Raw genomic sequence first — 140,720 nt, 5'->3', positions numbered from 1 at the left:
AAACCAATTAACGGATATATAAATTGCCTGAGATGCCTCCCACTGGGCAAGAACTGGTTACATCAACGTTGTTTCCGCGTCATTTAAACAAACAAAAAAATATCTGATGACATTGAATCAACTTGGAAAACTGATTGGATTTGCAAAAAGTCATCAATTTAATTGGTAATTTCGTATTTTTTTTCACCCAACATTTAACCTACCGGTAAATCTAATGACATGGTGACACTTTTTATTCATTTCACCTTGAATTCACGTCAGTTGACATCTCAACCAAATGTAACTCAAAACTAGCCGTTGAAATGAAGTCTGTGCCCAGTGGGCTATTAACATGAACAAAGTGAGTGGTTATGAATGGTTATGTAAGAAAAGTCATGGTTAGGCCTATGGCTGTGTTGCCTATAGGCTACAGTTTGCTTTCATGTGTCAAATGACATTATTTCTGTACCATCTAAATGGGAGTTCCATGCCATGACCATTGCGCCACGTACACGCTACATGTCCAAATGGTTGATACCAGGCTGGCAAATAATACATGTGTTCAACAGTGTTGCGCTTTGATGGGCAGCAGGTGACACTGCACAGTCACATGGGACTGGGTGGCGCGTGGGACAGGCTCGGGCGCGTCCCCTTACTGTACCAATAAATATTATTGGAATACCCCATAATACAGTGGAAAGAAACACAGATGTATTTTCAACAATATCACTCCATTACGCATATGCTTGAAATATATCGAGAGGGCGATTAGGCTTGTAGGCCTACAGCAAAGGGATGAACAATTTACAAATGACAGTAACATATATATAAAAAGAGAGAACAAAGCTCCAGAAAAACAGGTCTCTCCTTCCAGCTCTCTCTGCAGCCGAATCCCATGGAAATAATTCAGCGCTTGTTCCATCAGCCGACCTAGGCATAAAGCTGTTATTAGAACATCACAGGGATCTACGGTGTGAGCCTGCACGCGGGGTCATTCCTGACAATGGAGTGTCACCTGTAGGCTACTGACAGCTATGTTTTGGGGGAGAGAGAGAGTTGAGAGAGAAACACACAGTGAGAGAGAGACACAAGAAAAGGGCAATTAATGAAGAACAAACACCATTGTAAATACAACCCATATTTATGTTGATTTATTTTCCCTTTTGTACTTTAACTATTTGCACATCATTACAACACTGTATATAGACAATGACATTTGAAATGTCTTTATTCTTTTGGAATTGTTGTGAGTGTAATGTTTACTGTTCATTTATTGTTTATTTAACTTTTGTTTATTATCTACATCACTTGCTTTGGCAATGTAAACATATGTTTCCCATGCCAATAAAGCCCCTTAAATTGAATTGAATTGAGAGAGAGAAAGACAATGGTTAAATGCAAGGTTTATCTTCATCCACATGCAAGTATCTCACCCAAAAGTATCTCTCTCTCTCTCTCTCCCCCTCTCTCTCTCCCCCCCTCTCTCTCTCAACCCCCCCCCCTCTCTCTCTCTCTCTCTCCCCCCTCTCTCTCTCCCTCTCTCTCTTTCCCTCTCTCTCTGACACACACACAGTTTCCTGCTATTGCCTTCCTCCCTCCCTGCAGTGCTATGTGTGTGGTCATTGTCAGGAGGACTGGAAACATATTGGTAGCCTGGGCAGATCCCCAGCTATCTGAGGGACCATCAGGTCTATTTAAACTGATACTTTTCCCAGTGTTTAGTGTGTGTGTGTGTGTGTGTGTGTGTGTGTGTGTGACAGAGAGAGAGGGAGGGAAAGACAGAAAGCAGTCAGAGTGATATTGTGAGATCCCAGCTTTAAGAGGAGGAGGTACCGGTGACATCTGGTCAGATCAAAACATCCTGTGTTCCTGCTATCCTGTGTTCCTGTCATCCTGTGTTTCTGCCATCCTGTGTTCCTGTCATCCTGTGTTCCTGTCATCCTGATATCCTGTGATTCTGTCATCCCGTGTTCCTGTCATCCTGTGTACCTGTCATCCTGTGTTCCTGTCATCCTGATATCCTGTGATTCTGTCATCCCGTGTTCCTGTCATCCTGTGTACCTGTTATCCTGTGTTTCTGTCATCCCGTGTTCCTGTGTTTCTGTCATCCTGTGTTTCTGTCATCCCGTGTTCCTGTCATCCTGTGTTCCTGTCATCCCGTGTTCCTGTCATCCTGTGTTTCTGTCATCCTGTGTTTCTGTCATCCCGTGTTCCTGTCATCCTGTGTTTCTGTCATCCTGTGTACCAGTTATCCTGTGTTTCTGTCATCCTGTGTTTCTGTCATCCCGTGTTCCTGTCATCCTGTGCCTGTCATCCTGTGTTTCTGTCATCCTGTGTACCTGTTATCCTGTGTTTCTGTCATCCTGTGTTCCTGTCATCCTGTGTACCTGTTATCCTGTGTACCTGTTATCCTGTGGTCCTGTCATCCCGTGTTACTGTCATCCTGTGTTGCTCTATGAACACATCTACTGTGTCTGTCCACTGAAGGGACAGTAGGTAGAGCTGTTCACTGACATGAATGACTCCTTACTGCCGCCCCTGTTTTCAGGGAAATGTCTTTATACTGTACATGCTGACCTGACATTCAGGCCATATTACATGGGACTCCTAACGCTAGTGGACCATCTCAGAGTGATACTGCTACTAATGGAGGGTCATGTGGTTGCAGGTTATGATGCACTTAACAGACAAGCTGCAACATGATCTCATCAACTCTTCATTACTGTAATGCATGGCCAAGTTATCCAACAAATTCCTAAGGGTGGACCATTCATCAACTGGACACATAATGATGAAATGCTGTCGTGCGGTAGGCAAATCCTAACACAAACAGACAATAACCTCTGAGCTCAATGTCTTGACCTCAACGCTCAGATCAACTGTCACAACGTTAGTCCCCCTATTGAAGCACAAAAGCGATGGAGTCATCTCTGTTTCAGTCACTGTTTGGAGATCACTATTGGATTCCCAAAAGATCAGGTTGATGGTGGGTTGGCCATAAAAGCAGGTGATTTGCACCAATACTCAGGTTAACAGGAGCTTAAATATTTTATAGAGAAACAACAGCGGAGCAGTTTGGGACAGCTTGAGTTAAAGAAAAACTCCACCCAAAAACTCCACTACATGGCCAAATGTATGTGGACATCTGCTCGTCGAACAGCTCATTCAAAAATCATAGGCATTAAAATGGAGTTGGTCCACCCTTTGCTGCTATAACAGCCTACAGTCTTCTGTGAAGACTTTCCACTAGATATTGGAACATTGCTGCAGGGACTTGCTTCCATTCAGCCACAAGAGCATTAGTGAGGTCGGGCACTGATGTTGGGCGATTAGGCCTGGCTCGCAGTCAGCGTTCCAATTCATGGTAGTGGATAACATCAACAACTCAAATACATATCACACTCCTATCCAGCAGATACTGAGAGCACAACCCTGTTAGCATATCAGCTTCTCACAGTGAAATTAGTGTGTGTGCCAAAGAGAGAGAACAGATAAAGGGGTCGGCGTTAAAGCGACCCCAGGCCTGAATGAGGATGGCAGGACAGAGCCTGTCTCTCAGTGAGCCAGACAGACTGACACAAAACGTTGATCTCTCTGAACACTGTTTAAAATGTGGGCAAACAGACAACACAAAACATCTGTCCCTCAAAAAAACAGTTAGCCTGCTCGGGTGAGAGGAAAAACAGAACGAAAGAGGAGAGAGGCTGAGAGTGTAGGAGAAAAATATTGAGCGTAGGAGGGAGAGAGGTTTATATCACTAGGTCTTGGCAGGGTAGCTATATCATCTGCAAATTGAGAGAGGGAGGCAGAATGCGCTCACCCTGGTATCTCTTAGTGCTGGGTTAAAGACGAGGTCCCTCTGCATTCACCCTCCATAATGCAATTACGTTCATACTGTATGCAAATGAACCAGACAAACCCGTCCTGAACGCAACCCATTCAAACTACCAATGGCTCAAAACAAAACGCTTCGTCAAGCTCATGTACAAGAGCACACATGCGGACGGTCTAGCATCTAGCATAGTTCCAACTGTCAAAGGTTTGGCAGTTAGTCCTGGAGAAAGATAAAGTGGAAATTCATTGTAGTCATTTTCGCAACAGGCTGGCAAACAAACAAAAATTGACGCTATTTGGCATGACAGGCCCACTGATTCTTCCCCACAGATTAGTCTACATAGCAAACGATGACATCAGAAGCTAAGGAGATGTCATCATAGCTTCAGCAGATATGGGATGTGGACTATGAGCTAACTAGACAGATCAGCTGATATTGCAAGTTATACCTCACCATAGTGGGTGACAAGTTTCACAGATATCCCCCACATTTTAGATATTCAAATCAAACTTTATTAGGGAAATTATATACTGTACAGTCTATATTAGAGGGGAAAAGTGCACATACTTTAGTACAGATCATCAACCTGTATGAGTACTATATTATATTCCATAAGTCATCTTCAATAAAAACACTATTAGTGTGTGAGCCATTGAGTGTCAGACAGTAGAACAGTAGCATGTTGGATTTGTATAAAAGCAGTACATGTTACAAAAATTGGTTTTTCACATCATTGGGTTTAGGATCATGAATAGAAAATCACTTACAGGAAACAAAAGACTAAAACTAAAAGGTGAATTGTCACATTTCAGGGTGCAAAAAGTCATCTTTGTTTAGTTGCTGTTCCTTCCATTTTATTTTATTTATCAAATTCATTTTTTCTTCTCCATAGTACTGTAACAATAGCCCAGTGTTTTTAGTCTGAACAATGTCTTATTTAAAGGCCAGCTACTGTAGTACACTGTACTTCCTGTTCACCTTGAACACGTACCTTCTGGGGACCTTGTCTAAATGTTCCCACACACATCAAAAGACACACATATCTAGAACTGTCTATATTTAAAGAAAACCAAGGGATGGAAATACAAACTTTCATCTTGTCTGATTAGTTTGGTTTTCTCCTTTCACAGTAAATGTGTGTATTGTGCTGTGAGGTGTCCATACACACTCTGCCCGGCCTAGATCGACTTCCTGTGCGTGAGAGAAAACAAAGCTTTCACCGAGTACTGTGTCACACACTTTGTTTTCTGGCACTTGGAAATCTCACATTGTTCATATCCTGATTCTCAGGAAAGGCGTGATGAAAACCCCTTTCAATGGCTCACATAGCAAGTTGGCAATAGTTATGGTTTCTACTGCCCTCCTATGCTTACCCATGAGATCCCTCACATAATTTGCCCCCCAGTTTTAGATGGCTATAGTGACTTAGTCAATAGGTTCCAGGGGACATACACCGCTAAAGACATCTCTCGAGACCAGAGGGGTCAGAGTTCATCCCTACAGTAGTGTCCAATCACGGAGAGAAAGACTGGGGTTCTGAGGCCGTTATCATGGTTACGACCGGAGGCCCCTCCACTTCCTGCTATCCCAGCAGCACCTTCTGCAGGCGGTCGGCGGGCACGCTGATCTCATCCTCTGACTCTGCGTCGCTCTGGGGGTTGGAGTTGCAGGGTGAGGTGCATTCTGGGGAGCACAGGTAGTGCATGAGGGGCAACCGGTACTTCCCACAGAAGTCCACAAACTTGATGTGGCGCACGCATGAGTCAAAGTACACGCCTAGGGAGAGAGAAAGCAGATAGACATTGAATAAGCACACTGAAATAAAATACAGACTTATACTTAAATTATATACAGACAAGCAGACAAAGACAGGTACAGAAATACAGACACACACAGTCCAATGAGAAGCTAGCGTGTAGTAAACGTACCAGCACACTTAGGATTGGGGCACTTGCTGGCCAGGTCTAGGTAGTGCAGCAGGTGGCAGGGGATGTCGCAGGGCGAGTATGGAACGTTCCGGCTCTTGATGGTACGACCCGCCAGCTCCAGCAGCGACGGGGGGTCATAGGTCATTTCCTTGACGAAGCGCACAACCAGGGGGTTGCCGCGGAGACTGAGCTCCTGCAGGTGTACCAGGCTGAGTATCTCCCGGGGCAAGTAGGTCAGCAGGTTGTTATGGAGACTGAGGGAACGCAGGGAGTGGAGCCTGATGGGAGAGAGATGGCATGGTCATCGTTATAAGTATTGTAGACAAATCTAGACCTTGTTTAGGTTATGTTAAGTTGTGGTAGTCCACTATGGATGTGGTTCTGTTAACCAGTTGAGTTGTGGTGGTGGTGGTATGCTTTGAATATGGTTTGGTTATGACAGTCTTGTAGCAGTATTATTATTGTGTTATGGTTATATTACGGTTGTGTTTACCTGGTGAGCTGTGGCAGTATGCTCTAGATGGGGTTGTAGTTGTGTTATGGTTATATAACGGTTGCGTTTACCTGGTGAGCTGTGGCAGTATGCTCTAGATGGGGTTGTAGTTGTGTTATGGTTATATTATGGTTGTGTTGTGGTTACCTGGTGAGCTGCGGGGGTACACCCTGTATGCGGTTGTCACACAGGACCAGGTAGCTAAGGTAGGGCAGGTTGGCCAGCTCAGGAGGAATAGAGGTGATCAGGTTACCACCCAAATACAGCAGCTCCAGACTGAGAGAGAGGTTTAAATATGTTTAGCATCATATCGAGTGACAATTAACATGACAGTAACAAGTAGAGCATGAACCCGGACGGTGTTTGGGACTTCAAAAACACCATAACATACTGTATACTGGGCAGTTCCAAAAACACCATAACATAGTGTATACTGGGCAGTTCCAAAAACACCATAACATACTGTATACTGGGCAGTTCCAAAAACACCATAACATAGTGTATACTGGGCAGTTCCAAAAACACCATAACATACTGTATACTGGGCAGTTCCAAAAACACCATAACATACTGTATACTGGGCAGTTCCAAAAACACCATAACATACTGTATACTGGGCAGTTCCAAAAACACCATAACATACTGTATACTGGGCAGTTCCAAAAACACCATAACATACTGTATACTGGGCAGTTCCAAAAACACCATAACATACTGTATACTGGGCAGTTCCAAAAACACCATAACATACTGTATACTGGGCAGTTCCAAAAACACCATAACATACTGTATACTGGGCAGTTCCAAAAACACCATAACATACTGTATACTGGGCAGTTCCAAAAACACCATAACATACTGTATACTGGGCAGTTCCAAAAACACCATAACATACTGTATACTGGGCAGTTCCAAAAACACCATAACATACTGTATACTGGGCAGTTCCAAAAACACCATAACATACTGTATACTGGGCAGTTCCAAAAACACCATAACATACTGTATACTGGGCAGTTCCAAAAACACCATAACATACTGTATACTGGGCAGTTCCAAGTGCACATGTGGCTAGCCATGTTTTGACACATCAGTACTACACTGGGGTTCCCACATGTTGACATAGATGCTGTACGTGACAGTGATACAGAGTGAGTGAAAGGCATCAAAGGGCTGGAGCAGTGGAGCTGCTGAACAAACTGTTTCAAAGGGAAGACACTAGAGAGAGACACATACCCAGTGGCGTAAAGTACTTAAGTAGAAATACTTTAAAGTACTACTTAAGTCGTTTTTGGCAACTTTTACTTCACTACATTCCTAAAGAAAATAATGTACTTTTTACTCCCTACATTTTTCTTGACACCCAAAAGTACTCGTTACATTATGAATGCTTAGGAGGACAGGAAAATTGTCAAATTCACGCACTTATCAAGAGAATACGAGGTCATCCCTACTGCCTCTGATCCGGCGGACTCACTAAACACAAATGCATCATTTGTAAACTATGTCTGAGTGTTGGAGTGTGCCCCTTGCTATCCGTAAATTAGAAAAACAAGAAAATGGTGCTGTCTGCTTTGCTTAATATAAGGAATTTGAAATGATTTATACTTTTACTTTTGATACTTAAGTATATTTAGAACCAAATACTTTGACTTTTACCCAAGTAGTATTTTACTGGGTAACTTTCTCTTTTACTTGAGTAACAGTCTATTAAGGTACCTATACTTTTACTCAAGTATGACAATTGGGTACTTTTTCCACCACTGCACATACCACAGAGAAGTGTCGGAATTTCTAGCTCTGTCTTTAGCCTGCTGGCGTGCGTGTTTACTCTGACTTGTGTAGGGGCCGCCAGAGGTAGAGTCCAAAACATTCGCTCACGGCTAGAGTGACGTTTAGGTCGAGTGTAATCAAATGTGGTAGCAGCAGACAACCATATGGAGTAGTCCCATACAAACAGATGACTGACTGAGGCGGAGAGAAAAATAATAATTTATTGTCCACAAATCTCCAATGGAAATGTACACATTCTCAAGTGTTCTGCTTTATCCCATTCCCTCCGAATGGATGAAAGAGTGAAAGGACAGCTGAACACTGGGGAAATGGAGAAAGAGAGGAACAGAGGGAGCAGCAGGCACAGAGAAAAAGGGAGTGAAAGTAATGTAATTGCCTGACACAGAGAGTGAGCAGTCAGCCCGTCTGGCCTATGGCCTGTCTGTGGAACTGATGACACAGCAGCGACTGGGACAGAGAGGAGGCCATTATGTGTCCTTGGCGCCTGAGCCCTGAGCCAGCCCCTGTCCCTGTGGGACTAAAGGAGCCACTCGGGGCATCTCAATACCTCACTCTGTACAGTTACCCCACTAGCACACACAGCCCTAGTTTCCCTTGAAGTCAAGCCCTGGTGCCCCTGGAGCTCTGTTTCTGGGTAAAATGATCAAAAAGGGGCCTCCCGAGTGGCGCAGCGGTCTAAGGCACTGCATCGCAGTGCTAGAGCCATCACTAGATACCCAGGTTTGATCCTGGACTGTATCACAACCGGCCGTGATCGGGAGTCCCATAGGGCGGCGCACAATTGGACCAGCGTCGTCCATGTTAGGGGAGGGTTTGGCTGGCGGGGTTTTACTTGGCTCATCGCGCTCTAGCGACTCCTTGTGGCGGGTCGGGCGCCTGCAAGCTGACCTCGGTCGTCAGTTGAACCTGTTTCCTCCGACACGTTGATGCGGATGGCTTCAGGGTTAAGCAGGCGGGTGTTAAGAAGCGCAGATTGGAGGGTCATGTTTCGGAGGATGCATGACTCGATCTTCACCTCCCAAGCCCGTTGGGGAGTTGCAGCGATGAGACAAGATCGAAATTGGGGAGAAAAAGGGGGTAAAATACAATAAAATAAAATACAAAGAAGGATCAAAAATAAACAAAAATTGATTCTTAGCAAATGGCAATTTCTCAAGCAAGAATTTAGCTAGGAATGTCTGGGAGTGGTCTGAGTGGAGGAGGGGGGCAAAACGGAACATTTGTTGTTATTGGCAGAGAGGTTTGGAACTAGGCTTGGATGATATATTGTTTATTTCGAAATACTGACGGTATGATTTTCAATACAGTTAAAATTGTGGTTGGGGGCATCGCCGGGGCTGTGTGCTACACCACTGCTTATAACTATAAGAAATCTAAGATGTGTCAAATAATTTTATCCAGCTCAGGGCTCCTACTACACATTTGGTTTGCTAACTTGCTAGTTAAGTGGCTTGATGTCAAGATCAAGCTTCTTTTTTACAGCAGAGACATTCAATCCCCTCCTGGATCAAGATCCCTGTTGCCTAAATTGTTATGTGCGTCCCCCAAAAAAGTATTATTATTATTATATTTATTTATTTATTTATTTATAGTGCCCCTTGTGTGCACTTCTGGTAATACTGTATTGGTCAGTATGGTACAGAAACAGTATGAAAATCTGGATACTGTCAACCTTATTTGAAATTCTTATTGGTCTATTAACTAAATTTACCACATGTTGATGTCACTATGGAAGGCCCCAACTCCATCCCACCAAAACTGGCTGAGATTTCAGGCAGTCTTTTCAAAAAGGTCTTACAAAAGGGCATCATCATCATTTTCACAAGTTCACAGTATTATTCCAACCACAGTGTGTTTAAAAAAAAAAAAATATATATATATATATACACACATTTTGTATGCACCGGGCCTTTAAGGGTTTACCATTTTGAAGCTATGAGTCTGTACTTCTTCCTTTGTAGGATTTTTTTTTTAACAATACAAAACATACACACGACAACATCAACTACATCACATCTGCCCAGACCCACATGCTCACACCCCAATCTCCAGCGCACACATCACTCTCCGCCACATGGCCTCAAACTGCACCATTTTGTTTCTCTCCATCACCCACGCACTTTCAACATTTAGATAATGAAGCATTTGACCTTTCTATTGTGTTGACGGAGGATTGGTTGATTTCCAGTGTTAAAGTAAACACTTTTTTTTCAAGATGATTAACGAGAAAAGTATCTTACTGCATCCTCATATGCCATGTCTTGAAATATGCAGACAGACTGATTAAAAGTACATTTACATTCTAATACTTCTGGACAGGCAAAATTCTAACGCCATCCATAACTTTTGGACTTCATAACATTCCCAGAAGGCATGGATTATTGAGTCATTAGTAGTTTTACAAGTTGCTGTAGAATTTGTGAATTTTGTCTCTTGTATAATAAATTCTATATTAATGTATTCTGGATTAAGCGTACATTTTTGTTAACTGTAATTTTGTTAGTTATGTTCCAACATTCCCTCCATCTTGTGTCAATATCAGTTCTTTAAAAAATAAGTATTGGTTCCAATTGTTTATATTATTTTTCTAAGAGATTGTCAATAGCATAGGCTCTCTGCAAGGTTTTGTATAGCTTACCTATTATATGAATATCCTTATCTGACTCAAATAGGATTCCTCTGATGTCCAAAAGATTTCAAATCGAAATTGTGATATAAAACTTTTAAATTGCATGAATTAGAAAATATCTACATTGGTCAATCCAAAAATACTTTTTCATGCTGTCATGGAAATAAATATATTTCCTATTACCAAGTCATTTACGGTTTCTGGAAGGATAACACCACCCTCAGACTTAGGAAGATGAAAAACTTTCCTTTTTATTCTATGAGTTTTATTTGCCCATATAAAGTCTGTTATGACCAAGTCAACTTTTTTAAAGAATGTCTGTCTTCGGATTGCAAAGACCAAACCTGACTATAGTAAACTCACTAAAAAGCAATGATCAAATCAGCTGATGACAGTCAGCCAATAGGGTCAAGATTGGTTAACTATTAAAGCCAATCAGGATCTATTCCAGCTGAAGTCAAAGTACTTACATACTTATCTTTGGTTAGTCTATAAATAGGCTAATGTTTATAACCGCTTGACATGACCCACATCCCGGTTGCACCCACTGATTTGTGACTTTATGACGCGTTCTCTCTTTTATAAATGTTAATAGGCTATATAGTCAGATCATAAACTGTGCTCACTGATATTAGTAGTCCCCTGTAGCTCAGTTGGTAGAGCATGGCGCTTGCAAAGCCAGGGTTGTGGGTTCGTTTCCCACGGGGGGCCAGTATGAAAAATGTATGCACTCACGAACTGTAAGTCGCTCTGGATAAGAGCGTCTGCTAAATGACTAAAAGGTAAATGTAATTAGTAGAATGTGACCTGTGGATGGCGGGTAGATGGAAGAATGACTTGATCTCCAGTAGGTCGCTGTGACCTGTGCTAAGATACCACTGGCAGACTTGTCTCAGGGTAAACACGACATGAGAAATAAACAGACTTTTTCCAGATGACATTGTTTTTTACTATCCTGGGAACACACTACCCTTGCAGTTTATACAAACTTGGCATTTGTTCACATATTAACCACGAGAAAATGGAATGTGTGTGTGTGTGCTCGTGTGTGTCATGACATCTCTGCATACGTGTGTGACTTGACTATGTGGAAGTGAGTGTTTCTGTGTGTGGTTGATGAATAAGAGTTAGTCATCCCAGAGGTTGTTTACGTGTATATTGCGCAATGTGTACCCACCACATGAACCATATAAATGTCCTCCTCTGAGCAGCTTAGGCAGTCAGTCATGCTCTGGCCCTAGCCAGAATAGATTCTGACCCTACATTGGCTAACAGCGCCAATGGGGTCGGACAGGCTTCCTGTTTAGATTAAGACACTGCGGAGCTGGTGTGAGATATGGCTCAGAAAACATACCACAATCCAGGGATAAGAAATGCGTTGTATTCCACATTTTACCAATAGGAGAGAGAAGAATAAATGACACCGAGAAGAATGAACAACTGCTCGTTTTTTAGCTGTCGTGCAATCTTCTCGGTGTAACAGTTGGGATAATGGGACAATTCGGAGTTGAGTTATATTTTCCGAGCCATATCTGGCGCCGGCTCTGCTGTGTCTTAATCTAAACAGGAAGCCTGTCCGACCCCAGTGCAGCTGTAAGCAAGCGTAGGGTCGGAATCTATTCTGGCTAGCACAGGATCAGTTAAGATTCCCGATAGCTCACACACCTGTCAGTGTTGGTAAAGGCCTGATTGCCTGGTAATTGTTATTGGCTGCAAGTTGTGATAGCATACCGTTTTAATTTCCTGAAAAACATACGGGTTAGGTTAGGATATAAAGTCTGCTTCAGTGTACTGATACAGTAGCCTACTGAGGGAGTGAGGATGTGTTGAAATCCATTTAACCATAGTCCTGGCAATCAAGGGAGCATATTGTGTTTGTAAAGGCAAGCATCCATGGAAGTAGGCTACAATACAGCATAGCACAGCTTGTTCCCACCTCTCTGCCTCGGCACTGATGTAATGACATCAGTTAAGCCTTTACAACAACCCAAACCCCCAGCAGCATTGGCAGTTGAACTGGCCTGTACCCGCTCTACTCACTCTTCGCCCCTGAACCTGATTACACTATGCCTAAGCTGGTCATTGTGACAGTTTCAGGCAGTTGACACTTTTGCTAATTATGTGAAAGGTTGTGATGCAATCACTGGTGAACGGTCGTCACTAGTTACTACAGCCGCAAAGACATTAACCCAGCCTATTTCAAAAATGTATCTTCTTAAAAATTGAATTTAAACCTAACCACACTGCTAACCGTATGCCTAAACCAAACCTTAAATTAAGCAACAACAAAAAAAACTACGTTTGGTTTTCCTAAATTTTTATGATATGCCTATAGCCAATTGTGACTTTGCTATCTAGTGGAAACCATGGTGAACTGCAACATTGTAACAAGCTAGTGCGACAACTCTGTAGCTAGTGATGGCCTGATGGGCATTCCAAGTTTTTTTCGGTGAGCCGGCTCATTTAAATCGGTTCATGTAAGAGCCGGTACATTTGGCTCCCAAACGGCTCTTCGTTCAAAGTGCTTACAAATCGACCTAGAACCATGAAACAATTGCAAATCACCTATGTAAAGCTAAAAGTAGGCTACCATTATGTCAGATCGTGAAATGCGCGTTGAAATACATGTTTACCTGGCCAAACTATTAGATCGCCTGCAAAAAAAGTTGCTCCCCCAAATGTATGACGCACTCTCCCCACTATTTATTGTTTCACCCTCTATACTTGTCTTTTTTTACTTTGCAGAAAAACGTTTTGAGCTCAAAAAGCAGTATGCAATTCAGGGAGCCAAACGGACGACTCTTTCACCGATGCTATTCGGTTCCCGACGTTCAACAAGAAGATCCGTTCGTTATCGAACGAACCATCACTATCTTTAGCAGCTGGTGAGGCCGCACGTCAAGTTATGTAGTCTACATACCTGGTTAAGTTTTCTATTTCTGCAGGAATACTTTGTAGTCTGTTTCCCCCAAGGGAAAGTGATTGTAGCCGCTGCAACTTCAGGAACTGCGCTGGCATCTCCTCAAATCGATTGCCACTTAGATTCAACACCTCCAACGGCAAAGATCCGAACTCCTTGGGCAGCGAGAATTCGTCCAGACGGTTGTTCTTGGATATTAGTGTTCTGAGCTTGGTTAACCGAGTAATGTCTTCACAGATGACCGATAGTCCGTTGTTGCTAATGTCCAGAAACTCGAGGTTGGAGAACATGCAAACTGATCCGGGCAGCGAGGCCAATCGGTTGAAGTTTAGACACAACTGCTTGGTGTCCCTCTTGCGCTCCTCGCTGAGATTGACCAAACTCAAACTGTTCAAATTCCGACGTGACAAGTCTAAAACACCCTCACCATGACCGTGTGCGGCTCCTTCATGCAAATCCATTTCGCAGTGTAGGCTACTCTTCAATATTCTGAACGAAGTGGTGGTTGCAAACTCTTTATGGGAATCCAATGGCCACGATTTGCCGTCTGTTTCACATCAATATTCCTTGCAGTGGCCGAACGGTGGCGACCCACATTGTCGCTAAGAATGTGTTCCCAGGCAGTGGGCTGCATCTGATAAAAAAATAAACCTGCTCGGTAAATTACATTTGGAAAAAATGATTGTGTAGAATAGTTCACTGTGAATTGCCAGAACCTTGCTGGTACAATTGACAAAGCAACTGTTTAGCAATTAGTATTATAGTACATGTTTCGGGGTTGGCGAGCAGTAGCTCCGCCCTAATTTAACCCGTTCATTGGCTTACATGCATTATCTCAGTTGGCTCTGATATAGTTATAGAGTAACATCCCGAAGTTTGTCACCCGTTTGCTAGTAAACAGAATAATTGTTGTGCATAGAGTTGTAATTGGTACGTAATAAAGTAAAACTGGGAGAAAGTTGAAGGTGGTAATTAACTCAATTTGCAGTCTGCTCCCTGGGCCCCTTGCCCTTGGATATTATGCAATCATCCAGTAGTATTACATTGTGCAAGAACGCCCACTAGAGTGTGTAGATTTTTTTTTTTTACTTGCACAACCTGGTTATAAAAGCAACCTCAATTCACCCATATCCACCATAAAACACAATGCTGCCTAGCAGAATACAAAAATATGCACTGTTTGCAATGTTAAGTGACTTAAAAGGTATTCTCAAATTACAGCCACTGTATGGACCAGATGACATTGGAACACCGCCTCTTGGACCAATATCAATGGAATGTAGGCTAGAGCTTCTGTAGAAAACCACAACAGCAACACTTCCTGTATAGACTGAGCTCTGACGCATGAACGTGATTCATTTAAGTGTCTGGACATGAAGGATCACAGACAGACACATGCACAGGCACATGCACACATTCACACAACATTGCCAGTGACCTCACTATATGATACTTAGGTGCCGATACGATATGTATTGCGAGTCTCACAATTCATTCAATCCCCTCCTGGATCAAGATCCCTGTTGCCTAAATTGTTATGTGAGTCCCCCAAATAATAATAATTATTAGTATTTGTTTTATAGCGCCCCTTGTGTGCACTTCTGCTAATACTGTATTCCCCAGTATGGTACAGAAACAGTATGCAAATCTGGATAGTGTCAAACTTATTTGAAACTCTCTTATTGGTCTATTAACTACATTTACCACATGGTGATGTTACCATGGAAGGCCAAAACTCCATCCCACCAAAACTGGCTGAGATTTCAGGCAGTCTTTACAAAAAGCATTTACAAAAGGGCATCATCATCATTTTCACAAATTCACAGTATTATTCCAACCACAGTGTGGAAATGTGGTTTTCCTATGTTTAAAAAATATATATACATTTTGTATGCACTGGGCCTTTAAGGGTTTTCTCAAAAGTGGGGTCACAACCCGAGTGACGCAGTGGTCTAAGGCACTGCATCGCAGTTCTAGCTGTGCCACTAGAGATCATGGTTCGAATCCAGGCTCTGTCGTAGCCGGCCGCGACCGGGAGACCCATGGGGCGGTGCACAATTGGCCCAGCGTCGTCCAGGGTAGGGGAGGGAATGGCTGGCAGGTATGTAGCTTAGTTGGTAGAGCATGGCGTTTGCAACGCCAGGGTTGTGGGTTCGATTCCCACGGGGGGCCAGTATAAAAAATACCTTCATCAACTTTCAAAGCAGCATAACCTTCCCCATCTACAGTGTATCATTTGAAGCTATGAGTCTGTACTTTTTCCTTCGTAGGATATATATTTTTTAACAATACAAAACATAGACATACAAACGACAAAATCACACAAACATCAACTACATCACAATTGCCCAGACCCACATGCTCACACCAAAATCTCCAGCGCACACATCACTCTCCGCCACATGGCCTCAAACTGCACCATTTTGTTTCTCTCCATCACCCACGCACTTTCAACATTTAGATAATGAAGCGTTTGACCTTTTTATTGTGTTGATGGAGGATTGGTTGATTTCCAGTGTTAAAGTAAACATTTTTTTCAAGATGATTAACGAGAAAAGTATCTTACTGCATCCTCATATGCCATGTCTTGAAATATGCAGACAGACTGATTAAAAGTACATTTACATTGTAATACTTCTGGACAGCCAACTTTCTAACTCTCCCATAACCTTTGGACTTTATAACATTCCCAGAAGGCATGGATTATTGAGTCATTAGTAGTTTTACATGTTGTGCTGTAGAATGTGAATTTTGTCTCTTGTATAATAAATTCTATATTAGTTTATACTGGATTAAGCGTACATTTTTGTTAACTGTAATTTTGTTAGTTATGTTCCAACATTCCCTCCATCTTGTGTCAATATCAGTTCTTTAAAAAAAAAGTATTGGTTCAAAAGTTTATATATTTTTTCTAAGAGATTGTGAATAGCATAGGCGCTCTGCAAGGTTTTTTTTTATAGCTTACCTATTATATGAATATCCTTCTCTGACTCAAATAGGATTCCTCTGATGTCCAAAAGATTTCAAATCGAAATTGTGATATAAATCTTTTAAATTGCATGAATTAGAAAATATCTACATTGGTCAATCCAAAATTGCTTTTTAAAGCTGTCATGGAAATACATTTCCTATTACCAAGTCATTTATGGTTTCTATGCCTTTAGTTTTCCATGCGGACCAATTAATCAGGGAATTCTGAAAAGCTATGCAAGGATAGTTCCATTCGGTTATGTTTTTAGGGAGTGATATTAGTTCTTGTAAAATGTGTTTAATTTTCTTCCATGTTGTTATAGTGTTCTTAACTATGAAGTTGTTAATGTTCTTAGCTGTATCCTTTGAAAATAGACACATGAAAATATTCTGGGGATGAGCATGCACATCTTCAATATTTACCCATTGTTCCTCTTCAGTGCATTTAATTATATGTCCCAAGTAACAGCCTTGGGTGGCGAGTTGATACAATTCCAAGTCTGGATGGTTAAAACCACCCTCAGACTTAGGAAGATGTAAGGGGGGGGGGGGCAATTCGGTATTACCGAGAATAAGGAGTCTGCACTTTTATACTTGTTGCCAAAGATTGTAAAGACCAAACCTGACTATAGTAACCACACTAAAAAGCAATGATCAAATCAGTTGATGAATGTCAGCCAATAGGGTCAGAGTTGGTTAACTATTAAAGCCAATCAGGATCAATTCCAGCTGAAGTCAAAGTACTTACACACTTATCTTTGGTTAGTCTATAAATAGGCTACTGTTTATAACCACTTGACATGACCCACATCCCGGTTGCACCCACTGATCACCGCCTGGTACGACAACTGCACCGCCCTCAACCGCAAGGCTCTCCAGAGGGTGGTGTGGTCTGCACAACGCATTACTGGGGGCAAACTACCTGCCCTCCAGGACACCTGCAGCACCAGATGATATCATCAAGGACATCAACCACCCGAGCCACTGCCTGTTCACCCCGCTATCATCCAGAAGGAAGGTCAATACAGGTGCATCAAAGCTGGGACCGAGAGACTAAAAGACAGCTTCTATCTCAAGGCCATCAGACTGTTAAATAGCCATCACTAGCACGTTAGAGGCTGCTGCTGCCTATTGAAATCACTGGCCACTTTAAGAAATGGAACACCAGTCACTTAAATAATGTTTACATGTTTTTTGATTTTTTGTTTTTGTCATTTACCATTTACATATCTTGCACTACTCATCTCATATGTATATACTGTATTCTATACTATTCTACTGTATCTTAGTCTATGCCACTCTGACATCGCTCGTCCATATATGTATGTATTCTTAATTCATTTCTTACTTAGATTTGTGTGTATTGGGTATATGTTGTGAAATTGTTAGATATTACTGCACTGTCGGAGCTAGAAGCGCAAGCATTTCGCTACACCTGCAATAACATCTGCTAAACATGTGTATGTGACCAATAAAGTTAGATTTGATCTCTGTGCGTTTTCTCTTTTATAATGTTAATAGGCTATATAGTCAGATCCTAAACTGTGCTCACTGATATTAGAAGAATGTGACCTGTGCGGGGAGGGGGGGGTAGATGGAAGAATGAATTGATCTCCAGTAGGTCGCTGTGACCTGTGCTAAGATACCACTGGCAGACTTGTCTCAGGGTAAACACGACATGAGAAATAAACAGACTTTTTCCAGATGACATTGATTTTTACTATCCTGGGAACACACTGCCTTTGCAGTTTATACAAACTTGGCATTTGTTCACATATTAACCACGAGAAGCTTGAATATGTGTGCGTGTGCTCGTGTGTGTCATGACATCTCTGCATACGTGTGTGACTTGACTATGTGGAAGTGAGTGTTTCTGTGTGTGGTTGATGAATAAGAGTTAGTCATCCCAGAGGTTGTTTACGTGTATATTGCGCAATGTGTATCATACCACATGAACCATTTCCTCCTCTGAGCAACTTAGGCAGTCAGTCATGCCCTGGCCCTAGCCAGAATAGATTCCGACCCTACACTGGCTAAGAGCGCCAATGGGGTCGGACAGGCTTCCTGTTAAATTAAGACACTGCGGAGCTGGTGTGAGATATGGCTCAGAAAACATACCACAATCCAGGGATAAGAAATGCATTGTATTCCACATTTTACCAATAGGAGAGAGAAGAATAAATGACACCGAGAAGAATGAACAACTGCTCGTTTTTTAGCAGTCGTGCAATCTTCTCGGTGTAACAGTTGGGATAATGGGACAATTCGGAGTTGAGGTATATTTTCCGAGCCATATCTGGCGCCGGCTCTGCTGTGTCTTAATCTAAACAGGAAGCCTGTCCGACCCCAGTGCAGCTGTAAGCAAGCGTAGGGTCAGAATCTATTCTGGCTAGCACAGGATCAGTTAAGATTCCCGATAGCTCACACACCTGTCAGTGTTGGTAAAGGCCTGATTGCCTGGTAATTGTTATTGGCTGCAAGTTGTGATAGCATACCGTTTTAATTTCCTGAAAAACATACGGGTTAGGTTAGGATATAAAGTCTGCTTCAGTGTACTGATACAGTAGCCTACTGAGGGAGTGAGGATGTGTTGAAATCCATTTAACCATAGTCCTGGCAATCAAGGGAGCGTATTGTGTTTGTAAAGACAAGTATCCATGGAAGTAGGCTTAATTACAGCTACTGATAACAGTCTGCTGTAGTTTACAACAATTCTAATTTCTAAAGTGGAAGTTGGGAGAGTTTTATTCGGGTGGTTCAGTGAAACAATTATAGTTTCTGAGGTGGAAGTTGGGAGAGTTATATTTTTTTGGGTGAGGGAGGCCTGCTCTCTCCTTTCCCAGATGTTTAGTTCATTTCATTCCGATCTCCTCTGCATTATTGTAGCCATCTGCTGCAGCCTGTCAACTATGCCTCTGCCTATCCCTGTTCTCTCCTCTCCGCACAGGCTACACAAACGCCTCACACCGCGTGGCTGCTGCCTCTCTAACCTGGTGGTCCCTGCACGCACCACACACCTGGAGTTCCAGGTCTCAGGCAGCCTCTGGAACTGCCGTTCTGCCGCCAACAAGGCTGACTTCATCCCAGCCTATGCTACCCTCCAGTCCCTCGACTTCCTGGCGCTGACGGAAACATGGATTACCACTGAAAACACTGCTACTCCTACTGCTCTCTCCTCGTCTGACCATGTGTTCTCGCATACCCCGAGAGCATCTGGTCAGAGGGGTGGTGGCACAGGAATCCTCATCTCTCCCAAGTGGTCATTCTCAATTTTTCCCCTAACCCATCTGTCTATCTCCTCATTTGAATTCCACGCTGTCACTAGCCCATTTAAGCTTAATATCCTTGTCATCTATCGCCCTCCAGGTTCCCTTGGAGAGTTCATCAATGAGCTTGACGCCTTGATAAGTTCCTTTCCTGAGGATGGCTCACCCTTCACAGTTTTGGGGGATTTCAACCTCCCTACGTCTACATTTGACTCATTTCTCTCTGCCTCCTTCTTTCCACTCCTCTCCTCTTTTGACCTCACCCTCTCACTGTCCCCCCCTACTCACAAGGCAGGCAATACGCTTGACTTCATCTTTACTAGATGTTGCTCTTCTACAAATCTCACTGCAACTCCCCTCCATGTCTCCGACCACTACTTTGTATCCTTTTCTCTCTCGCTCTCCTCCAACACTACTCACTCTGCCCCTACACAGATGGTAACGCGCCGCCGCAACCTTCGCTCTCTCTCTCCCACTACTCTCTGTTAGGCCTACTGCTGATAGGTAGCTCTCTCTGCTCTCTCCCTCCCCTCTGTCTGTCCTTGATTGCAGGAGTGAAGTCTGGTGTGCGGGAGTCAGGGTTCCAGCTGCAGCTCATTCACCATATCACCTCAGCCTTTAAGACCCGGTCAAACTTACCACTCATCGTCAGATCATAGTCAAGACGACCATGTTAGTCTCGCTGCCGACTCAACCTGTTTATTTTTGCTCTTTGTGTTTTGGCCTGTTCTATTTACTTTTTCTCCTGTGCCACAGATATTTGGAACCTGACTCCTGCCTCCGCTTCACTCCTGCCACCACCATCCTGCTCTCCATTACCGGACCTCTCTTTTGGACTCACCACGGACACTAGGACATTACGGTACCACACCTGCCCTGATCTGGATCTGTTACCCTCCCTGTACCTGGACTTGCTCTTCCCATATATTTGGAAACCTGGACTTTGAACATTGTAAATAAACCTGTTAAAACTTCTCTGGCTTGGTGTACTTGTCTGCATTTGGGTTCTTATCCAGTTAAATCATAACAGTATGATCTGACCAACATGAACCCAGCAGACAGTAGCTCGGATACCACCCCAGAGTGCACTCAAATTTGGACTGCCATAGCCAATCAGGGCATTTTACTTGGCCAACATGATACCCTGTTTAAAACGATTGCTGAGGACAGTCAGGTGCTGCTTAATCAGGTTCAATTACTCTCCAATCAAGTATCTGCCCTTACTACCCCTTCAGCCCAGATCAGAGAGCCTTTTGTTCCTGCTCCAGAGCGCTATGACGGGAACATGGGAACCTGTGGCGATTTTTGACTCAATGCTCGTTAGTGTTTGAACAACAGCACCTCACCTACGCCTCAGAAAGAGCCCGTATTGCCTACCTTATCAACTCTACTAGCGGTTCCGCTAGTGCCTGGGGATCCGCGGTCTGGGAGAGTCAGTCGGACATTTGCAACGCTTTACGTTGCCTTCACCACGGAGATGAGGAAGGTTTTTGACCACCCCGTACGAGGCAAGGAGGCTGCGAAACGGCTGTTTTCTCTTCGGCAGGGGGCTCGTAGTGTGGCGGAGATGGCAGTGGAGTTTCGGACTTTAGCAGCAGTGAGTGGTTGGAATGACGAGGCATTACAAGGAGTGTTCATCAATGCTTTGTCTGAGACCTTAAAAGATGAATTGGTGTCATATGATGAATCGCCTACGCTGGATAATCTTATTTCACTCACTATCAGGTTGGATAATCGGATTCGGGAGCGCCGCCGGGAGAGGAGTGTTAGTTCCAAGCAACCTGTCTGTCATCAACAAACTCCTCCCTGCATCGTCCCTACGGAGAGAGCCGTGTCTTCCCGAGTCGATACGAGGAGCACTGAACCCGAAGCCATGGAGGTGGGTCGTGCACGGTTGTCCTCAGAGGAGCGTGCACGTCGTATTCAGGCTCGGGTCTGCCTGTATTGTGGAGAAGCTGGTCATTTCGTTCCTTCCTGCCCAGTTCGTCCGGGGAAAAGGGCCGGCTCATCATTAATGGGAGAAGTTTTGGTGAGCCGAGCAGCGGATTCTTCCTCTTCTCCCCGCATTCTGCTCCAGGCATCCCTCCAGTGGCAGTCCCAGAATTTCTCTGTTAGTGCGCTGATGGACTCTGGTGCCGACGAAAGCTTTTTGGATAGAGAGTGGGCTCAACAAATGGATTTGGAGACTGTTCCTATGGACTGTCCGCTGCAGGCTAAGGGTCTAAATGGACAATTGTTGACCCGCATTACCCATCAGACTGTTCCTGTTTGTCTTAGAGTGTCGGGAAATCATCAGGAGAACATTCAATTCCATATTATCGACTGCCCACAGACTCCCCTGGTCCTTGGTATCCCCTGGCTCATAAAACACAATCCACACATTGATTGGGTGACAGGTAGCATTGTTTCATGGAGCACATTTTGTCATGTGAATTGTTTGTGTTCTGCTCAGACTCCTGCCAGTACTGTGCCTCAACCTCCACTGGAGTCCATGGATCTTTCTGCTGTTCCTGACGTGTATCATGACCTGGCATCCGTTTTCTGCAAACACAGAGCTACTTCTCTTCCTCCTCACCGGCCTTACGACTGCGCCATTGACCTCCAGCCAGGAGCCCCGCTCCCCAGCAGTCGCCTGTACAATCTCTCCCGGCCGGAGACGGAGGCTATGGAGAACTACATTCGGGACTCCTTGGCGGCAGGTATTATGCGTCCTTCCTCGTCACCTGTAGGAGCGGGATTCTTTTTTGTTGCTAAGAAGGATAAGACCCTCAGACCCTGTATTGATTACCGTGGACTTAACAACATCACCATTAAGAGCAAGTATTCTCTGCCTTTGATTAATTCTGCTTTTCCCCTCCTTCATGGTGCTACCATCTTTACGAAACTGGATCTACGAAATGCGTATCACCTGGTGCGCATTCGTAAGGGTGATGAATGGAAGACTGCCTTCAACACACCCTTGGGACATTTTGAGTATCGGGTTATGCCTTTTGGGTTGTCTAATGCCCCTGCTGTTTTTCAGGCACTAGTCAATGATGTCCTTCGGGACATGTTGAATCGGTTTGTTTTTGTCTATCTGGATGATATCTTGATTTTCTCAGAGTCCTCCCAGGAACATGAACTGCATGTGCGCCAGGTGTTGCAAAGGTTGTTGGAGAACAAACTGTTTGTGAAGATGGAGAAATGTGAATTTCATGTGTCTGAGACCTCTTTTTGGGTTACATCATAGCTCAGGGGGAGCTGCGGATGGACCCAGCTAAGATCTCTGCTGTCACGGACTGGCCAGCTCCCTCTACCCGCAAACAACTTCAACGATTCCTGGGGTTTGCGAACTTCTATAGGAGGTTCATCAAGGACTACAGCCGCATTGCGGCGCCACTCACCGCTCTCACCTCCATCTCACGACCGTTCGCTTGGAATGAAGGGGCCGAATCAGCGTTCGAAGAACTGAAACATCGCTTCGCCTCGGCTCCCATTCTGATGCAGCCGGACCCCGACCGCCAGTTTGTCGTGGAGGTGGATGCATCCGACACTGGGGTAGGTGCAGTGTTGTCACAACGTTCTCCTGAAGATAACAAACTGCATCCCTGTGCTTTTCTCTCAAGGAAACTTTCTCAGGCAGAGAGGAATTATGATGTTGGAAATCGTGAACTGCTCGCCGTTAAGCTGGCTCTCGAGGAGTGGCGACATTGGTTGGAGGGGGCGGAACAACCCTTCATCGTTTGGACGGATCATAAGAATCTGGCTTACCTCCAGTCAGCGAAGCAGCTCAACCCCCGTCAAGCCAGGTGGGCACTATTTTTTGGGAGATTCAATTTTTCTCTGTCTTACCGTCCTGGGTCACGCAACGTCAAGCCTGACGCCCTGTCTCGTGTTCATTCGGCTGTTGATACTGGTAGTAACCCTGAACCCATTTTGCCTCCTACCTGCAGTATTGCAGTCATCACATGTGACATCGAGGGGATTGTTAGACAGGCTCAACATCATCAAGCTGACCCTGGGAGGGGTCCTCCTAACCGGATGTTTGTCCCTGAGTCTGCTCGCTCCCAGGTACTTCAGTGGGCTCACTCGTCTCCCCTTACCTGTCACCCTGGAGTTTCGCGGACCCTTGACTTTGTGCGACGGAAGTTCTGGTGGGCCACGATGGAGGCGGACACTCGAGCCTTCATTGCTGCTTGTACGGTATGTGCACGAAGTAAAAACTCCACCCAGGCCAGCGCTGGTCATCTACGACCTCTACCTATACCCAGCCGGCCCTGGTCGCATATCGCTATGGATTTTGTCACTGGACTTCCCCCTCATCTGGTAAGACTGTCATTCTTACGGTGATTGATCGTTTTTCTAAGTTCGCTCATTTTTTGGCCCTACCTAAACTGCCCACTGCCAGAGAGACGGCTGATATTTTGGTTGAACATGTGTTCCGCTCTCATGGTCTACCCACGGATATTGTCTCTGACAGGGGTCCCCAGTTTGTCTCCCAGGTGTGGAAAGCTTTCTGTAAAGCTTTGGGCATTACATCCAGCCTGTCCTCTGGATATCACCCCCAGACCAACGGGCAAGCCGAGAGAGCGAACCAGGAGATGGAGACCGCACTTCGCTGTGTCACTGGGTCTAACCCTGGGTCATGGAGCTCCATGCTCCCCTGGGTGGAATATGCTCATAACACCTTGACTAACGCTTCCTCTGGTTTGTCTCCTTTTCTGTGTGCTCTGGGTTATCAACCTCCCCTGTTCCCTTCCCAAGAGAGGGGAACTTGCGGTACCCTCGGTGCAGTCCCACATGCGCCGCTGCTTCAAGGTCTGGAGGAAGGCCAGGGTAGCTCTGTCCCGAGCTTCGGCGTACATGCAGAGGCAAGCCAACCGTCACCGGTCCCAGGCTCCCGGTTACTCTCCTGGTCAAGAGGTATGGCTGAAGTCACGGGACCTTCCATTGAAGGTGGAGTCTAAGAAGATGGCGCCTCGTTTTATAGGACCGTTCAAGATACTGTCTATTGTTAACCCCTGCGCGGTTAAGCTACAGCTTCCTGCCTCCCTACGGGTTCATTCCACCTTTCATGTTTCCCAGATTAAGCCTGTGTCGGTTAGCCCTTTGTGCCCGCCCTCTCGTCCCCCCTCCTCCGCCCAAGATCGTGGGTGGGGGGTCCGGTCTACACTGTCCGGCGACTTCTGGATGTTCGCCGCCGAGGTCGTGGTTTCCAGTACCTGGTGGATTGGGAGGGTTATGGTCCCGAGGAACGTTCCTGGGTGCCCAGGAGCTTCATTGTGGATCCTGATCTGGTCCGAGAGTTTCATAGGTTACATCCCGATAAACCCGTCGGCCGCCAGGTGGCGTCCGTAGAGGGGGGTACTGTTAGGCCTACTGCTGATAGGTAGCTCTCTCTGCTCTCTCCCTCCCCTCTGTCTGTCCTTGATTGCAGGAGTGAAGTCTGGTGTGCGGGAGTCAGGGTTCCAGCTGCAGCTCATTCACCATATCACCTCAGCCTTTAAGACCCGGTCAAACTTACCACTCATCGTCAGATCATAGTCAAGACGACCATGTTAGTCTCGCTGCCGACTCAACCTGTTTATTTTTGCTCTTTGTGTTTTGGCCTGTTCTATTTACTTTTTCTCCTGTGCCACAGATATTTGGAACCTGACTCCTGCCTCCGCTTCACTCCTGCCACCACCATCCTGCTCTCCATTACCGGACCTCTCTTTTGGACTCACCACGGACACTAGGACATTACGGTACCACACCTGCCCTGATCTGGATCTGTTACCCTCCCTGTACCTGGACTTGCTCTTCCCATATATTTGGAAACCTGGACTTTGAACATTGTAAATAAACCTGTTAAAACTTCTCTGGCTTGGTGTACTTGTCTGCATTTGGGTTCTTATCCAGTTAAATCATAACACTCTCTCCTCTTCCATCCTATCATCTCTTCCCTCTGCTCAATCCTTCTCCCTCCAATCTCCTGATTCTGCCTCCTCAACCCTCCTCTCCTCCCTTTCTGCATCCTTTGACTCCCTGTGTCCCCTATCCTCCCGGCCGGCTCGGTCCTCCCCTCCAGCTCCGTGGCTTGATGACTCATTGCGAGCTCACAGAACAGAGCTCCGGGCAGCTGAGCGGAAATGGAAGAAAACTAAACTCCCTGCCGACCTGGCATCTTTTCACTCCCTCCTCTCTACATTTTCTTCATCTGTTTCTGCTGCTAAGGCCACTTTCTACCACTCTAAATTCCAAGCATCTGCCTCTAACCCTAGGAAGCTCTTTGCCATATTCTCCTCACTGCTGAATCCCCCTCCTCCCTCTCTGTGGATGACTTCGTCAACCACTTTGAAAAGAAGGTTGACGACATCCGATCCTCGTTTGTTAAGTCTAATGACACTGCTGGTCCTGCTCACACTGCCCTACCCTATACTTTGACTTCTTTCTCCCCTCTCTCTCCAGATAAAATCTTGCGACTAGTGACTGCAGGCCGCCCAACAACCTGCCCGCTTGACCCCATCCCCCTCCTCTCTTCTCCAGACCATCTCCGGTGACCTTCTCCCCTACCTCACCTCGCTGATCAACTCATCCCTTGACCGCTGGCCATGTCGCTTCCGTCTTCAAGAGAGCGAGAGTTGCACCCCCTTCTCAAAAAACCAACACTCGATCCCACTGATGTCAACAACTACAGACCAGTATCCCTTCTTTCTTTTCTTTCCAAAACTATTGAGCGTGCCGTCTTTAGCCAACTCTCTTGCTATCTCTCTCAGAATGACCTTCTTGATCCAAACCAGTCAGGTTTCAGGACTGGTCATTCAACTGAGACTGTTCTTCTCTGTGTCACGGAGGCTCTCCGCACTGCTAAAGCTAACTCTCTCTCCTCTGCTCTTGTCCTTCTATACCTGTCTGCTGCCTTTGATACTGTGAACCATCAGATCCTCCTCTCCACCCTCTCCGAGCTGGGCATCTCCGGCGCGGCTCACTCCTGGATTGCGTCCTACCTGACCGGTCGCTCCTACCAAGTGGCGTGGCGAGAAGCTGTCTCCGCACCACGTGCTCTCACCACTGGTGTCCCCCAGGGCTCAGTTCTAGGCCCTCTCCTTTTCTCCCTATACACCAAGTCACTTGGCTCTGTCATATCCTCACATGGCCTCTCCTATCATTGCTACGCTGACGATACACAACTAATCTTCTCCTTTCCCCCCTTCTGATAACCAGGTGGCGAATCACATCTCTGCATGTCTGGCCGACATATCAGTATGGATGACGGATCACCACCTCAAGCTGAACCCTGGCAAGACGGAGCTGCTCTTCCTCCCGGGAAGGACTGCCCGTTCCATGATCTCGCCATCACGGTTGACAACTCCGTTGTGTCCTCCTCCCAGAGTGCGAAGAGCCTTGGCATGACCCTGGACAACACCCTGTCGTTCTCCGCTAACATCAAGGCGGTGACCCGATCCTGCAGGTTCATGCTCTACAACATTCGGAGAGTACGACCCTGCCTTACACAGGAAGCGGCACAGGTCCTAATCCAGGCACTTGTCATCTCCCGTCTGGATTACTGCAACTCGCTGTTGGCTGGGCTCCCTGCCTGTGCCATGAAACCCTTACAACTCATCCAGAATGCCGCAGCCCGTCTGGTGTTCAACCTTCCCAAGTTCTCTCACGTCACCCCCCTCCTCCGCACACTCCACTGGCTTCCAATTGAAGCTCGCATCCGTTACAAGACCATGGTGCTTGCCTATGGAGCTGTGAGGGGAACGGCACCTCCGTACCTTCAGGCTCTGATCAGTCCCTACACACAAACGAGGGCATTGCGTTCATCCACCTCTGGCCTGCTGGCTCCCCTTCCTCTGCGGAAGCATAGTTCCCGCTCAGCCCAGTCAAAACTGTTCGCTGCTCTGGCACCCCAATGGTGGAACAAGCTCCCTCACGACGCCAGGACAGCGGAGTCACTCACCACCTTCCAGAGACATTTGAAACCCCACCTCTTTAAGGAATACCTGGGATAGGATGAAGTAATCCGTCTAGCCCCCCCCCCCCAGCATGAACCTTTGGTTTTCCTGAATTTTTATGATATGCTTATAGCCAATTGTGACTTTGCTATCAAGTAGAAACTATGGTGAACTGCAAAATTGTAACAAGCAGGTGCGACAACTCTGTAGCTAGTGATGGGAATTCTAATTTTTTTCGGTGAGCCGGCTCATTTGGATCGGTTCATGTAAGAGCTCTTCGTTCCCAAACGGCTCTTCGTTCAAAATGCATACAAATCGACCAAGAACCATGAAACAATTGCAAATCGCCTATGTAAAGCCAAAAGTAGGCTACCATTATGTCAGATCGTGAAATGCGCGTTGAAATACATGTTTACCTGGCCAAACTATTAGATCGCTTGAAAAAAAAGGAAGTAGCCCCCCCAAAAATGACGCACTGAAAAGTAAAACATCTGCGTGGGCCAGATGGACGCGCTCTCCCCACTATTTATTGTTTCACCCTCTATATACTTTTTTTGTTTTTTACTTTGCAGAAAAATGTTGTTTTGAGCTTTTGCTGGGTCCAGAGAAATGCTTTGCCTGGAGGGGTTTGTACATCAACGTACATCAACATCATAGTCACCGTCAGTCTTTGGTTTCAGTTCTCTCCCCGTTGTACTCAGCTCTGTGCTTGTTGCTTTCATTCTACAATCTACGCTTTGATGTTTCTAAAACAAACCCCAGAGAGAACCAACAGAATACAGCACAGGAGCCATTGCAATCACATATGATTTCCAAATCAAACATATAACAAATTGTACATAGAAGTAAACACATTTGAGTGAAGTATTTTTCTCTCTCTCTTTCCTTCACACCCTCCTTCTTTAGGCATCTTAGGCCTCCTTTGTGCTGGCCTTCATCTTCTCCACTGTTTCCTGTTTTTGAAAGAGAGAGAGAGAGAGAGAGAGAGAGAGAGAGAGAGAGAGAGAGAGAGAGAGAGAGAGAGAGAGAGAGAGAGAGAGAGAGAGAGAGAGAGAGAGAGAGAGAGAGAGAGAGAGAGAGAGAGAGAGAGAGAGAGAGAGAGAGAGAGAGAGAGAGAGAGAGAGAGAGAGAGAGAGAGAGAGAGAGAGAGAGAGAGAGAGAGAGAGAGAGAGAGAATGAGGAAGTGAGATAGAGGGAGAAAGAGGATGTGGGAGGAGAGTAGTAAATATTGTCATGAGAAGAACAATTGTATGCCATGTTACCATGGTTATATACAGTCGTGGTCAAAAGTTTTGAGAATGACACAAATATTAATTTTCACAAAGTCTGCTGCCTCAGTTTTTATGATGAAATTTGCATATATTCCAGAATGTTATGAAGAGTGATCTGATGAATTGCAATTAATTGCAAAGTCCCTCTTTGCCATGAAAATGAACTTAATCCCCCAAAAACATTTCCACTGCATTTCAGCCCTGCCACAAAAGGACCAGCTGATATCATGTCAGTGATTCTCTCGTTAACACAGGTGAGAGTGTTGACGAGGACAAGGCTGGAGATCACTCTGTCATGCTGATTGAGTTAGAATAACAGACTGGAAGCTTTAAAAGGAGAGTGGTGCTTGAAATCATTGTTCTTCCTCTGTTAACTATGGTTACCTGCAAGGAAACACGTGCCGTCATCATTGCTTTGCACAAAAAGGGCTTCACAGGCAAGGATATTGCTGCTAGTAAGATTGCACCTAAATCAACCATTTATCGGATCATCAAGAACTTCAAGGAGAGAGGTTCAATTGTTGTGAAGAAGGCTTCAGGGCGCCCAAGAAAGTCCAGCAAGCACCAGGACCGTCTCCTAAAGTTGATTCAGCTGCGGGATCGGGGCACCACCAGTGCAGAGCTTGCTCAGGAATGGCAGCAGGCAGGTGTGAGTGCATCTGCCCGCACAGTGAGGCGAAGACTTTTGGAGGATGGCCTGGTGTCAAGAAGGGCAGCTAGGAAGCCACTTCTCTCCAGGAAAAACATCAGGGACAGACTGATATTGTGCAAAAGGTACAGGGATTGGACTGCTGAGGACTGGGGTAAAGTCATTTTCTCTGATGAATCCCCTTTCCGATTGTTTGGGGCATCCGGAAAAAAGCTTGTCCGGAGAAGACAAGGTGAGCGCTACCATCAGTCCTGTGTCATGCCAACAGTGAAGCATCATGAGACCATTCATGTGTGGGGTTGTAAATCATTGTTCTTCCTCTGTAAAAAAAATTTAAATGTAAAAAATGGGTTGCTTCTCAGCCAAGGGAGTGGGCTCACTTACAATTTTGCCTAAGAACACAGCCATGAATAAAGAATGGTACCAACACATCCTCCGAGAGCAACTTTTCCCAACCATCCAAGAACAGTTTGGTGATGAACAATGCCTTTTCCAGCACCTTGCCATAAGGCAAAAGTGATAACTAAGTGGCTCGGGGAACAAAACATAGACATTTTGGGTCCATGGCCAGGAAACTCCCCAGACCTTAATCCCATTGAGAACTTGTGGTCGATCCTCAAGAGGCGGGTGGACAAACAAAACCCACAAATTCTAACAAACTCCAAGCGGCAGGTAGCTTAGTGGTTAAGAGCGTTGTGCCAGTAACCGAAAGGTCGCTGGTTCTAATCCCCGAGCCAACTAGGTGAAAAATCTGTCTGTGCCCTTGAGCAAGGCACTTAACCCTAATTGCTCCTGTAAGTTGCTCTGGATAAGAGCGTCTGCTAAATGACTAAAATGTAATTATGCAAGAATGGGCTGCCATCAGTCAGGATGTGGCCCAGAACTAATTGACAGCATGCCAGGGCGGATTGCAGAGGTCTTGAAAAAGAAGGGTCAACACAAAAATATTGACTCTTTGCATAAACTTAATGTAATTGTCAATAAAAGCCTTTGACACTTATGGAATGCTTGTAATTATACTTCAGTATACCATAGTAACATCTGACAAAAATATCTAAAAACACTGAAGCAGCAAACTTTGTGAAGACCAATACTTGTGTCATTCTCAAAACTTTTGCCCACGACTGTAGTTACAGATAAACACCCACACTCATTACCCTATTTTCCTCTACACATTTTTTTGTTATTTTGGTTCTGTACTCTAGCACTTTGAGTTTGAAAGGATACAATGACAATGAGGGTGAAGTGCAGACTGTCAGCTTTCATTTGAGGGTATCTTGATACATATCGGATGGACCGTTTAGAAATGACAGCACCTTTTGTACATGGTCCCCCCATTTTAAGGTACTACAAGTATTTGTTAAATTGGCTTCACAGATGTGTGTCATTAGGCAGGTGTATTCATTTGTGTCGTTAGTGAATGCAGGAGAGCTGTTGATGAATAGTATTGATTCTAGACATTGCTATTGCCTTTGGAGGTTGTTGTTGGGGTGTGACAACATGAGGAAGACAGCAGTGTCGATGCAAATGAAGCTGGCCGTCATAAGGCTCAGAAATGAAATTCAATCAATCAGGAACATTGAAAAAACACTGGCATGCCCAAGTCAACAGTTTGGTTCATAATTAACAAGAAAAAAAAAACTGGTGAACTCAATTATGTCAAAAGACCCGGTAGACCGAGGAAGACCACTGTAGTGGATGACCGGAGAATACTCTCTATGGTGAAGAAAACCCCCCTGACAACAGCCCAACAGATCAAAAACACTCTCCTGGATGCAGGTGTAGATGTGTCAAAGTCTACCATACATAGAAGACTACACCAGCAGGACTACAGAGGGTACACTACAAGATGCAAACCACTGATAAGCCTGGAGAACAGAAAGGCGAGATTACAGTTTGCTAAAAGCACCTAAAAGAGCCCCAAGAGTTCTGGAAAAAAGTATTGTGGACAGATGAGACAAAGATTAACATGTACCAGAGTGAAGGAAAGAGGAAAGTGTGGAGAAAAAAAAGAAATGCCCATGATCCAAAGCATACCACCTCATCCATGAAACATGGTGGACGGGGTGTTATGGCTTGGGCCTGTATGGCTGCCAGTGGAACAGGCTCACTTGTCTTCATCGATGATGTGACTGCAGACAGAAGTAGAACAATTAATTCTGAAGTCTACAGAAATATTTTATCTGCTCAGATAAAACCAAATGCCTCCAAACTCATTGGACGGCACTTCATCATGCAACAAGACAATGACCCTAAACATACTGCTAGAGCAGCAACGAAGGGGTTTTTGATGGCCAAAAAGTGGAAAATCCTTGACTGGCCGAGTCAATCACCGGATCTGAATCCAATTGAACATGCATTTTACATGCTGAAGAGGAGACTGAAGGCAATAAGTCCCCGAAACAAGCAGGAACTGAAGATGGCTGCAGTACAGGCCTGGCAGAGCATCACCAGGGAAGATACCCAGTGTCTGGTGATGTCGATGCATCACAGACTTCAAGCAGTCATTGCATGCAAAGGATATGCGACCAAATATTAACAATTATTACTTTATTCTACATTATGTTAAACTGTCCAATGTTTTTTGATGCCCGAAAATGGGGGGGACCATGTACAAAAGCTTCTATAATTTCTAAACGGTTCATCCGATATGTATGAAAATACCCTCAAATTAAAGCTGACAGTCTGCACTTCACCCTCATTGTCATTGTATCCTTTCAAACTCAAAGTGATAGAGTACAGAATCAAATAACAAAAAAATGGTCACTGTCCAATGAATTATGGTGCTCACTGTATACACACACTCACGCACATACACACACACACACACACACACACACACAAGAGGTTGAGACATTTGTAGTACTGTATGAGTTGTTTTTTATTGGCATGCATACTCCTTATAGACTCAGCATTCCTTTCAGAATAAAAACCTAGTTTTCACCTAGCTATGCAACTTTTACACAAACATTTAACAAGGACTAAACCACATAGCTCTAAGTTTTATACCAAAATTCTGCCAAGAATAGTCTTGCCCATTCCAATTGTGGTTTAAAGCTTGCAGGACAAGAGACCTCTACCGTGTATGTCTGCAGGTTTTAAGGCACTGATAATTCTCACAATTCTCAAAATAAGTGGGATTTTGACAAATAAAAAATAACAAAACAAATATGACACACCACAACACACTTGTAGGCAGTACACACTCTCTCAAAAACCCTCCCTCATCACAGACACACATTATTTCACATACGCATGCACTCTGAGTTAGAGATGCGTCAAAGCTACGTTAGCTGACAGCGAGGCTATTCCTTATGACTGATCTTTGACAAGCACAGGTATAGTGTTGTTGCTGGGTCCAGAGAAATGCTTTGCCTGGAGGGGTTCGTACATCATCGTACATCAACATCATAGTCACCGTCAGTCTTTGGTTTCAGTTCTCTCCCTGCTGTACTCAGCTCTGTGCTTGGTGCTTGTTGCTTTCATTCTACAATCTACGCTTCGATGTTTCTAAAACAAGCACCTGAGAGAGTCAACGGAATATAGGACAGGTGCCATTGCAATCACATATGATCTCCAAATCAAGCATATAACAAATTGTACATAGAAGCAAACACATTTGTCAAAAAGCATAGGATTCTAACTAAATGGGACGATCCACTAAGGCCTGCAACTATGCTGCTAGTCATAGAAGGAGAAGTGCATTGGTCAAGTAGTATCAAGTAGTAATGGACATCCCCTTCCCCTGCAACAGGACATTATCATCTTTTTGCTCAACATTTCTCTAACACATCTGGAAGGACTTTAAAGGTGATTTTATTCCTTGATGGAGAAAGGTGTCCCGACAATTCACTACAAACATCTCTCATGTTTCTCATCGCCAACCATTTACCGTTTGCTATTTTACAAACAAAAGCCATACCAACAAATACTGTGTTTATAATGCATTGAAAACAATTTAAAAAAAGTTAGCGGTAGAAAATGGCCCCATTCCTTGTGCAGGGGTGCAGTAACACAATAGAGCATGAAGACAGTACTTAACTCAAGGAACTCCAAAAATAATAGTTTTGACTGCCCCTGCATCTAACACACATAAACAAAAAGACACATAGTAAAAAAGCTATAATAATGAACATATAAGTAAATTCAGCGACAGCACAGGGCCTCATCAAGAATGGAGGAAGAGTGAAGTCTTTTTCTCTCTCTCTTTCCTTCACACCCTCCTTCTTTAGGCATCTTAGGCCTCCTTTGTGCTGGCCTTCATTTTCTCCAGTGTTTCCTGTTTTTGAAAGAGAGAGAGAGAGAGAGAGAGAGAGAGAGAGAGAGAGAGAGAGAGAGAGAGAGAGATGTGGGGATAGAGGGAGAAAGCGGATCTGGGAGGAGAGTGTTAAATATTGTCATGAGAAGAACAATTGTATGCCATGTTGCCATGGTTATATAGTTACAGATAAACACCCACACTCATTACCCCATTTTCCTCTACACAGTGTCGAGGATGACTTTCTCTTAGTTCCTCTTGTGTAGGGATCTCTACCAGTTCTTAACTTCAATATTGGCTTACATTTTAGTATTAATAAATTCAGCCCACAGGGCTGGATGTTGTTGTTGGATGTTGGAAGATATTCTGTTTGAGGACAGAGTACATGAACTCGCTGACTCTGCTATTGCTGAGAGCCAGAACTGCTCCCTCATGAGTTTAACTAAAGCAATACAGACACACACACAGACACACACACACACACACACACACAAACGAGTCACACGGTCTGCACAAGGTTAGTCATCAATAAAGCACAACTCGCCCAACTCTTTATAGACAAATTCCAGAGCTACCCCATATGTCTGGGGAGATTGTAGAGTGGCCCGGTATGTCCCTTGAACTTTGCCCCCGCCCCACCCCCGTTGCCCCTGGCGACAGGCTGACCTGGTGCTTGTTGAGCTCGGCCACACGGAGACTCCATTCCTCCTCGGTCATCTCCTGCCCTGCCTCCCCGGTCTCCTCGACGACCGCTGTCTTGTCTAAGAAAGAGATGCAAAGGATGAAAGAATTACAGGATCAATTGGAGAGAGAGAAAGACAGGTGTTGAGTCCTTATCTGTAAGTCCGGTATGTGGTTCGGATGACTTGTAGATGAATCAGTGTGTCTATACAGGTGTGCTGGTGTGCCTCTCCTCACCATTGCAGGTCATGGCTGTGCAGACCCAGTTGCCGCAGGCACACACACAGCGGTTACACTCCACCTGTGTCTCAGCCCCATCCTCATAGGTCTCATCCTCCAGTGCACACTCTGCAGACGAGGGGGACACATAGAATTTAGATGAAAAATACATTGGGTACAGCAGTTATAGTGCCTCTCATACACACCAGATGTAACACTAAAGTCTGTTCAAGTGACCAGAAATAATTACATATCCTCTGTTTTACTTGAATCGGTTTGTTCTAGCTGTCTAAATAAAACATTTAACGCAGTTAAGTAGTGCTGTAGTCCGCAGCAGAGAGAGAGCACTGGAGCGATAGAGAGTGAGAGTGTGTGTACAGTATGTTAAAGCATTCTACTATCTGTATCCTTGGCTCTGGTGAGGCCCCAGGGTAGGCTCTGTGTTCTGGACTGGAATGTGTGCTGCTGCCTGCTGCAGCTGTGAGTGAAGTCATAGGGCTCTCTCCCAGAACCGCTCTTCCTATCACACTGAACTTTCCCCTGCATCATTAATGCACAACTTTGATCAACTCAGTACAGTACAAAAGACCAAGAAAAAATACAGTTGTCTGTAAATAAATCACATTGAGCTGTTTTTGCTGCATTGAATTGTAAGTATTTTAGGGTGAGTTACAATGGATTTGCCTGCGGGTGTGGTGAATAAGTTAGCTACTTTGATTACCATATGTACATCCCATGCACTGTAAACAAATACTGCATGTTTACTGCATGTGTCTAAGAGGTTGATATAGAGGTATTTGTGTAATGAACTGAGAAAAAAAGCATGTGTGATGTCAGCAGTAGTGTGCAGTGTTGTCATCATAGTAATTGGGTCAAGGGTCATGTGTCTGTGAGCTCACTCTTCTCAGGTGGGTTGAAGCCGGGCTTCAGGCAGTTGAGGAACTCATCGAAGCTCAGCTTCCAGTCAGTATTCTCATCGGACAGCTCTATCAGGGCATCCACACACAGGCTCCTGGGAAGAGCAGAGAGAAACACACACACAGGTTCACATTCACTGCCTGTACTCATAGCTAAGTACAGTGCATTCGGAAAGTATTCAGACCCCTTGACTTTTTCCACATTTTGTTACGCTTACACGAGCAATGGACATTAGACCGGTGGAAATCTGTCCTTTGGTCTGATGAGTCCAAATTTGAGATTCTTGGTTCCAACCGCCGTGTCTTTGTGAGACGCAGAGTAGGTGAACGGATGATCTCTGCATGTGTGGTTTCCACCGTGAAGCATGGAGGAGGAGGTGTGATGGTGTGGGGGTGCTTTGCTGGTGACACTGTCAGTGATTTATTTAAAATTCAATGCACACTTAACCAGCATGGCTACCACAGCATTCTGCAGCGATACGCCATCCCATCCGGTTTGCGCTTAATGGGACTATCATTTGTTTTTCAACAGGACAATGACCCAACACCTCCAGGCTCTACAAGGAATATTTGACCAAGAAGGAGAGTGATGGAGTGCTGCATCAGATGACCTGGCCTCCATAATCATCCGATCTCAACCCAATTGAGATGGTTTGGGATGAATTGGACCGCAAAGTGAAGGAAAAGCAGCCAACAAGTGCTCAGCATATGTGGGAACTCCTTCAAGACTGTTGGAAAAGCATTCCAGGTGAAGCTGGTTGAGATCATGCCTAGAATGTTCAAAGCTGTCATCAAGGTAAAGGGTGGCTACTTTGAAGAATCTAAAATATATTTTGATTTGTTTAACACTTTTTTGGTTACTACATGATTCCATATGTGGTATTTCATAGTTTTGATGTCTTCACTATTATTCTACAATGTAGAAAATAGTAAAAATAAAGAAAAAACCCTTAAATGAGTAGGTGTGTCCAAACTTTTGACTGGTACTGTATATACAAATAAAGATGAAATAGCATGCACGCAAGTACACACACACAAGCACACACACACTGACCTGAGCAGCCTGTTGTTCTCCTGGTCTGAATATGACTGCATGTCCACCTTGGAGTCATTATGTTGGATGAACTTAAGGAGCTCTGAGGAGTCCAGCTGGGAGTCACCATTGTCGTAGTTCTGTACACACACACACACACACACACACACACACACACACACACACACACACACACACACACACACACACACACACACACACACACACACACACACACACACACAGAGAAACGAGCAGAGTTAGTAGAAGTAGAGAAGAGAAGAGTGTCATGGGCCTCTGTAGGCTAATATAAAATCATACAAGTGAATAATAACCAGAAAACCTAATCAAATATATTTTAGCCTCCAAGCATAACCCAATCTCCACTCCCCCCACTCTCACTTTTCTTCTGGTCATATCAATTCCTCTCTCAATCATTTTCTAAATATCTCCCTCTACCTGATAAAAACCCTGCTTCCAAGACTGCTAATCCAGAGTGAACTTTGCACTTTGAGACTGTCTGTGGCAGTCATCACCTGTGGTGAGTGATTTTGAAGGAGTCAGGCGCAGGAGGGTAAATCACAGAATAAAAGGGTTTATTTCCGAAAACACAGCGGCACGTACTGTAGCAATAAATCAAACACTCCAGTGCGTAAATCAGGCGCACTGGGAAAAAAACAAGGCACACAGGGAAATATCCCGGCGATATAAAATACAAGGAGCTCCACCAAGCTAATCTAACCTCCACAATAAACAATCACACACAAAGACAAGGGGGCAGAGGGAACACTTATACAGGTACTGATGAGGGGATATGAACCAGGTGTGTGTAATAAACAAGACAAAACAAATGGAATGATGAGATGAGGAGCGGCAGTGGCTAGAAGGCTGGTGATGACGAACGCCAAAGCCTGCCCGAACAAGGAGAGGAGGCAGCTTCGGAGGAAGTCGTGACATCACCAGTGGTCATCGGTCGCCTGACAACCCTACATTGTAAAGGGGTTGCAGTGAATTTGACAGTAACTTACAGGCAGCTATTGGTAAGTAAGTTACTGTATTTCAGAGTGCAATACACCTACTGTAATCTCAATACAGTAGCAAAGTACTGTGTAATGACATAGTTCAATACCGTCGAATTGACTGTATTGCACTGTAAAAAAGCAATTATTTCACCGTCCACAACATTTCCCCACAATGCACAATCATTTACAGTATGCTACAGTTTAATGCATTCATAGTATTTTACAGTTGATAATACCCAGAATTACTGTATAAATTACAGTTTTCCATTACAGTGTAGAGCCCTCCTCCAATTAAAGCTTATTGAAGGGACAAATGGAAATCTTTAACAGCCATAGAGTTATATTCTATAGAGAAATTGACAGACATACTGTGTAGGGAGAGGAAGTGAGACAGTCTCCAGAGAGAGAGAAATAGAAAGAGAGAGAGAGAGAGAGAAGGAGAGAGAGTAAGAGAGTGACAGAGTGGCTGTGGCCCTGTCAGATAAGGGGATTGAGGGGTTTGGATGCTGGGACCTGTTGCCCCCACGGGGGTCACAGAGTATGGACCGCTATATTTGGGTGGAGGGATACTTTAAGACTCCATTATATCTTTAGTGGGTAGATGTAGTGGTGTGTGGGACTACAGTGCCTTCGGAAAGTATTCAGACCCCTAGACTGTTTCCACATTATGTTACGTTACAGTCTTATTATAAAATTGATTAAAACATGTTTTTTTCTTATCAATCTACACACAATACCCCATAATGGCAAAGCAAAAACAGGTTTTGAGAAATCTTTGCAAATGTTTTACAAATAAAAAACTGAAATATACCAATTACATAAGTATTCAGACCATTTACTCAGTACTTTGTTGAAGCACCTTTGACAGTGATTACAGCATTGAGTATTCTTGGGTATGACGCTACAAGCTTGGCACACCCGTATTTGCGGTGTTTCTCCCATTCTTCTCTGCAGATCCTTTCAAGCTTTGTCAGGTTGGATGGGGATCGTTGCTGCACAGTAACCAGTGGAGATTATTTGCAAGTCTCTCCAGAGATGTTTGATCGGGTTCAAGTCCGGGCTCTGGCTGGGCCACTCAAGGACATTCAGAGACTTTTCCCGAAGCCACTCCTGCGTTGCCTTGGCTGTGTGCTTAGGGGCGTTGTCCTGTTGGAAGGTGAACCTTTGCCCCAGTCTGAGGTCCTGAGCGCTCTGGAGCAGGTTTTCATCAAGGATCTCTCTGTACTTTGCTCTGTTCATCCTGACTAATCCCCCAGTCCCTGCCACTGAAAAATTATGCTACCACCACGCTTCACCATAGGGATAGTGCCAGGTATCCTCCAGATGTGACGCTTGGCATTCAGGCCAAAGAGTTCAATCATGGTTTCATCAGACCAGAGAATCTTGTTTCTCATGATCTGAGAGTCTTAAGGTGCCTTTTGGCAAACTCTTCTGTCTGGCCAATCTACCATAAAGGCCTGATTGGTGGAGTTCTGCAGAGATGGTTGTCCTTCTGGAAGTTTCTCCCATCTCCACAGAGGAACTCTAGAGCGCTGTCAGAGTGACCATTGGGTTCTTGGTCACCTCCCTGACCAAGGCCCTTCTCCCCCGATTGCTCAGTTTGGCCGGGCGGCCAGCTCTAGGAAGAGTCTTGGTGGTTCCAAACTTCTTCCATTTAAGAATGATGGAGGCCACTGTGTTCTTGGGGACCTTCAATGCTGCAGAACTGTGTTGGTACCCTTCCCCAGATCTGTGCCTCAACACAATCCTGTCTCGGAGCTCTACGGACAATTCCTTCGACCTCATGGCTTGGTTTTTGCTCTGACATGCACTGTCAACTGTGGGACCTTATATAGACAGGTGTGTGCCTTTCCAAATCATGTCCAATCAATTGAATTTAACACAGGTGGACTCCATTCAAGTAGTAGAAACGTCTCAAGGATGATCAATGGAAACAGGATGCACCTGAGCTCAATTTCGAGTCTCATAGCAAAGGGTTTGAATGCTTATGTAAATAAGGTATTTCTGTTTTATTTAATTTTAATACATTTGCAAAAATTTCAAAAAAGCTGTTTTCGCTTTGTCATGATGGGGTATTGTGTGTAGATTGCTGAGGATTTGTATTTATTTAATCCATTTTAGAATAAGGCTGTAACGTAACAAAATGTGGAGAATGTCAACGGGTCTGAATACTTTCCGAAGGCACTGTATACTAAAGGCTCCATTATATCACTATGCTCTGTCTCTGTGGAGAGTTAATGGAACTCTCAGACACATGAGGCACATAGAGGAGACAGGAGAACAATGGTATTTTGATTTCACATTAATCTTTCTCATGTTTCCATGTGTGTAGAAGAAACAGTAACAAGTGGAGATAAATTAAACGTTTCTGAACATCGACTGCAATTCTCCTTTAAGGCCATCTCTGAGCCAATGGGAGAGTGGCAGGGCCAGGGGTACTTCACCACAGGAGGGGGATGGTCATTAAGGAGAGTTACGGCCGTCCACTGACATGCATGAGACGGCTGTCACATAAATGATCAGGCAGGGTTTGAGGTAGCTTTGATGATTTAGGGTGGAAAGGAAGAGAGGGTGGATGGAGAGATGGAGGGAGGGATGGATGGAGGGATAAAGGTTACAGTACCAGTCTGAGAGTGTAAGGGAATAAAGATGGGGGGTATGTGATTAGTAATGGGGGGTACAGGAGACCATAGGCTGGCCAGTGTGAGAGAGGGGCTGAAGGTTAGGGGGTGTCCTTCCTGTGAAAACCCAATAGTTTCCAGTCACCTCTCCTAGTTGTAACAGCTTATGACAAATGCTATGTGCTATGTGGAGGGTAAAAACAGCTTTAATCAGTGTGACTAATTCATTTTCCTTATGGTCCAAAACATACAGTGAGGGATAAAAGTATTTGATCCCCTGCTGATTTTGTACGTTTGCCCACTGACAAAGAAATGATCAGTCTAAAATTTTAATTGTAGGTTTATTTGAACAGTGAGAAAAAATCCAGAAAAACGCATGTCAAAAATGTTATAAATTGATTTGCATTTTAATGAGGGAAATAAGTATTTGACCCCTCTGCAAAACATGACTTAGTACTTAGTGGCAAAACCCTTGTTGGCAATCACAGAGGTCAGACGTTTCTTGTAGTTGGCCACCAGGTTTGCACACATCTCAGGAGGGATTTTGTCCCACTCCTCTTTGCAGATCTTTTCCAAGTCATTAAGGTTTCGAGGCTAACGTTTGGCAACTCGAACATTCAGCTCCCTCCACAGATTTTCTATGGGATTAAGGTCTGGAGACTGGCTAGGCCACTCCATGACCTTAATGGGCTTCTTCTTGAGCCACTCCTTTGTTGCCTTGGCCGTGTGTTTTGGGTCATTGTTATGCTGGAATACCCATCCACGACCCATTTTCAATGCCCTGGCTGAGGGAAGGAGGTTCTCACCCAAGATTTGCCGATACATGGCCCTGTCCATCGTCCCTTTGATGCGGTGAAGTTGTCCTGTCCCCTTAGCAGAAAAACACCCCCAAAGCATAATGTTTCCACCTCCATGTTTGACGTGGGGATGGTGTTCTTGGGGTCATAGGCAGCATTCCTCCTCCTCCAAACACGGCAAATTGAGTTGATGCCAAAGAGCTCCATTTTGGTCTCATCTGACCACAACACTTTCACCCAGTTCTCCTCTGAATCATTCAGATGTTCATTGGCAAACTTCAGACGGGCACGTATATGTGTTTTCTTGAGCAGGGGGACCTTGCGGGCGCTGCAGGATTTCAGTCCTTCACGGCGTAGTGTGTTACCAATTGTTTTCTTGGTGACTATGGTCCCAGCTGCCTTGAGATCATTGACAAGATCCTCCCGTGTAGTTCTGGGCTGATTCCTCACCGTTCTCATGATCATTGCAACTCCACGAGGTGAGATCTTGCATGGAGCCCCAGGCCAAGGGAGATTGACAGTTCTTTTGTGTTTCTTCTATTTGCGAATAATCGCACCAACTGTTGTCACCTTCTCACCAAACTGCTTGGCGATGGTCTTGTAGCCCATTCCAGCCTTGTGTAGGTCTACAATCTTGTCCCTGACATCCTTGGAGAGCTCTTTGGTCTTGGCCATGGTGGAGAGTTTGGAATCTGATTGATTGATTGCTTCTGTGGACAGGTGTCTTTTATACAGGTAACAAGCTGAGATTAGGAGCACTCCCTTTAAGAGTGTGCTCCTAATCTCAGCTCGTTACCTGTATAAAAGACACCTGGGAGCCAGAAATCTTTCTGATTGAGTGGGGGTCAAATACTTATTTCCCTCATTAAAATGCAAATCAATTTATAACATTTTTGACATGCGTTTTTCTGGATTTTCTTGTTGTTATTCTGTCTCTCACTGTTAAAATAAACCTACCATTAAAATTATAGACTGATCATGTCTTTGTCAGTGGGCAAACGTACAAAATCAGCAGGTGATCAAATACTTTTTTCCCTCACTGTAGGAAGTCGTGTACACAAAACATGTCTCAAGTTCATAGTTTCGGACTTCATAGAACAGATATCGCAACTGAAACGCTTGTTTGACACACACGCACACACACACACACACACACACACACACACACACACACACGCACACACACCTTGAAGTATTTCAACAAGATTTCAGTGAAGTTGGAGCCTCTGACAAACCAGCCGTCTGGGACCACCTCAGTCTGCAGCCACTGGATCACATGATGCCTCAACTCATTACGGTCTGCTACATAACACACCACTAGAGAGAGAGAGAGAGAGACAGAGAGAGAGAGAGCAAGAGAGAGAGAGAGAGGAGCCCCAGGACAACAACACAATTAGACCCAACCAAATCATGAAAGACCTAAAAGAGAATTACTTGACACATTGGAAAGAATTAACAAAAAAACAGAGCAAACTAGAATGCTATTCGGCTCTAAACAGAGAGTACACAGTGGCAGAATACCTGACCACTGTGACTGACCCAAACTTAAGGAAAGCTTTGACTATGTACAGACTCAGTGAGCATAGCCTTGCTATTGAGAAAGGCCGCTGTAGGCAGACCTGGCTCTCAAGAGAAGACAGGCTATGTGCACACTGCCCACAAAATGAGGTGGAAACTGAGCTGCACTTCCTAACCTCCTGCCAAATGTATGACCATATTAGACACATATTTCCCTCAGATTACAGAGATCCACAAAGAATTTGAAAACAAACCCAATTTTGATAAACTCCCTTATCTACTGGATGAAAAACCACAGTGTGCCATCACAGCTGCAAGATTTGTGACCTGTTGCCACAAGAAAAGGGCAACCAGTGAAGAACAAACACCATTGTAAATACAACCCATATTTATTTTCCCATTTGTACTTTAACTATTTGCATATTGTTACAACACTGTATATATACATAATATGACATTTGAAATGTCTTTATTCTTTTGGAACTTCTGAGTGTAATGTTTACTGTTAATATTTATTGGTTATTTCACTTTTGTTTACTATCTACTTCACTTGCTTTGGCAATGTTAACATACGTTTCCCATGCCAATAAAGCCCTTAAATTGAATTGAAATTGAATTGAGAGAGAGAGAGAGAAGGAAAGAGGAGGAGTGAGAGGGGGTGAGAGAGAGAGAGAAAGAGAGAGAGAGGGGGGGTGAGTGAGTGAGAGAGAGAGAGAGAAAGAGAGAGAGGGACAGAGCCGTAGAGAAAGATAGTGTCACGATCGTCGGTGAGAGAGGAGGACCAAGGCGCAGCGTTGCAGACGAACATACTCTTTATTTATGAACACGATCAAAACAACAAAACGATAACGTGACAGTTCACGGTCTAACACAAACCAACACGAACAAGAACCCACAAACACAACGGGAAAAACAGACAGTTTAAATATGGCTCCCAATCAGAGACAACCAGCCACAGCTGACACTCGTTGCCTCTGATTGGGAGTCACTCAGGCCAACATAGAAATAAACTACATAGATCTACACACCCTGGCTCAACATAACAGTGTCCCCAGAGCCAGGGCGTGACAGTACCCCCCCCTAAAGGCGCGGACTCCGACCGCGCCAACTAAATACCACAGGGGAGGGACCGGGTGGGCACTCCGCCTTGGCGGCGGATCCGGCTCCGGGCCTGTTCCCCACTCCCTCTCCAACCCCCCAAAGTACCCCTGGTCCGGTCTGGCCCCGCTGGCCGGAGCTGGACTGCACACTGATGGAGCGGATTGCTCTAGCTCCGGCGTAACGCATCTGACCGGTGCCGGACCAGGCACCAGTGGAACAGGCACGGGCCGTGCCGGACTGACGACGCCCACCACTGGCTTGGTGTGGAGAACAGGCACGGGCCGTGCTGGACTGACGACGCAAACCACTGGCTTGGTGTGAGGAGCAGGAGCGGGCCGAACCGGGCTGGCGACGCGCACCATTGGCTTGGTGCGGGAAGTAGGAGCGGACCGGACCAGGCTGACGATACGCACCCCTGGCTTGGTGCGTGGAGCAGGAACGGGCTGGACCGGGCTGACGACTCGCACCCCTGGCTTGGTGCGAGTGGCAGGAACAGGCCGGACCGGGCTGGCGACGCGCACCATAGGCTTGGTGCGGGGAGCAGGAACAGGCCGGGCCGAGCTGGCGACGCGCACCGTAGGCTTGGTGCGAGGGGCAGGAGCAGGCCGGGCCGGGCTGGCTACGCGCACCGTAGGCTTGGTGCGAGGGGCAGGAACAGGCCGGGCTGGGCTGGCGACGCGCACCGTACACTTGGTGCGGGGAGCAGGAACAGACCGGACCATACTGGGGACACACACCACTGGCCCTACACCGGGATCTGGAACGGGCCGGACTGGTAACACACCCCAGTACCTCTCGCCGTGCCTCTACACCTTCCATCCCCTCTTCGACCAGTGGCCCCCGTAACCTGGCGGCCTCCTCTGCCAACCCGCTGGACCGCTCTATCGCGGCCTCCTGCTGCCCCGACGTCGTGAGCCCCCCCCCCTAAAAATTTTCTGGGGTTCTCTCCTCCCCGTGGGCCAGGCCTCTATAATTCTCGCCCAACTCTCGCTCTTCTGCTTCCAACCCCCCCCATTCAGCTCCTCATTGGGCTTGACCCAGTCGAAGCTCTTCCTCCACTGTTCCCAAGTCCACCCTCTCTGCTCCTCACTAGGCTTGACCCAGTCGAGGTTGCCACGGAGATCTGCTAGCGATGGCTCCTGGACACGCTGCTTGGTCCAGTTTTGGTGGGTTCTTCTGTCACGATCGTCGGTGAGAGAGGAGGACCAAGGCGCAGCGTTGCAGACGAACATACTCTTTATTTATGAACACGATCAAAACAACAAAACGATAACGTGACAGTTCACGGTCTAACACGAACAAGAACCCACAAACACAACGGGAAAAACAGACAGTTTAAATATGGCTCCCAATCAGAGACAACCAGCCACAGCTGACACTCGTTGCCTCTGATTGGGAGTCACTCAGGCCAACATAGAAATAAACTACATAGATCTACACACCCTGGCTCAACATAACAGTGTCCCCAGAGCCAGGGCGTGACAGATAGATAATGTGACACAGTCAAAAACCACAATCTAACAGGTACTCTAGCCATTCTGACAGTCTCTAGAATGATAAAGGGAATGCACACAATCCCTGTTCTGTCCAGAGCACACCAGTTCCTCCCAGCTCATTATGTGCCCAAATGAACAGTCCTGAGCCCTAACCCTGCACACTCCCTATCAGTTAACTGAAGTGTGGTTATCACTAGTGCAATAAGAGATCAGTAGAGCACTGACAGAGCTCTGAGAGAGGTGTACTATGTCTGATAAAGCCCCATAAGGACTAGAGTAAATAAAAGCTGAGAGATACAGAGCTCTGATTGGCTCAGAGCCCACAGATCTACGGCTTCACACTCACTCACCTGGGCTGGCAGCTGCATGCTCTGCTTTCTTCTCTTCAGACGACAAAGAGAGAGAGAGAGAGAGAGAGAGAGAGAGAGAGAGAGAGAGAGAGAGAGAGAGAGAGAGAGAGAGAGAGAGAGAGAGAGAGAGAGAGAGAGAGACAGAGAGAGAGAGACAGAGCGAGAGAGAGAGACAGAGAGAGACAGAGAGAGACAGAGAGAGACGACAGAGAGAGAGAGAGAGAGAGAGAGAGAGAGAGAGCAGAGAGAGACAGAGAGAGACAGAGAGAGACAGAGAGAGAGACACAGAGAGAGAGAAAGAGAGAGAGAGAGAGAGAGAGAGAGAGAGAGAGAGAGAGAGAGAGAGAGAGAGAGAGACAGAGAGAGACAGAGAGAGAAAGAGAGAAATAAAAAGAGAGACAGAGAGAGAGAGAAAAAAGAGAGGATCACAGAGAGAGAAAGGGAGAGTGAGAGAAAGAGAACAGCTTTAATTAATTGTTTTACAGTATCTAGTGTTTTTCCCCATCTAGTGTTTTTCACCATATCATTGTCACATTGCCACAATAACCATTAATGCCCATGGACACCATGACATGATGGCCTCTCTGTGACACTCCTACAACAACAGACGAGTAACTGATTTATCATCAACCTGATCAATGTCCAGGCCAACAGACAGACAAGAAGAGGTCATTGGGTGTATAGGTTCAAAGTTCAACACTTGCTAAATCGAAGATGAGTCTGGGACCATATATGTCACCTGTATGTCGGATGATGATAGGATAGCCTTATATGGGCAACAGCTGACCTGTCAGCTCACACGTATCACTGACTGTGTCATGACAACCAGAGATTATACCCCTGAGCATATAGGCATCAGATAGCAATAGAGGTCAGTAATGTGCTATACACACACAAAGTTAACAAGAAAGTGTGTGTGTGTGTGTGTGTGTTTTCCCCACCCTGGCAGTGTCCATCGTGGGCCACCTGGATCTTGAGGCCAGTGAGACATGCGTCTCGGTGGAGCTCACAGTGGTTGCGGTATGTCTTACCGTTACTGCCACACACTAAACGCTTGTGGGGCTTACAGCTCTAGAGAGAGAGAGAAAGGTAGAGAGAGAGAGAGAGAGAGAGAGAGAGAGAGAGAGAGAGCGAGAGAAGAGAGAGAGAGAGAGAGAGAGAGAGAGAGAGAGAGAGAGAGAGAGAGAGAGAGAGAGAGAGAGAGAGAAGGTGGGTGGGAGGGGAGAGGGAGAGGGAGAGATAAAGAGAGAGCGATAAAGTGAGAGGGTGGGAGAAGAGAGAAAGAGAGAGAAAGAGAGAGAGAAAGGGAGAAAGAGAGAGAGGGAGGGTGGGTGGGAGGAGAGAGGGAGAGATAAAGAGAGAGCAATAAAGTGAGAGGGTGGGAGAAGAAAGAAAGAGAAAGAGAGAGGGAGAGAAAGGGAGAAAGAGAGAGTGAGAGAGGGAGAAAGACAGAGGGGGAGAGAGAGAGAGGGAGAGACGGAGAGAGAGAGAAAGACAGAGGGAGAGAGAGAGAGAGAGAGAGAAAGTTATAGCTATGTAAATATACACTTGACTTTGACACTCTTAAAGGATACAATGAAACCCTATCCTTAATTATCTTAAAGCTGCAATATGTACGTTTTTGGGCGACCCGACCAAATTCACATAGAAATTAGAGTTGTGATCTGTCATTCTTATTGAAAGCAAGTCTAAGAAGCAGTAGATCTGTTCTATGTGCACTATTTCTATGCTTCCCGTTCTTAAGTGTCATTTTTGCGTCTTTTACTTTCGGTTTTGTACACCAGCTTCAGACAGCTGAAATATACAATAATTTTGGTTATGGAAAATATATTTCACAGCGGTTTAGATGGTACAATGATTCTCTACACAATACTTGCTTGTTTTATCACATAAACTGAAATTAGGTGAACTATTTGAATTTTAGCAACCAGGAAATGGAGGAGCAATATCTGCATAGTGCATCTTTAAAGGTGACACTGACATTATCAGGCATTTCTAAATGACCCTGAATAGAAAGATCAGCCATTTCTTAATGACCCTGAAAAAAAAGATCAGCCATTTCTTATGTAACTCTGTGTTATTGTTGTTTTTTATCGCACTGCTTTGCTTTATCTTGGCCAGGTTGCAGTTGTAAATGAGAACTTGTTCTCAACTGGCTTACCTGGTTAAAAAAAGGTGGGGGAAAAAAAAGATATATATATATATATAAATGACCCTGAATAAAAAGATCAAGCCAAAATTGGCATACCTGGACAAACAACACTCTCACATGCTGATAAACTCTGTTATGCACGCACACACAGGCACACTCATGCATAGGCACACACACACACACACACACACACACGCACGCACAAGCTAACTAACAAGTATATTCATAGTACATTCCGTATGTTCTGTATTTCTCTTCAATATATCACATTCTGTTATTTTATACAACATTTAATTGAAATAGTATTTGTATTGACTTGTATTTTGTGCATTTACGTACTATTGCTCTAGTCTTGTATTTATTGTTAACATTGCATGGTAAGGAAGCTTTCTAGTAAGCATTTCATAGAACCGTTTACACAGTATCCTGTGCATATGACCATGATTTGACGTGACTCACCTCTATACACAAGCAGCTGGGCTCTCCCTTCTCAGTGACGGCACACTCTCTTCCTGCGCCACAGAACACATTGGCACAAACCTTACTTTTAGTCTGCACCTCCTGAGGAAAGAGAAAACACACATTGTTAGTATTGAAAACATACACACACAGCTTTGGCATTTAAAACTCGCAGGTAAGGACACTGTCAGCGATAAGGACAGAACCTGGAGAAAATACTGTAATTACATGTCATAGACACAAGGTGGCAATGTTGCGCGATTCTCAGAGAGGCCGGAGTTTGGAATAGAATCAGTGGTTTCACACAGAAATTAGTAAAGACACTGTGCCAGGTGGGGTGAGATTCAGCATGCTCCTATAATACTCTCCATCATGATACTGTCAGTTTCACCGACAAAACCACATGAAAGAGACAATATCACTCACAACCCCTCAGAAACCACAACAATACAACCTGCAAACGCACACACACACAAATAAAAGCGCACATGTGAACACGAGCTCAAATCAAATCAAAGTTTATTGGTCGCGTACACAGATTTGCAGATGTTATCAAAGGTGCAGTGAAATACTTGTGTTTCTAGCTCCAACAGTGCAGTAATACCTAGCAGTACAAAACAATACACAAAAAAATCACAAAAATAAAAATAAAGAAATTACGAAATATCAGAACGAGCAATGTCAGAGTCCGGAACAAAAAAAATATATATATACACTACCGGTCAAAAGTTTTAGAACACCTACTCATTCAAGGGTTTTTCTTTATTTTTACTATTTTCTACATTGTAGAATCATAGTGAAGACTTCAAAACTATGAAATAACACATATATAATCATGTAGTAACCAAAAGTGTTAAACAAATGAAAATGTATTTTATATTTGAGATTCTTCAAGTAGCCACCCTTTGCCTTGATGACAGCTTTGCACACTCTTGGCATTCTCTCAACCAGCTTCATGACGTAGTCACCTGGAATGCATTTCAATTAACAGGTGTGCCTATCTAAAAGTTAATTTGTGGATTTGATTTCCTTCTTAATGCGTTTGAGCCAATCAGTTGTGTTGTGACAAGGTAGGGGGGTTATACAGAAGATAGCCCTATTTGGTAAAATAACAAATCCATATTATGGCAAGAACAGCTCAAATAAGCAAAGAGAAACGTCAGTCCATCATTACTTTAAGACATGAATGTCAGTCAACACAGAACATTTCAAGAACTTTGAAAGTTTCTTCAAGTGCAGTCGCAAAAACCATCAAGCGCTCTGATGAAACTGGCTCTCATGAGGACCGCCACAGGAATGGAAGACCCAGAGTTACCTCTGCTGCAGAGGATAAGTTAATTAGAGTTACCAGCCTCAGAAATTGCAGCCCAAATAAATGCTTCACAGAGTTCAAGTAACAGACACATCTCAACATCAACTGTTCAGAGGAGACTGCGTGAATCAGGCCTTCATGGTCGAATTGCTGCAAAGAAACCACTACTAAAGGACACCAATAAGAAGAAGAGACTTGCTTCGGCCAAGAAACACGAGCAATGGACATTAGACCGGTGGAAATGTGTCCTTTGGTCTTGAGTCCAAATTGGAGATATTTGATTCCAACCACCGTGTCTTTGTGAGACGCGTGTGTGGGTGAGTGGATGATCTCCGAAGGTGTATTTCTCACCGTAAAGCATGGAGGAGGAGGTGTTATGGTGTGGGGGTGCTTTGCTGGTGACACTGTCTGTGATTTATTTAGAATTCAAGGCACACTTAACCAGCATGGTTACCACAGCATTCTGCAGCAATATGCCTCCCATCTGGTTTGGGCTTAGTGGGACTATCATTTGTTTTCAACAGGACAATGACCCAACACACATCCAGGCTGTGTAAGGGCTATTTTACCACGAAGGAGAGTGATGGAGTGCTGCATCAGATGACCTGGCCTCCACAATCCCCCGACCTCGACCAAATTGAGATGGTTTGGGATGAGTCAGACCGCAGAGTGAAGGAAAAGCAGCCAACAAGTGCTCAGCATATGTGGGAACTCCCTCAAGACTGTTGGAAAAGCATTCCAGGTGAAGCTGGTTGAGAGAATGCCAAGAGTGTGCAAAGCTGTCATCAAGGCAAAGGGTGGCTATTTGAAGAATCTCAAAAATAAAATATATTTTGATTTGTTTAACACTTTTTTGGTTACTACAAGATTCCATATGTGTTATTTCATAGTTTTCATGTCTTCACTATTATTCTAAAATGTAGAAAATAGTAACAACAAAGAAAAACCCTTGAATGAGTAGGTGTGTCCAAAGTTTTGACTGGTAGTGTATATACTGTATATAATGTTATGTATATACAGTATGGACAGTATATGAATAGAAAAGGTGTGTACTGCAGTAGTTACAGTATATAGGATGAGCCATGACTAGAATACAGTATATACTGTACATATGAAGTGGGTGAAACAGTATGTAACATTATTAAAGTGACTAAGGTTCAGGGTAGGATCCTGAGGGAGGCCGGCTAGTGGTTACTATTTAACAGATGGAAGCTGTTTTTCAGTCTCTCGGTCCCAGCTTTGATGCATCTGTACTGTTTCCGCCTTCTAGATAGTAGCGGGGTGAACAGGCCGTGGCTCGGGTGGCTGAGGTCCTTGATGATCTTCTTGGCCTTCCTGTGACACCAGGGGCTGTAGATGTCCTGGAGGGCAGGCAGTGTGCTCCCGGTGATGCGTTGGGATGACCGCACCACCCTCTGGAGAGCCCTGCGGTTGTGGATGGTGCAGTTGCCGTACCAGGTGGTGATACAGCCCGACAGGTGCATTTGTAGAAATTTGTGAGGGGCCAAGACAAATTTCTTCAGCCTCCAAATTTCTTCACCACATTGTCTGTGTGAAGGGACCATTTCAATTCGTCAGTGATGTGCACGCCGAGGAACTTGAAGCTTTTGACCCTCTTCACTGTGGTAGATGAAGGAACCAATCTATATTTTCAGACTGTCAGAGTATTTATCTGGTCAATATGGCAGTATATTATCTCTGTTGTTTGTAACAGTGTGTTATATGTGGACATGAGATTGTATTATAAATTGTATTTTAATGTTTAAGGACTCTTGGAAGATTAGTCCAAATGAGGAAAAATCACTCCACTGCGGCTCCGTCAATGTTGATGTGGGCGTGCTTTCTCTGCTTTCTCCTGTATTTCACGATCAGCTCCTTCGTTTGGTTGACGTTGAGGGAGAAGTTATTTTCCTGGCACCACTGCGTGGCCACGCAGTCATGGGTGAACAGGAAGTACAGGAGGGTGCTGAGCACGCACCCCTGTGGGGCCCCCCTGTTGAGGATCAGCGTGGCAGAGGTGTTGTTGCCTACCTTCACCACTTGGGGGCGGCCCCTCAGGAAGTCCAGGACCCAGTTGCACAGGGAGGGTTCAGACCCAGGGCCCTGAGCTTAGTGATGAGCTTGGAGGGCACTATGGTGTTGAAGGCTGAGCTGTAGTCAATGAACAGCATTCTTACATAGGTATTTCTCTTGTCCAGGTGGGATAGGGCTTTGAGAGATTTAACACGATTAAATGACTTACATCGGCCACGGAGTACGAGAGACACCGATCTCGACAAACCATTTCAAATCAAAATCAAATCAAATTTTATTGGCCACATGCGCCGAATACAACAGGTGTAGACATTACCGTGAAATGCTTACTTACAGCCCTTAACCAACAGTGCATTTTTTTATTTATTAAAAAGGTAAAATAAAACAACAACAAAAAAGTGTTGAGAAAAAAAGAGCAGAAGTAAAATAAAATAACAGTAGGGAGGCTATATATACAGGGGGGTACCGGTGCAGAGTCAATGTGCGGGGGCACCGGCTAGTTGAGGTAGTTGAAGTAATATGTACGTGTGGGTAGAGTTAAAGTAACTATGCATAAATAATTAACAGAGTAGCAGCAGCGTAAAAAGATGGGGTGGGGGGGCAGTGTACATAGTCCGGGTAGCCATGATTAGCTGTTCAGGAGTCTTATGGCTTGGGGGTAGAAGCTGTTGAGAAGTCTTTTGGACCTAGACTTGGCACTCCGGTACCGCTTGCCGTGCGGTAGCAGAGAGAACAGTCTATGACTAGGGTGGCTAGAGTCATTGAACATTTTGAGGGCCTTCCTCTGACACTGTCTGGTATAGAGGTCCTGGATGGCAGGAAGCTTGGCCCCAGTGATGTACTGGGCCGTACGCACTACACTCTGTAGTGCCTTGCGGTCGGAGGCCGAGCAGTTGCCATACAAGGCGGTGATGCAACCAGTCAGGATGCTCTCAATGGTGCAGCTGTAGAATCTTTTGAGGATCTGAGGACCCATGCCAAATCTTTTCAGTCTCCTGAGGGGGAATAGGCTTTGTCGTGCCCTCGTCACGACTGTCTTGGTGTGTTTGGACCATGATAGTTCGTTGGGGATGTGGACACCAAGGAACTTGAAGCTCTCAACCTGTTCCACTACAGCCCCGTCGATGAGAATGGGGGCGTGCTCAGTCCCCTTTTTTTGCCCCTGTGTTGTGGATCAGTGTGGCAGATGTGTTGTTACCTACCCTTACCACCTGGGGGCGGCCCGTCAGGAAGTCCAGGATCCAGTTGCAGAGGGAGGTGTTTAGTCCCAGGATCCTTAGCTTAGTGATGAGCTTTGAGGGCACTATGGTGTTGAACGCTGAGCTGTAGTCAATGAATAGCATTCTCACGTAGGTGTTCCACTTGTCCAGGTGGGAAAGGGCAGTGTGGAGTGCAATAGAGATTGCATCATCTGTGGATCTGTTGGGGCGGTATGCAAATTGGAGTGGGTCTAGGGTTTCTGGGATAATGGTGTTGATGTGAGCCATGACCAGCCTTTCAAAGCACTTCATGGCTACAGACGTCAGTGCTACGGGCCGGTAGTCATTTAGGCAGGTTATCTTAGTGTCCTTGGGCACGGGGACTATGGTGGTCTGCTTGAAACATGTTGGTATTACAGACTCAGTCAGGGACATGTTGAAATGTCAGTGAAGACACTTGCCAGTTTGTCAGCACGTGCTCGGAGTACACGTCCTGGTAATCCGTCTGGCCCTGCGGCCTTGTGAATGTTGACCTGCTTAAAAGTCTTACTCACATTGGCTACGGAGAGTGTGATCACATAGTCATCCGGAACAGCTGGTGCTCTCATGCATGCTTCAGTGTTGCTTGCCTCGAAGCGAGCATAGAAGTGGTTTAGCTCGTCTGGAAGTCTTGTGTGACTGGGCAGCTCGCGGCTATGCTTCCCTTTGTAGTCTGTAATAGTTCTCAAGCCCTGCCACATCTGACGAGGGTCAGAGCCGGTGTAGTACGATTCAATCTTAGTCCTGTATTGACTCTTTGCCTGTTTGATGGTTCGTCTGAGGACATAGCGGGATTTCTTATAAGCGTCCGGGTTAGAGTCCCGCTCCTTGAAAGCAGCAGCTCTACCCTTTAGCTCAGTGCAGATGTTGCCTGTAATCCATGGCTTCTGGTTGGGGTATGTACGTACGGTCACTGCGGGGACGCCATCATCGATGCACTTATTGATGAAGCCAGTGACTGATGTGGTGTACTCCTCATTGCTATCTGAAGAATCCCAGAACATGTTCCAGTCTGTGCTAGCAAAACAGTCCTCAGGAGGATAGAGTTATGGTCAGATTTGCCAAATGGAGGGCGAGGGAGAGCTTTGTATGCATCTCTGTGTGTGGAGTAAAGGTGGTCTAGAGATGTTCTTCCTCTGGTTGCACCTTTAACATGCTGGTAGAACGGATTTAAGTTTCCCTGCATTAAAGTCCCCGGCCACTAGGAGAGCTGCCTCTGGATGAATGTTTTCCTGTTCACTTATGGCCTTATACAGCTCATTCCGTGCAATCTTAATGCCAGCATTGGTTTGTGGTGGTAAATAGACAGCTATGAAAAATATAGATGAAAACTCTCTTGGTAAATAGTGTGGTCTACAGCTTGTCATAAGATACTGTACCTCAGGCGAGCAAAACCTTGAGACTTCCTTAGTATTTGATTTTGTGCACCAGCTGTTGTTTACAAATATACACAGACCACCACCTCTTGTCTTACCTGAGTCAGCCGTTCTATCCTGCCGATGTAGCATATAGCCCGCTAGCTATATGTTGTCCGTGTTGTCGTTCAGCCACGACTCGGTGAAACATAAGATATTACAGTTTTTAATGTCCCGTTGGTAGGATTGTAACAATCCCGGCAGTCTGAGTCGGGTCCTGTCTGGTGACTAGTTTTTCCTGTTCGTGATCTCCAGTTTCCCGAGGGTTCGGGAACGCTCCGGGGAGCTCTCTTGTTTTCCGCACCTGCATCCCATCAGCAATCTGCACACCTGGTCCTGATCATCACCCTTCTTAGGCTCTGGCCAAACATCCAGTTCCTGCCGGATCGTTAGCCATGAACAGTAGGTTTATCTGAGTATCAGTCCTAGAGCTTCTAGCGTTAGTTTTGTTGTTTTGTACCTTGTTGGTTTATTGTTGACTTACCTCCGTTTTTGTTCCATCTCCAGTCACTCGTCCGGAACCCTCACCCTACCTCTGCCTGATGGTCGGCGGCTGCCGAGCCATCATTGGACCAACAACTGCACCCTCAACAACTCATCCACGCCGCCCGCTCTGTTCCCTGGATTATCCTGCACCTTTTTTGAATCTGTAATAAACCCTCACCTTCGTTCAACTCTCCTTGTCCTGGTCTGCTTCTGGGTTCTGTCTGAGGGAACCGTGACAGAACGATCCGGCCAGTAATGAACCCAGCGGACCTGGACTCTGTTCGCCATGCCATTACCCATCAGGAGAAGATGTTGGGCCATCATAGCACGGTACTACAGGAGATCGCGTTGTCAGTTCGGAACCTTTCTACCGGTCTGACGGAGGTCCAGAACCAACGCAAGTTTCCGGTGGAGGATCCACTACCGGTTTCACCCATCTCGCCTGCCGCTTCTGGAGCTGTGTCCTTCCGTGAGCCCGAGGTTCCGACGCCGGATAGATATGAGGGGGAGCTGGGTAGATGCCGTTCCTTCCTTATGCAGTGTGGATTAGTGTTCGATCTACAGCCCTACTCTTATGCCACAGACAAGGCTAGGATAGCCTTTGTGATTGCGTTGCTGCGTGGTCGAGCGCTGGAGTGGGCTTCAGCCGTTTGGGAACGACAAGACCCCTGCATGGATTCATACCAGGGGTTCACGGCCGAGATGAGGAAGCTCTTCGACCATTCCGTCCGAGGGAGGGACGCAGCTAGGCGCCTGTTTTCGCTTCACCAAGGAACTCGCAGCGTGGCCGACTTCGTGATCGAGTTCAAGACGTTGGCGGTGGAGAGTGGGTGGAACGAGGAGTCTCTGCAAGCGGCCTTTTACCAGGGTCTGTCGGAGCAGCTCAAGGATGAGTTGATCTCCTATCCGAGACCTAGTGACCTGGACAGCTTGGTAGCCTTGTCTATTCGGGTGGATAATCGAGTCCGAGAGCGAAGGAGGGAGAAGCAATGGGGTCCGTCCAATCGATCAGCTTCTCAGTTCCCAGTCGGGTCGGGTGGTGGACCAGAACACGTCGATCATTCTCCACCACAATGGATTAGTGGAGAGGTCCTCTCTCCCGATTCTGAACCCATGCAAGTGGGGGCGGCACGGGTTAACCAAGGAGGAGCGTCAACATAGACGTAAGACCAACTGCTGCCTCTACTGTGGTAGCTCGGGACATTACATCTCCACTTGTTCCCGGCGGTCGTCAAACTGCCCGGCTCGCTAAAGTTGGGAGGACTTTTAGCGAGCCAGTTTCAACCTCTCAGTACCTCTGTCAGACCCCGTTTCCCGGCTACCCTTGTGAACAGGAATCAGAGCTTAGCGCTTAACGCTTTTATCGATTCAGGTGCCGATGGAAGCTTTCTTGATGCCGAGTTGGTGGAACAGCTGGGGCTTTCCAAGGAGCAATTGCCGGAAGCCATTGAAGCGACCACTCTGAACGGCAGTAGTCTGGCACGTATCACGATGAGGACTGAACCGGTTAAGATGCGGTTGTCGGGGAATCATTCTGAGATGATTTCATTCTTCATTCTGCCGTCTTCCCATGTTCCTCTGGTCCTTGGATACCCCTGGCTGAAGGAACACAATCCCACGTTCGATTGGGTGACGGGCAAGGTAACGAGTTGGAGCCTTGATTGTCATGCTAACTGTCTCAGGACTGCCTGCCCCCATTCGGTTCCCAGTCAGGTGATTGAGGCTAAACCCCCAGATTTGTCCCTGGTTCCCGAGACATATCACGATTTGGGGAAGTTTTCAGTAAGCAGAAGGCTCTGTCACTCCCTCCCCACCGACCATATGATTGTGCCATCAACCTGGTTCCTGGAGCTGTCTACCCCAAGGGAAGGTTATACAGTATCTCCCGACCTGAACGTGAGGCGTTGGAGACCTACATCAAGGAGTCCCTAGCTGCTGGTCTCGTTCGTCCCTCGTCATCACCCCTGGGGGCAGGATTCTTCTTTGTGGGTAAGAAGGATGGCTCTCTTCGACCGTGTATTGATTATCGGGGGTTGAATGACATCACGGTCAAGAACAAGTATCCCCTGCCCTTGATGAGTTCTGCCTTCGACTCCTTACAGGGTGCTACGGTGTTCACCAAGCTAGACCTACGCAATGCGTATCACCTGGTCCGGATCAGAGAGGGGGACGAGTGGTTGACGGGTTTCAATACACCGATGGGTCACCTGAGTATCAGGTGATGCCGTTTGGACTGACCAATGCTCCAGCGGTATTCCAGAGTATGGTGAACGACGTCCTGAGAGATATGATCGGTCTCTTTGTGTTTGTTTACCTGGATGACATTCTGATCTTCTCGAAGGAACCTTCCGACCACGTCCAGCATGTCCGGCAGGTTCTGCAGCGATTGTTGGAGAATCGCCTGTTCGTGAAGGCCGAGAAGTGCGAGTTTCACGCCCACACGACATCCTTTCTCGGGTACATCATCTCCAGGGGAGAGATTAGGATGGACCAGGAGAAGGTTAGAGCGGTTCTGGAATGGGCCCAGCCCGGTACGAGATTGCAGCTCCAGAGATTTTTGGGGTTTGCGAATTTCTACCGCAGATTCATCCGGGATTACAGCCGTGTGGCCGCTCCATTAACTGCCTTGACTTCCAGTATCAGGACCTTCAAGTGGAATCCGGAGGCGGATCGAGCGTTTCTGGATTTGAAGAGGCGATTCACCAACGCACCGATTCTCTCTCAACCGGACACGGCCCGTCAGTTCGTCGTTGAAGTGGACGCGTCTGATGTGGGAGTTGGCGCCATCCTGTCGCAGCGATGCTCCACGGACAGTAAACTCCATCCCTGCGCCTACTACTCTCGTCGCCTTTCGCCTGCGGAGAGGAATTACGATGTGGGTAACCGGGAGCTTCTCGCGGTGAAACTTGCCTTGGAGGAGTGGCGCCACTGGTTGGAGGCGGAGCAACCGTTTATTGTCTGGACTGACCACAAGAATCTTGCTTACGTGCAATCGGCTAAACGTCTCAACTCCCGTCCAGGCCAGGTGGGCGTTGTTTTTCGGACGATTCAAGTTTGCCCTGACGTTCCGACCTGGATCTAAGAACGGCAAGGCGGACGCCTTGTCCCGGATGTTCTCCAAGACGGAGGAGAGTGGGTCCAAGACCGAGACAATCCTCCCCCGGAACTGCGTCGTGGGAGCAGTTATGTGGAAGATTGAGGAGGAGGTGCTGGCGGCCCTTCGGACTCAGCCCGGTCCCGGTAACGGTCCACCCGGTCGGTTGTTTGTGCCTGAGTCAGTTCGTCCTGCTGTCCTCAAATGGTCCCACGCCAGTAAGATGGCTTGTCACCCTGGCGTGGCTCGGACAATGGCGTTTCTTCGCAGACGTTTTTGGTGGCCTGCCATGGCCGAGGATACTCGGGGTTTTGTTGCTGCCTGTCCAGTGTGTGCGCAGAATAAGAGTACCAATCGGCCCAGCTCTGGACTACTTCACCCCCTTCCTATTCCCCGCGACCATGGTCGCATCTGGCCCTGGACTTCGTCACTGGGTTGCCCGCTTCTGAGGGGAACACGGTCGTTCTGACTATCGTGGACAGATTCAGCAAGTTCGCCCACTTTGTGCCAATTGCCAAGCTTCCCTCTGCCTCGGAGACGTCCGAGATCCTGGTTAGGGAGGTTTTCAGGGTCCACGGTTTGCCCAGTGATATCGTTTCCGACCGTGGCCCTCAGTTTACCTCTGCTGTCTGGAAGTCCTTCTGTTTGGCCATTGGAGCTACAGTCAGTCTCACATCTGGTTTTCACCCCCAATCCAATGGTCAGGCGGAGAGAGCCAACCAGAAGATGGAATCCACGCTACGCTGTCTGGTCTCTTCCAACCCCACCTCCTGGGTCTCTCAGTTGCCTTGGGTTGAGTATGCCCACAATACTCTCCCTACATCTGCCACTGGGATGTCTCCCTTCCAGTGCCTGTATGGCTACCAACCTCCCTTGTTCCCTTCTCAGGAGAAGGAGCTCTCAGTGCCTTCTGTTCAGGCCCATATTCGTCGTTGCCACCGGACCTGGCATCGGGCCAGAAAGGCACTCCTTAGAGTTTCGGACCGGTATCAGCTCCAGGCGAATCGTCGCCGGATCCCCGCTCCCACCTACACCATCGGAGATAGGGTCTGGTTGGCCACACGGGATCTTCCTTTACGGACTGAGTCTAGGAAGTTGTTACCGAAGTTCATTGGTCCGTTTGTGGTGGAGAAGGTGATCAATCCAGTGGCAGTTCGACTCAAACTACCGAGGACGCTCAGAGTCCATCCCACCTTTCATGTCTCCTGCCTCAAGCCTGTCTTCCTCAGTCCTCTGTTGCCTCCTCCGCCTCCTCCTCCTCCTCCTCGGATGATCGGAGGTGGTCCTGCCTACACGGTGCGTCGCATCATGGATTCCAGACGGCGGGGCCGGGGTTTCCAGTATCTCGTGGACTGGGAGGGGTATGGTCCTGAAGAGAGGAGTTGGATTCCGCGGCGACAGGTCCTAGATGCTGACCTCATCAGTGATTTCTACCGCCTCCATCCTGGCGCTCCGGGAGGTCCGCCCGGTGGCGTTCGTCGGAGGGGGGGGGGGGTACTGTAACGATCCCGGCAGTCTGAGTCGGGTCCTGTCTGGTGACTAGTTTTTCCTGTTCGTGATCTCCAGTTTCCCGAGGGTTCGGGAACGCTCCGGGGAGCTCTCTTGTTTTCCGCACCTGCATCCCATCAGCAATCTGCACACCTGGTCCTGATCATCACCCTTCTTAGGCTCTGGCCAAACATCCAGTTCCTGCCGGATCGTTAGCCATGAACAGTAGGTTTATCTGAGTATCAGTCCTAGAGCTTCTAGCGTTAGTTTTGTTGTTTTGTACCTTGTTGGTTTATTGTTGACTTACCTCCGTTTTTGTTCCATCTCCAGTCACTCGTCCGGAACCCTCACCCTACCTCTGCCTGATGGTCGGCGGCTGCCGAGCCATCATTGGACCAACAACTGCACCCTCAACAACTCATCCACGCCGCCCGCTCTGTTCCCTGGATTATCCTGCACCTTTTTTGAATCTGTAATAAACCCTCACCTTCGTTCAACTCTCCTTGTCCTGGTCTGCTTCTGGGTTCTGTCTGAGGGAACCGTGACAAGGATAACTGTAATCTTAGGTCATCCAATTTATTCTCAAATGATTGAACATTGGCTAATAGGATTGATGGAAGAGGCAGTTTACTTGCTCGCCGTCGGATCCTTACAAGGCACCTCGACCTACGTCCACGATATCTCTGTATCTTTCTCATGCGAATGACAGGGATTTGGGCCTTGTCGGGTCGGGTGTCTGTAGGATATCCTTCACGTCCGACTTGTTGAAGAAAAAATCTTCGTCCAATACGAGGTGAGTAATCGCTGTCCTGATATCCAGAAGCTCTTTTTGGTTATAAGAGACGATGGCAGAAACATTATGTACAGAATAAATTACAAATAACGCGGAAAAACACACATAATAGTACAATTGGTTAGAGGGCTGTAAAACGGCAGCCATCTTCTCCGGCGCCATTCTCATACCCTGTATGGACCTTGCTTTGTGCAAGGGGGCATTGTCATGCTGAAACAGGAAAGGGTCTTCCCCAAACCGAACCATGAAAAACAGCCTCAGACCATTATTCCTCCTCCACTAAACTTTACAGTTGGCACTATGCTTTAAGACAGGTAGCGTTCTCCTGGCCTCCGCGAAACCCAGATTCGTCCGTCAGACTGCCAGATGGTTAAGTGTGATTCATTACTCTAGAGAACGTGTTTCCACTGCTCCAGAGTCCAATGGCGGAGAGCTTTACACCACTCCAGCCGACGCTTGGCATTGCGCATAGTGATCTTAGGCTTGTGTGCGGCTGCTCGGCCATGGAAACCCCTTCATGAAGCTCCCGACGAACAGTTCTTGTGCTGACGTTGCTTCTAGAGGCAGTTTGGAACTAGGTAGTGAGTGTTGCATCTGAGGACAGAAGATTTTTACGCACTACGCGCTTCAGCACTCGCCGGTCCCGTTCTGTGGGCTTGTGTGGCCTACCACTTTGCGACTGAGCCATTGTTGCTCCTAGATGTTTACACTTCCCAATAACAGCACTTACAGTTGACTGTGGCAGCTCTAGCAGGGCAGAAATTTGACGAACTGACTTGTTGGAAAGGTGGCATCCTATGACAGCGCCATGTTGAAAGTCACTGAGCTCTTCAGTAAGGTCCATTCTACTGCCAAATCATGTCTATGGAGATTGCATGGCTGTGTGCTCGATTTTATACACCTGTCAGCAACTGGTGTGGCTGAAATAGCCAAATCCATTAATTTGAAGGGGTGTCCACATACTTTTGTGAGTATGGGTGTCCACATACACTGTGAGGGCGACTTTGTCGATTAACTTACTAATGAAGCCGGTGACTGATGTGGTAAACTCCTCAATGTTATCGAATGAATCCCTGAACATATTCCAGTCTGTGCTAGTGAAACAGTCCTGTAGCTTAGCATCCGCTTCATCTGACCACTCCCTTATTGAGCGGAGAGCGAAATCACACAGTCGTCCGGAATGGTTCAGTGTTGCTTGCCTCAAAGCGAGCATAGAAGGCACTTCCTGTTTGAGTTTTTGCTTGTAAGCAGGAATCAGGATGATAGAGTTGTGGTCAGATCTTTCAAAGGGAAGGTGAAGGAGAGCCTTGTATGCGTTTCTGTGTGCTGAGTAAAGGTGATCGTGTTTTGTCGCCTCTAGTTGCACCGGTGACATGCAGGTAAATGTGAGGTAAAACTGATTTCAGTTTCCCTGCATTAAAATCACAGACCACGAGAAGCAGATGTGCATTTTCTTGTTTGCTTCTGGCCCTATACAGCTTGCTGAGTGCGGTCTTAGTGCCAGCATTGGTTTGTGGTGGTAAATAGACAGCTACGAAAAAATATAGATGAAAACTCTCTTGGTAAATAGTATGGTATAGTCTGCAGCTTATCATGAGGTGTTCTAACTCAGGCGAGCAAACACTCGAGGCTTCCTTAATATTAGAGATTGTGCACCAGCTGCTGTTAACAAAGAGACACACCCCTCCCCTCTCAGTCTTACCCGAGAATACCATCCGGTCTAGACGATGCATGGAGAAACCCATGACATCTATATTATCCATGTCCTTGTTCAGCCAAGACTCTGAGAAACATAGAATTGTACAGTTCTTCAGGTCCCGTTGATAGGATATCTTCATTTTATAATATAGGTTACTCAGCTAGGTGACGTTTGCTAGCAAGCTGGCTAGCTAAACAAAATAATTAAACGTGCTTGCTGTAGCAGAATGCAGATGTTTAGCTGAACCATAGCTAGATAGGAGCTCCTATAGGCTTACACTAGCTACCATATTGAAGTGACCTTAGAACAAACCATGATTCATTTTAGTAATATGATGGAAGTCATTCTATGAGGTAAAAAAGAAAATTGCGACTGAAAACATTGATAATTCACTGTGGAGTTGCTTCTTGCCTGGACCTTGGTGAGTCAGTGCAGTCAAGCAAAAAAAAATAAAAAAACTTGAAATTTTAAGCGACAATTTCAGAATGTAACAAGCTGTTACTACAATTTCTAGTAAAAACTCAATTAAAACAAGTCCAAAAAATAAGGAAAATGTCTGTACATTTCAGATGTTTCAAAAGACATTGCTATGCTATTACAATTTTTACTGTAAGATTGTTGGCTCACCGAGACAATTGTGTTTACACTGCCCTACTTAGAGGGGGGCAACTGTCGGGTGAGTGTCGTGCGCTACGTCCGGAGGTAGCGCTAGAGATGTGACAAGTTTGCAAGTTTAAATTGCAGTATTGTGGTGATGTGATTCAGGCGCAGGAGGGTAAATCACAGAATAACAGGTTTATTCCGTTGACACAGCAATGCGTCAAACACTCCAGTGTGGAAATATACAGCGCACTGGAAACAACAAGGCACACGGGTGAATATCCCGGCGATACAAAATTAAAGAGCTCCACGAGCTAAACTAACCTCCACAATAAACAATCACACACAAAGACAAGGGGGCAGAGGGAACACTTTTACAGGTACTGATTAGGGGATATGAACCAGGTGTGTGTAATAAACAAGACAAAACAAATGGAATGATGAGATGAGGAGCGACAGTGGCTAGAAGGCCGGTGACGATGAACGCCAAAGCCTGCCTGAACAAGGAGAGGAGGCAGCTTCGGAGGAAGTCGTGACAAGTATATGTGTGGCCGAGGCTATTTTTGCGAAAAGTCTAGTTCTGAGGAACTACAATCTCGCTAACCCCTTCCTCTATCACTCCCCTCTCTCTTTCTCTCTCACTATCACTTTCCTTCTCTCTCTCTCTTTACAGGTGGTAGAGGTGTATTCTGGGAAAATAACAGGTGTTCCAAGAAAGTGACAGACATCACAGCTTTACTAAAAAATTCTCTGTCACGCTCATTTATACCTCCTTTTGCTATTTCTTTCTCTCTCACTTCTTATTTCTCTGTCCTCACCAACTTGCTTTCTGACTCTCTCCTTCTCCTCCTTGTTTAAATGTAGGGCTGGGTGAGATGTCCTTGTGAATTGAGGCCAGCCATGCAATGCTGCCTGGAGGAGAGAGAGACAAGGGAAGAGATGGAATTTGGAGGAAGAGAATCACTGAGTGATAGAGAAAGAAGAGAAGGAGAGAGGAGAATGAGGGAAGTAGAGTAGTGAGAGTCAGAGATAGCAAGAAAAGGGGGGATGGAAGAAGGAGAAGACAGAGACGGAGAGAGGGAATTGAGCTGCAGAAAAAGTGTCAGAGACTGGAGAAATAGGGGGGATGGGTGGAGGGAGGGAGGGAGGTCTGAACTCAATTTTACTCCTGCCGCAGGTTTATTGACCCCATGCTGAAGCAGATTGGAGTTAAAAGGCGCTCTGTTCTTTCCTGCCTTTCTCTGAAAATCCCTCTTTCATTTTCCACTGCTGATAAGAGTCCCCTTCACATCCTTAGCACCAGGCTAAATCTGTCAAAGGAGAACTCATTACACACACACAAACACACACACATACACAGAATGAGAGAGAGAGAGAGCAAGAGAGAGAGAGAGAGAGATCATTAGAGCAGGAAGTATGGTATAATTGAGATATGGAATGGGAGGTGACGTTATAGAAATCAGTCAGTGTAGACACACCCACCCTTACAAAGTAGGGGTTTCATTTCATAAAGTGAGATTACTGTGCGACTGGGTTACTGTCTCTTTGTGTATATGTGTGTGTCTGTGTGTGTGTGTGTATGCGTGTGAATGTGTGTGTGAATGATCACTGCTGTAGCCCAGAGAAAGTTTTTGAGCTCCTGAGTGGCGCAGTGGTCTAAGGCACTGCATCGCAGTGCTAACTGTGCCACTAGAGATCCTAGTTCGAATCCAGGCTCTGTCGCAGCTGGCCGCGACTGGGCGGCGCACAATTGGCCCAGCATCGTCCAGGGTAGGGAATGGCCGGCAGGGATGTAGCTCAGTTGATAGAGCATGGCGTTTGCAACGCCAGGGTTGTGGGTTCAATTCCCATGGGGGGCCAGTATAAAAAAAATAATATATGTAATCACTAACTGTAAGTCGCTCTGGATAAGAGTGTCTGCTAAATGACTAAAATGTAAAAATGTAAATGAATGCGTTCGTGTGTGTGAGTGTATGTCTGTGTGTGATGATCCAATGAGTCAGCAGCTGGATCGATGCTTCCTGCTGAGGGGTCACTTTACAACCACCATTAGTCCCTTCCCAGAGTGCACCACTGCGCTCATTAGCATATAGAACATTGATTTAGAGATAGTAAACAAACATGCTGCCATAGCAATGCGATGCATTGACTGATAATGCCCCACTGGCACACAAGGTAGCCAATTAAAGGCAAGGAGAAAATCCATCCCTTACTCCTATCTGCTCTCTTTCTTTTCACCTGCAGCAGAATCTGTAGCTACCTTTCTCACCGCAGTATTGCTAACAGCAACCACAGTGAAAGGTCTGTGAGATTAGTGTTCATCCTTGCTACTTTGAATTAACAAACCAATGTCAATACACATACACCCCTCTATAGAAGTGTGTAAGGGGAGTTTTAAACTAATGGCTCACAGACGCTCTGCATCTCACCATTGATGACATCATGCCTATACTCCCCTCCCAATCAAACACTCAGAGAGAAGACTGTCCCTCATAGCTCTCACACACGTTTCTTATTAAGCTCCAACAGTGGAGGGAGGAAAGGAGGGGAGGGAGAATATTGGTCAATATACATATATTGACCAATCGAAGCTCACTATAGTTTCCAGCCCCTACTGGATTGGCTGTTGATACCTAGCACTACCTAGCCTGCTTGCTAGCACCAACATGAGGGCAAAGCTAGCATGGCTATCTATATAGTGGATCACTGCTGTAGCCCAGAGAAAGTTTTAGAGTAATTTGGTAGAGTTCAAATTTTTGTTGCCAGCTCCTCCGTTTCTAAATTCCTACTTTTAAATCTTCACCGAAACGGGTCTGTATCCTACTGCATATGTATCCTCACACTTTTGAGACTAAGTGCAATCTGAGCTTTCAAGATACAGTATCTCTACTCTCCTGAGTTAAGTTTAAAGGAGTTATGGGAGTTAGGGAGGGAGTCCCTGCTGAGCAAGCAGTAGTGGACTGAAATGACCTGCTGTGCATTAGACACCACACTATAAAGTCTACAGACTACAACATAACATTGTTTACTCATCTTCCTCTGAGTTGAAATGCCTGGATCATATTCCATGCATTTCTATTGGAGTGAGATTGAGATAGGAGTGAACATAGCTCTAAGACTGGAGGAAGTGCCAGGGTGATATGCGGAAGAGTTACAGAGAAATATAATATCCGTATATACAAACGCTCTGGGGGTATGTGTTCTGGTGTTTGTGTCTGGTTCTCTGGCCAAACGAAGCTAGAGAAAAGGCCATCTTGTATTGATCTGTTTTTGTCTTGCATACTACTTACTAAAACGACTTAATGTGTGCTAATAGTGCTACATACTATTTCAAATGTACTGTTTAGTAAAAACATATGCAATAAGCAAAAAAATATATATCAACATAATACTTCTCCATACTGAGAAGGCGTTATCTAATCTAGATGTTCCCTGCCATTGCTGTTCAGCTGTTGTCAAACACAGGTGGGTGCGAAAAGACGATTGTTTTCCTCAATAGTGTGCAGTGAATTCTACTAGATGAAAAGCCGAAATGAGTATGACATCCTGGCATTTAAAGGATACATAATCTTCAAAATTCCACGTACTATAAAACGTTAATATTTATCATACCCCAAAAGCCTACTATTTACATAAAACACATTTTGTATCCTACAAGCCCTTGAGATTCAAGAACATGTCGAAATGCAACAGACTAACAGACAAAGAGAGATGGAGAGAGAGAGACAGAAAGAAAGACAGAAAGAAAGATGTTAGTCAGGAAGTTAGCTTATAGGCACATCTGCTGGCAGATAAAACGTCACCGAGCAAATAAAGTCCCTAAAACAGAGTGCCACCACCACCCTTTCTACTCCTGTGGGCACACGGCACAGTCTCACAGGCAGTACAATGACACCCCTGTCCCCCCACTTCTATTGTTTAATCTAAGGAGGAGGCCTCTCTCTCTCTCTCTCTCTCTCTCTCTCTCTCTCTCTCTCTCTCTCTCTCTCTCTCTCTCTCTCTCTCTCTCTCTCTCTCTCTCTCTCTCTCTCTCTCTCTCTCTCTCTCTCTCTCTCTCTCTCTCTCTCTCTCTCTCTCTCTCTCTCTCTCTCCCTAATCCTCCCTTCTATATCCCTCTCTTCCTATTTTCTCCCTCCTTTCTCTCTCCATCATCTCTCTCCCCCACTTCTCTTCCAGCCTGTTCTGGGCAGTGCTTCAGTCTGTCTGGGTGGGAGAGCCCAGGCCAGGGAATGGGTAGTTTCCCTGCCCCAGACACTACTCCCTCCATGGGGCCATAGTCAGGGCTAATGTCTGAAAGTGTGTTTGGAGAAGGAAGTGTGCCTGTTTGCAGATCTCTACAATATATGATAGAATGTTTAGAATGGACAGCCATTTTAGGGAGTGGAATGTTCCGATGATTGTTGGAGACCACATTTATCATCAAGATGTCAATTCAAGTGTTGGAAAGGTCCGTCACATTTCATCTGGCATAAACAACCATGTCCTATTGTCCAAATTCAATTACTGTGAGTCATAAACCGTTTCGTATTGAAGCTTCACTGAAATTAGGCTGTGTGTGTGTGTGTGTCTCCCAGGGATCTGCTTGGTATTAATTGCCTGCCAATTTGGGCCCGATGTTGGGGCATGCTGCCAAGTGCTATCTCTGTGCCTGGTCCTATTCCCCGACACACACACAAGAGATGAAGAGCGATGGAGCTAACGTTGTTAGCTACAGAAAAGAGAGGCTACAGAGAGAGAGAATGGTGTTATAAAACAACCCTAGAAGACAGCGAGGCATGACATCTCTCTCTCTCTCTCTCTCTCTCTCTCTCTCTCTCTGCATGCTGGGAGTGTTTGGTGCGTGCTGGGAATTGTTTGAGTGAGTGCTAAGTGCGAGTGTTGTGTAGAGTTAGATATCCTGGGTTTTCCTTTTCTTGGTGATATCCTTTTTTCTTCTATGCATGATTAAGGTTATTATTTCTATTTTTTTGTTGTGGTAGAATTAAGTATATTGTTTTTCGTGTCGAAATTACCCTGATTTTGGTGGGGATGGCGGCCCGAATCGGAACGCCCGTCCCTGTCACTTCGGCACGGCTTTAGGTGTGTTACTGAAGCTACTGTCACGGTGGAAGAGGTTCTGGTCGCCGTAGGAGAGAAGGTAGGATATGAGAATGTTGCTTATGCGTCACGGATGAATAAAGCGGTGGTGGTATTTCTTAAAGAAGAGCGCCTTGTTGATCGTATGGTTGAGCATGGCATACTTCTTAAAGGAATGTTTATTCAAGTTACGCCGCTTTTTTCTCCGTCAACAAGGGTAACGATTTCAAATGTACCGCCGTTCATTCCAAATGAGCTATTGGAGCGCGAGTTATTGCGCTTTGGGAAGTTTGCAAGTTCAATTAAGGTTGTCCCATTGGGTTGCAAACACCCGGCGTTGAAACAGGTAATGTCGTTTTCGGCGACAGGTGTTTATGTTTTTGGACTCACCGGAGCAGACTTTGGAGTTATCGTTTAAAGTCAAGTATGACAATAGATTGTATATGGCTTATGCTAGTACAGGTAGTCAACGGTGTTTTGAGTGTGGGGATGTTGGTCATAAGCGACATGCTTGCCCGAAAAGGGAGAAGGCAGAGGGAGGGGCGCAGGTGGTCCTCGTAACGCCTGGGCCCACTGATGTAGGAAGAGGTGGGCTGACAGTGGTAGAGCAGCCACACGCATCTGTTGCTGAGGAACAAGTTGTCCGTGTTGAGGGCACAGAGGTGCAACTTGTACCAGAGGGAAATGTTATGCAGCGGAAATTTTTTGTTGTAGAAGGTACGGATGGATCTGAAGGGCCATTTCCTTAGACTGGTGAGGAGGTGCCCAGTACGAGTGCTGTGGTACAGGAGGGGGTACATGTGGAGCTAATCTCCCAGGTAGTGGAGGAGATGCCCACTACAAGTAATGGGTTACAGGAGAGGGTTCATGTGGAGCTCATCTCCCAGGTAGTGGAGGAGATGCCCACTATGAGTGCTGGGGTACAGGGGGGGCTAGTCTCCCAGGTAGTGGAGGAGATGCCCACTATGAGTGATGGGTTACAGGGGGGGCTAGTCTCCCAGGTAGTGGAGGAGATGCCCACTACGAGTAATGGGGTTCAGGTGGGGCTAGTCTCCCAGGTAGTGGAGGAGATGCCCACTACGAGTAATGGGGTTCAGGTGGGGCTAGTCTCCCAGGTAGTGGAGGAGATGCCCACTACGAGTAATGGGGTTCAGGTGGGGCTAGTCTCCCAGGTAGTGGAGGAGATGCCTGGTACGAGTGATGTGGTACAAGTGGGGAGTGTTGAAAGGGATGTGGTAGAGGGGAGTCAGTGGTCTGTGGCCTCAGTTGAGGAGGATCAGGAGAAGGATATGGATATCTCTCTTGATACGGTATCAGCTGGTGAGGACTCAATTTACGATCTAGAGGAGGTAAATGGGTTTCTGGATCAGACTTTTGGGAAATCTGTCAAATTGGCAGATTATTTTGATGTTGATAAGTTTGTGAGGTCAGCTGTGATGTTACAGAAGACGGTGGGGTTAGACCAGTTGAGTGAGAAGAAGCGGTTTCGTTTGAGGAAATTTGTTACTGCTGTTGCAGCAGCAAAAGGTGGTGGGAAACGTGGTCAGGTTAAGAGAACATTTAAATAATGATGATGATTATGCCTCATAGGGTGTTCTATTCTCTTTGTCTGGTTTCTCTGTGGTATCTTCTGCTTTTTCTTTTCTATATGGAGGTACTAAGGGTAGGTTCTCTCAATATTAATGGAGGAAGGGACAGGAATAAGAGGGCTTGGGTATTAGAAGTAATAAAACAGAAAAGGCTTAATGTAGTTTTCCTACAGGAGACACATAGTGATGAGGAAAATGCGGCTGACTGGGGTATGTGGTGGGAGGGGCAGCATATACTCAGTCATGGTACTAATTTCAGTGCTGGGGTGGCAATCTTGTTTTCTTCAGGCTTAGGGGTGACTGTGGTATCTACAACAGAGATTGTCAAGGGTCGGGTTTTATTGGTCAAGGTGGATGTTATGTTTTTTTTTATTTTTTTTTTATGTTTATGCTCCTAATGAGGGTACAGAGCGTATTGTTGGTTTTGATAAAATAAAGGAAACCTTAAGACAGTGTGACCAAGAGGGGTGTATGGTTTTAGGGGGGACTGGAACTGTACAGTGGATTTTACTGTTGATCGCACCGCTGAAGAACCTCACCTGCGGTCAGCAATTTGTCTGTCTGGTCTATTAACTGAGTTTGAGCTTTCTGATGTGTGGAGAGTAAGGAATGCAAAAGTTAGGCAGTACACATGGCTAAAAGTTAATGAAGGTCATGTCAGTGCAGCAAGGTTAGACAGGTTGTATGTATCTGAGCAATACTGTAGTAGGGTTGGAAGGTGTGACATTACTCCTGTGGGTTTCTCTGATCACCATATTGTCACTGTTGATATTCACTTGTCCTGTCCACGAAGGTCATCATCTTATTGGTATTTTAATGTTAAATTGTTACATGATGTCATGTTTTGTGAAAGGTTTTTGTTGTTTTGGGGAAAATGGAGGGTTACAAAAGGGAATTTTGAGTCCTTGAGACAATGGTGGGAGGTTGGGAAGGCCCAAATACGATTATTTTGTCAACAGTATACTGCTCTGTCTCGAATTGAAGTTAAAGAGACTATCAGGGCCCTTGAGCAGAACATTAAATCTATTGAATTGAAGTTGCTCACTCAGAATGACCCCGGACTAGTCATGAACTTACAGGACAAGAAACATGAATTGAGGTCGTTTCTGCATGAAAGAGTGAAGGGTGCCTTGATTAGGTCTCGTTTCGCTTCCCTCAAGGATATGGATGCTCCTAGTGCTTTTTTTTTTAACCTAGGACAGTCGACATTGCAACGTAAACAGATGGTCTGCCTTCGTCTCCCTGATGGGAAGGTGACCACGGATGACAGTGAAATGCGTCAACATGCCGTGGATTTCTATTCTGCCCTCTATAAGGCGGAGGATTGTGACTCTCTGTGTACTGAACAGTTGTTACACGGTCTTCCTCAATTGGGACCTGAGCAAAGAGTCGCATTGGACTCTGACATTACACTGCAAGAGCTGTCCACAGCAGTTATGCAGCTCTCAACAGGCCGAGACCCTGGCATTGATGGTTTACCATCTGAGTTTTATAAGCACTTTTGGGGGTCTATTGGGGAGGATTTTTATGAAGTGGTGTGTGAATCTTTTCATGAGGGCTCTCTTCCTGTATCTTGTCAACGTGCGGTACTTTCACTGTTGCCAAAAAAGGGGGATTTGGCTCTCATAAAAAATTGGAGACCTGTTGCTTTGCTGTGTGCAGAATATAAAATTGTTTCTAAATGTCTCTCAAACAGGTTGAAAGAGTATCTGGGATTGTTGGTCCACAAGGACCAGTCCTACTGTGTACCTGATCGCTCTATTGTTGACAACTTGTTTCTAATAAGAGATGTTTTGGACATTTGTAAACTGTCTGATGTAAATGTGGGTTTACTTTCTTTGGATCAGGAGAAGGCTTTTGGTCGTGTGGACCACCAGTACTTGTTTAAAACAATGAAAGCCTTTGGGTTTGGGGATGTTTTTTTGTCTTGGATGAATTTACTGTATGCTGGGGCCTCGTGTATGGTGAAGGTGGGGGGTGGTTTGAGTTGTCCCATCCCTGTCCGAAGGGGCATCAGGCAGGGATGCCCAATTTCAGGGCAGTTATACAGTCTGGCGATTGAACCAATGCTTTGTTTTTTAAGAGCGAAGCTTACTGGTTTCTCTGTGCCAGGTGTAATGAAGGGTCCCACGATAGCACTGTCTGCGTATGCAGATGACGTGACAGTTTTTATTACAGGGGGTGAGGATGTTAAGGTTCTCTCAGACGCCTTAAAGGTGTATGAGGGGCCTCCTCAGCTAGAGTCAATTGGGGAAAGAGTGAAGCGCTGTGGGCAGGCCAGCTTCAGATGGGGTCCGCTCCACGGTTACCAGGGGGCTTCAGTGGGGCAGAGATGGGATGAAGACTTTGGGGTTTTTTTCTAGGCTCCGATGTCTTTCAGAAAAAGAACTGGGAGGGTGTAGTGGAGAAAGTGTGTGCCAGACTGTCAAGATGGAAATGGGTGCTGCCCCAGCTGTCTTATAGGGGAAGGGTACTGGTAGCTAATAACCTAGCTGCGTCTACCCTGTGGCACAGACTAATGATTTTACAGCCACCAAAGGGTCTGATACAAGAGCTTCAGAGGACCCTTGTCAACTTCTTCTGGTCTGGACAACATTGGATTAAAGCTTCAGCCCTGTACCTGCCACTGCACGAGGGTGGGCAAGGCCTGGTGGACATTTCTTCCAGGATCATGGCTTTCCGGCTTCAAGCAGCCCAGAGACTGTTGTACAGTGACGGTTCTAGCTGGGTTGACACAGCCTACGCATTGATGAGGAGAGCGGGCTGTTTGGGCTTAGACAAGCACCTTTTCCTCTTAAAGCTGGAGGGGGGTGAGTTGCCTGGCCTGACTCCATTTTATGAGTCTGTTATGCAGGCTTGGAGAGTTCTGGTCAAGTCCCGTAAGGCCTGCACGCCACCAGGGATGTGGCTTTTTGAAGAGCCTCTTTTTCACAACACTGCCATCCAGTCCCATGTTCTGGGTTCAGCTAGCCTACGTTCATGCCTGTTAGGCGTGGGGTGTACTAAGCTGGGTCATCTGATGTGGAACAGGAATAGGTCGTTGGAGGAGCTGGGAGAAAGAGCGGGGATCCGATCGTCTCGCCTACTGAGGAAGGTCGTCGCTGAGGTCTGTGATTCCTTGCCAGTACTTCATCTGCAGTATGTGACTGACACTTCCAATTCTGATCGGTGGAAGGAGGGTCTGGATTATGTGTTCCCTGCACTGATTGTTAGTGCTGCGGCGGGGGCATTCGAGGAGGACGTGGGGATGCTGCTTTCCTTCGATACCCCGGAGCTGGGGGAGTTCAAGGAGGTGGGAAAGAAGGCCATGTACAGAATATGTGTAAAGGTGTCCCATACCTCTTCCCTGGAAGGGGTAAAATCGACGAGGTGGGCGGGTGTGCTTGGTCCAGGTGCCTCCCCAAAAGCCTGTTGGCGAACATTATACAAACTGCCTATTGATAAGAGGACAGCTGACCTCCAATGGAGGATAATACATGGAGCAATAGCCACCAACATGTATCTGGTACACCTGGATCCTACTGTTGGGGAGGGGTGTCCATTCTGTGCTCAGTCTGAAACTCTGGCACATCTGTTTTTACAGTGTCCCAGGTTGGTCGTGATGATTGACCTGATCACTAATTGGTTCTCAGCTCTGGGAGAGGTTTTCTCTTCCCAACTGTATATTTTTGGGCCAAAGTACAGGTTTAGTCAGAAAGGTGTAGTTGTGTTGCTTAATTTTGTGTTAGGGGCAGCAAAATTAGCCATATGGAAGACCCGAAAGAACAGTATTCGGGGACAGGGGAATGCTGGAGGGAATGTTGGCAGCAAGACTAAGGGTTGAGTTTGCCTATTATAAACTTGTCAACAATATTGATCTGTTTATGAGTATATGGGGTATTCAGAGGCTGTTGTGTTCAGTTACTGTGGAGGAGGAATTGGAGTTGTGTTTTTAATTGATGTGTAAATGAGGTTTTGTATGAGTATTTGTGTGGTGGGCTCCCAGACCCAATAAAGATTATTTCAAAACTCTCTCTCTCTCTCTCTCTCTCTCTCTCTCTCTCTCTCTCTCTCTCTCTCTCTCTCTCTCTCTCTCTCTCTCTCTCTCTCTCTCTCTCTCTCTCTCTCTCTCTCTGTGTGTCTAGAGCTAGAACAGTTAGAACAGTCCTGACTAATAGAGACAGAGGACAAGCTGTTCTATCCCCCATGTTCCTGCTCTGTTCACTACACCTGGGCTTGGTATTTATAGCCAGACAGCACCTACCAATGAGAGAACAGTCATCAACAGCTACACAGCATGTTGCCTGGGAGGCAGCGACTCTGTCACTGTCAGCTCTAGTCAGCTAAAATACCTCAGCCTGAGAGGCAGCTCCTCTACTATGACTCTAAAGTAGTCTGCTGAAGGTAGTTTTGTACATTGCTAAAAATGATACTTGCCAACATTAGGGTTGTGATTCTACAACCAATAGTTAACTAAGTGTAGATGCAAAGATTTGTATTTGGTTATACTAATTGCAAACAATCAGTATTCTAACGTTTTGATCCTACGTCCTGCATCATCTCCTTCAGCTCAGAGAGTATCTATCCACAGTGTATGAGTAGAGAGTATCTATACACTGTGTGTGAGTAGAGACTATCTATCCACTGTGTGTGAGTAGAGAGTATATATCCACTGTGTGTGAGTAGAGAGTATCTATCCACTGTATATGAGGAGAGAGTATATATCCACTGTGTGTGAGTAGAGAGTATCTATCCACTGTGTGTGAGTAGAGAGTATCTATCCACTGTGTATGAGTAGAGAGTATCTATCCACTGTGTATGAGTAGGAGTATCTATCCACTGTGTGTGATTAGAGAGTATCTATCCACTGTGTGTGAGTAGAGAATATCTATCAACTGTGTGTGAGTAGAGAGTATATATCCACTGTGTATGAGTAGAGAGTATCTATCCACTGTGTGTGAGTAGAGAGTATCTATCCACTGTGTGTGAGAAGAGAGTATCTATCCACTGTGTGTAAGTAGAGAGTATATATCAACAAGTGTGTGAGTAGAGAGTATATATCCACTGTGTATGAGTAGAGAGTATCTATCCACTGTGTATGAGTACAAGTATCTATCCACTGTGTGTGAGAAGAGAGTATCTATCCACTGTGTGTGAGTAGAGTAACTATCCACTTTGTGTGAGTAGAGAGTATCTATACATTGTGTGTGAGTAGAGAGTATCTATCCACTGTGTATGAGTAGAGAGTATCTATCCACTGTGTGTAAATATAGAGAATATATCCACTCTGTGTGAGTAGAGAGTATATATCCACTGTGTGTGAGTAGAGTATCTATCCACTGTGTGTGAGTAGAGTATCTATCCACTGTGTGTGAATAGAGTTCATATCCACTGTGTATGAGTAGAGAGTATCTATACACTTTGTGTGAGTAGAGTATATATCCACTGTGTGTGAATAGAGAGTATATATCCATTCTGTGTAGGTAGAGTATATATCCACTGTGTGTGAGTAGAGAGTATCTATCCACTGTGTGTGAATAGAGAGTATATATCCACTGTGTGTGAATAGAGAGTATCTATCACCTGTGTGTGAGTAGAGAGTATATATAAACTGTGTATGAGTAGAGACTATCTATCCACTGTGTGTGAGTAGAGAGTATATATCCACTGTGTGTGAATAGAGAGTATATATCCACTGTGTATGAGTAGAGACTATCTATCCACTGTGTATGAGTAGAGACTATCTATCCACTGTGTGTGAGTAGAGAGTATATATCCACTGTGTGTGAATAGAGAGTATATATCCACTGTGTCTGAGTAGAGAGTATCTATACACTTTGTGTGAGTAGAGAGTATCAATCAACTGTGTATGAGTAGAGAGTATCTATCCACTGTGTATGAGTAGAGAGTATCTTTCCACTGTGTATGAGTACAAGTATCTATCCACTGTGTGTGAGAAGAGAGTATATATCCACTGTGTGTGAGTAGAGAGTTTATATCCACTGTGTGTGAGAAGAGTATCTATCCACTGTGTGTGAATAGAGAGTATCTATCCACTGTGTGTGAATAGAGAGTTTATATCCACTGTGTATGAGTAGAGAGTATCTATACACTTTGTGTGAGTAGAGTATATATCCACTGTGTGTGAATAGAGAGTATATATCCATTGTGTGTAGGTAGAGTATCTATCCACTGTGTGTGAGTAGAGTATATATCCACTGTGTGTGAATAGAGAGTATCTATCCACTGTGTGTGAATAGAGTTCATATCCACTGTGTATGAGTAGAGAGTATCTATACACTGTGTGTGAGTAGAGAGTATATATCCAATGTGTGTGAGTAGAGAGTATCTATCCACTGTGTGTGAGTAGAGAGTATATATAAACTGTGTATGAGTAGAGAGTATCTATCCACTGTGTATGAGTAGAGACTATCTATCCACTGTGTGTGAATAGAGAGTATATATCCACTGTGTCTGAGTAGAGAGTATCTATACACTTTGTGTGAGTAGAGTATATATTCTCTCTCTCTCTCTCTCTCTCTCTCTCTCTCTCTCTCTCTCTCTCTCTCTCTCTCTCTCTCTCTCTCTCTCTCTCTCTCTCTCTCTCTCTCTCTCTCTCTCTCTCTCTCTCTCTCTCTCTCTCTCTCTCTCTCTCTCTCTCTCTCTCTCTCTCTCTCTCTCTCTCTCTCTCTGTGTGTCTAGAGCTAGAACAGTTAGAACAGTCCTGACTAATAGAGACAGAGGACAAGCTGTTCTATCCCCCATGTTCCTGCTCTGTTCACTACACCTGGGCTTGGTATTTATAGCCAGACAGCACCTACCAATGAGAGAACAGTCATCAACAGCTACACAGCATGTTGCCTGGGAGGCAGCGACTCTGTCACTGTCAGCTCTAGTCAGCTAAAATACCTCAGCCTGAGAGGCAGCTCCTCTACTATGACTCTAAAGTAGTCTGCTGAAGGTAGTTTTGTACATTGCTAAAAATGATACTTGCCAACATTAGGGTTGTGATTCTACAACCAATAGTTAACTAAGTGTAGATGCAAAGATTTGTATTTGGTTATACTAATTGCAAACAATCAGTATTCTAACGTTTTGATCCTACGTCCTGCATCATCTCCTTCAGCTCAGAGAGTATCTATCCACAGTGTATGAGTAGAGAGTATCTATACACTGTGTGTGAGTAGAGAGTATCTATCCACTGTGTGTGAGTAGAGAGTATATATCCACTGTGTGTGAGTAGAGAGTATCTATCCACTGTATATGAGTAGAGAGTATATATCCACTGTGTGTGAGTAGAGAGTATCTATCCACTGTGTGTGAGTAGAGAGTATCTATCCACTGTGTATGAGTAGAGACTATCTATCCACTGTGTATGAGTAGGAGTATCTATCCACTGTGTGTGATTAGAGAGTATCTATCCACTGTGTGTGAGTAGAGAATATCTATCAACTGTGTGTGAGTAGAGAGTATATATCCACTGTGTATGAGTAGAGAGTATCTATCCACTGTGTGTGAGTAGAGAGTATCTATCCACTGTGTGTGAGAAGAGAGTATCTATCCACTGTGTGTAAGTAGAGAGTATATATCAACAAGTGTGTGAGTAGAGAGTATATATCCACTGTGTATGAGTAGAGAGTATCTATCCACTGTGTATGAGTACAGGTATCTATCCACTGTGTGTGAGAAGAGAGTATCTATCCACTGTGTGTGAGTAGAGTAACTATCCACTTTGTGTGAGTAGAGAGTATCTATACATTGTGTGTGAGTAGAGAGTATCTATCCACTGTGTATGAGTAGAGAGTATCTATCCACTGTGTGTAAATATAGAGAATATATCCACTCTGTGTGAGTAGAGAGTATATATCCACTGTGTGTGAGTACAGTATCTATCCACTGTGTGTGAGTAGAGTATCTATCCACTGTGTGTGAATAGAGTTCATATCCACTGTGTATGAGTAGAGAGTATCTATACACTTTGTGTGAGTAGAGTATATATCCACTGTGTGTGAATAGAGAGTATATATCCATTCTGTGTAGGTAGAGTATATATCCACTGTGTGTGAGTAGAGAGTATCTATCCACTGTGTGTGAATAGAGAGTATATATCCACTGTGTGTGAATAGAGAGTATCTATCACCTGTGTGTGAGTAGAGAGTATATATAAACTGTGTATGAGTAGAGACTATCTATCCACTGTGTGTGAGTAGAGAGTATATATCCACTGTGTGTGAATAGAGAGTATATATCCACTGTGTATGAGTAGAGACTATCTATCCACTGTGTATGAGTAGAGACTATCTATCCAATGTGTGTGAGTAGAGAGTATATATCCACTGTGTGTGAATAGAGAGTATATATCCACTGTGTCTGAGTAGAGAGTATCTATACACTGTGTGTGAGTAGAGAGTATCAATCAACTGTGTATGAGTAGAGAGTATCTATCCACTGTGTATGAGTAGAGAGTATCTTTCCACTGTGTATGAGTACAAGTATCTATCCACTGTGTGTGAGAAGAGAGTATATATCCACTGTGTGTGAGTAGAGAGTTTATATCCACTGTGTGTGAGTAGAGTATCTATCCACTGTGTGTGAATAGAGAGTATCTATCCACTGTGTGTGAATAGAGAGTTTATATCCACTGTGTATGAGTAGAGAGTATATATACACTTTGTGTGAGTAGAGTATATATCCACTGTGTGTGAATAGAGAGTATATATCCATTGTGTGTAGGTAGAGTATCTATCCACTGTGTGTGAGTAGAGTATCTATCCACTGTGTGTGAATAGAGAGTATCTATCCACTGTGTGTGAATAGAGTTCATATCCACTGTGTATGAGTAGAGAGTATCTATACACTGTGTGTGAGTAGAGAGTATATATCCAATGTGTGTGAGTAGAGAGTATCTATCCACTGTGTGTGAGTAGAGAGTATATATAAACTGTGTATGAGTAGAGAGTATCTATCCACTGTGTATGAGTAGAGACTATCTATCCACTGTGTGTGAATAGAGAGTATATATCCACTGTGTCTGAGTAGAGAGTATCTATACACTTTGTGTGAGTAGAGTATCTATCCACTGTGTATGAGTAGAGAGTATCTATCCACTGTGTATGAGTAGAGAGTATCTATCCACTGTGTATGAGTAGATAGTATCTCTTCACTGTTTGTGCGTAGAGAGTATCCATCCACTGTGTGAGAGTAGAGCGTAGCTATCCACTGTGTGTGATTAGTGTATCTATCCACTGTGTGTGAGCAGAGAGTATCTATCCACTGTGTATGAGTAAAGAGTATCTATCCACTGTGAATGAGTAGAGAGTATATATCCACTGTGTATGAGTAGGAATATCTATCCACTGTGTGTGAGTAGAGAGTATATATCCAATGTGTGTGAGTAGAGAGTATCTATCCACTGTGTGTGAATAGAGAGTATATATCCACTGTGTATGAGTGGAGAGTATCTATCCACTGTGTATGAGTAGGTGTATCTATCCACTGTGTGTGAGTAGAGAGTATCTATTCACTGTTTGTGAGTAGAGAGTATATATCCACTGTGTGTGAGTAGAGAGTATATATCCAATGTGTGTGAGTAGAGAGTTTCTATCCACTGTGTGTGAGTAGAGAGTATATATCCACTGTGTGTGAATAGAGAGTATATATCCACTGTGTATGAGTAGAGAGTATCTATACACTTTGTGTGAGTAGAGAGTATCAATCAACTGTGTATGAGTAGAGAGTATCTATCCACTGTGTATGAGTAGAGAGTATCTTTCCACTGTGTATGAGTACAAGTATCTATCCACTGTGTGTGAGAAGAGAGTATATATCCACTGTGTGTGAGTAGAGAGTTTATATCCACTGTGTGTGAGTAGAGTATCTATCCACTGTGTGTGAATAGAGAGTATCTATCCACTGTGTGTGAATAGAGAGTTTATATCCACTGTGTATGAGTAGAGAGTATCTATACACTTTGTGTGAGTAGAGTATATATCCACTGTGTGTGAATAGAGAGTATATATCCATTGTGTGTAGGTAGAGTATCTATCCACTGTGTGTGAGTAGAGTATCTATCCACTGTGTGTGAATAGAGAGTATCTATCCACTGTGTGTGAATAGAGTTCATATCCACTGTGTATGAGTAGAGAGTATCTCTACACTGTGTGTGAGTAGAGAGTATATATCCGATGTGGGTGAGTAGAGAGTATCTATCCACTGTGTGTGAGTAGAGAGTATATATAAACTGTGTATGAGTAGAGAGTATCTATCCACTGTGTATGAGTAGAGACTATCTATCCACTGTGTGTGAATAGAGAGTATATATCCACTGTGTCTGAGTAGAGAGTATCTATACACTTTGTGTGAGTAGAGTATCTCTCCACTGTGTATGAGTAGAGAGTATCTATCCACTGTGTATGAGTAGAGAGTATCTATCCACTGTGTATGAGTAGATAGTATCTCTTCACTGTTTGTGCGTAGAGAGTATCCATCCACTGTGTGAGAGTAGAGCGTAGCTATCCACTGTGTGTGATTAGTGTATCTATCCACTGTGTGTGAGCAGAGAGTATCTATCCACTGTGTATGAGTAAAGAGTATCTATCCACTGTGAATGAGTAGAGAGTATATATCCACTGTGTATGAGTAGGAATATCTATCCACTGTGTGTGAGTAGAGAGTATATATCCAATGTGTGTGAGTAGAGAGTATCTATCCACTGTGTGTGAATAGAGAGTATATATCCACTGTGTATGAGTGGAGAGTATCTATCCACTGTGTATGAGTAGGTGTATCTATCCACTGTGTGTGAGTAGAGTGTATCTATTCACTGTTTGTGAGTAGAGAGTATATATCCACTGTGTGTGAGTAGAGAGTATCTATCCACTGTGTATGAGTAGAGAGTATCTATACACTTTGTGTGAGTAGAGTATCTATCCACTGTGTATGAGTAGAGAGTATCAATCCACTGTGTATGAGTAGAGAGTATCTATCCACTGTGTATGAGTAGATAGTATCTCTTCACTGTTTGTGCGTAGAGAGTATCTATACACTGGTTGTGAGTAATGTATATATCCACTGTGTGTGAGTAGAGAGTATATATCCACTGTGTATGAGTAGAGAGTATCTATACACTGGTTGTGAGTAATGTATATATCCACTGTGTGTGAGTAGAGAGTATATATCCACTGTGTATGAGTAGAGAGTATCTATACACTGGTTGTGAGTAACGTATATATCCACTGTGTGAGAGTAGAGAGTATCTACCCACTCTGTGTGAGTAGAGAGTATCTATCCACTGTGTGTGAGTATAGTATCTATCCACTGTGTGTGAGTAGAGAGTATCTATCCACTGTGTATGAGTAAAGAGTATCTATACACTGGTTGTGAGTAATGTATATATCCACTGTGTGTGAGTAGAGAGTATATATCCGCTGTGTATGAGTAGAGAGTATCTATACACTGGTTGTGAGTAACGTATATATCCACTGTGTGTGAGTAGAGAGTATATATCCACTGTGTATGAGTAGAGACTATCTATCCACTGTGAATGAGTAGAGAGTATATATCCACTGTGTATGAGTAGGAATATCTATCCACTGTGTGTGAGTAGAGAGTATATATCCACTGTGTGTGAATAGCGAGTATCTATCCACTGTGTGTGAGTAGAGAGTATATATCCACTGTGTGTGAGTAGAGAGTATCTATCCACTGTGTGTGAATATAGAGTATATATCCACTGTGTATGAGTGGAGAGTATCTATCCACTGTGTATGAGTAGAGAGTATCTATTCACTGTTTGTGAGTAGAGAGTATCTATTCACAGTTTGTGAGTAGAGAGTATCTATCCACTGTGTGAGAGTAGAGAGTATATATCCACTGTGTATGAGTAGAGTGTATCTATCCACTGTGTATGAGTAGAGAGTATCTATCCACTGTGTGTAAGTAGAGAGTATATATCCACTGTGTATGAGTAGAGATTATCTATCCACAGTGTATGAGTAGAGAGTATCTATCCACTGTGTATGAGTATATAGTATCTCTTCACTGTTTGTGCGTCGAGAGTATCTATACACTGGTTGTGAGTAATGTATATATCCACTGTGTGTGAGTAGAGAGTATATATCCACTGTGTATGAGTAGAGAGTATCTATACACTTTGTGTGAGTAGAGTATCTATCCACTGTGTATGAGTAGAGAGTATCAATCCACTGTGTATGAGTAGAGAGTATCTATCCACTGTGTATGAGTAGATAGTATCTCTTCACTGTTTGTGCGTAGAGAGTATCTATACACTGGTTGTGAGTAATGTATATATCCACAGTGTGTGAGTAGAGAGTATATATCCACTGTGTATGAGTAGAGAGTATCTATACACTGGTTGTGAGTAATGTATATATCCACTGTATGTGAGTAGAGAGTATATATCCACTGTGTATGAGTAGAGAGTATCTATACACTGGTTGTGAGTAACGTATATATCCACTGTGTGAGAGTAGAGAGTATCTACCCACTCTGTGTGAGTAGAGAGTATCTATCCACTGTGTGTGAGTATAGTATCTATCCACTGTGTGTGAGTAGAGAGTATCTATCCACTGTGTATGAGTAGAGAGTATCTATACACTGGTTGTGAGTAATGTATATATCCACTGTGTGTGAGTAGAGAGTATATATCCACTGTGTATGAGTAGAGAGTATCTATACACTGGTTGTGAGTAACGTATATATCCACTGTGTGTGAGTAGAGAGTATATATCCACTGTGTATGAGTAGAGAGTATCTATCCACTGTGAATGAGTAGAGAGTATATATCCACTGTGTATGAGTAGGAATATCTATCCACTGTGTGTGAGTAGAGAGTATATATCCACTGTGTGTGAATAGCGAGTATCTATCCACTGTGTGTGAGTAGAGAGTATATATCCACTGTGTGTGAGTAGAGAGTATCTATCCACTGTGTGTGAATAGAGAGTATATATCCACTGTGTATGAGTGGAGAGTATCTATCCACTGTGTATGAGTAGAGAGTATCTATTCACTGTTTGTGAGTAGAGAGTATCTATTCACTGTTTGTGAGTAGAGAGTATCTATCCACTGTGTGAGAGTAGAGAGTATATATCCACTGTGTATGAGTAGAGTGTATCTATCCACTGTGTATGAGTAGAGAGTATCTATCCACTGTGTGTAAGTAGAGAGTATATATCCACTGTGTATGAGTAGAGATTATCTATCCACAGTGTGTGAGTAGAGAGTATATATCCACAGTTTGTGAGTAGAGAGTATCTATACACTTTGTGTGAGTAGAGTATCCATCCACTGTGTGTAAATAGAGAGTATATATCCATTGTGTGTAGGTAGAGTATCTATCCACTGTGTGTGAGTAGAGAGTATCTATCCACTGTGTGTGAGTAGAGAGTATCTATCCACTGTGTATGAGTAGAGAGTATCTATACACTTTGTGTGAGTAGAGTATCTATCCACTGTATATGAGTAGAGAGTATCAATGCACTGTTTATGAGTAGAGAGTATCTATCCACTGTGTATGAGTAGAGAGTATCTATTCACTGTTTGTGAGTATAGAGTATCTATCCACTGTGTGAGAGTAGAGAGTATCTACCCACTCTCTGTGAGTAGAGAGTATCTATCCAACTTGTGTGAGTATATTATCTATCCACTGTGTGTGAGTAGAGAGTATCTATCCACTGTGTGTGAGTAGTGTATCTATCCACTGTGTGTGAGTAGAGAGTATATATCCACTGTGTGTGAATAGAGAGTATCTATCCACTGTGTATGAGTAGAGAGTATCTATACACTTTGTGTGAGTAGAGTATCTATCCACTGTGTATGAGTAGAGAGTATCAATCCACTGTGTATGAGTAGAGAGTATCAATCCACTGTGTATGAGTAGATAGTATCTCTTCACTGTTTGTGCGTAGAGAGTATCTATCCACTGTGTGAGAGTAGAGAGTATCTACCCACTCTGTGTGAGTAGAGAGTATCTATCCACTGTGTGTGAGTATAGTATCTATCCACTGTGTGTGAGTAGAGAGTATCTATCCACTGTGTATGAGTAGAGAGTATCCATACACTGTGTGTGAGTAGAGAGTATCTATACACTGTGTATGAGTAGAGTATTTATCCACTGTGTATGAATAGACTCTATATATCCTCTGTGTATGAGTAGAGAGTATCTAGCCACTGTATGAGTAGAGAGTATCTATAGACTGTGTGTGAGTAGAGAGTATCTATCCACTGTGTGAGTAGAGAGTATATATCCACTGTGTATGAGTAGAGAGTATCTATCCACTGTGAATGTGTAGAGAGTATCTATCCACTGTGTATGAGTAGAGAGTATCTATCCACTGTGTGTGAGTAGAGTATATATCCACTGTGTATGAGTAGAGAGTATCTATCCGCTGTGTGTGAGAAGAGAGTATCTATACATTGTGTGTGAGTAGAGCATCTATCCACTGTGTATGAGTAGAGAGTATCTAACCGCTGTGTGTGAGAAGAGAGTATCTATACACTGTGTGTGAGTAGAGTATATATCCACTGTGTTTGAATAGAGAGTATCTATCCAATGTGTGTGATTTGAGAGTATCTATCCACTGCGTGTGAGTAGAGAGTATCTATCCACTGTGTATGAGTAGAGAGTATCTATCCACTGTGTATGAGTAGGAGTATCTATCAACTGTGTATGTGTAGAGAGTATATATCCACTGTGTTAGTAGAGAGTATCTATCCACTGTGTGTGAGTAGAGAGTATCTATCCACTGTGTGTGAATAGAGAGTATATATCCACTGTGTATGAGTAGAGAGTATATATACACTGTGTGTGAGTAGAGTATCTATCCATTGTGTGTGAGTAGAGTATATATCCATTGTGAATGATTAGAGAGTATATATCCACTGTGTGTGAGTAGAGAGTATCTATCCACTGTGTGTGAGTAGAGAGTATCTATCCACTGTGTATGTGTAGAAAGTATCTATCCACTGTGTGTGAGTAGAGAGTATATATCCACTGTGTATGAGTAGAGAGTATCTATCCACTGTGTATGAGTAGAGAGTATCTATCCACTGTGTTTGAGTAGAGAGTATATATCCACTGTGTGTGAATAGAGTATCTATCCAATGTGTGTGATTAGAGAGTATCTATCCACTGCGTGTGAGTAGAGAGTATCTATCCACTGTGTGTGAGTAGAGAGTATCTATCCACTGTGTGTAAGTAGAGAGTATATATCCACTGTGTATGAGTAGAGATTATCTATCCGCAGTGTGTGAGTAGAGAGTATATATCCACAGTTTGTGAGTAGAGAGTATCTATACACTTTGTGTGAGTAGAGTATCCATCCACTGTGTGTAAATAGAGAGTATATATCCATTTTGTGTAGGTAGAGTATCTATCCACTTTGTGTGAGTAGAGAGTATATATCCACTGTGTGTGAGTAGAGAGTATCTATCCACTGTGTGTGAATAGAGAGTATATATCCACTGTGTATGAGTGGAGAGTATCTATCCACTGTGTATGAGTAGAGAGTATCTATTCACTGTTTGTGAGTAGAGAGTATCTATTCACTGTTTGTGAGTAGAGAGTATCTATCCACTGTGTGAGAGTAGAGAGTATATATCCACTGTGTATGAGTAGAGTGTATCTATCCACTGTGTATGAGTAGAGAGTATCTATCCACTGTGTGTAAGTAGAGAGTATATATCCACTGTGTATGAGTAGAGATTATCTATCCACAGTGTGTGAGTAGAGAGTATATATCCACAGTTTGTGAGTAGAGAGTATCTATACACTTTGTGTGAGTAGAGTATCCATCCACTGTGTGTAAATAGAGAGTATATATCCATTGTGTGTAGGTAGAGTATCTATCCACTGTGTGTGAGTAGAGAGTATCTATCCACTGTGTGTGAGTAGAGAGTATCTATCCACTGTGTATGAGTAGAGAGTATCCATACACTTTGTGTGAGTAGAGTATCTATCCACTGTATATGAGTAGAGAGTATCAATGCACTGTTTATGAGTAGAGAGTATCTATCCACTGTGTATGAGTAGAGAGTATCTATTCACTGTTTGTGAGTATAGAGTATCTATCCACTGTGTGAGAGTAGAGAGTATCTACCCACTCTCTGTGAGTAGAGAGTATCTATCCAACTTGTGTGAGTATATTATCTATCCACTGTGTGTGAGTAGAGAGTATCTATCCACTGTGTGTGAGTAGTGTATCTATCCACTGTGTGTGAGTAGAGAGTATATATCCACTGTGTGTGAATAGAGAGTATCTATCCACTGTGTATGAGTAGAGAGTATCTATACACTTTGTGTGAGTAGAGTATCTATCCACTGTGTATGAGTAGAGAGTATCAATCCACTGTGTATGAGTAGAGAGTATCAATCCACTGTGTATGAGTAGATAGTATCTCTTCACTGTTTGTGCGTAGAGAGTATCTATCCACTGTGTGAGAGTAGAGAGTATCTACCCACTCTGTGTGAGTAGAGAGTATCTATCCACTGTGTGTGAGTATAGTATCTATCCACTGTGTGTGAGTAGAGAGTATCTATCCACTGTGTATGAGTAGAGAGTATCCATACACTGTGTGTGAGTAGAGAGTATCTATACACTGTGTATGAGTAGAGTATCTATCCACTGTGTATGAATAGACTCTATATATCCTCTGTGTATGAGTAGAGAGTATCTAGCCACTGTATGAGTAGAGAGTATCTATACACTGTGTGTGAGTAGAGAGTATATATCCACTGTGTGAGTAGAGAGTATATATCCACTGTGTATGAGTAGAGAGTATCTATCCACTGTGAATGTGTAGAGAGTATCTATCCACTGTGTATGAGTAGAGAGTATCTATCCACTGTGTGTGAGTAGAGTATATATCCACTGTGTATGAGTAGAGAGTATCTATCCGCTGTGTGTGAGAAGAGAGTATCTATACATTGTGTGTGAGTAGAGCATCTATCCACTGTGTATGAGTAGAGAGTATCTATCCGCTGTGTGTGAGAAGAGAGTATCTATACACTGTGTGTGAGTAGAGTATATATCCACTGTGTTTGAATAGAGAGTATCTATCCAATGTGTGTGATTTGAGAGTATCTATCCACTGCGTGTGAGTAGAGAGTATCTATCCACTGTGTATGAGTAGAGAGTATCTATCCACTGTGTATGAGTAGGAGTATCTATCAACTGTGTATGTGTAGAGAGTATATATCCACTGTGTTAGTAGAGAGTATCTATCCACTGTGTGTGAGTAGAGGTATCTATCCACTGTGTGTGAATAGAGAGTATATATCCACTGTGTATGAGTAGAGAGTATATATACACTGTGTGTGAGTAGAGTATCTATCCATTGTGTGTGAGTAGAGTATATATCCATTGTGAATGATTAGAGAGTATATATCCACTGTGTGTGAGTAGAGAGTATCTATCCACTGTGTGTGAGTAGAGAGTATCTATCCACTGTGTATGTGTAGAAAGTATCTATCCACTGTGTGTGAGTAGAGAGTATATATCCACTGTGTATGAGTAGAGAGTATCTATCCACTGTGTATGAGTAGAGAGTATCTATCCACTGTGTTTGAGTAGAGAGTATATATCCACTGTGTGTGAATAGAGTATCTATCCAATGTGTGTGATTAGAGAGTATCTATCCACTGCGTGTGAGTAGAGAGTATCTATCCACTGTGTGTGAGTAGAGAGTATCTATCCACTGTGTGTAAGTAGAGAGTATATATCCACTGTGTATGAGTAGAGATTATCTATCCGCAGTGTGTGAGTAGAGAGTATATATCCACAGTTTGTGAGTAGAGAGTATCTATACACTTTGTGTGAGTAGAGTATCCATCCACTGTGTGTAAATAGAGAGTATATATCCATTTTGTGTAGGTAGAGTATCTATCCACTGTGTGTGAGTAGAGAGTATCTATTCACTGTTTGCAAGTATAGAGTATCTATCCACTGTGTGAGAGTAGAGAGTATCTACCCACTCTGTGTGAGTAGAGAGTATCTATCCAACTTGTGTGAGTATATTATCTATCCACTGTGTGTGAGTAGAGAGTATATATCCACTGTGTGTGAGTAGAGAGTATCTATCCACTGTGTGTGAGTAGTGGTATCTATCCACTGTGTGTGAGTAGAGAGTATATATCCACTGTGTGTGAATAGAGAGTATCTATCCACTGTGTATGAGTAGAGAGTATCAATCCACTGTGTATGAGTAGAGAGTATCTATCCACTGTGTATGAGTAGATAGTATCTCTTCACTGTTTGTGCGTAGAGAGTATCTATCCACTGTGTGAGAGTAGAGAGTATCTACCCACTCTGTGTGAGTAGAGAGTATCTATCCACTGTGTGTGAGTATAGTATCTATCCACTGTGTGTGAGTAGAGAGTATCTATCCACTGTGTATGAGTAGAGAGTATCTATACACTGTGTGTGAGTAGAGAGTATCTATACACTGTGTATGAGTAGAGTATCTATCCACTGTGTATGAATAGACTCTATATATCCTCTGTGTATGAGTAGAGAGTATCTAGCCACTGTATGAGTAGAGAGTATCTATACACTGTGTGTGAGTAGAGAGTATCTATCCACTGTGTGAGTAGAGAGTATATATCCACTGTGTATGAGTAGAGAGTATCTATCCACTGTGAATGAGTAGAGAGTATCTATCCACTGTGTGTGAGTAGAGATTATCTATCCACTGTGTGTGAATAGAGAGTATATATCAACTGTGTATGAGTAGAGAGTATCTATCCACTGTGTGTGAGTAGAGTATATATCCACTGTGTATGAGTAGAGAGTATCTATCCGCTGTGTGTGAGAAGAGAGTATCTATACATTGTGTGTGAGTAGAGCATCTATCCACTGTGTATGAGTAGAGAGTATCTATCCGCTGTGTGTGAGAAGATAGCATCTATACACTGTGTGTGAGTAGAGTATATATCCACTGTGTTTGAATAGAGAGTATCTATCCAATGTGTGTGATTTGAGAGTATCTATCCACTGCGTGTGAGTAGAGAGTATCTATCCACTGTGTATGAGTAGAGAGTATCTATCCACTGTGTATGAGTAGGAGTATCTATCAACTGTGTATGTGTAGAGAGTATATATCCACTGTGTTAGTAGAGAATATCTATCCACTGTGTGTGAGTAGAGAGTATCTATCCACTGTGTGTGAATAGAGAGTATATATCCACTGTGTATGAGTAGAGAGTATATATACACTGTGTGTGAGTAGAGTATCTATCCATTGTGTGTGAGTAGAGTATATATCCATTGTGAATGATTAGAGAGTATATATCCACTGTGTGTGAGTAGAGAGTATCTATCCACTGTGTGTGAGTAGAGAGTATCTATACACTGTGTGTGAATAGAGAGTATATATCCACTGTGTATGAGTAGAGAGTATATATACACTGTGTGTGAGTAGAGCATATATCCACTGTGTATGAGTAGGAGTATATATCCACTGTGTGTGAGTAGAGAGTATATATCCACTGTGTATGATAAGAGAGTATCTATCCACTGTGTGTGAGTAGAGAGTATTTATCCACTGTGTGTGAGTAGAGAGTATCTATTCACTGTGTGTGAGTAGAGAGTATCTATTCACTGTGTATGAGTTGGAGTATCTATCCACTGTGTATGTGTAGAGAGTATCTATCCACTGTGTGTGAGTAGAGAGTATATATCCACTGTGTATGAGTAGAGAGTATCTATCCACTGTGTATGAGTAGAGAGTATCTATCCACTGTGTGTGAGTAGAGAGTATATATCCACTGTGTGTGAATAGAATATCTATCCAATGTGTGTGATTAGAGAGTATCTATCCACTGCGTGTGAGTAGAGAGTATCTATCCACTGTGTATGAGTAGAGAGTATCTATCCATTGTGTATGAGTAGATAGTATATATCCACTGTGTATGTGTAGAGAGTATATATTCACTGTGTTAGTAGAGAGTATCTATCCACTGTGTGTGAGTAGAGAGTATCTATCCACTGTGTGTGAATAAAGAGTATATATCCACTGTGTATGAGTAGAGAGTATCTATCCACTGTGTGTGAGTAGAGTATATATCCACTGTGTATGAGTAGAGAGTATATATCCACTGTGTATGAGTAGAGAGTATCTATCCAATGTGTGTGAGTAGAGAGTATATATCCACTGTGTGTTAGTAGAGAGTATCTATCCACTGTGTGTGAGTAGGGAGTATATATCCACTGTGTATGAGTAGAGAGTATCTATCCACTGTGTGTGAGTAGGGAGTATATATCCACTGTGTATGAGTAGAGAGTATCTATCCACTGTGTGTGAATAGAGAGTATCTATCCACTGTGTATTAGTAGAGAGTATCTATCCACTGTGTGTGAGTAGAGAGTATCTATTCACTGTGTGTGAGTAGGATTATCTATCCACTGTGTGTGAGTAGAGTATATATCCACTGTGTGTGAGTAGAGTATATATCCACTGTGTATGAGTAGAGAGTATATATCCACTGTGTATGAGTAGAGAGTATCTATCCACTGTGTGTGAGTAGGGAGTATCTATCCACTGTGTATGAGTAGAGAGTATCTATCCACTGTGTGTGAATAGAGAGTATCTATCCACTGTGTATGAGTAGAGAGTATCTATCCCCTGTGTGTGAGTAGAGAGTATCTATTCACTGTGTGTGAGTAGAGAGTATCTATCCACTGTGTGTGAGTAGAGTATCTATCCACTGTGTGTGAGTAGAGTATATATCCACTGTGTATGAGTAGAGAGTATATATCCACTGTGTATGAGTAGAGAGTATATATCCACTGTGTGTGAGTAGGGAGTATATATCCACTGTTTATGAGTAGAGAGTATCTATCCACTGTGTGTGAATAGAGAGTATCTATCCACTGTGTATGAGTAGAGAGTATCCATCCACTGTGTGTGAGTAGAGAGTATCTATTCACTGTGTGTGAGTAGGAGTATCTATCCACTGTGTGTGAGTAGAGAGTATCTATCCACTGTGTATGAGAAGAGAGTATCTATCCACTGTGTATGAGTAGAGAGTATCTATCCACTGTGTGTGAGTAGAGAGTATCCATCCACTGTGTGTGAGTAGAGAGTATCTATTAACTGTGTGTGAGTAGGAGTATCTATCCACTGTGTGTGAGTAGAGAGTATCTATCCACTGTGTATGAGAAGAGAGTATATATCCACTGTGTATGAGTAGAGAGTATCTATCCACTGTGTGTGAGTAGAGAGTATCTATCCTCTGTGTTTGAGTAGGGAGGTTGTATACCGTGGCCTTGAGGGACATTATTCTGTTTCTCTCCTGAAGCCTGTTATTTTCAAAGCCAGATTCAGCCGTGGTTCTGAATACTGAATTATCTATTGTGTCATTACACCGGCCACCATGAGTAATGCAATAACACAGGATGCCTGGAGAAGACAAAGGTGAAGTGTGTGTGTGTTAGGAATCTGGCTTTGATAATCTGTGTGTGTGTGTGTGTGTGTGTGTGTGTGTGTGTGTGTGTGTGTGTGTGTGTGTGTGTGTGTGTGTGTGTGTGTGTGTGTGTGAGTGTATGTGTGCGTGTGTGTGCCTATGTGTATCCACACAGCCTTGGTATCTCACGGTCACAGTGTGGGGGGATACGTCAACATCTTATTTACCAGATGCATCTCTCTCCTCAGTCGCCACACAGACACAGAGAGTAGCTGTGAGCCCAGAAGTATTATCTCTGAGCCTTTCATCTGCAAATACAGCAATTTCTCGCCTCATGAAGCACCCGGGCATTCTCTCCTTCGTAATAAGTCTGTAGTCCGCGTTCACATTTTAATAACTTAGCATTCTCATGCCAGCAATATAAAGAGCCATCAAACAACAGCACTCACACACACTCGCACAATACCCCGCCACACACACGCACACACAGACACACGTATGCACACACATACACACACACACACACACACACACACCCTGTGGTACAGTTTCTGCTGCTACGCTGCTACCCTAAGTACAGAATAAGGACTGAGACTTGAGATGATGAGTGAAGACCACCACACCAATACACTGCATACCTAAACAATCCCCTAGACCGCCTTAAGACATTGTACTAGCGGCCCACCCTAACATTCCCACTTGGTCTGTCAACAGGCTGTATATTACCAGGGCAATTACCCTTAAAGAACAGATGTCCTTATAATGCCTCTTCCACATACTCCACAGCCACATTCTACACACTCTGGCCTATACTCAGTCTTCTCAATGCCAGAGCTCACCATTGAGAGAGGTCATGGATCCAATAACGACCCACACAAAGGGCCTGATTTCAGCAGGCAATGACAGGGGCAGCACTATGAGGTCAGCAGAGGGCCTGGAGGTAGAGTTTCCACTGTGACTAACGTGGCAGACAGTCGTACTGATAGTGATGATGACTGTCTGGACATGTAATGACAATGTAGACTGTAGTAGAGTAGAGGCTCACTTAGTTAACCCTGCAGTCTACCTCCAAGGTCTAGACAGAGTGCTACAACCCTGCAAAACTTCAACTCCAAAACTAACCCCTTCCAAATCATGACCCATAATATTACTCCAAACACTAGGATAATCCTGAAAAGAAAAGTAATTCCAAAGTAGCCTAACTCCTGAAAATCTTTGGAATTCCAGAGTAATTCCTGAAAATCTTTGGAATTCCAGAGTAATTCCTGAAAATCTTTGGAATTCCAACGTGTTTTCCACAATCTAACCCCAGAATCTGCAATGACATGCAACCCAATCCTAAACCCTACTTTACACAGCAACTTTGAAATACATTACTGACACGTGACATCTAGACCCACTTAGAGCAGGTCAACATGAGAACGTCCCAAATACACAACATCCAACCAGGTGCTCAACAGCTGCCAAATGAGGTAAGGTGCTGACCCGTACACCTGGTGTGTGTGTATGTGTGTGTGTGTGTGTTTGTGTGTGTATGTGCATGCCTATGTGTGACAGTACTAACTGTATGTAGTTTCAAGACACCTCATCTCCCATCACTTTAGTTCAGTGTTTACTCAGGCTTTACTGTGTGAGACCCACCAGGGTGAGTGTTATCACACACAAACATTCACACACACACACACACACACACACACACACACACACACACACACCTACTGATCCACTTATAATTATCCCAGCTTTCTAGTAACTCTGCTTGTTACCCATGGCGCCAAGAAAAACAATGAGCATCCTCATCTACATGCAACACTATCACTATCACAGAGAGAGGAAATTCACAGGATATAGAAGACACATACATAGTGAAACTACAGTATCAAAGATAAATATCTGTGCTTGTTTTAGTTGGCCTACAAATCATGATGATAAAATAATGTTCTGTGTGAGCATTATAATCTACAAACGGATTTGGAAGAAGCTCTTGCAATTAAAATGTAATGGTCCCTGTAGCAGTTTAATTGAACTAACTGGCTAGGCCTAATTGTCTCCATAATTAAGTCTCATGTTGTGCATTGTGCCTTGGATAATGCCACATTAAATTCTCATGGAAAAAAAAACGTTGGACCATCATGAAGAATATACACTACATGACCATGAGTGTGGACACCTGCTCGTCAAACATCTCATTCCAAAATCACGGGCATTAATATGGAGTTGGTCCCCCTTTGCAGCTATAACAGCCTCCACTCTTCTGGGAAGGTTTTCCACTAGATGTCAGAACATTGCTGCAGGGTCTTGCTTCCATTCAGCCACAAGAGCAGTAGTGAGGTCGGGCACTGATGTTGGGCGATTGGGCCTGGCTCGCAGTCAGCGTTACAATTCATCCCAAAGGTGTTCAATAGGGTTGAGGTCAGGGCTCTGTGCAGGCCAGTCAAGTTCTTCCACACCGATCTCAACAAACCATTTCTTTATAGACCTTGCTTTGTGCACGGGGGCATTGTCATGCTGAAACAGGAAAGGGCCTTCCCCAAACTGTTGCCACAAAGTTGGAAGCACAGAATCGTCTTGAATGTCATTGTATGCTGTAGTGTTAAGATTTCCCTTCACTGGAACTAAGGGGCATAGCCCCAGACCATTATTCCTCCTCCACCAAACTTTACAGTTGGCACTATGCATTCGTTTTCTTGGCGTCCGCCAAACCCAGATTCGTCCGTCGGACTGCCAGATGGTGAAGAGAACACTTTTCCACTGCTCCAGAGTCCAATGTCGGCGAGCTTTACACCACTCCAGCCAACGCTTGGCATTGCGCATGGTGCTCTTAGGCTTGTGTGCGGCTGCTCTGCCATGGAAACCCATTTCATGAAGCTCCAGACTAACAGTTCTTGTGCTGACTTTGCTTCCAGAGGCAGTTTGGAACTCGGTAGTGAGTGTTGCAACCGAGGACAAATTGTTTGTACGCGCTACGCGCATCAGCACTCGGCGGTCCCATTCTGTGAGCTTGTGTGGACTACCACTTCGCGGCTGAGCCGTTGTTTTTCCTAGACGCTTCCACTTCACAATAACAGCAATTACAGTTGACCAGGGCAGCTCTAGCAGGGCAGAAATTTGACAAACTGACTTGTTGGAAAGGTGGCATCCTATGACGGTGTCACTTTGAAAGTCACTGAGATCATAAGTAAGGCCATTATACTACCAATGTTTGGCTATGGAGATTCCATGGCTGTGTGCTCGATTTTATAAACTTGTTAGCAACGGGTGTGGCTGAAATAGCCGAATCCACTAATTTGAAGTGGTGTCCACATACACTACATCACCAAAAGTATCTAAAATAAATCAATAAGACTATAATTATTACATTTATCACAAATATAAGTAGACTAGCCTACATTTTAAGTGATTCAGCTGTGCCATTATGTGGCTGAACAGCCTAAAAGCACCAAACAATAAAGCCGGTAAAGGGAACAGAGCCTTTCCTGTTTAATATCGGAGTAGCCTAACCTATGACAATCGTTTCGCATTGATCACAAGTGAACAAAACAATCTGAAGTCCAACTGTTACCTCGGTTTGACAGAGCGCTACCGCCAGCAGCACAAGGAAGGGGACACTTCGCAACATCTGGGAAGAGAAAGAGGCAAGGAAGAGAGAAAGGAGAAAGGACAATAAACGCATGTTATAGGTTAATGTCAAGTAAAATTGTTAAATAATCAAGGAATAAAGACCAATATTTCATCTATTTTTTATGGCAATTATTCTATACCCTTCTGGAAAGCGGCATCGTTCAGGCTTCTGCTGTGAGGAGGAGGGCGTTGAATGTGTGCTGGTAACAGAGGCGATAGAGAGGTCTGTGATTTCAGGAGCGCTGAGGAATTCGTGGTCTAGTCTCTCCCCCCGTTATGACGTGGCCAATGAAAAGAAAATGTCCTGAGCCCAAGAACGTATACCGATAGAACATTCCCAATCCAAGGTCCAAGGGGGACCAGGTACATCTTGCGGACCCGAAGAATTCACCCCTACTGACAGTAATGTCTATAGGAGAATGTGGCAGTTTGTTCCTATGTTCTAAAACCGGGATTCCCATCTTTACACCGTACAGTACTTTTTTTGAGAACAGGAGAGAAAACTTGCTCACAGTTAGACCTATCTGGCTTATGGTTGCGGTTTATTGTTCGTTTGTGTTTTGTGGTTTGTCAGATGAGCAAATAGCCGTGGGGACATTACAAAGTGTTTGCGGCATGTATAATTGCAGCCTTGTCTCATAGACTAGACGTGACATAGTAAAGATATCCGACATACTCAAAGAAGTATGATATTTTATGTGTGGTATGGTTACATAAGACAGTTGACTTTTTTTGGCGTCCTGACCAAATTCACATAGAAATGTAAGTTATAGATCTGTCATTCTCAGTGAAAGCAAATCTAAAAAGCGGTAGATCTGTTCTATATGTGCTATTTCTATACTTCCCAGTCTTAAGTTTCATTTTTGTTTTTACTTTCGGTTTTGTACACCAGCTTCAAACAGCTGAAAATACAATAATTTTGGTTATGGAAAATATATTTCACAGCGGTTTAGATGGTACAATGATTCTCTACACTATACTTGCTTGTTTTGCCAACTATTCGAATTTCATCATCCAGGAAATGGTGGAGCGATTTCTGCATAGTGCATCTTTACGGCAAAAACTAAAGGAGCGTGGTTGGTCGGGGTGGATGGGTAGGTGTATAACGCAAATGTCTAGCAACCTAATCGTTGTTTGTTCAAATCTCATCATGGACAACTTTAGCATTTTAGCAACTTTGCAACTACTTGCTACTTTTTTAGCTACTTTGCAAATACTTAGCATGTTAGCTAACCCTTCCAACCCTAACCTTTTAACCTAACTCCTAACCTTAACCCCTAACCCTAAACCCTAGGCCAGGTAACATTTCATATCACACAAATTGTAATTCGTAACATATCATACGAAATGGATCATGGACATCCAGAAAATTAATACATAACAAACGAAACGTAACATATCATACTAAATGGAATGTCTCGAATTTACTTACAGAATAATATGAAATGCTCTGAGACCAGGTTGAGAATTCCAATCTTTCATTAGGCCTAACATTGTTCCACCAATAACACACTATTGGTAGTTTGTTGTAACCGAGTATTGGTGCTAAACCGTGTTATTGGAAGCTAGCTTGCTAGTTAGCTATGGCGTCATAGGATATGGTGCCCTGGGCGGTTTTCATGGAAGAATACTGTACCAAGTTAGCTAGCTGAATAAACTAAGTTAGAGTCTATTCCTAGAAAACATTGAACCGCTGTAGTTTACAACAATTATAATTTCTAAAGTGGAAGTTGGGAGAGTTATATTTGAGTGTTTCAGTGAAACGTAAGTGAGGGAGGCCCCGCTCTCTCGCTTTCCCAGATGTTTAGTTAATTTCATTCCGATCTCCTTTGCATTATTGTAGCCTTTTCTGTAGCCTATCAACTATGTGTCTGTCTATCCCTGTTCTCTCCTCTCTGCACAGGCCATACAAACGCTTCACACCGCGTGGCTGCTGCCACTCTAACCTAATGGTCCCTGCGCACACGACCCACGTGGAGTTCCAGGTCTCCGGCAGCCTCTGGAACTGCCATTCTGCGGCCAACAAGGCAGAGTTCATCTCAGCCTATGCTACCCTCCAGTCCCTCGACTTCTTGCCGCTGACGGAAACATGGATTACCACAGAAAACACTGCTACTCCTACTGCTCTTTCCTCGTCTGATCATGTGTTCTCGAATACCCCGAGAGCATCTGGTCAGTGCGGCGGTGGCACAGGAATCCTCATCTCTCCCAAGTGGACATTCTCTCTTTTTCCACTGACCCATCTGTCTATCTCCTCATTTGAATTCCATGCTGTCACAGTCACTAGCCCATTCAAGCTTAACATCCTTGTCATTTATCGCCCTCCAGGTTCCATTGGAGAGTTCATCAATGAGCTTGACGCCTTGATACGTTCCTTTCCTGAGGATGGCTCACCCCTCACAGTTCTGGGTGACTTCAACCTCCCTACGTCTGCCTTTGACCCATTTCTCTATGCCTCTTTCTTTCCACTCCTTTCCTCTTTTGACCTCACCCACTCACCGTCCCCCCCTACTCACAAGGCAGGCAATACGCTTGACCTCATCTTTACTAGATGCTGTTCTTCTACTAATCTCACTGCATCACCCCTCCAAGTCTCCGACCACTACTTTGTATCCTTTTCTCTCTCGCTCACCTCCAACACTACTCACTCTGCCCCTACTCAGATGGTAATGTGTCGTCGCAACCTTCGCTCTCTCTCTCCCGCTACTCTCTCCTCTTCCATCCTATCATCTCTTCCCTCTGCTAAATCCTTCTCCCTCCTCTCCTCCCTTTCTGCATCTTTTGACTCTCTATGTCCCCTATCCTCCCGGCCGGCTCGGTCCTCCCCTCCTGCTCCATGGCTTGACGACTCATTGCGAGCTCACAGAAGAGGGCTCCGGGCAGCCGAGCAGAAATGGAGGAAAACTAGACTCCCTGCAGACCTGTCATCTTTTCACTCCCTCCTCTCTACATTCTCTTCCTCTCTTTCCGCTGCTAAAGCCACTTTCTACCACTCTAAATTTCAAGCCTCTGCCTCTAACCCTAGGAAGCTTTTGCCACCTTCTCCTCCCTGCTGAATCTTCCTCCTCCTCCTCCCTCCTCCCTCTCTGTGGATGACTTCATCAACCATTTTGAAAAGAAGGTTGACGACATCCGATCCTCATTTATTAAGTCAAATGACAGCGCTGGTCCTGCTCACACTGCCCTACCCTATGTTTTGACTTCTTACTCCCCTCTCTCTCCAGATGAAATCTTGAGTTGCACCCCTCCTCAAAAAACCTACACTCGATCCCTCCGATGTCAACAACTACAGACCAGTATCCCTTCTTTCTTTTCTCTCCAAAACTCTTGAGCGTGCCGTCTCTAGCCAACTCTCCTGTTGATCCAAACCAGTCAGGTTTCAAGACTGGTCATTCAACTGAGACTGCTCTTCTCTGTGTCACGGAGGCTCTCCGCACTGCTAAAGCTAACTCTCTCTCCTCTGCTCTTATCCTTCTAGACCTATCTGCTGCCTTTGATACTGTGAACCATCAGATCCTCTTCTCCACCCTCTCCGAGTTGGGCATCTCTGATGCTGCTCACTCTTGGATTGCATCCTACCTGACAGGTCGCTCCTACCAGGTGGCGTGGCGAGAATCTGTCTCCGCACCACGTGCTCTCACCACTGGTGTCCCCCAGGGCTCAGTTCTAGGCCCTCTCCTATTCTCTCTATACACCAAGTAACTTGGCTCTGTCATATCCTCACATGGTCTCTCCTATCATTGCTACGCAGATGACACACAATTAATTTTCTCCTTTTCCCCTTCTGATAACCAGGTGGTGAATCGCATCTCTGCATGTCTGGCAGACATATCAGTGTGGATGTCGGATCACTGCCTCAAGCTGAACCTCGGCAAGACGGAGCTGCTCTTCCTCCCGGGGAAGGACTGCCCGCTCCATGATCTCGCCATCACGGTTGACAACTCCATTGTGTCCTCCTCCCAGAGTGCAAAGAACCTTGGCGTGACCCTGGACAACACCCTGTCGTTCTCCGCTAACATCAAAGCGGTGACCCGGTCCTGCAGGTTCATGCTCTACAACATTCGCAGAGTACAACCCTACCTTACACAGACAGCGGCACAGGTCCTAATCCAGGCACTTGTCATCTCCCGTCTGGATTACTGCAACTCGCTGTTGGCTGGGCTCCCTGCCTGTGCCATTAAACACCTACAACTTATCCCGAATGCTGCAGCCCGTCTGGTGTTCAACCTTCCCAAGTTCTCTCATGTCACCCACTCCTCCGCACACTCCACTGGCTTCCAGTTGTGGCTTGCATCTACTACAAGACCATGGTGCTTGCCTACGGAGCTGTGAGGGGAACGGCACCTCCTCTTTAACTTCAGGCTCTGATCAGACCCTACACCCAAACAAGGGCACTACGTTCATCCACCTCTGGCCTGCTAGCCCCCCTACCTCTACGGAAGCACAGTTCCCGCTCAGCCCAGTCAAAGCTATTCGCTGCTCTGGCACCCCAATGGTGGAACAAGCTCCCCCACAACGCCAGGACAGCGGAGTCACTGACCACCTTCCGGAGACACTTGAAACCCTACCTCTTTAAGGAATACCTGGAATAGTATAAAAGTAATCCTTCTACCCCCCCATCCCCCACCCCCCCATAAAAACTCCCGAGTGGTGCAGTGGTCTAAGGCACTGCATCGCAGTGCTAGCTGTGCCACTAGAGATCCTGGTTCGAGTCCAGTCGCTGCCGGCCGCGACCGGGAGACCCATGGGTGTTGCACAATTGGTCCAGCGTCGTCCAAGGTAGGGGAGGGTTTGGCCGGCAGGGATGTGGGTTCGTTTCCCACGGGGGGCCAGTATGAAAAAATAAAAATAAATTTAACATGTATGCATTCACTAACTGTAAGTCACTCTGGATAAGAGCGTAGGCTAAATGACTTAAATGTAATTTAAAAAATATATTTAAAAAAAAGTGGTTGTCCCACTGGCTATCATAAATTGAATGAACCAATTTGTAAGTCGCTCTGGATAAGAGCGTCTGCTAAATTATGTAAATGTAATACCAATCTCTACCTGTGCAAATGTTTTGTTAATTTGGCCCTCTCACATTGTGTGGAGCACATCCAGAAGAAGTTACAAACATCACTTTCATAACCAGTGATTTTCATAAAAGTGGTTTTATCTATGGCGTTCTTTCTAATCTTCACTCTCTCTTTCCATCCTTCCTCCACCCATAGGATGAGATTGGACCCCTTGCTGAAAGAGAAGTGTTTAGAAATGTATGCCTACATGTTTTTAAATATTCCAAGATAACAAAGCCTCAGTGCATCCTTCAATCTTAAACAAATTAAATTGTGATTAGAAAGGACGGTCTTCTCCGTCTGGCTTAGCAACAAAAGATTACACACCCTTAAAATCGGAATTTAAATAATAATATAATAATAATAATAATATGCCATTTAGCAGACACTTTTATCCAAAGCGACTTACAGTCACGTGTGCATACATTTTTACGTATGGGTGGTCCTGGGGATCGAACCCACTACCCTGGCGTTACAAGCGCCATGCTCTACCAATTCAGCTACAGAGGACAAATAAGATGAAGGATGAATCTTTCCAGTGTATGTCATACATTATAGATGATCCTATCCCTCTAAGGATATACACTGAGTATACAAAACATTAAGAACACCTGCTCTTTCCATGACATAGACTGACCAGGTGAATCCAGGTGAAAGCTATGATCCCTTATTGATGTCACTTGTTAAATCCACGTAAATCAGTGTAGATGAAGGGGAGGAGACAGGTTAAAGAAGGATTTTTAAGCCTTGAGACAATTGAGACATGGATTGTATGTGTGCCATTCAGAGGGTGAATGGGCAAGACAACACATTTAAATGCCGTTGAACAGGGTATGGTAGTCGGTGCCAGGCGCACCGGTTTGTGTCAAGAACTGCCATGCTACTGGGTTTTTCACGCTCAACAGTTTCCCTTGTGTATCAACAATGGTCCACCACCCAAAATATATCTAGCCAACTTGAAACAACTGTGGGAAGCTTTGGAGTAAAAATGGGCCAGCATCCCTTTGTAACTCTTTATACACTGTGATGTCACGAGAGGCGGTGTCCTGGAGGGACGTTACATCCCCCTGAGGTGGCTGCAAACCCAGACAGCTATGGCTCCATCTGCTGGTATGGTCGGGAACTCCACCCCTCTATGGCCAATCTTCCCACGCAGCTGAAACAAATGAGGAGCTGATGAGCTGAAGGTGGGGAAGGGAAGACACAGTCTCCAACCTGGGCTCTCTGGAGGACAAGAGTGCTGCACGTCCACTTCCATGAGGAATATAAGGATTTGGAGATACTTACCTGTGGGAAATACTCACCTTTGGATATATGCACCTGTGGAACTACGTGTGGGACATTTGGAAGGACGTTTTGCTGGGTTGGCCACTAGCTGCAACGTGGAATACAGTAAGACTGGGGAAAAGTTATTTGAGCGAGGGAGAGTTATGATTTTGGATGTGGAAGAGACATCCCTGAACTGTTAACCCTTAAAGAGCCACCAGAGAACAGAATTGTGTTATACTTTCGTTAGTTTCCCAAGACCTTTAATAAAATCCTTGTTTTGGTTGAACCTGGTCTCCTTGCACTACTTGAGCAATCCCGCTGAAAGCTGTGTAGCCTCTCGTGACGTCACAGATGGTGGAGAATACAGGCACGCTCAAGCGTTAATAGTGCATGTCAGAGGAGGATACCGAAGGTTTGATCACCCAGTTTTCCAAGTTGGCCGTAGGCTCCCCGCCGACTGAAATGGAGGACATATTGAAAGCCCTTGTTGCTGGCCAGCACGCCCAGATGCAAGCAAACGTGGCTCTCTTGGAGGAGCAAAAGAAAGCCAACCTTCTGAAGGCAGAGGAATTGCAGTTGCAGAGACAGAGGGTTGTCCAAAATACCCGCCCAATAAAGGCAAGTGACTTTATATCTAAGATGGGAGCTACCGATGACATTGAGGCATACCTGCATGCATTTGAGGCCACGGCCACTAGGGAAGCCTGGCCCAAGCAACAGTGGGTTGGTCTGTTAGCCCCCTTTCTAACCGGGGAATCGCTGAATGCTGTCCGGGACCTGGGCCCTGACCAGGTTACTGACTATGATGCCCTGAAGTCTGAGATCCACAGCAGATATGGACTCACAAAGTTTGGTATGGCCCAGCGCTTTCACAGCTGGACCTTCCAACCAGACCAACCTCCTCGGGCGCAGATGCATGAACTTGTCCGAATCGCAAGGAAATGGCTGGATCCGCAGAGGAATACAGCAGCGGCGGTGGTGGAGGCCGTTGTGGTGGATCGTTACCTCACGCGCCCTGCCTTATGAGGCAAAACGGTTCATCAGTCAACAGGCCTTGACCACGGCTGATCTGACCGTGGAAGCTGTGGAAAAGTACCAGGCCACAGCGGAGATGCTGAATGCTTCCGAAAAGACCCCAGGAGTGCGGCCCCACCACAAATGGGAAGAACCCGTCCAAAGGACCCCAAGGTCTCGAACCCAGCCACGTCAGGACTTATCCCGGCTCCAGGGGGAGCCAAAAACCAGGCGGGTCCAAGAAGAGTACACCAGGAGGGGGAAACTTCGACAGTGTTACCGGTGTGGGGAGATGGGACATATCTCCTGGCAGTGTGGGAAACCAGCCGATGAACCTATGCCCACTGCGGAGTCCTCCAGCTCAGCACCCACACACCGTTTTGCCTCGCTCTTGGGAGTCGTAGATGGCGGCCCAGATCGACCCCCCCACCTGCCCGGTAACTGTGAATCACCATGATGTGGAGGCCTTACTGGATTCTGGTAGCCGGGCCACCCTAGTGCGTAAGGATTTGGTGGGCCCAACGTGTCTGACCCCGGGAAAAGTCCTCCCAGTTTCCTGTGTCCATGGAGACACCAGAGAATACCCCATTACTGAACTTACAATGACCAGCACACGGGGAACCATACACACGACGGCGGGGGTGGTTGATTCCCTCCCCCGTCCCTGTCCTAATTGGACGAGACTGCCCAGCCTTTTACCCACTCTGGAGAGAGTCTCAGGAGAGGATAACCCGAGTACCTCGGAAACTGAGAGGCAAGACTCATCCTGGGAAGGCTCCGGTGCAATCCTCCGAATTACTCACTCCCGCCCGGGCTCTGATAGGGATGGCAGGTGCCCAGACCGACACAGAGACAGAGCTACAGAATCTGGACAAAGAACTGTCTGGTCTGAAGGGGACCGCTGAGAGGTATCGTTTGTTAAAGCAACAGTTAGACATGAAGACAGAAGAGTTAGATATCCTCCAGGCTAAACTCCAACAGAGCTCCTTCCATAAGCAACAGGAGGAGCTGGAGATGCTGCGCAGGACCATCGAGGAGTGTGAGGAGACCCTGCGCAGTAGTAAGGAGGTCCAGAAGAAGGCAGAGGAGAAGTACAAGGTGTTGGAGAACAAGATGAAGAATGCGGAGGCAGAGAGAGAGAAGGAACTGAAAGCTGCTCAACAGAAGCTAAACTCTGCTAAAACCAAGGCTGATGCGTTCAGTAAGAAACTCAAGGAGAGACAACAGGAGGCTGAGTCCCTGGTCCTAGAGTTGGAGGAGTTGAAGAGAGAGCAGGCTGGCAAGCACCACGGCAATGCGGACGCCCTCTCCCGGCGTGATGCCTTCTTCGCTGCCTTTACCCCGACGAGGACGTCGGTCCCGAGGAGGGGGATGTGTGATGTCACGAGAGGCTGTGTCCTGGAGGGACGTTACATCCCCCTGAGGTGGCTGCAAACCCAGACAGCTATGGCTCCATCTGCTGGTATGGTCGGGAACTCCACCCCTCTATGGCCAATCTTCCCACGCAGCTGAAACAAATGAGGAGCTGATGAGCTGAAGGTGGGGAAGGGAAGACACAGTCTCCAACCTGGGCTCTCTGGAGGACAAGAGTGCTGCACGTCCACTTCCATGAGGAATATAAGGATTTGGAGATACTTACCTGTGGGAAATACTCACCTTTGGATATATGCACCTGTGGAACTACGTGTGGGACATTTGGAAGGACGTTTTGCTGGGTTGGCCACTAGCTGCAACGTGGAATACAGTAAGACTGGGGAAAAGTTATTTGAGCGAGGGAGAGTTATGATTTTGGATGTGGAAGAGACATCCCTGAACTGTTAACCCTTAAAGAGCCACCAGAGAACAGAATTGTGTTATACTTTCGTTAGTTTCCCAAGACCTTTAATAAAATCCTTGTTTTGGTTGAACCTGGTCTCCTTGCACTACTTGAGCAATCCCGCTGAAAGCTGTGTAGCCTCTCGTGACATCACAACACCTTGTAGAGTCCATGCCCCAACAAATTGAGGGGGGAGGGTGCAACTCAATATAAGGAAGGTGTTCCTAATGTTTGATATACTCAGTGTATATACAGTGGCGGCTCCTGAAAAAATTATCAGGGGGGGCAATTTTTCTGATGATTTAGGTGACCTACACACATTTAAAAAAAGATATGTCCAGCAACAACATGAAGACAGGGGCAGCATATAACTCAATACCAGAAGCATTTATTGACTGATCTCAAAAGTGTTGGCTTACAAAAGCAAAATAAGTTATCACAGTAAAAATAATCAAGGGTGTTCTTTCACATTCCTCAACACTGCATAAACAATATGCATTTCCATAAAACACCTCATCTAATTGTGCCACAAAGTTGACAAGTCCAAGAAAAATACCAGGGTTGGTGGAGCCCTCAGTTTCATCTTTGCCTCGCAAAGCTAACTCAAACACTCCGCAAAACTTCACACACTGGATTAGCCGGCTGAGGATGTGGCGGTTCTTGCTAACCTCATCGTTGTGGCCTGTATCCCTCATCCAGTTGAGTGGCAATGTTCACTCTCCCCAAAGCAGACAATCTCAAACAGCTATCCATGTGGGTCTTTGACAGCTCATGTTTCTTAATCTTTTCTGAAAGATGGTGCATGTCCGTTACACCAGTCGCTGTCCAAGCGGTGCTGTCTGCCGTGCCGCCTTCAGGGTGAAAGAGTAAGCAGGGGTAGCAGAAGACTGCATTAGCTACATCGCAGCCTGTTAGCCAGGTTTTTCGTTCGTACCAATTTTTGGAAAATCCTCGGGTGTAGGACTTTCCCCCTTTAGTAGAAACCTGTTGAATTATTAAATTTGGTCTGGGAGGTCCTAATTGTTTCGTTGCCAATTTATCTTGATTTGTTCGCCGACAAAAAGGAACTTCTTTCAAAGAGACAATCGAGTTGCACTGAACGCTAGCCATCTTGACAGTAGTACGTGAATTGATTGACGCTGCTACCCGCTCTTTTCTTAGTTACGTTCATGGTTATGTTACGTATGACGAAAGCGCGTAAGTGCAAGCCCTCCCGGAACACATAGAGATTGTATTGAAAGCTCTGATATTTGAAAAAAAAATATTTTACATGAGAGTCTATGAGAGACTTCTGGGGCGATTTTCAACCTGACTGAAATCGCCCCAAAAGGGGCGGGGCCATTTGAAGCACGACTTTAGCCTGATTGGACATTTAGTGGCAGATCAGACGTCTAGATTAGAACACTGATAACTACTGTTGCCGTGATATAATTGATTAGAAAAAAAATCCCTTCCTTTTCCCGTTTGGCAGTGTGTCGCCCATATCGCCCTAATGAACACACCGCCCCTGTGTATATACCTGTTTTCATATTTCCATGTTTTTCCATTACTAATGGAAATCTCTCCCCCAAAGGGATGTGTGAATTTGTTTTTCATTTTCCTCCCATGTCCTGTATTCAGAGAGTGATCCTTCACTGGCATTCAGGGACATGAAACCAAAACAAGGGAGTGCTTTTCACTCCAAATGGATCAGTTGTAGACCTACAGCACATATGTGGCATAGAATGTCTTCGTATCCAACGGGGATAGACAAATAGTGACAAAGCATTGGAAAATGCAACTGTGAAATGAAGTGTAGTGTATTAGGATTATGTCTTTGTTAATGGTTTTTAAGTGGAACTGAAAGAATGTTGATTTTAGTATCAAGAGGGAATGTTTTAGTGTAACGCCACATACAACAGACAGGAAGTGTGTTGTAGACAGGGGATTGGACAGTAGAGGGAGCCACCCACATCTTGGGGAGATTATATATACTGGGGGAAAAACGAAGGAGAGGGCAGAGCGACCATTGCAATCTGAGGCGTCGCTCTCCGGGTGGGCATGTCACCTGTAACTCATGCTGAAAGCTTGTGATATGAATAAACTTATGATCAAAGGTTCAGTATGAGCAGACTCCTTTGTTTATCAGCAATGACTAGCAACATTTACTCGATACCACAAATGGCGCCCAACGTGGGGCTGGTCTGCAAATCTTCTTTGTTGCATTCGTTGCCGCCAAGCTAACTCGTTCTGAAGTCATGGCCAGACAAGGGTGAGTTTTCCTCACAGCTTTGGAAGTTGTTAGTTTGGATGCTATGTGATTGTACACTGGAGGGATGTACCATTAGGACCGAAATGTGCCTCGTGTGGCGTTATTGCTGAGAACGGGGGGTCTGGCTAATCATTATGACATTTTTTAAAACAGCGCAAAACGGGAGAGAGCCTATGGATTGTTTATAGAGATGTGTTGCTTGAATAGTAAGTCAGGAACAATCGGGGGCCAGGATATGTATACAAGTTAGGACATTGCAGGATTTGATAAGCCCTCGGAACAAACGAGGCGACCATAGGGTGGGCCATTAAATCCTGGTAACGCGTTAGGGGTTTCAGGTGTGTTCTGGGGACACGAGGTTTGGAATATAAATTCTATTGATGTTACATCTCAGCTGGTGGTTGACGAAGCATTTGTCTGGAGTAACCTCTCATAAAATATCCAGAACTCACGGCAGCCTAAAGTTATAAGGAAAAAGGAAAAAGTAATTAAAGACGCAATGTCGGGTGCATTGTTTTTATGCTACATGGTGCATACAGGCTAATGCTAAATGCTAATGCTAAATGCTAATATGCTGCATGCTAACATGTGACCGTGGAGGTCCACTGCGATGGAATAAAGCCTCTTAAATTATGTTTGTATGTGGAATTTCGGTTCTATGTTTTGTGAGCGCTGTTAAATGTTGTTTGATTATGAGGGGAAAACGGAGGTACAGCAGGACTGTTAACCGTCTATTTGGGGTTGGGGAGAGATCTAAGAATCTCCCTTCTACGGTGAAAAATTATTTTTTAATGTATTGCGCATGCGTTTAATTTTACGACACTACACTACAAAACGTGGGAGTTGGAGTTTATTGCACGAGATTATGAGACGTTGGTTTACGGTACTAAACTACAACACGGTGGGTACTAAAACTACAACAGGGGGATTGTGGGTAAAGTGTCATATTTCTGTTGGGCTTTGCTGCAGGGGGAGACAGAGAAACACAGACGAGGGAACAAAGAGGAAAGATTTGAAAATGAATTAAATCTTCTAGTTGTTAAAGCGGCTGTGGTTTGAAAATGAAACTATTTGTTGGGATGTAATAAATTTATAAATTAGATATATGTTGACGGATTATAATAAATTAAATTAAATGACGGATTAAAATAAATAAATGTTATTGAGCTATTTAGTCCTGAGTTAAATCTTAGAGCGAATGTGAACGAAGGAATATTGAATATGGTTGAAGTAACTCAGTATTGCATTAACTACTAAAATCTTTTCCTGTGTCTCTGTTCTTTTGTCATATGAGAGGAGCAATAGGACGAGACGACAGGAGAGAGAGAGAGAAAGACAGGGGGTGCTGACGTAACATCACGTGACGCGACAGAGGATCGAGTCAAGGGGTTTTGGTACTGGTCTGTTTGCAAAATCTTCCCCTACAGGATGTTTGATGTTATGACAATTTCACATAGGCTTGGCAAATACTGATTCATAAAAAAATGCATTTTAGAGGCTCTGTACATCACTGGGGTTGATTGGAGTTGTGTTGGGAATCAAGGACTGACATTATTCTGTAAAATTAAGATAATTAGGTGCTTATAGAGCAAGGGGGTTTATGGGAATTGTAGTGATTGTAGGGTTAGAGGCTTTGTTTTTAGGATTGTAGTTTGAAGTTGACTACTTGCATTTTCTTTCCTGATGGGTTGTGGTAAGATAGCCACTAATTGATAAATTGGTAAGATAGGATATAGAAATAAAAAATTGGTTTTAATTATTCATAATTTTTAATAGATTTTTTAATTGGTTTTTATTTTAATTAGAAATGGTTTTTGAATAAAAAAATTAATTGATTTTTTTCATATTCATATTTTTATTGATTGATAAAAAAATAATATATATATACATATTTTTTGGGGTTGTTTAGTTTATATTAATAATTAAAGGGGGGAAGCCATAGGCTATATAGTCTAAAATAAAATAAATCACAATAAAGGAATATAAAAGAGTAGTTACAATGGGGAGAAAGGACAGCAAGGCTATGAAAGTCATTACACCGGTTGATATAGTTGAAGATAGTAATCCTTTAACTAAAGTATTGCTAGGTTATCCGGCAAATGAAACAAAAGTTGCCCTTCATTCTCAAACAAAAACTGATAAAAGATTCCAGCGATAAGATAAACAGAGGTATAGAGAAAAGGCTAAAGGAAGAGAAGGCGACAGAAAAACTAATGGCAGAAGTTAGTACACCTTTCTCACACACGGATTCAGCAAAAAGACACCCACCTTACGAGAAGGAAGTAGAGCTTAGGGATGTTTATCCTCAGCTTCCAGGGATCATCCAGGAGGGTGATTGTTGCATCAGAGATGAAGATGAACGAATAATAGATAGAGGACAAGCAGAAACGACAATGAAGATGAATCCAAAACTCCAGAAGTAAGAAAAACCGAGATGTCTGGAAGCTAAGAGAAGAATGAGGTTCGGAAAAAATGAGGATGAAGATACAGAAGAGAAGAAAAACTGCTGAGAAAAGGATCCCAAGAATTGGAGGAGAAGAATACATTGAGGCCAAGAAGCTGAAGAAAAGTAAGAAGATGATGGAAGATGATATTTCGAGGACAGAACTTAGAATATAAGCTGTTGAAGAATCCTGATAGGTCAACAACAAGAAGGAACAGGACCAAGGAACTCTCAGAAAACTCAATCATACAACTGGTGGAGAAGAGAAGCTTTGGTTATGGAGAATCAGAGGGAACCAAATCAACAATCACTGCTACAGCTTCAACAGGACCAGTTCCAACCGCAATTGTACCAGCCACCAAGGGGGGTACCAGTTATCCATATCCACAGCCAGTTTCTGGACAGATACAGAATTGGAGAGGAAAAGGACGAGAAGGCTTAGAAGAGGAGGAAGATTTCAGCTACACTTCCAGCAACTTTCAGAAGAGTGTTATAATTGTGGACAGATTGGTCACTTTACCTGTGAGTGCAATAAGTCAGGAGGAAACATCAGAGGGAATTTCAGAGGAAGATACAGGGGCAAGTCAAAATCACCTGTTCTCCAGGTGAACCCCTGTAGGGGTCTGGAGCAAGGATTCTAGAGGTGTCTAGAAGATACGAAGGGGGGTGTCAGCTGATAGCACCAATTAGAGAAGAAGAGAAAATATCTAACAATTGAAGTGAAAACAAAGGACTATGAGAAGTGATAGTGAATAGTGGAAAAGCTTTTATCTGTGTTCAGCCTAAAGAGGTTAAACATCTCACTATGTAAAATTAACTAATTAGGATAGGGCTTTGAGGTAGTAAAACAGCTAATTACTCTTAAGGAACCAATTGAGCTCTGCTATAAAAATCAAGGAGAAATTAAAATAGACATACTAATATTAGAACATATACCTATTGCATTGTTGGAAAGAGTAAATTGGACTGTACAATAAGATGTACACTAAACGGCTGTCTGGTAGAAGATTTTAAAAAGTAGGGTTTTTGGGAATCATATTTGCTTAAAAATATAATATCATAGGAAGGATGATAATCTATTAGACTGCCTATTAGACAATCTGTCTGAAAAATAAAGTTAAAAGGGGTGACTGTTATTCTGGGTTACATTCTTACACCAAGAGATTTCAGGCTAGGCTAAAAGGTGTTTAGTCGTTTGCCAAGTCTGTGTGTAAAGAAGTCATCACATATTCTAAAATTGGTGGTAAAGGATTTTGTGAATAAATCAGTGGAAAAGGTTTTTAAAGGTTAGGAGAAAAGATTAGATTAAAAAAGTTAGGAGAACTAGGGTTGAAGGAACTCTAAGACAGTAAGCTAAGTTTCAATGTTAGGAGTTTAGATCTGTTAGGAGCAGATGCGTTGCTGAATGATAAGAGAAGATTGAGGGTGATTGAGTATCTATATTAACGATTCCCAGCAGGAAGATCAAGTTAATTGTGGGTGTATTTTTTATAATCAGAAGTTTGAAAGTCAGGGATTAGAGGTAAGACTGAGAGTTGAAAAAGGGACACTAGTGGTGATAGATGGAAGTACAAGCAAAGAGTTCAAAGCTTTGGGGAAAATGGATGAAGTAACAACAATGACATCAACACTTCAGTCTATTATAACAACAGTGAGAAGCAATTTAACTCTTTCAACATTGATAGTTATTAAAGCCATAAATATATCGCATTTGATTATAAGGGAACCAATAGCTCCAGCACCAATTTTAGAGGAAAAGACTGTTATTAGGGTTAGGATGAGTGATCCAGCTCATCTTCATTGTAGATGTGAGAGATGGAGTGGAGAGGGGACGTTCCTCCCACATGGAGAGATAATTATGGAGAAGAAGTAGTGTTATCAGGACCAAATGTAGAAGCTGTTGCACCTAGTCAAAGGAGGTATAGTTTGTACAACGATATGAAGTGGAAGAGGGTTATGAGTGATTGTTCATTTATTTTGCGTAATGTTACAGAGAAAGATCAGGGAGAATATATGTGTACTTATCTAGTGCAAGCATTACAATTTGTTCCGGTTAAGAATTATTGGTTAAAAGGCTATGTAATTCGTAAAGTGACGCTTATAATGGAAGATTTGAAATCTGTTGAAGCTTCCACAGTCACCGAGGGAGTTCAGGAGGAGTAGATTACCGTAGTCACTCCAACAGTAGATAATACACCGAGGATATCGGGAACTTTCCCACTAGAAGTAGTTAAGGGTGTTAATACATCAACTAAATCAACTACTTTAATGGTAACTTTGGAAGGGATTAATGATGTGACGGCAATAACAAATGTAGGAAGTATGACACCGACACCGACAACAACTTTTCTGAAATTAAAGGGGGTAGCAAGAAGGACTCAGGGGTTTATGTTACGGATGGAGAGTGCTGTCAATGATAGTACGGATAGGGTTAAAATAGGAGAGCAGATAGTGGTAGAGAACAATATAGATTCATCTGAAATAGTGAAGGATACTATCATGGAGGTACAGGATGAGGTCTTTGATTTTAATGACAGACAAGGAAAGGTATCTGATCAGTACCGCTCGTTAGGGAAGAGAGAAACTAAATGGATGGGTTTGATTCTTCTGTTGTGAAAATTAAAAATGGATGGGCAGGGAGGAATCTTGAGGGTACATGTCTGTTGAGAATTCCAGCACCAAACATTTTAGAGACGGTCGCTCGACCTCTATCAAGTATGTGTCAATCTTATGCTTTGTCATGACTGTTGTATCAGCAACAACAATCAGTAACAGATAAAATAATGTCGTTGTCAAAACATTTGTTTAAGCCTAGGTTTAAGTGTTCTTGGTTAAATGAATTACCCTATGCGAATTTGTTAGATGGGAAGTAAAATCAGGTAACAGCGAACCCTGAAGCATTGGAGGTGAAACCATTGAGGGCTAAAAGTTGTTTTGTTCTAATAAAACATATGATGTAAAGAGTATGTTCATGGGAATATCAGATTGTGATGATTATATGATGACTTTGGATAAGCATGAACATAAGATTAGAGATGACAAATATAATGTTACTTTTTATGTTCCAGTTATTAAGAAGAGCAGGACTTTGAGGGTTAAAAGATTAGCTTTTGCCTGACAATGTGACTATTGGGAATTGTAGAGATATTTGGAGGGTTTGTGGTGATGAAGCATATATATTCTTACCCTATGGATGGATAGGATGTTGTTACATGTCAACGTTGAAGCTTCCATATGAGGTTTCTACCATTAAAAGAGGGGTAGCACCAGACACAGATAAATCTGAATCTAGGTTTGAAAATAGGGTGAAAAGAGACATGGCGACATGTCATAGTCTTCAAGCCTATCATTGAAGGATAAATCTAAGGGAGAAGGGGGGACTTTTTCCATGGTATGGTGTAACATTTTTGGCAGATCATATTGATAATATTAGCTATACTTTGATTCCAGATAGTTCAGATAGTATCACTATGCGTTGAAATATATAAGGGATGCGTTTGGTAGATCTGAAGGAGCTGGATGGTCAGCGAAGACTTGGTTGCAAGATCAGTTAGGCCCAGTAGGAGCAGTGATGGATTAGATTTTAATGGCAGCTTTGGTAGCACTGTGTGTGATGTTTGTAATGTGTTACTGACCTTTGAGAAAGTTATGATATTGAGATAGGTTGGAGTAGTGATGCCTGGAGACAACACTCAGATGCCGGTGTTGACTGTTCCTGATCTGGATGAAGATGGACAAGTAGAACTGGATGGATAAATATCCTTTTTGATGATTTGATCATTTTTCCAAATTTTTTTTTTTTTTCAATATTAGTGTGATTTTAGTATGATTTTATGAATCAAAGGGGGGAAATGGGTTAATGTGATTCATACATCATTTATATATCATTTTTATATTCTTAGTTGATCTTGATGTTTAATTTGAAAGTGTTTGTTTTGCAAAAGATACTGTTTGGTCTTTTCTTTTCTTCCAGAAGCATTTGGGGGAGATTGAAATACTCAAACAAGGACAATATGAAGGGACAATATGAAAGGACAATGACTGGAGGAGATGGAACCAGGAAGGAGTGGAAAGGTTCTGATTCCATCATCAACAATGCATTGGAAGTCGGGACTACGGGGGAGATGAAGTGTAGTGGACTACATTCCAGTGTCTGCAATGAAATATAGACATATTTGCATGTGTAATACATAATTTGTGTCATATTCTTAGGTATAAATTTTTGTAGAATGATATTTGATGTTATTGAATACATGTGGGGATCTTAGATGTTTTTGTTTATTTCGTGAATGCTTAGGGACAGGGAGTCTAGGCAGGGAGAGGTCCACTGTAGGGTCCAATGGGTTGACCAGCCTTAGAGTGGACATTTGTTGGATAGTATTTTGTTTGCAGGGCCTTACATGTGTATTTAATTGCATCATAGTTTCAAATGCATTTATAAAGAGTTATGAATTCATTGGGAGTACCTAGGTGGTTGCCTGGGGCAGAGGGACCGTGAGAGAATTTTACTGTCTTGATTGATGGATGGATTTGGAATGAAGGTTGCCAGACAGTTTTTCGCTCTCACACTCCATAAAGATTTGTTCATATTTCATAGTAATGTATTCACACTTCATAAACATTTATTCATATTTCATAGAAAGGTATTTACACTCCAGAGGGAAATGTTTTTGGTTTAATGTTAAAGATACTGTAGTGTCTTAGAGTCTAGGATATGCTGACCGTTGCAGAAAGTGTGTTAGAGGAAACTTGGCTCTAAGATTTTGCTGATGTGGCAAAATGGTGTAACAGATGAACTGTATTCTACTCTGCTGAAAACATCTGGAAATCATTACTAAAGTTCATGGAAAATGATAGGGGGAGAGATGTAGAAAAGGCCAGGGATTGGTTTTTAGAATCACACCATATTACGTCATAAATGATATAAAACCATGTCTTGAACAATAGAAGAGGGGAATAGCGAATTACAGAATTTGGCTCTTGCTGTCCCCAGATATCTGCAGGTATCTGTAAAATTCCGATGCTGAATACCCTTTGTTATAATAAACCTTTATAAACAGAGTACAGTGTCGGCGGATTCCTTATCATCACGGCATGGACCAGCAAAGGTGTGTCTTTTAGACACTACATTTAATGGCGACGAGGTTGTTTTATTTTTATTCTTTTTGGGTCGTGCTACATCTTTTCTCAGCATTCCATTCCTGGGCTACAAAGTGACTCCCGCTCAAGAAGCCGGCAAATAAGGTGAGCTTTTTTCACTAATATTGGGCGCTGGCCGTTTTGTGAGTCCAGAGAGTGTGTGCGTTCAAGATGTACCGTCAAAGAATCTGTGCGTGCGTTTTGCTGGTTTTTTTTTTTGCTGTGTGATAGGAATTCCGTTCTAAATTTTCTAAATTAGTTTGCGTTGAGAACAACGCAAAAAGTGGGGAGTGTCTATAGGGCACACCGATGGGGCACACCGATATTTTGGCTTGAATAAACGTACAAGGAGTGTCTAGAAGTGTCTAAAAGTACAAGGAATAAGGCTAGAAAATAAGTAAAAAGTATACTTTAGGACGCCGTTAAATTTAAGGAAGCCCTTGAAAAACAAGGCATCAATATGATGGCCATAAATCTTGATAGTTATTAGATTAACTCTCAAGTCAGTTCTGGGAACTGCTGGTTTAAGGCAATATATTCAATTGTAAGTTTACCGATCAGAAATCTATTTGACGAAATGTTTGTCTGACGTAATCCTCTCTTTTGAATGTCTAAAACCTGAAGGTAGCAGAAATTTAGCAAAAGGAATATAAAGAAAATTAGGAACGGCGGTAAGCATGCTTTGTATAAACGGATGCATTCCTCTTCAAATGTGTGTGTGTGTGAGAGAAGGACAGCCAATGTCTCTCTGTCTGTGTGTGTGAAACAGAGAAAAAGGGGGGGCTGCGTCTCTGATTACTTCCAGCTGTGTGTCGACTAAGGCTCTGACAACAGGGGTTTACTCTTTTGTAAGGAAATATGGTAGTTGAGGTCAAAACCTTATGAGTCTCTATAAAAAGAGAATGTTCATTAACTATTAGAATAGCATGACCCTACAGGGAGGACTTTTTAAGAGTGTATAGAGATGTTTTGTAATTGATAACAGCATAACTATCAATCTGCAAATTAGGATAAGTGAAAGATAACATAACTTGGAAGTGGGATTTGTGTTCTGTGTGTTTCGTGTTTGTTTGTGTGTTCTGTAGAGTCTTGTTATTGTCTATGGGAGGAGAGAACGGAGCAACAGCGGGTCTATAGCTCCTTTCACTCTGAAATCACATTGGTGACTGAACTGCGCACGCGTAGGATTTTATGAGTTTAGCCACTCCCCTGCACTGAACTGTTGGGAGAGTCAGTTTCAGAGCAGACAAAAAGAAAAAGGGAGGGGGAATCTTGCACACAAGTGAAATGTTCTGTTGAATTAACTGTTGCTTGACTGTAAAACTGTTTGGTTGATAATCGGTTGAGTTGGTGAATGAGAGATATATTGACGGATTAAAAATAATAATTATAAAATAAATGAATAAAATAAAATGTTATTGAGCTATTTATAATATTCCTGAGTTAAGCTGTTTGCTTATTTCTTAGCGTGAATGTGAAAATATATATATATATATATAAATAATAATGAACTAAATTCTCGTTTGTTCTTTTGTCTTTCTGTCATATGAGAGACGAGAAGGAGGAGACAGAGAGAGAGAGAGAGGAGGTGCTAACATCAGCTGGCATCGATGACAACCACCCAGCCAAATTAAGGCCAGTACTGTTCTTATCCACAAAACCTACTTTCCCTTACAGGATATAATTGATATTTCATGTTGTGACCATTTCACAGGAACTTGGCAACAGACTGATGAATTGATGTAATTGATAATTGCACATTAGAGTTTTTGTCAATGACTTGTTTTGATTAGAGTTGTGTTGGAAATCCAGCATTGACATTATTCTGTAAAATTAAGGTAATTAGGTGCTTATTAAGCAATTGGGTTGTGAGTAGTTGTGGGTAGTGTTGCTGGTACAGGTCTTTTATTTTTGAATTGCTCTGGAGTTGACTACTTTCCTTTACTCTTCCTCATCGGATGTGGTAAGACTGCCACTAATCAATAATTTGGTAAAATAAAATTCACAGAATGATTAGTTGATTGATTGATTTGATTAGTAATTGATTGATTGATTTGATTGGTAATTGATTGATTGATTGATTGATTAGTTGATTGATTGGATTAGTTGATTAGTTGATTGATTGGATTAGTTGATTGATTGATTGATTAGTAATTGATTGATTGATTTGATTGATTTGTTGATTGATTTGATTAGTTGATTAGTTGATTGATTGGATTAGTTGATTAGTTGATTGATTTGATTGGTAATTGATTGATTGATTGATTAGTAATTCATTGATTGATTTGATTGATTAGTTGATTGATTGGATTAGTTGATTGATTGATTTGATTGGTAATTGATTGATTGATTAGTAATTGATTGATTGATTTGATTGATTAGTTGATTGATTGGATTAGTTGATTAATTGATTGATTGGATTAGTTGATTGATTCATTGATTTAGTTGGTTAATTGATTGATTGGATTAATTGATTAATTATTTTTTAATAAAAAAAAAAAAAAAAAAGAGGGAAACAAGAGGGAAACACATAACATAGTCATTACAATGGGGAAAAAGGACATCAAAACTACAAAAGCAATTACTCCTCTTCATGTAGTACAGAATAGTAATCCTCTAGTTAATGGTATAGCAAAATTATCTGAAAAATGGAATAAACGTTGGCCTGACATTGAACAACCATGGCCAGCGGAAGGGACTCTTAACCCAGACGTCATCAAGATAATGCAAGTGCTTGTATCCACGTATAAGGCAGATCAAAAGAAGGGGAAGAAAGGAAAACTTCGTAAAGAAAAAAGACAAAGAGAGCTGGGTGTTCTTAAGCTGTTTGAAAATGAAGGACAAAAACTGATAAAAGATACAAAAGATAAGAGAGACAGAGGTACAGAGAAAATGGCCAAAGAGGTGAAGGTGACAGAAAAACTAATTGCAGAAGTCAATACACCTTTCTCATATATGGATTCAGCAAAAACACCCCCACCTTATGAGAAAGAAGCCAAGTTTAAGGACGTTTATCCTCAGCTTCCAGTGATCATTCAGGAGGGTGACTATTGCATCAGAGATGAAGATGAACAAATAATAGAGAGAGGACAAGCAGAAACGACCATAAAGATGAATCCAAACTCCAAAAGCAGGAACAAAACGAGATGTCTGGAGACTAAGGGTAGAGTGAGGTCAAGGAGGATGGAACTTGATGATGACGATGATGATGATGATGATGATGATGATCAGAGTGATTCAGAAGAGATCATGGGTGGATATGACCCTGTCATCAGACAGAGGTTGGCCAGAGCGGAAAGAAGGGGTGATGGAAGTTGGAAGAAGAAGAATACAAGTGATTCGAGTGCTGGTGAAAATGAAGATGGAGACAACGATGAAGATTTGGAGACTAAAGGTGCTTCATATTCAAGAGGATTTTATCCTCCAATGACTAACACAGAAGAAATAGAAAGAGATATAGACCGATGCGTATCATTCCTGTATAAGGCCAATAATTTAGAAGAAGTAAAAGAACTGGAAGAACAACTCAAGAAGCTGAAGACAAAGGAGAAGAAGCTGCTGAGAAAAGAATCCCAAGAATCTGAGAAGAAATATACATTGAGGCCAAGGAAAGATGGCACTAGTAAGAAAATTATGCCGGTGATCATTCGAGGACAAAACCTAGAATATAAGCCTTTGCAGAACACCGATATGCAGATATACTTGAGAAACTGCCTACTCTTCAAGATGGAGCATATCCTTGGATTTCAAAGTTGGAAGAAATTACGGTGGGAACACAGTCTGCCATAGGAGACATTAAGAGACTTTTGGCTAATCTCCTTGGGATTCCAGGCATGGAAGACATTTTTCAGAGAGCTGGACTTCATAGATATGTGGGAACTGCTGTGAATGATCCTGAATTGTTGGCTGCAAGCAGGAATCGGCTGTGGAGAGCACTGAAAGATACGTTTCCAACAAATGTGCATCCTGACAACATTCTGATTGACCCACTAGGACAACAAGAAAATCCGAGAGCCTACGTGTCAAGAGTTCATCAAGTGTGGAGAAATATTACCGGAAATGATCCAGATGTGAGTCAAATTGAGCAGTCAATCTTGAGAGCTAAACTACAGATGGGACTGCCCTCACCGGTAAGGAGCAAACTGGCAGAAGTGGTTGGACTTGGGAGCATGACAAAAGGTGTCTATACAGATCATATAGCCCATCAAGTGGATCTGTACCGGAAAAAGGAACACAACCAGAAAGAACAGGACCAAGAAACTCTCAGAAAACTCAATCAAATACAACTGGTGGAGAAGAAGAAGGAGAAGAGAAGCTTTGGTTATGCAGAATCAGTGTGAACCAAATAACAATCACTGCTACAGCTTCAACTGAACAAGGTCAAATACAATTGTACCAGACACCAATAGCGGTACCAATTGTTTCATATCCATAGATAGTTTCTGGAAAGAAAGAACTTCAGAGGAAGATACAGGAGCAAGTGAAGATCACCTGTCCTCTAGGTGAACCCTATAGGAGAAAGGAGCAAGGACTCTAGAGGTGCCTAGAAGATCCGAAAGGAGTTTTCAGCTGGTAGCATCAGGACCGGAAAAAGATCCAACAAATGAAGTGAAAATAAACAATGGACTATGGGAAGTGATGATGGATAGCAGAAAGGCTTTTATCTGTGTTCAGCCTGAAGAGGTTACACATCTCACGATGTCAAATCAACTAATTAGGAGAAGGACTTGGAGGAGTGAAGATCAGCGATTTCTGAAAATGATGATTTTGGCTCAAGGACAAGGAGAGTCATAAGCTGTATGGAAGACAGATGAATCTATTTGAAGTGTGAAGATGAATTGAGAATCTATGGAAGAAGAGATGTTGAAAAAAGTTCAAGAATGTTTGAGATATCAAAGTAGGACTGATATTGGACTTGTGAAATCAGCCCAACCGGTGAAAGTTGAACTTCGACCAGGAGGCAGACCTCCTTGGAAGAATCAGTATCCATTGAAAGATGAAGCAATCCAAGGGATTGAACCAGGAATTGAAGGACTTTCAAAAGCAAGTGTTTTGAAGACAATAGAAAAATCGTTAGAGTAGCAATCAATTATTGTTTTGGGAGAAACCATGATGATTTAGTAAGCTATGGGTTAGCTTATGTTGCAAAAGGGGAGATTAGAATAATCACAAAGGAGTAGAGTTTTTGGGAACCATATTTTCTTGAATAGATTGACTATGTCATAGGTAGGTGCATAATCTGTCTGAAATATAATGTGTGACTGTTATTCTTGGTTACATTCATATACCAAGAGGTGCATAAGATGTTCAACTAAGCTAAAATATGCTCAGTCGGTTGCAAAGTTCTTGTGCAAAGAAGTCATAAGCAGGTGGGGATTTCCCGACCGGATATCCTCAGACAATGGGAAAGAATTTGTGGATAAATCAGTGAAATTGACGTTGCAAAAATTGGGAATCAAGCAACGTCTAGGAGCAGTTTATCACCCACAAAGTCAAGGGATTTGTGAAAGAATGAACGGTGTCTTGAAAAATCGCATTATCAAAATTTGCCAGCATACGGGTCTAAACTGGATAGCGGCGCTTCCTTTAGCATTAATGGTGTGTCGCTCAAGTGAGTTGCGTGATCTACGTATGACACCCCATGAACTGGTCACAGGAAGAAGGATGCCTACGCCTTGTTTGCGAACAAGCGGAAAGGGTCCAAGCTTGGCTCTCTTGGAAGATGAAATGAGAGCATACGTTACATATATGGCCAATTTTCATAAAAAGCTGTCCACGTATGTTTCTGACAGGCAAAGAAAAGAAGAGGTGCAGGAGAAGCTTGATGAGCAAAAAAGGAGTACAGTGCAACCGGGGGACAAGGTGTTCGTGAAGGTATTTAGAAGGAAGTGGTATAACGAACGTCGTGAGGGACCATTTGAAGTTGTTCGTAGTACTGGAACAGCTGTCCAGGTTAAAGGATCTCCAACGTGGTATCATTTGTCACATTGCGTTAAAGCGCCTGGAGAAGTGGTGCCACGCACAGAGAGACAGGATGTTGAAGGCTCAAGAGAGCAGGATGACGATAGGGAAGAACAGGTGGAAGGAGAGATGCCTGACAATATCCAGAGTCAACACCCAGAAGGAGAGATTGTTCAGGTTGTGGACAACATTGATGATAATGTGTACACTTCTGATGATGCCAGAGATGACTCTGCAATGGATGGGAAGGAAAAGAGATTTGGGGACATTGACTTTCAATACGTCCCAGACACAACAGGGAATATTTCAGTGGAATGTGAAACCACGGAGATCACCAAGGGCAACTCTGTTACAGGAGAAGCTGATGATTCAGTTAGACAAAGTAGGCCCAGACCAGCTAGGAGAAAAGTCAGACCAAAACGTTACGAAAACTAGGGTAGAAGTAACCCTTGGAAAGTCAGCTCAGCTTCCATGCCAGTGCACGAGAGAGAACAGTGGTGAAGGAAAATTTAGAGTTCAGTGGGAAGACAACCATGGCAGGAGTTTAGATCTGTTAGGAGCAGTTGCATTGAGAAAGTATGCGTTGCTGAATGATAAGAGAAGAATGAAGATTGAGGGTGATTGTACTCTCTATGTGTACAATTCCAAGCAGGAGGATCAAGGTGATTATAAATGTCTTTTTTATAATCCACAGTTTGAAAGTGAGGGATTAGAGTCGGGACTGAGAGTTAATGTAGTGACACTAGTGGTGATAGATGGAAATATAAGTAAAGAGCTCCAAGGTATAGGGAAAATAGATGAATCCACAACTATTACATCAACACTCCAACCTAATGCAACAACAGTAAGAAGCAATTCAACTCTTTCAACATTGACAGCTGTTAAAGCTATAAATGTATCACATTTCATTACAATGGCGCCTCAGAAACTCGTTCCAACACCAATTTTAGACAAAAATATTGTCATTAGGGCTAGGATGGGTGGTACAGCTCATCTTCCTTGTAGATGTGAGAGACGGAGTGGGGGTGGTGATATTCCTCCCACGTGGAGAGATAATTATGGAGAAGAATTGTTGTTATCAGGACTAGAAGTAGAAGCTGTGCCACCTAGCCAAAGGAAGTATATTTTGTACAACGATATGAAATGGAAAAGGGTTATGAGTGATTGCTCACTCATTTTGCGTAATATTACATGGGAAGATCAGGGAGAATATACTTGTACTTATTTAGAGCCAGCATTCAAATTTGTTCCGGTTAAGAATTACTGGTTAGAAGGCTATGTAACCCGTAAGGTGACGCTTATGATAGAAACTTTAAAGTCTGTTGAAGTTTCCACAGTTACCAAAGGAGTTCAGGAGCAGTATACTACAGTAGCTACTCCAACAATAAATAATACACAGAGGACATCTGTAACTTTGCCACTGGACCTAATCAAAAGTGTTAATACATCAACTAAAGCCACTATTTTAACAATAACTTTGGAAGAAATGAATGTTACAACAGCGATAACACGCCCCGGAAATGTGACACAGACACCAATAACAACTTCCCTGAAACTAAAGGATGTAGTAAACGTGACTCAGAAGTCTGTGATACAGATGGAGAGTGCTGTAAATGGTAGTAAGGATAGTGTTGAAATAGGAGAACAGATGGTAGCAGTGAATCATGTACATTCATCTGAAATAGTGGAGAATACTATCCCGGGGGTACAGGATGAGTTCTTGGATTTTGATGGAAGACAAGAACATATATCTGATCAATACCGCTCGTTAGGGAAGAGAGAAACTAAATGGAAAGCATATGGATTTGACTCTTCTGTTTTGCAAATTAAAGACGGATGGGCAGGTAGGAATCTATGGTTCCAGCAGTTAACTCATTCTGTAAGATCAGTGAGGAATCTTGAGGGTCCATGTCTGCTGAGAATTCCATCACCAGGCACGTGGGGTTCAATCTTAGAGACAGTGGCTCAACCTCTATCAACCGCGTGTCAATCTTATGCTTTATCATGGTTGTTGTATCAGCAACAATCAGTAACAGATATGATGATGTCATTGTCGAGGCATTTGTTTAGGCCTAAGTTTAATTGCTCTTGGTTAAATGAATTACCCTATGTCAATTTGTTAGATCAGAATGAAAATCAGTTAACAACGATTCCTGAAGCATTGGAGGTGAAACCAATAAGGGCTAGAAGCTGTTTTTGTTCAAATAAAACATATGATGGACCAGGTATGTTTATGGGAATATCAGATTGTGATGAGTATATGATGACTTTGGGTAAGCATGAACGTAAGGTTAGTGGTGAGACATATAAAGTAACTTTTTATGTTCCATTTAGTAAGAACAGAAGGACTTTGATGGTAAAAGATCAGCTTTTGCCTGGAAATGTGACTATTGGGAATTTTCGAGATATTTGGTGGGTTTGTGGTGATAAAGCATATATATTCTTACCCTATGGATGGACAGGATGTTGTTACATGTCGACGTTGAAACTTCCATATGAGGTTTATACTATTCAAAAGGGAAAGGCATCGGACACTGCTAAATCTGATTCTAGGTCTGGAAATAGGGTGAAAAGGGAAATGGCACAATTTAATAGTTTGGAGTCCTACCATTGGAGGATAAGTCTAGGAGAGAAGTGGGGACTTGGACTTTTTCCATGGTATGGTGTAACATTTTTGGCAGATCACATTGATAATATTACCTATACTTTGCAGGGTTTTGCTAATGAAACGATACGAGGGTTTGATCTTCTGTCAAATACTCAGAGAAGTCACAGACTGACGTTGTTGAAACATGACATGGCTCTTGACTATATTTTAGCCAAACAAGGTGGCTTATGTGTGGCTATGAATCTGACGGGAGATGATTGTTATACTTTGATCCCCGATAGTTCCGATAATATCACTAGTGTTATAGATGCATTGAAGAGTATAAGGGATGCGTTTGGTCAATCCGAAGGAGCTGGATGGTCAGCGAAGGCTTGGTTGCAAGATCAGTTGGGCCCAGTGGGAGCAGTGATAGTTCAGATTTTAGTAGCAGCTCTTATAGCGCTGTGTGTAATGTTTTGTTTTTGTACTCTGTTGTTGACTTTTGCGAAGGCTATGATATTGAGATGGGTTGGAGTTGTGATGCCTGGGGACAACACTCAGATGCCGTTGTTAGCTGTTACTGAACTGGATGGAGATAAACAAGTAGGGCTAGATGGAGTATTGATGGATAGATATCCATTTTAAATATCCGATCATTTTTCACGTCTTTACATATTATTGTGATATTTAGTGTTTTGTTATGAATCAAAGGGGGGAAATGGAATGTCATTCATTTTATATCTAATTTTATATATCATTTTTAGTTGACATTGATGTTTTAATTTGCATGTGTTGTTTTGCAAAAGATACTGTTTGGTATTTTCTTTTCTTCCAGAAGCATATGGGGGAATATGTAGAGGGACTCAAATACTCAAACATGGACAATATGAATGGACTGGAGGAAGTGGAACAAGGAAGGAGTGGAAATGTTCCGATTCCATCATCGACGTCGCATTGAAAGTCGACACTGTGGAGGAGATGAAGTGTAGTGGACTACATTCCAGTGTTATATTCTTTCTGTATTAATTTTTGAACAATTATGTTTTCTGTTGTTGGGTACATGTGGGGACCTCAGATGTTTTTGTTTATTTCGTTGAAGTTTAGGGATATGGGGTCTAGGCAAGGAAAGAGAGAATCCACAGGAGGGTCCGATGGGTCGACCAGCCTGAATGTGGACATTTTGATTGTATTTTGTTTGCTGGGGTTTTCATATGTATTCAATTGCACCATAGCTTAAAATGTATTCATGAAGATGTATGAATTGATCTGGAGTACTTAGGTGGTCGCCTAGGGCAGAGGGGCCGTGAGAGAATTTTCCTGTCTTGACTGACTGATGGATATTTGGAATGAAAGCTGCCAGACAGGTTTTTCGCTCTTACACTCCATAACAATTTATTTACACTCCATAACAATTTATTTACACTCCATAATAATGTATTTACACTACATACAAAAATGTGTCTATATAAACATGTGTTTAATCTCCATAAATTTTGGTTTATTGTTAAAGTTACTTAAGAACAAGAATTGTTATTTGTCATAATCCTATTCTTTTTGTTTTCGAGACTTAATTAGTCTCGAAGGGGGGAAATATGTAGTGTCTTAGAGTCTAGGATATGCTGACCGTTGCAGAAAGTGTGTTAGAGGAAACTTGGCTCTAAGATTTTGCTGATTTGGCAAATGGTGCAACAGATGAACTGTATTCTACTCTGCTGAAAACATCTGGAAATCATTACTAAAGTTCATGGAAAATGATAGGGGGAGAGATGTAGAAAAGGCCAGGGATTGGTTTTTAGAATCACACCATATTACGTCATAAATGATATAAAACCATGTCTTGAACAATAGAAGAGGGGAATAGCGAATTACAGAATTTGGCTCTTGCTGTCCCCAGATATCTGCAGGTATCTGTAAAATTCCGATGCTGAATACCCTTTGTTATAATAAACCTTTATAAACAGAGTACAGTGTCGGCGGATTCCTTATCATCACGGCATGGACCAGCAAAGGTGTGTCTTTTAGACACTACAATACTCAATAAGATAAATTGTTACTTGTCATAATCCTATTCTGTTTGTTTTCGAGACTTTTAGTTCGTCTCGAAGGGGGGAAATGTAGTGTATTAGGATTATGTCTTTGTTAATGGTTTTTAAGTGGAACTGAAAGAATGTTGATTTTAGTATCAAGAGGGAATGTTTTAGTGTAACGCCACATACAACAGACAGGAAGTGTGTTGTAGACAGGGGATTGGACAGTAGAGGGAGCCACCCACATCTTGGGGAGATTATATATACTGGGGGAAAAACGAAGGAGAGGGCAGAGCGACCATTGCAATCTGAGGCGTCGCTCTCCGGGTGGGCATGTCACCTGTAACTCATGCTGAAAGCTTGTGATATGAATAAACTTATGATCAAAGGTTCAGTATGAGCAGACTCCTTTGTTTATCAGCAATGACTAGCAACATTTACTCGATACCACAGAAGCCACAATGTACCCTGCTAGGTTGACTACAACAAGGCTTGTTTTGTTGGATAGGATGCAATTCAGCAATTCATCACTGCTCCACTCCACTGAGCCTTACACAAGGTGAAGCCCTCGCTCTAGCTACAGTGGGGGAGAGAGCAGTAATGATGCACACACACACATGCACACACACATACACACGCATGCATGCACACACAAAAAGGAACCTACATTCATATTCACTATAGGGGAAGGTGGTCCTCTCTCTACTCCGTGTGGGGTGAAGGACCAGGGGTAGAGGAGCAGGACAGATCGGCAGAAGTAATCTCATTCCCCTTTATCTTTGTTTACACAGTACCTGAACCAAACACCTATCAGCCATGGACAGAAATTGGTAACACTTTATTTGGATAGTCCATCTGTAGATGCTCTACACAGTATCTACAGACTATCTACAGACTATCAGTAACATTTCAACTAATTACTGTATCTAGCCTGGTGGGTAGGAGCGTTAGGCCAGTAACCGAAAGGTTGCTGGATCAAATCCCTGAGCTGACAAAGTAAAAATCTGTCATTCTACCTCTGAGCAAGGCAGTTAATCCACTGTTCGCCGTGGATGTCGATTAAGGCAGCCCTCTGCACCTCTCTGATTCAGAGGGGTTAGGTTAAATGCGGAAGACACATTTCAGTTGTACAACTGACTAGGTATCTCCCTTTCTACTAACTTTAACCCTTACCCTATACCTAACCGTAACCTTAGCAAGCAGTTGCTTATCAACAGATAGTTTGTTGATAGTATGACCATGTACAGATGGACTATCCAGACTATAGAAATAAAGGGGGACCCAGAAATGTCAAACAAGCCTGTTTGTTTGTTTTTTTGCCCTTGAGAAATGTAGAACGAGAGAGAGAGCAAAAGCGAGAGAGTGTGTGTTTGTGTGTGTGTGAGGGAGAGAGAGAGAGAGAGAGAGAAAATATTAAGGTAGGGGACAGAAAATACATTCCTCTCTACCTTCCTCTCTACTCAGTATCGAAGGCTTGGCTTGACAATCTCCGAATGAAATTAAACTTTTTGGTGTTTTGTAAAAGATGTCTCTTTCCATTCATCAAATGGCCGATGCACAGTTTGGATTGATTGATTGAGGGGATTTAATTCCATTGTGGTCCCTATTTTCTGACGTAAATAGACATACAATTACATGGATACAGACAAAAAAATGCTTAACTTCCAGATGAGCATGAGGGGGGAGTTTAAGTACAATTCTTACAAGCTTGTTTTAGCTGGTCTGTAGCTTATTATTTAGATATTGTGGCTGCTGGTGAACCATGATGTGCAGGCATAATCAAAGTGACACTGGACTAGTGCACTTGCCAGAGTCTTTATGTCCATAGCTAGGTTTCTATCCAATATTCTAAAATCTCCACAAGAACAATATGCCATTTTAAGAGTTGTGTTTCCATCAAATATACTTGTTGCGGATAAAAGTCTGTGCGTAAATATGCAATGCACATAAAAATAACTATTGCAGTTAAATTCCCATGTCCTGAATAAAAAATACAAGTTCAATGGGTTTCCATCACATTTTCAACTCTAGGCCTAATGATGGTTTTGTCACAAAAAATGTTGCATAGGTACATCTCGCAGATATAGTGCGGGTATAGCCTACTAAATGATGAGATTATTATGGGCAAAAGTCCAAGATTATCAGAACAAGATTATCCAGGTCACCAGAACAAGACACTCAATATTTATTTGAAAGGAGCATCAAGCTCATCACCGTGCACTTACAGTGCATTCGGAAAGTATTCAGACCCCTTGACAGTTTCTACATTTTGTTACATTACAGCCTTATTCTGAAATTGATTTTTTTTATTTCATCAATCTACACACAATAACACATAATCACAAAGCAAAAACAGGTTTTTAGAAATTTTTGCAAATGTATAAAATAAAATAAAAAATCACATTTACATAAGTATTCAGATAATTTACTCAGTACTTTGTTAAAGCACCTTTGGCAGCGATTACAAACTTGAGTGTTCTTGGGTATGACGCTACAAGCTTGGCACATCTGTATTTGGGGAGTTTCTCCCATTCTTCTCTGCAGATCCTCTCAAACTCTGTCAGGTTGGATGGGGAGCTCGCTGCACAGCTATTTTCAGGTGTCTTCAGAGATGTTCGGCCGGGTTCAAGTCCGGGCTCTGGCTGGGCCACTCAAGGACATTCAGACACTTGCCCCGAAGCCACTCCTATGTTGTCTTGGCTGTGTGCTTAGGGTCGTTGTCCTGTTGGAAGGTGAACCTTCGCCCCAGTCTGAGGTCCTGAGCGCTCTGGAGCAGGTTTTCATCAATGATCTCTCTGTACATCGCTCCGTTCATCTTTCCCTCGATCCTGATTAGTCTCCCAGCCCCTGCTGCTGAAAAACATCCCCACAGCATGATGTTGCCACCACAATGCTTCACCGTAGGGATGGTGCCAGGTTTCCTCCAGATGTGACGCTTGGCATTCAGGACAAAGAGTTCAATCTTGGTTTCATCAGACCAGAGAATCTTGTTTCTCATGGTCTGTCCTTTAGGTGCCTTTTGGCAAACTCCAAGCGGGCTGTCATGTGCATTTTACAGAGGAGGGGCTTCCATCTGGTCACTCTACCATGAAGGCCTGATTGGTGGAGTGCTGCAGAGATGGTTGTCCTTCTGGAAGGTTCTCCCATCTCCACAGAGGAACTCTGGAGCTATGTCAGAGTGACCATCAGGTTCTTGGTCACCCCCCTGACCAAGGCCCCTCACCCCCGATTGCTCAGTTTGGCCAGGGGGACAGCTCTAGAAAGTGTCTTGGTGGTTCCAAACTTCTTTAATTTAAGAATGATGGAGGCCACTGTGTTCTTGGGGACCTTCAATGCTGCAGAAATTTTGGGGCACCCTTCCCCAGATCTGTGCTTCGACACAATCCTGTCTCGGAGCTCTATTGACAATTCCTTCAACCTCATGGCTTGGTTTGTTCTCTGACATGCACTGTCAACTGTGGGACCTTATATAGACAGGTGTGTGCCTTTCCAAATCATGTTCAATCAATTAAATTTACCACATGTGGACTCCAATCAAGTTGTAGAAACATCTCAAGGATGATCAATGGAAACAGGATGCACCTGAGCTCAATTTCGAGTCTCATAGCAAAGGGTCTGAATACTTATGTAAACAGAGCAAAGTACAGAGAGATCCTTGATGAAAACCTGCTCCAGAGCACTCAGACTAGGGCGAAGATTCACCTTCCAACAAGACAATGACCCTAAGCACACAGCTAAGACAATGTAGGAGTGGCTTCAGGACAAGTCTCTGAATGTCCTTGAGTAGACCAGCCAGAGCCCGGACTTGAACCTGATCCAACATCTCTGGAGAGACCTGAAAATAGCTGTGCAGCGATGCTCCCCATCCAACCTGACAGAGGTTGAGAGGATCTGCAGAGAAGAATGGGAGAAACTCCCCAAATGCAGGTGTGCCAAGCTTGTAGCGTCATACCCAAGAAGATTTGAGGCTGTAATCGCTGCCAAAGGTGCTTCAACAAAGTACTGAGTAAAGGGTCGGAATACTTATGTAAATGTAATATTTCAGTTTTTGTATTTTTAATACATTTGCAAAAATTTCTAAAAAACTGTTTTTGCTTTGTCATTATAGGCTATTGTGTGTAGATTGATGAGGAATACAAACTATTTAATCCATTTTAGAAAAAGGCTGTAACATAACAAAATGTGGAAAAAGTCAAGGGGTCTGAATTCTTTCCGAAACACTGTATAGTGAATTTACATTTACGTCATTTAGCAGACGCTCTTATCCAGAGTGACTTACAAATTGGTGCATTCAACTTATGATAGCCAGTGGGACAACCACCTTTTTTTTATAGAGGGGTGGGGGGAGGGGGGAGGGGGGGTAGAAGGATTACTTTCATACTATTCCAGGTATTCCTTAAAGAGGTAGGGTTTCAAGTGTCTCCGGAAGGTGGTCAGTGACTCCACTGTCCTGGCGTCTTGGGGGAGCTTGTTCCACCATTGGGGTGCCAGAGCAGCGAATAGCTTTGACAATGTGCCCACTCTCATCTTGGCACTTGTGCGCTAGCCAACAGCTCACAGATACAGTGCGAGTATAGACTACATGAGATTATTATGGACAAAAGAGCGAGATTATTTTTATTTGTCAAACGGCAGCCAAGCATAGATCAAGACATTGATCAAGACCCTCGATATTTATTAGAAAAGAGCATCAAGCTCATCACCTTGCACTTTCACCACCCTGTGAATTTCATCATAACTTATTTCATCTGTAGCCTAATAAACTACATGCTTTTCCGAGTCGTAGTGTTAGGACCACACAACATGTCATCTTGTGACTCCAACTTTACTTTGATATGATGGTAAATATATCAATGTTTGCACGAAAAGTCGTTTCCACCGCCATTTCTCGAATAATTAATTTTATCGTCACAAAAAGATCTCACCTTATCTAGAGTATTTTGATTTGTCAACATTTGGAAAGTTTACAGACACATTTGCTGTTTACATCAGGCCTGTCATTTTTTATCCGACATGTACAGTCGTGGTCAAAAGTTTTGAGAATTACACAAATACTAATTTTCACAAAGTCTGCTGCCTCAGTTTTGATGATGGCAATTTGCATATACTCTAGAATGTCATGAAGAGTGATCAGATGAATTGCAATTAATTGCAAAGTCTCTCTTTGTCATGAAAATGAACTTAATCCCCAAAAAACATTTCCACTTCATTTCAGCCCTGCCACAGAAGGACCAGCTGCCATCATGTCAGTGATTCTCTCGTTAACACAGGTGAGAGTGTTGACGAGGACAAGGCTGGAGATCACTCTGTCATGCTGATTGAGTTAGAATAACAGACTGGAAGCTTTAAAAGCTTTGTTCTTCCTCTGTTAACCATGGTTACCTGCATGGAAAAATGTGCCGTCATCATTGCTTTGCACAAAAAGGGCTTCACAGGCAAGGATATTGCTGCTAGTAAGATTGTACCTAAATCAACCATTTATCGGATCATCAAGAACTTCAAGGAGAGAGGTTCAATTGTTGTGAAGAAGGAGAAAGAAGAAAAGTCCAGCAAGCGCCAGGACCGTCTCCTAAAGTTGATTCAGCTGTGGGATCGGGGCACCACCAGTGCAGAGCTTGCTCAGGAATGGCAGCAGGCAGGTGCGAGTGCATCTGCACGCACAGTGAGGCGAAGACTTTTGGAGGATGGCCTGGTGTCAAGAAGGGCAGCAAAGAAGCCACTTCTCTCCAGGAAAAACATCAGGGACAGACTGATATTCTGCAAAAGGTACAGGGATTGGACTGCTGAGGACTGGGGTAAAGTCATTTTCTCTGATGAATCCCCTTTCCGATTGTTTGGGGCAGCCGGAAAACACCTTGTCCGGAGAAGACAAGGTGAGCGCTACCATCAGTCCTGTGTCATGCCAACAGTAAAGCATCCTGAGACCATTCATGTGTGGGGTTGCTTCTCAGCAAAGGGAGTGGGTTCACTCACAATTTTGCCTAAGAACACAGCCATGAATAAAGAATGGTACCAACACATCCTCCGAGAGCAACTTCTGCCAACCATCCAAGAACAGTTTGATGATGACCAATGCCTTTTCCAGCATGATGGAGCACCTTGCCATAAGGCAAAAGTGATAACTAAGTGGCCCAGGAAACTCCCCAGACCTTAATCCCATTGAGAACTTGTGATCAATCCTCAAGAGGCGGGTGGACAAACAAAACCCCACAAATTCTGACAAACTCCAAGCATTGATTATGCAAGAATGGGCTGCCATCAGTCAGGTTGTGGCCCAGAAGTTAACTGACAGCATGCCAGGGTGGATTGCAGAGGTCTTGAAAAAGAAGGGTCAACACTGCAAATATTGACTCTTTGCATAAACTTAATGTAATTGTCAATAAAAGCCTTTGACACTTATGGAATGCTTGTAATTATACAGTATACCATAGTAACATCTGACAAAAATATATCATATGTCACGGTTCAGACAGACGACAAGAGGACCACAATTGCGTCACACCAGAAAGTTTATTTAAACTTAAGGGGAAAGGGATGTAGGGAGTGAGTGAAGGCTCCAGGGGTTATCCCGTCCGATGTGCTGGGTCTGTGCCTCCCCCCAGTGGCAGCGATGCGTCCGATGACGCCGGTGGTTGGTGGTCCAGAAGTCCTGGGGGGGGAGGAAACACAGACACAACGGGGCGGATGAAAACAGGCAGAAGTACAGTTCAAGGGAAATCCAAATACGTAGTAGCAAGGCAGAAGGCTGGTCAGAGTTACCGGGTCGAAGAGTAGTCAGGAGTCGTAATGGCAGAAAGCAGGTCTGGTTTTCCTGGGGCAGAAGAGTATCCAAGAATCAGGCAGGTCCGGGGTCACAAAACAGGGGTGAGCCAGAAGCGCGAGCACACAGGTTCCGGGTGTGAGCTTTGCAGACGATCTGACACCGGAGAGCTGAAAGACAGGGCCTTAAATACTGGGAGAGGTTAGTGGGTAATGCAGCGCAGCTGGCAGAGTAATTAGAGCCGAGCAGAGCAGGGACAGGTGGAGCTAGTTAGGCTGAGTAGAGAGAGGGAGGTGAGCAGAGTGGAAGCTAGTGGAAACCAATTAAGGTGGTAACCCGGTGGAGTGAGAGGGCTCATGACATCATAACACTGAAGCAGCAAACTTTGTGAAGACCAATACTTGTGTCATTCTCAAAACTTTTGACCACGACTGTCCTTTACCCGCATAAAAAGGTTATATGGGAACCTGGTCAATGTCAGGCCATTTTGAGGATGCTGTAATTAGATTTTGGACAAACTTGCACATGCCTACAGGAGACAGATCTATAACTCACATTTCTATGTGAATTTGGTTGGGTAGCCTGCAGGGAGCATATGCGGCCACATTATTATAGGACGACTTGATGATCTGCAATAGGCAGCGCATCTCAGTATCAGAAGTAAAAATACAGCCAGACTGGCATTCTACTGTGCCTTTCTAGACCTTATAAACTGTCAAGAGTAGACCCACAACTTATCCAAATAGAATGAAACATTGAAATTACAGGGCTTTTGCACCGTTTTTCAAATGACATTTTCACTGCAGCCTAGAGTAGAATTTTGTACTCATTTGAAAACAATAATGCAATGATTCATTGCATTGTGGTGTTGTAGGCTAGTCTAGGTAGGATAATTATATTGTCCCTAAACAAGATCAATAGGGGAGCTTTTTGAGCTGCGTGTCTCATGTCTTAACTGTTCTTTTATACACTAGTTAGCCTATTGGAGATCTGGACAAACGATCCACCTACTACTATTGGCACTATGAATGGTCGATAGAGGTCAGGATAGACAGTTAGACTGGTAGACTATATTGACCTGTGGTATAGTAAAAGTTAGCGCACGGAAAAGCGTAGTGCAAAAGGGAAGTGCCAAAACACCTTGATATAGGGGATGGGCATGCAAGTAGATGAGGAAATTTGGCTAGGATGGAAGAAATTATATAGTAAAACCTGCAAAATAGTTAATGTAAACCAAGGAAAAAATGCACTACCCTACGCTGTGCCCAGTAAAAAAAACAGCCTAATCTCCCCAAAGCAAAAAAAAAATGTGTTTGACAACCCTCCCCTACTTTCGATCTGTCCCTAGGGAGACAAGAGAGAGGAAGATAGTTTGTGTTTGACAGGGTGTCAGCTTTTCTTCTGTAGTGTGTAAGAAGACCATCTCTATAGAGCTGATATGATACAGAATCCTCATCAACACTGTTCCTATCTGCTCCCACAGTGTGTTGGTCTGGCAGATATTACCTGCTGCCAGGCTGACAGTGGCAGCAGAGAAAACCAGATTATATATACAGGGCTGTTGATGTGAGCTATTCTGGAGAGAAATAAGAAAAATGTCTCTCTAATGTGAAAATAGAAAATGATGTGTACGTACAGAATGTATTATGTGTGTTAATGGAAGAAAACAAAGATATCTCAAGTCTTTTTTATACCACGTTCTATCCAAGCATTAAAATACATGCTAACAGGAGCAAAATACTTCATCACATCTGTGTGTGTAATCTCTCTTTGAGGTTTGTGCAACATAAAGGCTTTCTCTGCTTGGCTTTATGTATGTGAACTTGTGGAATACATGTGATCCATGTGAAGTAATCTGTCCTGCTATTGATTGAAACCCATGCAGTATTCAGATTGTAGAGGAGAACAATGTCCAGATTGTGGAGGTCAGCAGCAGCAATATTAGTGTTTTCTTGTGCGGTGTTGTGTTGAGCAAGGGGTTCACTAGGAAAATACAGTATCTCAAATATTCACAAACATCCATCAGTGTCTGACAGGGTCATACACAAGCCATGATGTGAGCAGAATTTAATCACTCCCACACACACACAGCCACGCATGCACACACACACACATACACACACACATACACTCCACATCCCCTCGCCATACACACACATATCAATTCAACTCATGTCTTGTCACTGTTATTGGCGTGTTGTTCTCTCTGATCAAGGATTTGTTTAGTCTCTGTTTTCTTCGCTAGGGCGAAGGTTAGTGTAATGAGAGGCAGATTCAAAATAGACAAACTGAGCAGAGCAGCCTGTCTGGGTCTGCACCTCAGGCTCAAACTAACATCTGTCAGATGCATGTCTTTGCTGTAAACCAACTGTGATTTACAGAAAGTGTTTCTTATTTTTGGGTTTGAATGTGTTTGTGTGTGTGTTTATATGTACTGTATGTGTGTGTTTGTGCATGTGTCTGTGAGAGAATAGGTAGTCTGCAGCTGAGCCTGATAAGAGTACAAAGCTTTAGGGGCCTACAATTATACTCTGATTTGTTCACCTCTCCTAACATCCTATCCTCTGCTATTACCATGGGTTACGATGAGAGGATCATGTATATGCAAACAGATCGGTCCAGATTTACATCTCTCATCGAAGCAGGAGATCTATACTCTCTAGAGATATAGCCAATCAAGAGAGGTTTAGGATGAGAGGAGTTCTGTCCCCTCAGCCAAATAGCTGGCTTCCACTAAGTCAGGTATTATTCTCTTCTCTATTAGTTCCTGCTCCAGCACTCTGTACAGAGGGAGGCAGGGCCAGGGTTGCTCTCCATCCTGCTCTACTCTGTGTTTAATGTAGCTGGAACTCTCTAGGTGTGTTGTGTCTATTATTTCCTGCTCCAGCACTGTACAGAGGGAGGCAGGGCCAGGGTTGCTCTCCATCCTGTAGCACACATTCGAGAGAGAGAGAGAGAGAGAGAGAGAGAGACTATGATTACAGTGACCCTGCGTAAGGGCATGCATTACTGTAAGACATACTGAGATCTACAAAGCTGGCTTACACACAAGCACAATCACACGCACACACACACACATACACACACACCTCTCCCTACCCCATAATCTCCATGGCAGCACATTAAACACATCCCAAAAGAAAGTCAGAAAGAGAGACAGAATGAGAGGAGAGAAAGAGAATTACAATAAGACAGATCTACACCACATCACCGTGGAGACACGTAACTTGGCAACGGGACTCCCAGGCAACCTTTCCTCTAAGGGAGAGAACAGAAACTGGCGCTTGGTTAATTGACTTTATTCCCTGCCTGTCAATGCTAAATGCTTCCCTATCCAAATCACTTCATTAGACACACAGGCATGCACACACACACACTTGCACACACACACACACAGACAAGAATAAGACAATGTCCTCTATAACATCCTCTGCTGGCAGATTATAGTAAGAATCTCTCTGTCACACTGTTAATTTCTCCCTTCAGCTTTCTCCCTATCTGTCTCTTTCTCTCTCTCTTTCTCCACAGCTCTCTCTCTCTCTCTTACTGTCAATAAAACATACATTTAAAAGTAAATCTCAAAGGAAAATGTGCAATCCCCCTTCAAAATGAAAAAAAATATTTGTATCCAAAAGGTAGCTGCAATAAATAAACAGGATAGATCTCACCAGATTATAGAAGCAAAGGGAATCAGGCCTGGTAGAGATTTCTTCAGACAGCTCAATATTCATGGTAACGTCAAAACCAACAAAAATCTTTGAAGGGTGAGTAAAGTACACAATAATGACTTAATCCATAGGCTACAATTTTCGCCGACCCGTGGAAATCTAATTAGCATAATACAACAATCCCCATGAAAGTTAGAGATATTTTTTGTATGGGCTGCGTCTCAATCCACCGATATCACCCTGTTGCATCTGCGGTGAAAGGTGGCAGAGCTAGAACAGTGTTTGCATCCCAAAAATGGGTCTTCTCACGAAAATGTCTGTAGCGTCCAAATCCTCTGGCCTTCAAACTACTATGAAATATAAGAGTCTCAAACCACTCTATTGAAAAATTAGACGCTCACGAAAATGATGGTGTTCTCCATTTTGCTCTAGGATGCCAACAAGCCTCACAAGACTCGTCTGAAGTCGATACAGTCTTTTCTGCCAACTTCTGTCTTTAGCATCCGAACTGTTTGGGCTACAAAATCAAATAGCTAAATCAAAACAAATCAAATTGTATTTGCGTCATGCGTATCACCTCACTTGTAGCAGTTTCCCTCCTCCACCCTTATCTTTGTCTCCCCCCTCCCTCCCCCCCCACTCTCTCTCTCTGTCTCTTTCCATCTCCTTCTTCCTTTCTTCCCCTCTTTCTTCTGTAATAGACACCAGTAGTTTAGGCAGTGTGTGGTTAGACAACATTAAAGCAGATACACATGGTTGATGCAAGCGTCAAAACCACCATCTGTACAGTTGAAATCGGAAGTTTACATACTGTACATCTTAGCCAAATACATTTAAACTCAGTTTTTCACAATTCCTGACATTTAATCCTAGTAAAAATTCCCTGCCTTAGGTCAGTTAGGATAACCACTTTATTTTAAGAATGTGAAATGTCAGAGTAATAGTAGAGAGAATGATTTATTTCAACTTTTATTTCTTTCATCACATTCCCAGCGGGTCAAAAGTCTACATAAACTCAATTGGTATTTGGTAGGATTGCCTTTAAATTGCTTAACTTGGGTCAAACTTGGGTGAATTTGGGTGAATTTTGGCCCATTCCTCCTGACAGAGCTGGTGTAACTGAGTCAGGTTTGTAGGCCTCCTTGCTCGCACACGCTCTTTCAGTTCTGCCCACAAATGTTCTATAGGATTGAGGTCAGGGCTTTGTGATGGCCACTCCAATACCTTGACTTTGTTGTCCTTAAGCCATATCGCCATAACTTTGGAAGTATGCTTGGGGTCATTGTCCATTTGGAAGACCCATTTGCGAACAAGCTTTTATTTCCTGACTGATGTCTTGAGATGTTGCTTCAATATATCCACATAATTTTCCTTCCTCATGATGCCATCTATTTTGTGAAGTGCGCCAGTCCCTCCTGCAGCAAAGCACTCCCACAGCATGATGCTGCCAACCCCGTGCTTCACGGTTGGGATGGTGTTCTTCGGCTTGCAAGCCAACCCCTTTTTCCTCCAAACATAATGATGGTCATTATGGCCAAACAGTTCTATTTTTGTTTAATCAGACCAGAGGACATTTCTCCAAAAAGTACGATCTTTGTCCCCATGTGCAGTTGCAAACCGTAGTCTGGCTTTTTTATGGTGGTTTTGGAGCAGTGGCTTCTTCCTTGCTGAGCGGCCTTTCAGGTTATGTCGATATAGGACTCGTTTTACTGTGGATATAGATACTTTTGTATCGGTTTCCTCCAGCATCTTCACAAGGTCCTTTGCTGTTGTTCTGGGATTGATTTGCACTTTTCGCACCAAAGTACGTTCATCTCTAGGAGACAGAACGCATCTCCTTCCTGAGCGGTCTGATGGCTGCGTGGTCCCATGGTGTTTATACATTCATACTATTGTTTGTACAGATGAACGTGGTACCTTCAGGCATTTGGAAATTGCTTCCAATGATGAACCAGACTTGTGGAGGTCTTCAATTTATTTTCTGAGGTCTTGGCTGATTTCTTTTAATTTTCCCATGATGTCAAGCAAAGAGCCATTGAGTTTGAAGGTAGGCCTTGAAATACATCCACAGGTACACCTCCAATTGACTCAAATTATGTCAATTAGCCTATCAGAAACTTCTAAAGCCATTACATAATTTTCTGTAATTTTCCAAGCTGTTTAAAGGCACAGTCAACTTAGTGTTTGTAAACTTCTGACCCACTGGAATTGTGATACAGTGAATTATAAGTTAAATAATATGTCTGTAAACAATTGTTTGAAAAATTACTTGTGTCATGCACAAAGTAGATGTCCTAATCGACTTGCCAAAACTATAGTTTGTTAACAAGAAATTTGTGGAGTGGTTGAAAAACTAGTTTTAATCACTCCAACCTAAGTGTATGTAAACTTACGACTTCAACTGTACGTGATTATAGAACTATGATGCATTGGTGGAGGATTTGATTTGAATCATAGAAATTTGACATAGCTCAACTTATATAGTATAGGTCAACGCTATTTAACTGTGTGAGTGCGTGCGTTTGTACGTTTGTATGTTCGAGTGTGTTTCTGTGGTTGTGTGAGTGGTGTACTTAGTGCACACGTTTACTCTGTGTCGACGTGCATTAAGTATGCATTTCTTGCTTCCCCTGCTTACTGGCAAAACCTCAGGGTTTTCAGGAAGTGATAAACAGTAACGTCCTCTGACCTGAACTCAAGACCTCTTGACAGATGCATATCTCAGTGTCAAAGCCAAGGCAGCACTTAAATGGAAATGATGAGTGCATGTTCCAAAACATAACCTCACACCCTTTCAGAACATTGTTTCAAAGAATCTCTCTCTCTCTCTCTCTCTCTCTCTCTCTCTCTCTCTCTCTCTCTCTCTCTCTCTCTCTCTCTCTCTCTCTCTCTCTCTCTCTCTCTCTCTCTCTCTCTCTCTCTCTCTCTCTCTCTCTCTCTCTCACACTCTCTCTCACACTCTCTCTCTCACACTCTCTCTCTAAGACCACACAAACACATCCTGCATCAGTTTGACACTCCCAGCCACTCTTATGCATGACTGTCTCATACCATCTGTATGTAGTTATTTGGTAGACACATAAACTAACAAAATAGCAAAACGTATAGTTACCAATGGATCACATGAGTATATACAGTGAGGGAAAAAAGTATTTGATCCCCTGCTGATTTTGTACGTTTGCCCACTGACAAAGACATGATCAGTCTATAATATTAATGGTAGGTTTATTTGAACAGTGAGAGACAGAATAACAACAACAAAAATCCAAAAAATCGCATGTCAAAAATGTTATAAATTGATTTGCATTTTAATGAGGTAAATAAGTATTTGACCCCTCTCAATCAGAAAGATTTCTGGCTCCCAGGTGTCTTTTATACAGGTAACGAGCTGAGATTAGGAGCACACTCTTAAAGGGAGTGCTCCTAATCTCAGCTTGTTACCTGTATAAAAGACACCTGTCCACAGAAGCAATCAATCAATCAGATTCCAAACTCTCCACCATGGCCAAGACAAAGGAGCTCTCCAAGGATGTCAGGGACAAGATTGTAGACCTACATAAGGCTGGAATGGGCTACAAGCCCATCGCCAAGCAGCTTGGTGAGAAGGTGACAACAGTTGGTGCGATTATTCGCAAATGGAAGAAACACAAAAGAACTGTCAATCTCCCTCGGCCTGGGGCTCCATGCAAGATCTCACCTCGTGGAGTTGCAATGATCATGAGAACGGTGAGGAATCAGCCCAGAACTACACGGGAGGATCTTGTCAATGATCTCAAGGCAGCTGGGACCATAGTCACCAAGAAAACAATTGGTAACACACTACGCCGTGAAGGACTGAAATCCTGCAGCGCCCGCAATGTCCCCCTGCTCAAGACAGAACATATACAATGCTGTCTGAAGTTTGCCAATGAACATCTGAATGATTCAGAGGAGAACTGGGTGAAAGTGTTGTGGTCAGATGAGACCAAAATGGAGCTCTTTGGCATCAACTCAACTGTTGGAGGAGCCGTGTTTGGAGGAGGAGGAATGCTGCCTATGACCCCAAGAACACCATCCCCACGTCAAACATGGAGGTGGAAACATTATGCTTTGGGGGTGTTTTTCTGCTAAGGGGACAGGACAACTTCACCGCATCAAAGGGACGATGGACGGGGCCATGTACCGTCAAATCTTGGGTGAGAACCTCCTTCCCTCAGCCAGGGCATTGAAAATGGTTCGTGGATGGGTATTCCAGCATGACAATGACCCAAAACACACGGACAAGACAACAAAGGAGTGGCTCAAGAAGAAGAACATTAAGGTCCTGGAGTGGCCTAGCCAGTCTCCAGACCTTAATCCCATAGAAAATCTGTGGAGGGAGCTGAAGGTTCGAGTTGCCAAACGTCAGCCTCGAAACCTTAATGACTTGGAGAAGATCTGCAAAGAGGAGTGGGACAAAATCCCTCCTGAGATGTATGCAAACCTGGTGGCCAACTACAAGAAACGTCAGACCTCTGAGATTGCCAACAAGGGTTTTGCCACCAAGTACTAAGTCATGTTTTGCAGAGGGGTCAAATACTTATTTCCCTCATTGTTATGCAAATCAATTTATAACATTTTTGACATGCATTTTTCTGGATTTTGTTGTTGTTATTCTGTCTCTCACTGTTCAAATAAACCTTTCATTATAATTATAGACTGATCATGTCTTTGTCAGTGGGCAAATGTACAAAATCAGCAGGGGATCAAATACTTTTTTCCCTCACTGTAGGCAGACTTTTGGGTTGATAATTTAATCCCTAATGTAAAGACAAATTAACTAAACTAAGTGGTCAAAAGCATTGAAAAACACCAAGTGATTTTATGTGATTGAGTCAATGTGACTGATCTTAATGTCATGTACTACATTCCACACTGAGGTAGTTTCAGAATGTAGAATGTTCTGGATGTCAGGGGTTCAACAAGGGTTCTTCAAAGATTCTCAAAGTTCTTTGAAGAACCTTAGGGTTCTTGGCACTGAAAATTGCCTCCAAAAGATTCTTCCAAGAACCCCATTGGAGGTGGGGTTCATCGAGGAATCTCCTTAATTGGTGGGGGCTCTTGCAGGAGCCTAACTGCCCAACTGAAACATTTTGATTTTAATTTGAAAGGACAACAGGTGCAGACATTTAACTGAAAAATGTAAAGATCTCCTCAATTTAAGTTAAGGTTTGTCCCTTATATGTTCTAAATTGATATTGTTTTATGATGATACCATCTCATATTTGTTGATACAATTCAATGGATATCAATCAATGAAGAGGTAAGAATATGTAGGCTATTAGAATATGTTGAAGGCTAGCTGTATTGGGTGCAGATGGCTGAACTGCTCACCTTTGTGTCTGTGTCTGCAGGTTTACAGAGAAGGAGGCATATTGGTATTGATATTGGTATGTTATGCAGATCACATTTACCATCCTCCTCCCTTACCTCTTCAATGAATATCCCATAGGCCTCTACATTATGGACAAGATATGTGTATGAAAACCATTATCAAAACAGTTTGTTTCATTCACATTTATCACACAAACCAAGGTATGAATACTGTCGTGTGCATGTTTTGTTAATCATCTGTATAATTACTATTTTTGGGATTCACAGACTTCACCGTCCCTACAGCTCTGATGAATAAAACAGGAAACCTGTTCGATCACCATGCACTTGTGGTGTCGAGAAAACATAGCTAATAATGCTGTGAAAACAAGGAAATCCGCTGACGCTGTACTTTGATTATAAAGGTTTATTTATATCAAAGGGTTCCAGCATCAATTTACAGATATCTACAGAATATCTGGAGAATAACCGCCCAATCTCAAATATGATTATTCTGTCCTCCTTTGTTTTAACCAAGTATTTATATCCTATGCCCTATGTAACATAATATGGGTGTTTTCCCTACAGACCAATCCCAGGAGGCCACCTAACAGACTTCCTCGGCTTTAGGGTGCCCCTATAGAACTACTCTCCAGATGCTCCCTTTAAGCTTAGTCAACATCCTCTAAAACCATTTGAAACCATTAGCAAAGTCATAAATTCCTCAGATACCACACACTGCAAAATCATTCTGGCAATGGATACGGAGAACATCAACACTAACATCAACACGCCAGAGGATATACCCATTATACTTGGGGCTCTGCTGGGAGTTTACCTCATATTTTGTTTTATTAATTCTGCTTTGCCACTAAAATTATAATAATAAACACTGACAACTAAAATATTGTGTTATTGTTGTTATTGTTATGCATATAAAAATAATAATACTAATAGGGGAGGGGGGTAGTTCAAAAATGTACCCCAAAAGGTTATTCAAAAGGTTATTTGATTAACCATTAAAAGGGTTTCTTAAAAGGGGTTCTTTGAAGAACACATTTAAAGTGTTCCTCGAAGAACGTATAGGGGTTCCCCCACAGTTTCAATTTGAAGAACCTCTAAAGGATACTCCAAGAACCTTTTCTTTTTAGAGTGTAGAGTTGCAGCACTTGATGTGGTTTATTTTATGAAATGACAGTGGGAAATACAGAGAGGGTTAGATAGAAGGGGCTCAGATCATAAAATATTGAATATAATATATTTCTATGGCTC

General features: G+C 43.7%; 2 protein-coding genes across 3 annotated transcripts; both read right to left on the bottom strand.

Moving 5' to 3' along the window:
• Positions 1–4,303: 4,303 nt before the first annotated feature.
• Positions 4,304–14,332, bottom strand: LOC121537083 (leucine-rich repeat-containing protein 58-like). The gene is made up of 4 exons (XM_041844846.2): positions 13,579–14,332; positions 6,383–6,511; positions 5,743–6,020; positions 4,304–5,590 (listed from the first exon to the last, which is right to left on the bottom strand). Exons 1-4 carry the CDS (start codon positions 14,037–14,039, stop codon positions 5,397–5,399), a joined length of 1,062 nt encoding a protein of 353 aa, XP_041700780.1. The 5' UTR covers positions 14,040–14,332; the 3' UTR covers positions 4,304–5,396.
• Positions 14,333–28,534: 14,202 nt separating this feature from the next.
• LOC121537082 (follistatin-related protein 1) lies at positions 28,535–94,374 on the bottom strand. Of its 2 annotated transcripts, none has more exons than XM_041844844.2 (11): positions 94,266–94,374; positions 94,067–94,123; positions 48,281–48,382; positions 46,611–46,740; positions 45,670–45,702; positions 42,391–42,521; positions 36,786–36,904; positions 35,714–35,826; positions 34,833–34,943; positions 34,581–34,675; positions 28,535–28,689 (listed from the first exon to the last, which is right to left on the bottom strand). In XM_041844844.2, the coding sequence occupies exons 1-11, from the start codon at positions 94,281–94,283 to the stop codon at positions 28,648–28,650; spliced, it is 951 nt and encodes a 316-aa protein (XP_041700778.2). In that variant the 5' UTR covers positions 94,284–94,374; the 3' UTR covers positions 28,535–28,647. The 2 variants fall into 2 exon arrangements, with proteins under 2 accessions (XP_041700778.2, XP_041700779.2); XM_041844845.2 differs by lacking the exon at positions 28,535–28,689 and adding an exon at positions 32,528–33,935.
• Between the last annotated feature and the right edge of the window lie 46,346 nt (positions 94,375–140,720).

Source organism: Coregonus clupeaformis, chromosome 23 (assembly GCF_020615455.1).
Source record: "Coregonus clupeaformis isolate EN_2021a chromosome 23, ASM2061545v1, whole genome shotgun sequence".
In the NCBI taxonomy this organism is placed as follows: Eukaryota; Metazoa; Chordata; class Actinopteri; order Salmoniformes; family Salmonidae; genus Coregonus; species Coregonus clupeaformis.
The sequence above is the reverse complement of the archived record's forward strand: the minus strand, read 5'-3'. Positions and strand labels throughout refer to the sequence as shown.

What these genes read in the sequence shown, in the direction of transcription:
- LOC121537082 (XM_041844844.2), bottom strand. An exon ending in CCAGCTGCTTGTGTATAGAG is followed by an intron (nt 46,741 to 48,280) that starts GTGAGTCACGTC and finishes CTCTCTCTCTAG; the next exon opens with AGCTGTAAGCCCCACAAGCG. An exon ending in CACAGCCATGACCTGCAATG is followed by an intron (nt 34,676 to 34,832) that starts GTGAGGAGAGGC and finishes TCTCTTTCTTAG; the next exon opens with ACAAGACAGCGGTCGTCGAG.
- LOC121537083 (XM_041844846.2), bottom strand. Translation starts at nt 14,039, where the DNA reads ATGGATTTGCATGAAGGAGCCGCACACGGTCATGGTGAGGGTGTTTTA. An exon ending in GAAATAGAAAACTTAACCAG is followed by an intron (nt 6,512 to 13,578) that starts GTATGTAGACTA and finishes CCTCTCTCTCAG; the next exon opens with TCTGGAGCTGCTGTATTTGG. An exon ending in GTACCCCCGCAGCTCACCAG is followed by an intron (nt 6,021 to 6,382) that starts GTAACCACAACA and finishes CTCTCCCATCAG; the next exon opens with GCTCCACTCCCTGCGTTCCC.